General features: G+C 46.9%; 2 protein-coding genes and 1 pseudogene across 3 annotated transcripts in view; 1 reads left to right on the top strand and 2 right to left on the bottom strand.

Moving 5' to 3' along the window:
- Positions 1-22,231: 22,231 nt before the first annotated feature.
- On the top strand, positions 22,232-107,768 carry SLC7A1 (solute carrier family 7 member 1). Its single transcript, XM_004384153.2, has 14 exons — positions 22,232-23,020; positions 33,225-33,563; positions 60,922-61,021; positions 78,042-78,425; positions 82,552-82,710; positions 87,321-87,495; positions 93,054-93,175; positions 93,839-94,061; positions 94,905-95,044; positions 99,165-99,267; positions 101,646-101,863; positions 102,065-102,231; positions 103,171-103,279; positions 105,152-107,768. The coding sequence occupies exons 4-14, from the start codon at positions 78,056-78,058 to the stop codon at positions 105,253-105,255; spliced, it is 1,890 nt and encodes a 629-aa protein (XP_004384210.1). The 5' UTR covers positions 22,232-23,020; positions 33,225-33,563; positions 60,922-61,021; positions 78,042-78,055; the 3' UTR covers positions 105,256-107,768.
- LOC111821966 (60S ribosomal protein L31 pseudogene) lies at positions 43,597-47,409 on the bottom strand (annotated as a pseudogene).
- Positions 107,769-118,196: 10,428 nt separating the features above from the next.
- MTUS2 (microtubule associated scaffold protein 2) overlaps positions 118,197-143,451 on the bottom strand; it is a 503,981-nt gene continuing 478,726 nt past the window's right edge. Inside the window, exons 4-9 of one of the 2 annotated variants that reach the window (XM_023738508.1) lie at positions 135,233-135,338; positions 131,313-131,386; positions 127,336-127,434; positions 125,485-125,604; positions 121,420-121,517; positions 118,197-118,413 (exon numbers count right to left, since the gene is read on the bottom strand). In XM_023738508.1, coding sequence (XP_023594276.1) covers positions 118,200-118,413; positions 121,420-121,517; positions 125,485-125,604; positions 127,336-127,434; positions 131,313-131,386; positions 135,233-135,338 — 711 coding nt within the window. In that variant the 3' untranslated portion in view covers positions 118,197-118,199. The remainder of the gene's footprint in view (positions 118,414-121,419; positions 121,518-125,484; positions 125,605-127,335; positions 127,435-131,312; positions 131,387-135,232; positions 135,339-143,451) is intronic. The other variant, XM_004384151.3, reaches the window with a different exon arrangement.

Raw genomic sequence — 143,451 nt, 5'->3', positions numbered from 1 at the left:
ACTGCTGCCTAGCAGAGAGAAGTGCTTATTCACTGCTGTTTGTAACCGTTGATAACCAGGTGCCGTGACCCACGGAAATGCAGATGTCACAGAAAAAAGCCAGGGACCGTTGCTCACTTCCTCAGGCTCTTACCCAAAGTCTCCTCCTGTTAATGGGGGAGTTGTTAATAAGAACAACAGTGTTTACCTTTGGAAAGTGTCAAAAAGTTGCACGTTTGATAATATGATGATACTTGATAAATATGATGTGCTCACAAGTACTTCCGCTGAAGACTCACGTCTCCCCTCACATACTGGAATCTTGTATTTTGGGCTTGCTGGTGTTCGTTACTGTCGAGTCGATTCTGACTCATGGCAACCCCATGTGTGCAGAGTAGAAGTGCTCCACAGGGTTTTCATGGCTGTGACCTTTCGGAAACAGATCGCCAGGCCTGTCTTTGGGCTTGGAGACCTTGCTTTCCAGCAGGCAGTGATGATCTTATAGCCATCTGTTTCTCAGGAAAATAGGAAGCAGTGAAATGAGGAGCTGTCTTTTTGGCGTAATAACATTTTCAGGTGGCATTCAGTTAGGAAGGAGTTGAGAGAAGATGATGGGGGCTTTATCGTGCCCATCCTTGCTTCCTGTAGAAACTATGATCTCATCGGGGATCGCTCAGGTCATCCATGACTCATTCACCCAACACGTGTTTGCACGCTCAGCCTGGCCAGGCATTATGCTTGGGATAGAATGGTGAACAGGTAGGACAGGGTACTCGCCTTTATGGAATTCACGTCCAGTTAGGGGAAGACAGACAATTAGATGACCAATTATGATGTGGTACTAAAAGGGGAAGTATGATATATTTAATCAGCACTTTTGGTAACAAGTGAGAGAAACCAAATTCAAGCTCACTGAAGCAAAAAGAGGCTATTTACAGATCGGACAGTTGCTCTGGGTACAAATGTTTCAGGTGGTTCCAGGGCTTCAACAAGGAGCCCTGGTGGCACAAACATTAAGCGGTCAGCTGGTAACCGAAAGGCTGGTGGTTTGAACCCACTCAGTGGTTCTTCGGGAAAAAGACCTGGTGATCTGCTCCTGTAAAATAGCAGCCTAGAAAATCCTATGGGGGAGTTCTATGCTGTCATATGGTGTCGCTATGAGTTGAGAATTGACTCAACAGCACCCAGCAACAAAAACAGGGCTCCAACAATGTAATCTGGTCTCTCTCTCCCTCATCCTCACCCGCTACCTCCATTTCTCTTGGCAGATACTTTCTTCTGCATCAGCTTCATCCTCAGGCAGTGTTTCTGGCTGGCAGAGATAGCCCCTGGCAACTCCAGAAATACATCATCCTTAGTACATGAGAAGGGGGAGGGGAGCATTGGTGGTTCAGTTGTAGAGTTCTTGCCTTCCATTTGGGAGACTAGGGTTCGATTCTCAACCAAGCATCTCATACACAGCCACCACCCAGGTGTTAGTGAAGGCTTGCGTGTTGCTATGATGCTGAACAGGTTTCAGCAGAGCTTCCAGACTAAGACAGACTAGGAAGAAAGACCTGGAAATCTACTTCTGAAAATCAGCCAGGGAAAACCCTACGGATCACAATGATTCCATTCCCATCCGATCATGGGAATGGCACAGGACCAAGCAGCATTTCTTTCTGTTGTTCATGGGGCCCCCATGAGTCTGGGACTGATTTGACAGCACCTAACAAGAGTTACAGAACATGAGATCCCATAAAAAGGGAGATCTTCTTTCTCCCAGTCTCCATAGCAATCCTCCAAATCATTCAGATTGGCTGGCTCTCTGTGGATCCATGCGCACCACTGGATCAATAGTCATGCCCAGTGATTTGGGGTTTTGTTTGTGGCTCTTGTTTATGGGTGCATCCCACAGCTGCTCCAAGAATCAGGGAGATGAATTCATGAAGACTTCCTGGGCTGCCCCTAAAGATCCTATGCCTACCTCACACCACACGCTACAGGGCACAGAGCAGGGCAAATGACCTGGGTTAGGGCATCAGAAGAGGTTTGTTGGAGGAAGCTGGCAGGTGAAGAGTGAGTAACAATACTTATAACAAGTGTTGTTGCCGGGTGCTGTCAAGTCGATTCTGACTCATAGAACCCCATGTGACACAGGGTTTCTAGGCTGTAATCTTTACGAGAGCAAATAGCCAGGTGTTTCTCCTGCAAAGCCGCTGGGTGGGTTCGAACCACTAACCTTTTGGTTAGAAACCAAGTGCTTAACTGTTTGTGCCACCAGGGTTCTTTGCTTATAACAATAGCTAATATTTATTAAATGCTTGCTGTGTGCCTCACACTGTGCTAAGCACTTCATATATATTACAGGTGGTCCCTGACATACCACGGGACTCCATTCCAATGACTCCGTCGTTAAGTTGGTTCTGATGTAAGTCGAATACCTCATTTTTTTAGTTTTCATTATTATTGTCTTTTATTATCAGTATCTTTATATATAAATCCACTATTTATTTGTCTTTGGGGGTTGGAAACATTAGATATAAACTTACAGATGTGATGACATCATCAAATTACATGCTGCAACATTGTATGTAGCACACATTACTAATGATAAGATGTACAAAAGGAGAAGGATGGTCGTAAGTTTGTTTACTGTGTTATAAGTCAGGAACTACCTGTATCTTATTGAATCTTTTTTTTTTGAAATAATATTTTACTGTGTTTTTGGTGAAGGTTTACACTCTCATTGAATCTTCACCACAACCTCTGAAGAAGGAATCATTATTTTATCCATTTCATAGACTATCAAATTGAGGCACAAGAGGTTAAATAACTTCTCTGAAGCCCCACAGGGAGTTAGAGAGGTGAAGGGGGAGGGGAGAACATTTCAGGCAGAGAATGTTCCAGGTGGAGAGGAGCGCATGGAAAGACCCCGGGGGTACCTGTGAGGAGCTGGCTGTGGCGAGGCCAAGGCCCCTGACAGGAAGAGGAGATCTGGGTGGATAGGTGTGGTGGTCGTCCAATCCAGTCCCATTGCTGTCGAGTCAATTCCAACTCATAGCGACGCTACACGTCAGAGCAGAACTATCCAATAGGGTTTTCTAGGCTATAATCTTTACGAAAGCAGATAGCTAGATCTTTTCTCCTGCAACGTGGCTGGTGAGTTCAAACCATTGATCATTCAGTTAGCAGCTGAGCGCTTGACCACTGGGCCATCAGGTTTGGTGGTAGGCAGGAGGAAACTGGGGACTTCAGTATCCTTGTTTCCCACCTTTATTTAATATACTTTCAGAGCGTTGTTTTCAGAGATGGATATACCCATTCAGTTTGACCAAGGACTCTGGACGATAAATTACAGTGAATTTCAATCTCAATTCCAGAAACTTAGCTCAGTGCTCTAAACAAAAAACATGCTTTGATCGACACTAGCCTTCCTGAGAAGGTCCACACAGTGGGTGAGCCATTATTCCGATGGTTCTCGTGACATTGCAACAAGAGTGTTGCTGCTGATGGCAGTTGTGTGACTCTCTATTTGGCAAACAGGCTCATCTTGGAAGGAACCTGTTCTATGTGCTGTTGTTTGTTTGTTAGCTGCCTTGGAGTCAATCCTGACTCATAGCAACCCCGTGTGACAGAGCAGAGCAGAACTGCCCCACAGGCTTTTCTAGGCTATAATGTTTACAGCAGCAGATCGCCAGGTCTTTCTCCCGTGGAGCCGCTGGGTGGGCTCGAACCGCCAACCTTTTATTTAGCAGCTGAGCAAATAACCATTGTGCCACCCGGACTCCTGTTATATCCATGAGTCAAAAATGGCCTCTGTGCATAGGCCTCTAGTTGCTTACTTCATCAGAGCAAGCTGAAGCCCTTGACCCCAAAGGCCCGCCAGCGCCAAACTCAAATTTGCACACATCCAATTATTTTAAAAATAGCCCATATAAGCAAATTTTTAGCCACTTAAAGCCTGCCTGCTTTACATATCCCAGGAAACTGCACCCAGTGTCTGGTAGCCAGAGATAAGATAAAACCCTGTAGTTACCAGGACCCTAAGGTGCTGCTGTCCTTTGGAGCTTTTTGACCCAGAGACTCACCACCTCGCTACAGGAGGACATCACATAGGGTGCATGTAAGCTGCCCCGTCTCTTCTCCTCTTCCCTGGGGGTTTTCATGCCTTCTTCCTTCTCTAGTGGCTCCCTGTGCCCCCGAGCCCCTGTGTGTGGCTGTCAATGCGTTGCCCCCAATAAACAGCTTGATGAGCAACATTGCTATCTCACTGTCATGTCTTTTTCGTTGATCAGCTCCAAATTCCCTTGAACTCACTACATAACCCACCACCCTAATTTATCTGTCATCTCTCCCTTGGCCCTGAGGTCATTGGTACTCCAGTTAGCTGGTGTTCTTCCTGTTGGAGGGCTCTTCTAGCCTCAGATCAAATACCCATGGCAACACTTCTGATGCTTTTTGTCTTAACAACAAGTCACCAACCCCACTGTAGGCACACTGAGAACTATTCCGTCTGAACTCCAAAACCATCCTGTAGAGAAACACAGCATGTGTGCGCCACCCCAGAGCCTAAGGACACGCCATCTGAAGTGGCATATTTCTCTTTACAGAAACATTCTGAGGGGGACCATCTCTCAGCACCTGCTCTGAAAAGTCAAGATCTAGGAAAGTAGCTGTTGTCATCAACAGGTTTCTTGTTGGTGTTGCGTGCTGTCGAGTCAATTTGGACTCATAGTGACCACACGCGACAGAATAGAACTGTCCCACAGGGTTTTCTTGTCAGTAATCTTTATGGGAGCACATTGCCTGAGCAGCTGGATGATTTTCGGTTAGCAGCCAAGAGCTTAACAGTTACGCCACCAGGGCTGTTTATCAGTAGGTTTAAGTAGTCTGAAATACTACTTTGTACTTCAATTAGTAAAGATGAACGAGAAGATAAAATGGGGGCGGGGGACTATATTAAGGCATTGTTGGAAGACTTTTGGTAGAATAACAATCATCTAACTATTTTTGTGTCTGTCAGTTTGTTGTACTGTGGGGCTTGCATGTTGCTGTGATGCTGGAAGCTATGCCACTGGTATTCAAATACCAGCAGGGTCACCCATGGTGAACAGGTTTCAGCAGAGCTTCCAGACTAAGACAGACTAGGAAGAAGGACCTGGTGGTCTACTTCTGAAAAAAATTAGCCAGTGAAAACCTTTTGAATAGCCAGGGAACATTGTCTGATACAGTGCCAGAAGATGAGCCCCTCGGGTTGGAAGGCACTCAAAAGATGACGAGGCAGAGCTGCCTCCTCAAAGCAGAGTTGACCTTAAGGATGTGGATGGACTCAAGCTTTTAGGACCTTCATCTGCTGATGTGGCATGACTCAAAATGAAAAGAGACAGCTACAAACATCCATTAATAATCAGACTTGGAATGTACAAAGTATGAATCTAGGTAAATTGGCAATCATCAGGAAAGTTGTGCGTCAGGGGTGCGTCCTTTCACCATACCTGTTCAATCTGTATGCTGAGCAAATAATCCAAGAAGCTGCACTATATGAAGAAAAACAGGGCATCAGAATTGGAGGAAGAGTCATTAACAACCTGCAATATGCTGATGACACAACCTTGCTTGCTTAAAGTGAAGTGGACTTGAAGCACTTACTGATGAGGATCATAGATCACAGCCTTCGTATGCATTATACCGCAACATAAAGAAAACAAAAATCCTCACCACCAGACCAATAAGCAACATCACGATAAAGGGAGAAAAGATTGAAGTTGTCAAGGATTCAATTTTACTTGGATCTGCAATCAACACCCACAGAAGCAGCAGTCAAGAAGTCAAACGACGCATTGCATTGGGCAAATCTGCTGCTAAAGACCTCTTCAAAGTGTTGAAAAGCAAAGACGTCACCTTGAAGACTAAGGTGCGCCTGACCCAAGGCATGGTGTTTTCAATTGCCTCAGATGCATGTGAAAGCTGGGCAATGAATAAGGAAGACGAAGAACTGATGCCTTTGAAGTATGGTGTTGGCGAAGAATATTGAATATACCACGGACGGCTGAAAGAACAAAGCAAATCTGTCTTGGAAGAAGTTCAGCCAGAACGCTCCTTAGAAGCAGGGATGGCAAGACTTCGTCTTACGTACTTTGGACAGGTTATCAGGAGGGGTCAGTCCCTGGAGAAAGACATCATGCTTGGTAAGGTGGAGGCTGAGTGAAAAAGAGGGAGCGCCTCAATGAGATGGATTGATGCAACAATGGGTTCAAACATGGCAACAATTGTGAGGATGGCGCAGGACCAGACAGTGTTTTGTTCAGTTGTACATAGGGTCGCAATGACTCGGAACCAACTCGACGGCACCTAACAACACCAACAACAATTTAAGTCTCCAACTACTATTATTGAGTTGTCTTTATTTGTTCCTTCAATTCTGTCAGTTTTTGCTTCATGTATTTTGGAGCTCTGTTGCTTCGATAGATCCTTGATCAAGATGATCAGTAACGGTAGCTAGGCATGACCTAGTTTTTCTGGTCTAGTGGCAAAGGAGGCAATTAGCCATACATTCCACATTCCTTATCCTCCTCCTATTCCTGACTCTCCTTCTTCCTCTGTTGCTCCAGGCAAACAGAGACCAATTGTTGTGCCCTGGATGGCTGCTTGCAAGCTTTTAAGACCCAAGGCACTACACAACGAAATAGGAGGTAGAACAGAAGCGCTAAACACGTTATTAGGCCAGTTAACTGGGATGTCTCAAGAAAGCATGACTCCAAACCTCCAAACCAAAGAACCAAATTCCATGAAGTGTTTGGTTGTACATAAGCAGCCGCAGCTACTCTTTTTTTTTTCCCATTGTTGTAAATATGTCTATCACACAACTTTTGCCGATTCAACTTTTTACGGGTGTCCAACTTATTGACAGCACTTACAATAACTGGCTGTTTGCAGATGGTCTTGATGGTAGATTCCTATCATCTTGTCAAGTTGGGGTGTGCACCAGTTCACAATGAAAAACCATTCATAAATACCACTGCCCCCATGGCTTTTCCCCTCGAAATCTCTTTGTAGTCAAAGAATAAGATAACTGGCATTGATGAAGGTGTTTTGCTAGCATTTCCTTGTAGCAACAGAGCATGTGTTAGGTGAAAATATTAATGACCATAATAAAGATAGGTAGCATTTATGGAGTGGCTATTATTACGTGTCGGGCACTGCATAGGAGCCTTTCAGGTTCTTCCTCAATTTTACAGCAACTCATAAGGTTTCCCATTTTTCAGACGGGGAACCAGAAGCCTGGAGAGGTCAATTCCCTGCTGAAAGTCACACATTTGGCTCTGTCTCCACCATCTAGTTCTTAACCACTGCATTGTCCTTGCTGCGTTGGTAGCCCAGTCTTGTTGGAGGAGTATCCAGTACAAGAGCCTAATTCCTACTGAGGAACTCCAAGGCTATGAAGTTAGAGTAGCTCAAGGCAAGGAAGTAAGTTTAGGGACATGGGCAAACTATTTACAGTAGAGGTCTCATACAATATTTGTCCTTTTGTGATTGACTTATTTCACTCAGCATAATGTCCTCCCGTTTCATTCATGTTATGAGATGCTTCACAGATTCATCATCGTTCTTTATTGTTGCATAATACTCCATTGTGTGTATGTGCCATAGTTTTTTTTTATCCATTCATCTGTTGATGGGCATCTAGGTTGTTTCCATCTTTTTGCTATTGTGAACTATGCTGCAATAAACATGGGTGTGCGTATGTTTATTCGTGTGACGGCTCTTATTTCTCTAGGGTATATTCCTAGGAGTGGGCTTGCTGCATCTTATGGTATTTCGATTTCTATGGGCAAACTATTTAGAAGCCCAAAGTGGCTTTGCACAAAGCTTATATTTTTGCTTAAACAAGTAGAAACTTCTGAAGTGTTTGGGTGAGCTGAAATGTGTACCTTTTCTGTCTTAATGCAGCAAGAAAGCCTTATCCCTAATGAGTATTTCTAGGCTAAAAGAACCACTGTGGCTGGGCTTGGCTGAAGTTGACCCATCACCCAAGTGGCACACCTTTTTAGAAATCCAAAGAAAGGGATGGCTTCTGTCAAATCAAATCCTTGCAGAAATTAGTTAAACCTCACTGTGGGATAAATACTCTAACTTTACCCAAAGAATTTGGTATTTGTTTGTGGTTCCTGAGAACTAAAATCAAACCAAACCCACTGCCATCAAATCCAATTTCGACTTATAGCAACCCTATAGAACAGAGTAGAATTACCCCATAGGGTTTCCAACGCTATAAATCTTTACGAAAGCAGACTGTCACATCTTTCTCCCACAGAGTGGCTGGTAGATTTGAACCACTGACCTTTTGCTTAGCAGCTGAGCACTTTAACCACTGTTTCACCAGGGCTCCTTGGTTCCTGAGAGATAGCCTCTAAAACTTTGGGGTTTCCTCAGTGATTGAAGTGTGTTTGAGGAGGCCATCAGACCACACCTGATGGTTTATGCCAATAAGGTGCCTCTTCGGCAGGGGCTGCAGGCCAAAAAGACCTACCATGTGATCAACCTCTGGGGGAGGGGGCTGCCTTAATGAATCATGCCTACATGCCAATAAAGGCTCTGGACGCTGAGGCTCAGGAGGCTCCATGAGCTTCCTGGTTGATGATAGGCATCGATGCACGTGGGAGAGCAGCACATCCCTTACTGGGACACGGAAGCTCCACATTGGGAACCCTTCTGGGCTTCACCCTATGTACTTCTTCCTTTATAACTTTTTTGCTACAATAAAACTATAATCATAAGTTTTTTTCCTTCCGTGAGTTCTGTGAGTTGTTGTAGTGAATTATTGAGCAATGGGATCCTGCAGGTCAGAAGTGAGGGGGCTTTCGGGACTCCTGAGCTTATGGGTGGCATCCTGAAGGTGTAATGGGAAAACCCCGCATTTGTAGCCAGCAGGTCACAAGTGAGGGTGTCATGGGAACTCCCAAGATTGTGGCTGGCATCTGAGGTCTTGGGCAGACTTGGCAGTCTGGAGGACTGTGACCTTTAACTTGTGAGGTCTGACCTAGCTCCAGGTGGTCAGAGTCAGAGGAAGAATTGTTCTATGCACAGCTGGTATCAGAACGGAAGTGGAACTTGGGGCAAGGGAAGGTGGCACAGAACTGATAATAGGTTGCACTGATTTGATCCTTACAGTTTGGTGTTGGAAGTGGGATTTGATTTTGTAGGCACCCACAAAAGATGATGACTGGCGAGTGGCCTCCAGGTTCCACACAGAAACCTAAGATCCACGGGTAGTCTTTCCATTGTTGAGTGAGAAGAGTGTGTTTTAGTGGAAATGGCAGTGGAGGAGAGTCAGAGAGCTGGGTGCCAGGCCCTGCTACCCTTTCTTCTGACGAGAAGAGGAGGAAAGGAATAGTAGATAGGAGAATAGAGGGAAGCCAGAATGCTCCTTAGAAGAGAGGACGGCGAGACTTTGTCTCACATACTTTGGACATGTTGTCAGGAGGGACCAGTCCTTGGAGAAGGACATCATGCTTGGTAAAGTAGAGGGTTAGTGAAAAAGAGGAAGACCCTCAAGGAGATGGATTGACACAGTGGCTGCAACCATGGGCTCAAGCATAGCAATGATCATGAGCATGGCACAGGACTAGGCAGCATTTTATTCTATTGTACATCGGGTTGCTATGAGTTGAAACTGATTCAATGGCACCTAACAACAACAACAGAGGAAATAAGAGAGGCTAGGAGGAACTACCACTTGTTGACCCCTCCTTGCATACATGATTTCACTGAACCCTCACAACAGTCAGTCAGGGGTAGGTATTGTTGCCTTTGTTTACTTTTTTTTTAAATAATTTATTTTATTTTTTTGTTGAAAATATACATGGCAAAACATACACCAATTCAACAATTCCTACATGTACAGTTCACTGATTATCTCCTTTAGGTTGGGCAAACGTTCTCACCCTCTGTTTCTGAATTGTTCTTCCCCCATTGACATAAGATCACTGCCCCCTAAGTTTCCTACCTAATCTGTTGTCAGTTTGATCCCATATAGATAGTTCTAGGTGCCCTGGTGGCACAGTGGTTAAGCACTTGGCTGCTAACCTTTTGGTCAGTGGTTTGAACCCACCAGCTGCTCCACGGGAGAAAGATGTGGCAGTCTGCTTCCAAAAATACTACAGCTTAGGAAGCCCTATGGGGCAGTTCTGTGTTGTCCTTTAGTGTTGCTATGAGTTGGAATCAACTGGACAGCGACAGGTTTGGTTTGGTTTTGGTTTTATAGCTAGTTCTTTAAAAGAGTACAATGCTCGAGGCAGATATTCTTTACTAATTAAGTTAAACTATCATTTGGTTTAAAGAAGATTTCTGGGGATATTTTTGGTTTACAGGTTAAAGATGACCTCAGAACAGTAGTTTTGGGGGTTCACTTACATTTTTTTATTGGGGTAAAACTTACACAAGATAAAATTTGCCATTATAACCTATCCTCATTTACATTTAAGGAGACTCATAGAGGTTAAGAGTGTAACCAATGTGACCCAGTTGATTAATGTAGTCCAGATTTAAGTCCTCATCTATCTGATGCCAAAATTCTTGTTTTTCCACCCCACCACTCTGCTCACAGTGGGAAGTCACAGCCTCTGAAGTCAGTGGTGTCACTAGGGTTGGTGTCACCCAGTGCAGTAACTCACGATGTCACCACCACCCCCATGGACCTCCTCCCATACCAGACCATACAGAATCCGGTCAGATTCAAAAAGTAAATTAGCATAGAGCTTTAACCTTGTAGATATATTAATACATGAAAGCTGGGCTTACAAAAAATGTTTTTGTTATTATAACTAACCACAGGGATATTTTTATAGACAATCATTTTGGTGTCACCCACTCTGACAGTATCACTGGGTATGGTCCACACCCCCCACACCCTCCCCAAGTGGCGCTACTGTCTGTAGCTGATAGCACTGTGTTCATCTCAGTTTTAGAGCAAGTGGACTGTTTGTGCTGGCAGCACATCGACCCAACCACAAAGGCTGTAGACAAGGATGACGTGGAAAATCTTCCAGGCTTTCCCATCTTTCAAGCTGGCCACGTGAGCCAGGTATGGGGAGAGCAGTTGCCGGAAAGGCTTACCTTAAAAACAAACAGTTGATAAATAAGCAAATGGGCACATCCATCCGAGGTTGTGAACAGAGTCCCGCACTGCGAGTCAGGGTGTCGGCTCTGCCTCTAACTGACCCTGAGGCTTGACCACGGGGAACGCATGGGGCCTCTCTGCTTCTGTAAACCAGAGCTTTGCGCCAGTGTTTGGCTCATGTCTCCTTCAGCTCTGACATTCAATCCTCTTCTTTGTCTTTTTTATTTTGGTGAAAACGTACACAGTCATACGCCATTTCAACAATTTCTACATGTACAGCTCTGTGACACTAATTACATTCTTCAAGTTGTGCAAACATCCTCGCCGTCCTCCAAATTGTTCCACCACCACTGACTTCGACTCACTACCCCCTAAGCTTTTCATCTAACCTTTCGAGTTGCTGTTGTTAATTTGATCTCACATAGAAAATTCTTTAAAAGAGCACAGTGCTCAAGGCAGACATTCCTTTTAAGATAAACTATTTTTTGGTTCAAAGAAGATTAGAGTTTCCACCATATATTATAGAATGTTTTCATGTATTTCTCAAATTTAAATGTCAGTGGATTCAGCATTCATAGTGTTAAAGAATACAGCAAAGATACGGGAATTGGTTAAAAACTTTTCTCAGGGAGCATAAAAACTTCCCAAACTATATGGAAACCCAGCAAGAAACAAGTACTGTTGGTCTTCAAATTTGGAGCTGTTAAAAATAACCAAAACTCACCAAAATTTGAACATAAGGTTTATTCTGAGCAGTTATTCTATATGCATATCAAAAAAAACAAAAACAAAAAAACCATTGCCATTGAATCAATCCTGACTCATAGCGACACTATAGGACTGAGTAGAACTGCCCCATACAGTTTCCAAGGAGTAGGTGGTGGGTTCAAACTGCCACCTTTTGGTTAGTACCCATAGCACTTAACCGCTGTGCCACCAGGGTCCCATATGCATATTAAAAAACAAACAAACCCAAACTGGTTTGCTGTTGAGTCAATTCTGGCTCATAGCGACCCTATAGGCATATAGGGAGGTCATTTTGATTCCAGAAAAAGGCAAATGGCTCCAAGAAGGTAGGTACAATGGGGCTTATAAACAGAAGAGGAGGGAGAAATACAGAAGATCACCCATTGGCTCATGTTAACATGATTGATCAAACCCTGCCTTCTGGAATTGACTTCGACGGCAACAGGTTTGGTTTCTTTGGGTTTTCCCCCTTTGGAGCCCTGGTGGCTCAGTGGTTAAGAGCTCGGCTGTTAATCAAAAGGTCGGCAGTTTGAATCCACCAGCCAGTCCTTGGGAACCCTATGGGGCAGTTCTGCTCTGTCCTACAGGGTCACTATGAGTCTGAATCGACTCAGCAGCAATGGGTTTGGGTTTTTGGGTTTTCCCCGTCTACTGAGATCAACTGATACCAGTTTACTTCTGGCCAGGCTGCTAATAATTTGGCCCTCCAGCCACCTGCAGCCATGAGGTTTTTTGAGATTTAAATTAGGAGGTAATGGTTTGATGACTACACTTTTCTAGCTGGATGAGACAAATTTACATTGCTTTAGAGTAGCTTCTGACAGGCTTTTGCAGTTTGGGTCAGACTTTTTTAGGGTTCATACAGGTAGTCCTCGAATTATGACATATTCGAGTTATGACGAACCACACTTAGCGACCATCTTTTTTCAAAAATTTTTTTGTACGTCTTATTGTTAGTAATATGAACTACATACAATATTGCAGTGTGTAATTTGCTGATGTAGCGCAGCGGATAAAGCGATAGGCTGCTAACCAAAAGGTGGGCGGTTCAAAGCCACCAACAACTCTGAGGGAGAAAAATGTGGCAGTCTGCTTCCGTAAAGATTTACAACCTTGGAAACCTTGCATAGTCACTATAAGTCAGAATCAACACGACGGCAGCGGGGTTTTTTTTGTTTTTTATCATTCTCAGATGTTCACTCACAGATGTTCAATTTTATGATTTACTGTTCAAAACACTGCTGTACAGCAGAGGAAAGAAATGCTCAAGAACAAATAATGAGGAAGAAGAAGAAGGGAAGCTGTCAAAAAATTTTACAGTGAAAGGATTAGCTGATGTTTTTTCTAAACTAAATCAAGGACTTCAGTTTCTTGAAAAATGGACCTGAACGCTGATAGCTTTGTTAAAGTCGATAGGCAGATTCAGGAAGCAGTGAGATGTTACCATCGAAATATATGGAGAAAAAATAAAGGAGCCTACAGACAACCCTCACTGGTTTTCTGACTAGAAGTGCCACCTCCAATCTCAGGAATAGTCCAGATGATCCAGAACCTTCCACAAGTGGAGTTATTACTGCAACAGACAAAATGCCAGCATGGTCCAACTCTTCATCATTGGAGTAGATTTTTATGATTTGTGTATTTGTTTATGTATGTATTAAAATATACCTATAAGTTTATATGTAATGTTTCCAATCTCCAAAGACAGAGATTGGATTTATAAAGATGCTGATAATAAAGGGCAATAATAATGAAAAAACCAAACCCATTTCTGTAGAGTAGACCCTATAGGACAGAGTAGAACTGCCCCATTAGGGTCTCCAAGGAGCGCCTGGTGGATTCAAACTGCAGACCTCTGGTGAGCAGCTGAACTCTTAACCACTACGCCACCAGGGTTTCCATAATAATGAAAACTAAAACCAAAATGAGGTATTCGACTTACATCAGAACCAACTTATGATGGAGTCATCCGAATGGAACCCCATAGTAAATCGGGGAGTATCTGTATTTCATCGTATTAAAAGAAAAAACCTTGCTGGCTTGTATAGCCAGCTGGGGTGGCCTCAGTGAGCACTGGGATGGGGATTCGAACATCATTTACACTTGCTTCCAGGGCAGTGGTGGTTCAGGGGTAGAATCCTTGCCTTCCATGCCCAAGATCTAGGTTCGGTTCCTGGCTGATGCACCTCATGCGCAGCCACTACCAGACTGTAAGTGGAGGTGTGTGTTTTGTTATGATGGCGAGTAGGTTTCAGTGGAGCTTCCACACTAAGATGGATTAGGAAGAAAGGCTGGTGTTCTGTTTCTGAAAATCAGCCAGTGAAAACCCTATGGATCACAACAGTCCAATCTCCAACCGATCATGGGGATGGCATAGGACCTGGCAGCATTTCACTCTGTTGTACATGGCGTTGCCACTAGTCAGGGGCCAACTGGACAGCTGCTAACAACAACACTTGCTTCATCTCACCTTTGATTTTCCTCTTTGTTCTCTTAGACTGGCTTATTTCCCACGGCAGGCCCTTGGCCACAGGTGTAACTAAGGTATGGCAGGTAAGGCCCCTGCCCTGGGCGCTGCTTGAGGAGGGGTGCTAACAAGCAGTTTCTATCAGCCATCGCAGGTTCCATCGCCAGCTGTGAGAGATCATTCAGCAATTTAACACTAATGCCATAGCTCCCGTTTCCCATACATAGGCCCCCGCCCATGGCTGCTGGTAACACCTGGCTCACATCTTCCTCTTTCTGCCAACAGAGAGGAAAGAGACTGCTCTTTGTTCCTATTCACAAAGTACTTGGGAAGGCTTGGGACATGATTTCAGTTAAGGTCATCTGCCCACATACCATGGGCCATCACTGTAGACAGGGGACTTAATTGACCAGCTTGGGCCAGGGGCTTCCCACCCCCAACAGTCTCTATGCTGAGGAAGATGGGGTTGTGTGAGATGCCAGCTCCTATCAGGATTTCCTAGAAAGGTTGGGAGGGACAAAGAGTAGATATCCCAGCAAAGTGGTAGTAGTGCTGGTGATAGGAGCGGGCTGGGCAGGCAAAGCAGTGATGGTCCCTGAGGAACACAGGGACACTGTCTCAGTTATCTGGTGCTGCTGTAACAGAAATACTACAAGTGGGTGTCTTTAACAAACAGACATTTATCTTCTCACAGTTTAGGAGGCTAGAAGTCCAAATTCAGGGCACCAGCTCCTAGGGAAGGTTTTCTCTCTCTGTTGGCTCTGGAGGAAGGTCCTTGTGTCTTTTGAGCTTCTGTTCCTTGGCAATCTTCATGTGGCTTGGCATCTATCTTCCCCTATCTCAGCTTGCTTAATCTGCTCCTTTTATATCTCAGGAGATTGACTCACGACTTACCCTACGCTAATCCTGCCTCATTAGCATACCAAAGAGAACTCATTCCCAAATGGGATGATAACCACAGGTATAGGCTATGACGATTTACATTACATTATTTTGGGGGGACACAATTCAATCTGTAACAGACACTGTGCTCTTTACTCCCCACCTGGGCCACCAGGACAGTGACATTTTACTACTCAGTCCTTGCAGGGCCAACTACTGCCAGCCCTTCCCAGCAAGGTGTCCAGTTGTTGATTATGAGGGACAAAGAAGGATGTCCCTTTACTGTGGAAAAAGAAAGTCTCCCTACCTTTAGCATTGTGTGTGACCCCACAAATCAGTCTAGTGTTCTACACAAAAACAATGTTCACTGGACATCTACTATGTACCAGGCCCAGTTCTAATTGGTTTACATGCATATCATTTATTCATCACAGGAATATCCCTATCTTAAACTGAGGAAACTGAGATCTTGGAAAGGTGAAGTAATTTGCCTATCTATGTAGTATCCAAGGAGCCCTGGTGGTATAGTGGTTAAGTGCTCAATTGCTAACCAAGAGATCAGTGTTTCAAACCCACTAGCTGCTCCTCAAGAGAAAGAGCTGGCGATCTCCTTCTGTAAAGATTACAGCTTTGGCAACCCTATGGAGCAGTTCCACCCTGTCTTATAAAGTCTCTATGAGTCAGAATCGACTTGATGGCAACGGGTTTGGTTTTTGGTTTATGTGGTTTCCAAGTTGCAGAGCCAGGATTTGAACCTATGTTCTCTGCTTATACAACCCTTACACATAACTTACCTAATACTTATTTTGAAACACTCCAGAAAATGGGGGAGCTCTGTTTCCTTAATCTGCTTAATAACACCACCAAACCAGTTGGCATGGAGTTGATTCTGACCCATGGTGACACCATGTAAGTCAGAATAGAACTATGTTCCACAGGGTTTGCAATGGCTGATTTTTCTTAACTAGATCACCAGGCCTTTCTTCTGAGGCACCTCTGGGTGGTCTCAAACCTACAACCTCTTTGTCAGCAGCCAGGTTCGTTAACAATTTGCACCAACCAGGGACTCCTATGTTGTCAGGTACACCCCCATGCTGCCTGAGGGTGTTGCCTGGAACTTGGTCCTTCAAACTTAGCCTTAGACCATACTCTCTAGGGCTTAAATTCTAGAATTTCCTTTCTTTAATGGTTTCTGGAATTTGGCTAAGTTGCTTTTTGATTCTAATCAAGGCTGTCAGTCACTCATTGTCCCTCTGGTCCTGTAACTTGAATCCTGACCTGCCTAAACATCAGCTTTATTTAAAGAATACAGTCCACTTTTTTTTTTTAGCACCCTCTAGCTTTTTTGCTTCAATCTTTGTTGCTGTGTTGTTAGGTGCCATTGAGTCAGCTTCGACTCATAGCGACCCTACATACAACAGAATGAAATACTGCCTGGTCCTGCGCCATCCCCACAATAGTAGGTATGTTTGAGCCCATCGTTCCAGTCGCTGTGTCAATCCATCTCATTGAGGGTCTTCCTCTTTTTTTGATGTCCTCTACTTTATCAAGGATGAGGTCCTTCTCCAGGTACTGGTCCCTTCAGACCTTAAACATCACTATTTTTCCCCAGTTCACATGGAATCCTTTTCGCTGGGAATCACCTGCTCACAGGCCTGAATATTCGCTCGACATTGAGGGTCTCCTATTGCCTTCCTGAAGGTGAAAGTTTCTGGATGGGATTGCTAAACTGAATACAGTCCTAAAAATCTTCTCAGCTAAGTTCACCCATATACCCTTCAGGGCCTTGAGCACTTGCTCTCAGAATTTAAAAATGCTAACTCTCTATATTGGCTCTCTGTCGCTCAGGCACAACATCTCTACAATCTACTAAATTCTAAAGTCAGTTAAAAAACATCCCATAACCGTATTTCCAACACTAAGGGGGTAGGGTTCTGATAAGAATATAAGGATGATAAGCTCCAAGCAGAGATGAAATAGCTTGCGGAAGATCATACAGCAAATGAAGTGATAGAGCTCAGATTTGAACCCAGGTCTGATGCTGTCTTAGTTATCTAGTGCAGCTATAACAGAAATACCACAAGTGGGTGGCTTTAACAAATGCAAGTTTATGCTGTCACAGGCTTTGTGGCTAGAAGTCCAAATTCAGGGCACCAGCTCCAGGGGAAGTCTTTCTCTCTCTGTCAGCTCTCGGGGAAGGTCCTCGTCATCAATCTTTCCCTGGTCTAGGAGCTTCTCAGCACAGGGACCCTGAGTCCAAAGAACATGCTCCACTTCTGGCTCTTCTTGCTTGGTGGCCATGAGATCCTTATCTTTCTGTTTGCTTCTCTCTCCCTTTATCTCTTGTAAGATAAAAGGTGATGCAGGCCACACCCCAGGGAAACTCTCCTTACATGGTAGTGGGGCTGTGATCTGAGTAAGGGTGTTGCATGCCACCCTAATCTTCTTAACATAGCCTAATCTTGCCTCATTAACCACAGGCAGAGATTAGGATTTACAACACATAGGAAAATTACATCAGAATTCAAAATGGAAGACAACCACATAATATTGGGAATCATTGCCTGGCGAAGTTGACACATATTTTGAGGAGACACTATTCAATCCATGACAGATGCCAAAAGAGAAGCTGATGCTCTTCGAATCACAAATGCTTCCCTCTGTGAGAAGGGAGACGTACTTCAACAGTAGTGTCAGCAAGTATAAGAGGTGTTTCCCATCTGCTACGCAAAGACCTTGGCAGTTGTCACTCTTGTCCTCACAACAGAAAATAAAATCTGGAAAACTAAAAATCAACAACTCTTCTTAGATCATCATGGAATTGAGGTCACAGGGCAAACACTGTCCTGAAAACTGGAGATACAGGCAGATACAGAGAATCACACTTACTGGGAGCAGAAGCCACCAATGGACTAGGCTAACACTAATCTAAAGAGAGCTATACTAATTTCAGACAATGTAGATTTCAGAGCAAGGAAAATTATCAGAGATGAAGAAGGGCATTATATGATGATAAAGGGGTCAATTGTCCAAGAAGTCATAACAATCCTGAATGTGTATTCACCTAACAGTAAAGTGTCAAAGTACATGAGGCAAAACTAGTAGAACTGGAAGAAGAAATGGACAAATCCATTACTATAGTTGGAGACTTCAACATCTCCTATCAGCAACTGATAGACCCAGCAGGCAGTAAATCAGTTAGGACAGTTGAACAGAACAGCAGCATCAATCCACTGGATCTAACTGACATTTATAAAATACTCCATCCGTCAACAACAGAATACACATTCTTCTCAAACTCACGTGCAACATTTGCCAAGACAGACCACATCCTGGACCATAAAACATGCCTAAACAAATTTAAAAGAATAAAAATTCTAAAAAGTATGCTCTTAGACTACACTGGAATTAAACTAGAAATCAATAACAGAAAGATAGCTAGAAAAAATCCAAAATATTTGGAGATTAATAAACAACACACCTTTAAATAGCACCGGGGTCAAAGAAGTCTCAAGAGACATTAAAAAAAAAAAAATTGAAATAAATAAAAAGGTAAATACAATTTACCAAAAGATAGTGCTTAGAGGGAAATCTATAGCATATTAGAAAAGAAAACAGATCTAAAATTAATTGCCTAAGCTTCCACCTTAGGAAACTTGAAAAGGAAGAGCAAATGAAATACAAAGTGGGTAGAAGAAAAGAAATAATAAAAATTAGAGCAGAAATTAATGGAACTGAAATCAGGAAATTCATAGAGGAAGTTAATGAACCCAAAAGCTGGTTCTCTGAAGAGATCAGTAAAGTTTATAAACCTCTAGCCAGGCTAACCAGGAAAAAAACGAGAAGACACAAATTACGAATATCTAAAATCAAACAGGAGCCATCACAACTGATTCTATGGACATTAAAAGGATAATAAAGGAACATTACTGAAAACTATACCCTCACAAATTTGATAACTTAGATGAAATGGATCAATTTTTTGAAAGACATAATCTACCAAAACTCACCCAAGGAGAATTAGATAATCTGAATACATCTTTACCTGTTAAAGAAATTGAAGCAACAATTAGTAATCTTCCAACACAGAAAGGACCAGGCCCATGTGGTTTCACTGGTGAATTCTACCAAACACTTAAAGGAGAAATGATACCAATTCTTTACAAGCTAGTCTAGAAAATAGAAACAGAGGGAACACTTTCTAACTTATTCTATGAGGCCAGCATTACTCTTATAGCAAAACCAGGCAGACATTACTAGGAAGCAAAATTACAGACCAATATCTCTCATGCACATAGATGCAAAAATCCTCAACAAAATATTTAAAAATTGAATGTGACAATATATAAAAGGATTATACACCATGACCATGAGTGATTTAGTCCAGGCATCCAGGGCTGGTTTTACATTCACAAATCAGTGAATGCAATTCATCCCATCGACAGGCTAAAGAAGAAAAACCATATGATTATATCAATAGATGCATAAAAATATTCGACAAAATCCAACACCATAAATGATAAATACTCTCAGTGAACTAGGAATAGAGGAGAACTTCCTCAACTCGATAAAAAGAACATCTACAAAAAAACCTACAGCTAACATCATACTAGGAGGCCTGGTTGCATAATGGTTAAGTGCTCAGCTGCTAACCAAAAGGTTGGCAGTTCAAACCCACCCAGCAGCTCCATCTGAGTAAGATCTGATGATCTGCTCCCATAAAGACTACAGCCTAGAAAACCCTGTGGGGAAGTACTACTCTGTCACATGGTGTCACTATGAATCAGAATCGACTTGATGGCACCTAATAACAATGACATCATCATGTTGAGAAATATAATCATAACGTTGAGAAACTAGATGCTCTCTCTTTAAGATCAGGAGCAAACAAGGATATTTCCTCTTACCACCCCTACTCAACATTGTACTGGAAGTCCTAGCTAATGAAATAAGACAAAAAAAGGAAATAGAAACAGTTTGGGAAGGAAGAAATAAAACTGTTTTTGTATATGATATGATGGTCTATGCAGAAAACCTCAATGAAATTAACAACAACAATAAAAAAAAACTCCTGGAACGAATAAGCAATTATAACAAGGTTGGAGGATACAAGGTTACTATATAAAAGTCAATTGCTTTCCTATATACCAGCAATGAATACTGAAATTTGAAATTAAAAACACAAAAGCATTTACGTTAGCACCAAAATAATGACATACTTAGATATAAGATATAAATGTAACAAAATATGTACAAACTCTATATGAGGAAAACTAAAAAGCTCTAATAAAAGAAAACAAAGAATATCTAAATAAATGGAGAGATATTCCTTGTTCATGGATAGGAAGACTTTCTACATTAAGATGTCAATTCTTTCCAACTTGATCTATAGATTCATTGCAATCCCAATCAAAATCCCACAGCAAGTTATTTTGTAGATATTGACAAACTGGTTCTAAAGTTTATATGGGAAGGCAAACAGTGCGGAAGAACGACGAAGTTGGAGGACTAATCCTAGCCGACTTCAAGACTTACTATAAAGCTATAGTGATGAACACAGTGCAGTATCGGTGAAAGAACAAATAGATCAATGGGACAGAATACGGAGTCCAGAAACAGACCTACACAAATACAGCCAACTATATTTGACAAATTGACAAACTCTATTTGACAAATCTTTGACAAATTGGCAAAGGCAATTCAATGGAGAAAGGATAGTTTTTTAAATAAATGATGATGGAACTACCGAACATCCACAGCAAGTCAAGGTGCTATGCTGGGATTTGGGGGGAAGGGGACCCAGCCCAGGTGTCAGGAGACTTCCTCATGGAACTTGAGGGCATTATTTTACCACCCTGCATTTGAAAATGAAATTCATTGTTTTAAAACAAGGTATATCTTGTCACTTATTATGCCAAGCACATTCAAAGTGCTTTACAAATATTAACACCTTTTCTGAAGCTAGTACCATGTGATTATATGCTTTTTACGTTCAGTCTAATTCTAACCAACCAGTTGCCACGGAGTTGATTCCGACTCATGGTGACCCCATGTGCGTCAGAGTAGAACTGTGCTCCAGAGGGTTTTCAAAGGCTAATCTTTTTGCCAGGTCTTTTGTGGGACAAAGAACCAAGTTTGCCTTTTTGTCTTGGGTTTTTGAAAACAGCCTGAGCAACTAAGGCGCTCTTTGTCTTTCTGAAATAACCAGGCAAGTAGGGACTACTCAGGCTCCTCACCTGACCACCTAACTTCAGGAACAGAGGGTGCATGATGCAGTCAATCATACTTATTGAGGTCCCAGTGACTAGGAGACACCGGGCCTTGAAGCTTTCTCTTTTGGGGCTTCCTGGATTGGTGAGAACATCCATGCAGGGCAGTGGGTGAGGCATGTCCTTGGGGACAACGGAAGCCTCATGCCAGGAACTTTCCCAGACCTTGCCAGATGCGTCTCTGCTTGTGTCTTTCCTGGTTATAAATGGGTGACTGTAAGTATGTATAGGTAGTAGTCTCTGTGAATTTACTGAGTCATTCCAGAGAATTAATGAACCCACAGGGACAATGAGCCAGCAGGGGCTGGCGGTAGAGAGGCAATTTGTGTAGACCCAGCTCTGGGTGGCTGGGTGGTAGAGAAGGCTGCACGGGCAGTGATGAATGATAAAGAGTCCTTCTAGCTTCTGACCTAGTCCCAGGAGAAGAGAGAGAGAGGGAAGAAGGGAGAGAGAGAGAGAGACAAAGAGAGACAGAGAGGGAGTGAGAGAGAGCAGCTCATCGGAAGTGCAGGAAGTTGTGCAGACTCCTGAGCCTATGGCTGCTCCCTGATGACATGGCCTCAGGTGGCCAGAGATGTTTTGACTCGGCTCAGGATAGCCAGGGATGGGGCCTGATCTAACTCTGAGTGATTCGGATCTGAAAGAGTTTTTGCCATGGAAGTGGCTGGTGACAAGTAATGGAGATGTGGAAAGGTGAAGCCTGGATTCACTGCCAGCTGGGTATTGGATTTATGCTGATCCTTGCCACTCAGGAGAAAGGTGGGGTTTGCCCATTTCACTCCCTTCATAGTTGTCACACCTTTCTTCCAAGCAGGTGCCTCTGGGCGGACTCGAACCTCAAAACTTTCAAGCGCCGTTTGCACCACACAGGGACTCCTCAGCTAGTAAACTATCTGCAAAATCCAGGAGAATAACTCTGGAAGCCAGCTGCTGTGACTGGCTTACCTGCCCAGCGTGCTTGTCCTCCGCCAAGGTGCAAGATTCAACCTCTGGGGCCTTTCCTGACAGTAGGCAAGGATAAGTTATTAACAGCAAAGGAACAGCTATAAAATAATACAACGAAACAAATGTTTATAACCATTTCTAAAAGCGCTTCACGTACGTTCCAACTCTTTTAATTTTGGAGTTAAGGTAGCCAGTGGACAGTTCCGGCAGTTCGCTAGATACCCGCCGGTCCAGGTTGGCATGCACGGGCCTATAGCACGTCCCGGTCTCGGAGGGTTGGGGTAGGGAATCCCAGGTTCGGACACGCGGGTGTGTGACGCGAGCGCGGGGCGGGTATGTGACGCGACCGCGGGGCGGGGCTCCCAGGTCAGGCGGCGGGCCTGTGACTTGAGGCTGATGAAACCGGCTCGAGCGGCCTCCCGCGCTTCATTCTCCGCGCGGGCAGGTGCGAGCTGCCGACCGACTGCCGGGCGGGCACGGGCGCAGGGCGCGCGGGCAGCTGGCATCCGCTAACAGCACCTTCCACTCCTGCTCATAGCGCAGCGCGCTCCGCCACCCGCATCTCTATCCGAGTGTCCGTCCGTCCGTCCATCTGTCCGCCCGCGGTCCTCCACGCATCCCAACGGCTCGGTGAGTGCCCGGTCCCCGCCGGCGCCCGCGCAGCGTCCCCGGGCAGCGTTCCCGGATAGGGTCACCTTGGAAGGAGCTGGCGCCGCGTGGGGTCACGGCGAGGGTCCCGCGCCGGGGACGTCGCCGCCTCCAGGGGGGCCCCGCGGGAGGGTCGCGGGCAGGGGCGGGCCCGGGGTGTGCGCGCGGGGCCGGTGCCCACGCGGCTGTAGTCTTACTCGGAGTCCATTTTGGTTCCCTGAGGGCGCAGCGTGGTGCATGATGCAACACGGAGTGAGTAAGCGTGGGCGGCCGGCGTCTCGGGGATGCCAACGCCGCGCGGTTTCCAGAGTCCTGGGCGCACGGGGTGGCCAGGATGGGCAGGGGGCGGCACCAGGGGCAGCCCGCAGGATCCGGAGCCCGGCGGGCGGCGAAGGAGAGCTTCCCTTACATGGCGCGGGGCAGAGCAGAGCACCCCGCCCCGCCACGAGGCCCGGGGATGTGTCATCAGTAGCGGGTCCGGATCCCGCCCAGCGGCCCGGAGGGTGGTCCCGAGGCAGGTGGCGGGCCCAGGGACAGCGTCGCGCACTCCCGCCCGGTGGCCTTGGCTCCCACCTCCCTTCGTCCTCAGACCCCAAGACCCGCTCCGGTCCTCGTACACCTCTTTTCTAGGTCTCCCCCATTGATGGGCTTCCTTAAGACCCGATTTGCCCTGAAAAGGCGGTGTTGTTCAAGCCTTCCAGATGGTTTGGAGTGGGAGGAAGTTCTTCCGGCTTTATAAAGAAGACCTAGTCTCAGTATTTTTCATTCTGCGTAGTAGAAAACTTCCTGAGCGCAGGCCCGCCAGGCAGTCACTCTAAAACCTGTGTGTGCACAGAGCAGCATTGGATTTACAGTACGGTACTACTACAGCGTACGTACTATGTTGGCTCCTTCGCCTTTTTAGTAACTGTGGGAACCAGGTAGGAGTTGTGTTTGACGTGTATGATTAGGATAGCCAGACATGTGCCCTCTAGAAAAAACAACAACAGCAAAAAACCTAACTTCCCAGTACATTCGGTCATGCTCTCGTGTAGCCTGGAGTTGGTTTTATTTCAGACTTAGACATAGGAGGAGACTCAGCTTGCAATTTCAGCCCTAAGTGTTATTTCCCTACAAATGTGCTCCTCAGCGAAAAGTTGACTAGTAGAACTAATACCTCTGGCTGAATTTCCTAATGGTGTTTGACTTGAATTATAATTTATTTGCCATTTATCTTAACATTTCTTGCCTTTTATAATAGGAAACCATGATATGTTTATTCTCCTGATATTTTTAGTTGGTCTCAGTGGAAATTATTATATTTATATGAACACACCCTTTTGTCATTAAAACAAAAGGCTTATTTTAAGTCACCTGATCAGAATGGAAACTTAGTAGGGGAAAAGGTTGACAATAGTTTTAAAGATTTGTCATATTGGAGTCATGTTTAATCATTAAAGATGAAATTCAAAAGGTATCAAAGGAGTTGAGTATCCAGACAGGACATGGCTTAGTAAATAGAGATCAGAAATGTGCTCAGTTGCCTGAGCCTGGATCTTAGTGCTACGTGCGTGCTATTATACATAGAATTATTTGCTTTAGACGAAGAACAGGGCTTGAGAAACAAGATCGCTGACCTCAGTGTGATTGAATTCTAAGCCGCGTTGATTATATTTGGTAGCAGCTTCCGATTCTTGCTGGTATTAAATGCACGTATATTGATTATTTCAGCCTGTAGTTTCTTTTTAGAGAGGCCGATTTAAAAAAAAAAAAAGGTAATTAAGTTGGAGGGACAGTGTTATGTCCCGTTAAATGAATTCCTCCTCATTATTAGCCATCCATTTGGAGGTGTTGCTCTTATTAATCCTAGGGAGGGAGTTGAAACAGGAATTCCTGAGTGCTGCGTTGTGATGGAGCAATGCAGTGTCCTCTGAGCCTCAGGGTATCTGGTCCTCTGCGTCATCTGAGATGTTGATGGTCTTATCTGGCCCTTCTATCACTCCAAGCAGGACCTTCAGATGTGACCTGGGGGCTCTCTCTTCCACTGTCCTTTTACATTGTACCTGTAAGCCATCAGGACTCGGCTTTGACTCAGAGTGTGATGGGGAACCACTGGAAAGAAGTTCCGACATGTTCTTCATTGATCGCTTTTGCTGCCATGTGGAGAGTAGATAGGCAGGGAGGGGCTAGTGGAGAAGCCTGGAGGCCAGTTAGGAAGCCGCTGGCAGTAATTTTGGTGGACATGGTGGAAACAAGAGATAGCTGGATTTTGGCTATACTTTAAAAGTAGACCCAACAGGATTGGCCAGTGGATTCGATGTGAGGTGGGAGAGAACGAAGTCAAATAGGATTCCCAGTGGAATAGGAGTTGTCATGTTAACGAAATGGGGAAGGCTGAGGGAAGAGCATGTTTGGTGTAAGAAGGACATTTAAAAAAAAAAAAAAAGTCAATAACTGACCTTTTTAGACCCTCACGTCTTAAAGGGACAGGGCTGGACGAGGTCTTGTCTTGGGCCCCTTCCCAGGTGGGTGACTATTGAGCCACCTGCCCCAGGTTGGGGGGCCTCCTTCCCATTCACCTAGCTGTCTTGGCTCCTCACACTACACCTGGGCGTGTCTTCAGTCTCTTTTGGTGCCCACGGCCCCTCTGTGCTGCCCTGTCACTCTCCACTAGGTGGCTGGCAGGGGGCTTCTTGCAGGGGTCGCAAGGGCCTTAGGCCATCCAGCCTGCACCCAGCGACGTGGGATCCCAGGCCAAAGCTCTGTCCGCCCCCAAAATTTTAGATCTCTCTTCTGGTCAGAGAATTTTTCCTGGCCAGAGACTCTGGCTGATGCAACGGTTTAATGCCCTGGGCTGCTAACTGAAAGATTGGTGGTTCCAGTCCACCCAAAGGTGCCTTGGAAGAAAGACCTGGTGATCTACTTCTGAAAAACCAACGATTGAAAACCCTATGGAGCGCAGTTCTACTCTGACACACACGAGGTCATCATGAGCCAGGGTCAACTACATGGCAACTGATTTTTTATTTTTCCTGGCACATTATCAGCCTCTGGCAAAATTTGGCGCTTTTCTTTCTCTTTCTCCATAACTATTCTTCTCGCACCCCCCCCCCCAACTCCAAATTAGCCTTGAAAATAACTACCTTTCTAGTTGCTCAAAACGAGCCATAATTTGTTAAGGGACATCGAGTGGATTTAGCTGCCTGTGAATCTGTGAAAAGGACAGGCAGCAAATTGGTAAAATGATTTGGTGGGCTACGAAATATTCTCATTTTACACCTAAGGCATTTGTTCAGGTATGTAACATCGGCAGAGCTGTGGGGGAAGCTTTTTCCCTGACCCTCTGTGGTCAGGATTCCTTCATCCTGGTAACACTGGCTGTGGGAAAGACGTTTCTGGACTTTGGAATAAATTCTGGGATCATTTTGGCTTCTCCCCCTCTGGTCAGTCATTGTCATTAACGGTGGGGACCACCCGATGGTACAGTTGGTGAACAGACTGTATAAACTTGGAGTTACAGCCATGTGACTAGGGGACGGGGCCTCCAGAGTTTAAGTGTGTACTGAGATTGTCGTTGTTAGCTGCTGTAGAGTCAGCCCCTGACTCTTGGAGACCCCGTGCACAACGGAACGAAACACTGCCAGTCGTGCACAATCCCCATGATCAGTTGTGGATCTCACCATTGTGATCCATAGGGTTTTCATTGGCTGAGTTTTGGCAGTTGATCACCAGGCCTTTCTTCCTAGTCTGTCTTAGTCTGGAAGTCAATCACCATGCCTTTCTTCCTAGTCTGTCTTAGTCTGGAAGTTCTGCTGAAACCTGGTCAGCGTCATAGCAACAGGCAAGCCTCCACTGACAGATGGGCGGTGGCTGCACATGAGATGCATTGGCCAGGAATGAAATCTGAGTCTCCTGTATGGAAGGCGAGTTTTCCTGAAACGAGTGACTGCTGCTCTTAGGAGATAAGGGAAAGGTAGTACCTATACTGGGAAGGGTGCCACTTGCGGCTTCTGGAGTTCTGCCTTGCTTCTTTCTCTGCAGGCCACCTCCAGAAAGCCATTTAGGCTCTGAACTATGTACACTTGCTCCATGTGTAGACTGCGAAGTGGATCTCTCTGCCTCACCGTAAATGAAGCTAATAAACACAAAGTCCATGATATTCTTTGAAACAATGAAAGTACCAAATCCTTACATTTGAATTTCTCTCATGAAATAAGCCTGGTGATTCTGTCTGACTTCTGGATATCAGAAATCAAGCTCAGAGAAACCTTTAAAGGCTACGGCTTAGTGAATTTACATGGGGCTGGCAGAAAGAATGTCCCTTCCTCTAGTAAATCCAGTTGCTGTTGAGTTGACTCGACTGCTGACTGAAAGGTTGGCAGTTCAGGTCCACTCAGAGGTGTCTTGGGAGAAAGGCCTGGTGATCTACTTCTGAAAAATCCACCATTGAAAACGGTATGGAGCACAATTCTACTCTGTCACACATGAGGTCGCCACAAGTCGGAATCAGCTGGATGGAAACTGGTTACTGACTACTAGTTAGCCTACCTTATAGGATTGAGAGGATTTAAATGAGATAATCCATGTTACTCACTAGCTTTTAATGCATGTAACTACTATACTGGAAAGAGATTTCAATTCTTTGATTCAGGCATGGGAGAAAAATAATTTTTATACCAACTTTATTTTGATATCGCATTCTGCCAGGGTGGTAAAACACATATCCAGCCCCCTTTCTTTGGATTGTGTTGCAATACCAGGGGGCAAATACAGTGCCAAGGTGTGTGGGGCTGTGTCTCGGCCTCTGAGGCACCCGCTGGAAAGTTCGTCATCCCATCTGGCCCTTGGTCCAGGAGCTGTGGCTGTGCCCTTGTTTCTGTACTACTTTCCCCTTCAGGTCTGGAGGGATCTCTTCACACTGTCTGATCATCTAGATCATTCTGTGGCCACTATGCCAATATGGGGGCATGGAACAGTAGCCTCTGGGGCTGTTTTAGCTCTCTCTGCTGGGGTGTACCTGGCAGCCGTTCGCTCTCTGGGATCTAGGTGTCCCCTGGGAAGTAGGGGGCAGGTTCCTGGGGTCTCAGATCCACACACTTATCTTGGGTTTGACCACTAAGGAGTCCTGGTGGTGCACTGGTTAAGCACTCAACTGCTAACCAAAAGGTGGGAGGTTTGAACCTACCCAGGTGCTTCGCAGGAGAAAGACTGGGCTACGTGCTTCCCTAAAGATTACAGCCTAGAAAACCCTATGGGGCAGTTCTTCTGTGTAACACATGGGGTCACTATGAGTTGAAATCAACAACAGTAAGTCTGGAGGAGTCCCTGGGTGGCGCAAATGGTTTAAGTGCTCGACTACAAGCTGAAAGGTTGGCAGTTCGATCCCACCCAGAGGCACCTCAGAGGACAGGTGTGGTGATCTGCTTCCAACAGTCACAGCTGTGGAAAGCCTATGGAACAGTTTTACTCTGCACACATGGGGTTGCCGTGAGTTGGAATCAACTCTACGGCAACTAACAATGAGTCAGTCTGGAAGCAGAACTCACATCCCCTGTTTCAGTGTTTGCCTGTGGGTGCGTGCGTGAGTGAGTGAGTGTGTGAGTGCAGGGGTGTGTGTGTGTGTGTGTGTGGGAGGGTTGTCTGACCTGGTGATAGTCATTCCGACCCCCAAACATTTTATCCTGATTACCCTGAGGACCTTGAGTTTTGGAAAAATCAAAGCCCAAAACTTAGGGCTATTTCTTTTCTTTTTTTTAAATTTTATTTATTTTGTTGTTGTTGAGAATATACACAGCAAAACATTCAGCAGTTCAGCAGCTTCTACATGTACCGTTCAGTGACATTGATTACATTCTTCGAGCTGTGCAACCATTCTTACCCTCCTTTTCTGGGTTATTCCTCCCCCATTAACATAAACTCACTGCCCCCTAAACTTCCGAATCTAATCCTTGAAGTTGCTGTTGTCAGCTGGATCCCATATAGATAGTTCTTAAAATAACATACTGTTCATGGCAGACTTTTTTTTTTTTTTTTCAACTAGTTAAGCTAAACTACTGCATGGTTTTAAGAAGACTTCAGGGGATATTTTTTGTTTAAGGTGTAAAGATTATCTCAGGGCAGTAGTTTCAGGGGTTCTTCCAACCTTCATGGCTCCAGGAAGTCCAGATTCCATGAGAATTTGAAATTCTGTTCTGCATTTCCCCCCTTTTGATCAGGATTCATCTATAAAATCTTTGATCAAAATGTTCAGTTATGGTAGCCGGGCACCATCCAGTTCTTCTGGTCTCATGGCAAAGGAGGGAGTTGTTCATGGAGGCAGTTAGCCTCACATTCCATTTTTTCATCTTATTCCCGACTCTCCTTCTTCAAGGCTATTTCTGTTTTCCACCTTATTTCATCCCTTCTTTGAGGGTGTAAATATAGACTCACCTAGCTTCTTGGGGTGGGGCAATGGACACGTCACCTCGTGCTAGCAGTGAGGAGAGAAAGTAACAAATACTCGAAGGGAAAGGAAAACTAACATTGCCTTACATTCTGTTTGTTCATCCCACTGCTTTAACTTATCATTGTACCTATAAACATGCTTGAGGTTAGCTGTTAAGGTTGGCTTGGAAATGTCCTATTCCTCTGTATCTTCTTATCTGCCTACCAAATATCATTAATCAAAATCTGTTACACCAAATAGGAAAGAAGGGAGAGACCCTGGGGCTGGGTAATATCAGTAATGTTGTTAACTGTGGTCAGGTTGGCCCCCGACTTATGGCGACCCCATGCACCACAGAATGAAACGCTGCCCAGGCCTGCACCATCCCCCTGATGGGTTGAGGATTGGCCGCTGTAATCCATAGGGTTTTCAATGACTAATTTTCAGACGTAGATCGCCAGGCCTTTCTTCCTAGTCCCTCTTAGTCTTGAAGCTCTGCTGAAGCCTGTTCAGCATCATAGTAACACACAAGTTTCCACTGACAGACAAGTGGTAGCTCTGCATGAGGTACATTGGCTGGGAATTGAACCTACGTCTCCTGCATGGAAGGTGAGGATTCTACCACTGAACCACCTCTGCCCTCTAATATCAATAATAGTAAGCACTTATTTAGTACTCACCACGTACTGGACACTTCCTATGTATTTTCCTTTGATCCTCACCAGCCTAGTGAGGTTGATAGTATTAAGTGAGGAGGAATCACAGCGAAGCTCAGCACGTTGCCCGTGGGCACACAGGAAGTTCGTAAGTGGCAGAGTAGGTGTGCTGGGACTGTGAACACTCAGCCTATGCCAGCACGTGTTTTGGCATGCCATGTGCCCCAGGCAGCGCCAACACACAGACAGAAGATTCTTGGTCACCACATCCCTCTGTGTTTCTGAGTACTGGGGTGCTGCAACTGGCCACTCCCCCACCTTCCGGCACCCATTTTCTTCCTCTGCTCGCCGTGGTTTCTCCCTGAGCGCCAGCAGCAGGACCCCTGCTCAGCACAGCTGGCTCCCCGAGTGTCTCAGGGTCTGCTGCGCTGGGAAGTGGCCAGGCCTTGGGAGCTGGCGTGTGACAGGCTGGGCTGCATTCCTTCTGGGTCAGTCATTCGGCGTCCACATCCCTGAGCCAAGCTGGATGTGGGATTTCCTGCCGGGACCATGGGGTGGGGGGGCTGCTTTATTTACTCGACAAGTCCAGTCATCCTGCGCTCCACTCTCTGAATGGTGTGGGGAGAACCCGGTGCAGGGGGTCTGGTGGGAACCAGAGACTTGTGTTTATAGGGAAAAGTCGGCTTCCTGCTCTGTACTCCACCCTTGCTTCTTAAGCCCAGCGGCAGTAGTAATGCTGCCTCCCAGTCTTTAATCTGCTTCTTTCTCTAACGTGATGGGTTGGAGAAATGTCTCCTTCCTTAGATTACACTTCTTTACCAGCTGCCATTGAGGCGACTCTGACTCATGGTGACCCCATGTGTGTCAGAGTAGAACTGTGCTCCATAGGGGTTTCAGTGGCTGATTTTTCAGAAGTAGATTATACCAGGCCTTTCTTCCGAGTTGCCTCTGGGTGAACTCGAACCTCCAACCTTTCAGCTAGCAACCGAGCACATTAACCATTTGCACCACCCTTTGGCACCCTCAAAAAAGCCTGTCAGGAGCTGTCCAAGCCTGAGGTGCACAGCACGGGGCCCCGTCTACCCTGAATTGATTTGAGAGTGCTTTCCCTAGATCTTCAGTACATAGCTGCTTAAGCCAACTGTGTTTGCACAGCTACGCAGGGGACCCTTTCCCTCCTGCAGAGACAGGCCTTGTCCACGCACTGCAGGCCGGAGGTGTCCTTGGAAGCTCTGAAGGGATGGTCTCACAGTTAGGGCAAACTTTCTCCCCCACCCCTTCCTCCCTGCCTTTCTTTCTTTTCCTTTTTTCTTTCAGCTTTATTTGGATAACATTTTAAACTTGAAAGTGGCAGGAGTAAGTATCCTCTTCTCAAATCCACCAGTTGTTTACAATTTGCCCTTTTTTAAATCATTCTCTCTCTATATATATGCATACACATACCTACACACACACATATACACACACACATATCCATACACATATATACACAAGCGTACATATACAGACATATACGTAAACTTATACACATACATATATATGCACGTATATACATGTGCGTGCACATATACACACATATGCGTATATACACATACACACACACATATACACACACGTGAATTTTTTGTGAACTATTTGAGCATCAAAGACATCATGCCCCTTTCTTTACTTTGGCATACTTGAGTGTTTATTTTCTAAGCACAAGGACGTTTCTGATATAACCAGAGTACAATATTAAAATCAGGAAATTTAACATTGATACAACATTGTTCTCTAGTCCACAGTCCATATCCAACTCTTAGTTGTTCCAGTAAGGTCCTTTACAGCCATTTTCATTTATTTGTTTATTTTAGGGAAATCTTTCCAAAGAGCTGTACTCTTAAGGAAAAAGTGTTTCGAAAAGTTAGAATGCTCCTTGTTAAAAATTTGGTTTTAAAAATAAAAATCATTCATAATTCCACCCCAGAGGCTTAGTGCTCAGCCAGGTGGAAGGTGATTGGAAGCCTTTCCTTTAGCGTGGGAGTCCTGGCCACCCAGAGCTGTCTCCCCCCAGCCCCAAACACACACACAGCCAAGAGTTCCGCAGCTGAGTCCTCGGGCTACAGGGAGGAGCTGGCTCCCTCTCCTGAGTTGCCTTTCTTTCATCACCTCTGCCCACCACTTGGGTAGGTGCCCACCCAGGTAGGAAAACCTAACCTTTTGTCATGTCATATCCTTGGGGTAGGGAAGGGCTTAGATCATTACAAATATTCAGAACCTGTTCAAGACTTGAAAGACAATCTTACAAGCCCTCTCTTGTCTGCTCTATACCATTGCTTCCTAGACTTGGTGGCGTATGGTTGAGGGGAGTTGCATTGGCCTCTTGGTGGAACATTTGTTGCTGTGGTTCATTAGTTACCACTGAGTTGATTCCAACTCATGACGACCCCATGTGTGCAGAGTAGAAGTGTTCCATAGGGTTTTCAAGTCTGTGACCTTTATGGAAGCAAATTGCCAGACCTGTCTTCCGAGGCGTCTCTGGGTGGACTTGAACCTCCAACGTTTTAGGTAGCAGATGAGTCCATTAACTATTTGCAGCACCAGGGACTCCCACCTTATTAAATAACCACTAACCCCTGGGTGGTGCAAACAGTTAAGCTATCGACTACTAGCCAAAAGGTCGGAAGTTCAAGTCCAGCCAGAGGCGCCTCAGAAGAAAGACCTGGCAGTCTACTTCTGAAAAATCAGCCATTGAAAACCCTATTCTCAACAACAACAAAAAACAAACCCTACTGAGCACAGTTCTACTCTGACAGAGGGGGTCACCCTGCGTCAGTTGATTTAATGGTTTAGTTTTTTTAAAATTTAATTTAATAAGGTTATTACACTTATCTGGGCTGTCCCCTTTGTCATTCCCAGGAATAACTGAGAATGGCTCTGCTTTTACCTGGCCCGGGACGGGTCTGCAGTCCATGAATCTGGTTTCCGGTGTGATTTTTGTCTTAGAAGCTACTATTGCGTTGTCTGTGGCTTCCCATTGTTGGTGCCTCGGTTTCCCTACGTGGTGTGTGAAAAAGGGCCTCTGAAGGCCGCGATCAAAAGCCTCCAGTATGTTTTCATGTGTTTGTTTTTCCTTCTCCTGCCCCAGACCCTCTCCTTGAAGGAGCTGGCCTTGAGAGTGACTTCAGCGGGCAGCCGCCCAGCCAGCGCTCGCCTACCCGCTGGGCCCACACAACTCCTAACCTGCAGAGCCAGCACTGGAGGTCCGCTCTTCAAAGCAGCTGTTTGAAGTGCAAACATTTCCTTTCCTGAAAATAAGGGAAATTGAAATTAAAACTTATTGTTCTGTGCAGACAATGTTCCCTTGGATCAAAGACGGGAGAGGGGCTTATAAAGGGAGATTCGCAATGTAGACCTGGAGGAGGCGAACGGTGTAGGTGTGACTGTGCTTATACACAGCACCATTGGCTGCGGTGCTCTGAGTTTGGTAAGGCTATGTGTTTCTTTTCTGTTATTAAAGATCCTAAATCTAGATCTTACAGGTTATGCTTAACTTTGTCTCTCTCCTTTTTTTTTTTTTTTTTTTAATCTTGGTAAGCATTTGGAAAGGAGCCCTGGTGGCACAAAGGTTAAGCACTCAGCTGCTAACCAAAAGGTTGGTGGTTTGAACCCACCCAGCAGCTCCGTGGGAGAAAGACCTGGCGATCTGCTCCCGTAAAGATGACAGCCTAGGAAAGAAACGCTATGGGGCAGTTCTGTTCTGTCAGATGGGGTTGCTCTGAGTTGAAAATGACTCAATGGCACCCATCGACAACAACAAAGCGTTTGGAAATGACTTTGGGTAAATGACACCGTCTCTATGACAGAATGTTATGTAGCCAATAAAACTGGTGTTTTCATAGAACATTTGACCTTATGGGAAAACTTGAATGTTAAAAGTGAAAAAAAAAAATCTGGGTGAATTGCCCATATTCAGTGTGATCTTAATGGGATGTATGTATTTGCACAGGAAAAGACTTACGGTTGGACTTTGTTTTGCTCACTGCTACGTGGGGAGCACCTAAAATGGTGCTCAATAGATATTTGTTGAATGTTTTTATCATTACAAAAACAGCATTATTTTTTAACAGAGGACTGGCTTTGGACTAAATAGAACATTTTGGCAGGTGGCAGGAACAATGAATTATCTTAAATTTCTATTGTAATCCTGTCCTGACATCTCAGTTGGGGTTTATTTTACACTTTGGTCCGCAAAACATACTGTGAATCAGGCGCTTGGTCTTTACTTTGTGGACTAAGCCAGCCCTGTTAAAATTAGAGTATCAGGATGTTAAGTTTTTCCTAGGTTGGTTGGTTATTAGGCCTCTTGATAGATGGAGCCAAATTACAGCTTGCTCTCACTTACTCGACTGTAGCCAGCGTGCCGTCGGGCCGGCTTGTCCTGTCCTGTTGTTGAGAATTTCTGCCCGATAACCAGGATTTGTCATCTTTGAGTGCCAGGACCTTGTTTCTTCCTCTACCAAGGTATACTGGCTGCATGTCATTCTGATTCCTAATGTACGAAATTCTTTAAAATGCAACAGCTCGTCTTTACCTGCACTGTGCGTTAGCGTTGGAAGCATCCCGGAGCTCAGGGGTTTAGTGTAGGAAGGATGAATACCACTTTAGAGCTGACGACACCGCTCACTGGGAACATCAGCTCAGTCTCTCCTTCAGTCAGACGTGTCCCCCTAGGCTTCCAGGGCCATATTTTCTGCCTTCCCACAGTGCTGTTGGCACTGTGTTCTGGAAGCTTCTCCTTGGGCTGCGTTTGGGATGGGGCTCGTGGTGCTAACAGACTGGGAGATCACCAGGTCTTTCTCTCACAGAGCCACTAGGTGGGTTCGAACCACCCACCTTTCAGTTAGCAGACAAGCACTTAACCGTTTCGCCACCAAGCCTCCTTGCGCGCACATAGACATACACATGTTTATATATAAATTAAAAGGAAAGTTTTCATGAAACCGTACTTATTCTTACTGCTTGTGGAGTACTCTGATAATTTTTGTTCTTTTTTCTTTCATTAAAAAAAAAAATCCTGGGGGTGACTTGCAGCTTGAGAAATGCTGCTCAGCGTGGGCAAGCTGGTTGCCCCCTGCGTGCCATTCCATTGGTATGGCTGAGTTTCAGGCCTGCTGGCAGCAGGGGTGGGAGCAGTTCTCGGTCAGGACCAGTTTGAGCAAAGAAAATCAGGGAGTAGAGGTTTTTGTTTGTTTGTTTCTGGGTGACTTGAGGGTTTTTGACTGACGTGGGCATTATTCTTTGTGCTCATCCCCAAGAGGCTCACTGGGCAAGACCCGTTTGGATGACTCAGCGTGCTCTGCTGACGACCGGGTCTGTCTGTCTTCAGTTTGGCTGACACGTTGGCGATTTAAAGGTGGCCTGGTCAGACTGTGTGCAAGTCTAATCTATTAATTTCAGTGGTTTGATTTATACTGAGTTTATTTTATTCATTGCCCTTTGAGGAAGAAGCCAGTCGAGAGCTAAGAAAGAGGAGGGAGAAAAAAATGCTCTTACAGAAATGTGAAATTTTGAATTCAAGTCTGATGGGCTAAAACCAAACAGAATGTTGAACACATAACCTTAGCAGTAATGGTCATACTATTAGGGAGCTCTTCTTGGGAAGGTTGATGGGATTTTATATGAATTTAAATCTTGTTTGCCCGCAGAGTGTTTGAAAGTGTTTCCCCCCTTGAGAAAATAACTATTCTTAAATAACAAATCTGTGTATATAATTCATAAAACAATCGTAAGTCATGAGAATTGATTCTACCATACAAGGGCATAGTGATGTAACAGAGAACTAGAACAAGATGAATTGTCCAGCTTTATTGAAACAATGTACAAATACTTGCCCTTGTTCCTCTGGAACGTCTTATTTACTATGCTTCTCAGTAAAAATAAATTTATTGTAAAAATTCCACCAAAAGCCCATTGCCGTCAAGTCGATTCTGACTCATAGCGACCCTGTAGGATAGAGTAGAACTGCCCCTTGAGGCTTCCAAGGCTGTAATCGTTATGGTAGCAGACTGCCACATCTTTCTTCCCTGGAGCGGCTGGTGGATTCAAACCACTGACCTTTTGGTTAGTAGCTGAGTGCTTAACCGCTGCATCATTCAGAGTACTCAAATTACAGTCTTTTAAAAAAAAATCTGTAAGTTAGAAATATTAATGCCACCATTGTTTGTATTTGAGAAGAATCATCAAGAACTTGATTTTATGCTGGTTTACATATACATACATACATATACATACATATGTGTGTGTATATTCTAGATATATATATTATTTGGAATAAAGGATAGTCTGTAGCTATAATTGCATAATTCCCCCATAAATTCATATTCTCAAATTTTTAGCAACCAGGTTTTTTTTTTAACTTTTGTCGGAAGGCTTTTGTTGCAGTCTTGGGAGGTATTAGGCAAGAGCATTTATTCACTCTTTCAGTAATGATACTGAACTGCGGAAGCTGTCTTGCTAGTCTCAGAGTCTGATACAATCAGAATTTTAGAAAAGTTGACAGATCTAATTTGCGTTAGGAATTCAGACCTAATTACTGAAGGAATCTCTCGGGTCTGGGAGCTGGTGAGTCCAGGCCAAGGCAGCACCATCTTAGATTTCTTGGGCAATTTTGGATGCAGGCAGCAGGGAGGGAAGGATACAACACCCTGCACAAATTCCTCTCGCTTTCCTGTTGCGCCTGGCTGCCGCTAACTGTCCTGTGCTCTGTGTCTTTAAGGGAGGTCTTGCTGAGTCACCCTGGGTGGCCTTTGGGTTGGAGGACGGGTTACAGTTAACATGCTTAGCTGCTAACCAAAAGACTGGAGGTTCAAGTCCACCCAGAGGCACCTTGGAAAAAAGGCCTGGTGATCTGCGGAAAAATCTGCCATTGAAAACCCTATGGAGCACAGTTCTACTCTGACACACATGGGATCTCTTTCTGGTGAGGTGTGCAGGTGTGCGAAGGAAGAGAGTTTCATTTTGCCTTGAGGGCACTGGGAGCAAGGATTGGGGGAGAGGAGCAGTTCCTCAATACTGATGCTTTGTGGGGGCAAGTAGTACTGCCCCCAGTCAAGTGAGTAGTAACTCAGAAATGTTAGTTCTCGTCCCTTCTAGAATTGCCCTTCTTGCTAGACTGCATTGAGTTAGGAGCACTTTATGGCCCGCTTTATTACGCGGGTGTTTCTGACATGTGGGCACGGGCGTAAAACCCAGCTCGTTGCTGTCGAGTTGATTCCGACTCATAGCGACCCCATAGGACAGAGTAGAGCTGCCCCGTAGGGTTTCCAAGGCGACTGCCACATCTTTCTCCTGTGGAGCCGCTGGTGGGTTCGAACCACCAACCTTTTGGTTAGCAGCTTAGCTCTTAACCACTGCGCCACCAGGGCTCTTTTAAGATTTTTCTATGGCCTGAGGACCATAACCCTCATACGCTCCTAGGTCTGTTGCTGGCTGTCCTTGAGCCGATTTTGACCCATAGGGATCCCACGTGACAGAGTAGAACTGCCCCGTAGGGTTTTCTTGGCTGTAATTTTTACGGGAGCAGATCGCCAGATCTTTCTCCTGCTCCATCCCTGGGTGAGTTTGAACCACCAACTTTTTGGTTAGCAGCCCAGCGCTTAACTGTTGCACCACGAGAGCTCCTTTGGTATGAAATAGAAGCTCAAACTGAAATGAAGAAATTGCAGTCATCGACCTCATTTACTCTTAGTGCCTTTTGGAGGGATGGGGAAGGGAAAGCGGCCCCGTTCATCCTCCCTGTGCTCATTACTGACAAGCCTGGTGATGTGTTTCCGAAGCAGACATTCGGCAGATAAGAAGCAGTAAATGAGACCGCAGAGGTGGGGCTCCTGACAGTGTGAGAAGGGGCAGTCCAGGCCTGGCAGCAAGGGAGGAGGCAGGAAAATGTAAAAACACACAAGATCTAAATAACCAGGTCTCTGCGTGCGGGACCCTCTGCACCTCTTCGCCTCAGTTTCCTAATGTGGAAAATGAGGGCAATAATACTCCATACTCTGTAGGCCTGTGCTGAGAGCTAAGCAATTAACATACAGGCAGTCCCTCTTTTGAGTTACAGTGAACTGCGCTTATGACCTTTCTTTTTTGTAATATGTAGTACATATTACTGACTGATAAGATGTGCAATTGTTTATCTCAAGCTGAAAAACCCCCTTCCCCAGCTTGTATAAATGTCTTGCTACTTGGCTGTATAGGGGTAGGTGTAAATTAATATGCAGAGTGATTCCTTCTGAGGGGAGGGCAGTGTTGAGGTGGGCTAAGGAGAGGTTGCTACTTGTTCTCTGTGCATCAGGAAATTCTTAATAGAAGAGGTGGATTTCAGGAGCTTTCTAATAAAGGGGGAGAGAGGGAAGAAGAGGCGTGGGGATGCAGCCAGGAGCAGGCATTGAGGAGCCAGAGCTGGGACCCCTAGGCGGGCAGGAGGAGAGAGGCCCTCGGGGCCCTTGCCAGGAAGCCCTCTAAGCCAGGGTGGTGTTTGTCTAGCAGGGGGCAGTGGTCGTTCAGTGGTAGAATCCTCGCCTTCCATGCAGGAGACCCAAGTTTGATTCCCGGCCAGTCCACCTCACGTGCAGCCATTACCCATCTGTCAGTGGAGGCTTGCGTGTTGCTACGATGCTGAACAAGTTTCAGCAGAGCTTCCAGACTAGGATGGACTAGGAATAAAGGCCTGGCAATCTGCTTCCAAAATTCAGCCATTGAAAACTCTGTGGATCACAATGGTCAGATCTGTAAACTGCCGAGGTGATGGCGCAGGACTGGGCAGTGTTCTTTGCATTGTGCGTAGGGTCGCCTTGAGTCAGGGCTGACTGGACAGCAGTGAACAGACACAATGTATCTACAAGGATGGCACGTTTGGGTGTGCGCTCAGGTGTTTAAGCCTTCTTGCCTTTTACTTATGTTTGATGCTTAAAGAGTTTTATGAAGGAGCCCTGGTGGCTCGGTGGTTAAGCACTGGGCTACCAACCAAAGATTGGTGGTTCAAACCTACCCAGCCCAGTGGCTCTGTGGGAGGAAGACCCAGTGATCTGCTTTTGTGAAGATTACAGCCTAGGAAATCCTGTGGGGCAGTTCTACTCTGTCACACAGGGAAGCTGTGTGTCAGAATTTACTCGACGGCACCCAACAACAACAGCCTTATCCCATTTCAGAATTGTCACTAAAAATAATAGAAACGTTATAAAAAGTTTTATAAAGGGGTGTGTAAAGGTGAAGAGGGGTGCCCTGTGATGGTCGAGATCCACCCCAGCCTCTTGAATGTGCTGGGCATGGGGCTGAGGCAGAGAACCTGGGCTTTGAATATTCAGGAAACAACTTGGCTGTGTTTGACCATCATTCACTTAAAAGCTTTATACTTAGTAATACAGGGACATTTAAAGTAAGATAAAGAGGAAGGCAAAACAGATCAGTTTCTCAAAAAATTTCAAATTGGTCCAAGTGTTTGACTGCGAGTGTCTGTGAGAATGTCCAAAAGCGCTTCGGAATGTTACCTTCTCAGGAAAAGAAATTAGAGAAGCAATGCATGGGGTGTTATTAAATTCAGTTGTGTGTAACTTACATTTTTGCTATATGTCTGGTTCACTAATTCATATACTCACTAGAAAACTTTGTTAAATAATATTTTTCCCCCAGTTGTCTTTAAGTTGACTCCGACTTACGGCGACGCCGTGTGTGTCAGAGTAGAGCTGTGCTCCAAAGGGTTTTCGGTGGCTGATTTTTTTGGAAGTAGGTCACCAGGCCTTTCTTCTGAGGTGCCTCTGGGTGGACTTGAACCTCTGACCTTTCGGTTAGCAGCTGAGCGCATTCAATGTGTGCACCACCTAGAGACGCCATATAATATATAGAAATGTCATTTATATTTTTCTCTGAAATTTGAAATTTATGATGGCTTCTGTAAAAAACTGGGCTGAAAGTGGACTTTCTAGGGAGGGGCTCTAGATGGTGGCGGGGATGGTGGGATCAGGACATGGAGGGGGACTACAGTTTACCCCATGTCCTCCAGCAGCTTTTGGATGTTGTATGATACATGCATCACTTTATAAAATGCCGTCATGGCACTGTTTCTTTGGCACAATCAGATTGAATTTATGGCACCTCCGGCAGGAATGTAGAGGGTAGCAGCGTGTAATCACCTTTTCTGCACTTTGCAGTTTCTGGAAGCTTGCACATTATTAGTTATTTGCTTCACCAGGCGTTAAGATTAACCGCACATTACACGGGGTGGAACTTTTGCAGTTGAGCCCGTGAATAATGACTGCTTTATAGCACTCACTACCTTATGCTAGACGAGAAAAGTCAGTTAGCGAGAGAGACAGGTCTTGACGGCTCCATGAAGCATCCAGGTGAGGAATTTCCAGGTGTGAGAATTGCCCGTAGAGGAGAAGGTTCTGCACCCAGCGCTTAGCACGTTCTCCACACATATTTGCAGATCGTCTGAGTACAAAGGAGGGCTAAGACCTAGAATATGTTTCAAAAAGGAGGGGAGCATGGTGTAGGGGTCCTGGGCTTGGAACGTGGCTTTAAAGGTTTGTTGGTATTGGGTGCTGTTGAGTTGATTCCAACTCATAGCGACCCATGTGACAGAGTGGAACTGCCCCATAGGGTTTTTTTAGGCTGTAATCTTTGCGGGAGCAGATCACCAGGTCTTTCTCTCATGGGGCTGCTGGGTCAGTTTGAACCGCTAACTTTATGGTTAGCAGCCGAGTGCTTAACCCGTTGTACCACCAGGCCTCCTTAAAGGTCTTTAACCCATCAGCCCATTGCTGTTAGTTGATTCTGACTACGAAGTGACCCTATAAGTCAGAACAGAACTGCCCCATAGGGTTGCCAAGGCTGTAATCCTTACAAAAGCAGATTGCACATCTATCTCCCTAGGAGGGGCTGGTGGGTTCGAATGCTGACTTTTCAGTTAGCAGCTGAGTGCTTAACCATTGCGCCACCAGGGCTCCTTGTAAAGGTCTTTAGAGCCCATGAATCCTGAAACTTCACCTCCTTTGTCTCCTCCTGCCCAACCACTATAACATGCTCGGCTGCTCACCCAGAGACACCTTGGAAGAAAGACCTGGCAATCTACTTCTGAAAAAGCAGCCATTGAAAATCCTTTGGAGCAGAGTTTTATCTGACACACATGAGTTGGAGTCAACTGGACTACAGCTGATTTACTGGTGTCCTTTTCAGCAAGAAATAACAGTGTAGGACAGATGGTTTCTGTTCCTTCCCGCTTTCTGCCCCAAGATGCTCTCCCTCTAGTCCTCAGCCAGCCGTGGATGCTGGGAGAACTTGCACCATGAGAAGACGTCCAACACCTCTTCATTTGTCCTGAAACATTTGAGACCCTCCTTCAGGACGTTTTGCCCAAGGTCTTTAGATCTGCCTTAGCAGACACGATCTTGCCGACAACAGAGCATTCGTTTATGACTGCAGACGTGTGTATAGAAAAATAACACGCCCTTGTACTGAGCAGTGCACACTCAGCTGTGCCATCAAGTTCATCTCAGGTTCGCAGGAGAACAAAAGATGGCAAATCTTCAAGTTTGCAGAAAAAAAGACTTCCCTTGTGCAGCTCAAGTTCAAATGTCTTCAATATCTGCTCTCTGCGCAGAAATCTGATGAGGGTTGTATTACAGAGGAGGGGACATTACTAGCTCGCAGGTCCCAAAAGAAGCCGTAGCTTTTCATTTTGGGGTGGAGGAGAGTTGCTAAGAGGGTTGACAAGAAGATTTGGGACTGCCCAGGCTGGAAGGACCAAGAGGAAGAAAGCCATGGCAAGGCGAACTGCAGAGTTGCCAGCCAGCTCTGGAAGTCAGTTCTAGAGCTAGGAAGTCCTGGTCCAAACCCATTGCCGTCAAGTCGATTCTGACTCATAGCGAGCGACCCTATAGGACAGAGTAGAAGTGCCCCATAGGGTTTCCAAGGTTGTAATCTTTACGGAAGCAGACTGCCACATGTTTCTCCTGCAGAGTAGCTGGTGGGTTTGAAGCGCCAACCTTTCGTTTAGCAGCCGAGCACTTAACCACTGCACCGCCAGGGCTCAAGAAGCGCTGGTAGGGACTTTAAAATGGTTTAGAACGAACAAAAAGCAAATTCTATTTCCACAGCTGGTAACAGACTCCTAGAACCGGAGGGAGTATTGGCTGACTTTGGAAACGGGCTGGAGAAGAATTCATTCTAGATAGTCACATGGCCCGTGGGAGCCAGGGCACTTGGGGGTTATCACTTACCTTTTGGAAATGCTGTCATGGGACGAGCCTCCTCATAAAGCTTGCTTTGTCAGCTCTACCAAAGGTAGGACACGTGGCTGGGGTAGACCAAATTTGACCAGGGATATTATTTCCTGTGTTCTTGGAGCGCTCTGAATATGGATGGCTTGGCATTTCACAAGGGGGCAGGATGAAGCTCGTCAGGTTCATCTTGTTTGCATTCTGTTGGTCATGGTGAAGCCAGGTGGAGCCCCAGGATCGACACAGCCCTCTTGTCTGACTTCTTGTTGTTGGGTGCTGTGGAGTCGATTTCAACTTGTAGCGACCCTGTGTGACAGAGTAGAACTGCCTCATAGGGCTTCCTAGGCTGTAATCTTTGTAGGAGCTGATCACCAGCTCTTTTTTTCCGTGGAGTCACTGGTGGGTTTGAACTACTGACCTTTTGATTAGCAGTCGAGTGCTTAACTGTTGTGCCACCAGGGCTCTTTTGTTTGACTTAAGTAAAAACCCACTGCCGTTGAATCAATTCCAACTCATAGTGACCCTTTTGGACAGAGTAGAACTGCCCCATGGGGTTCCCTAGGCTGTGATCTTTACGGAAGCCAACTGCCGCATCTTTCTCCCAAAGAGCATTTGGTGGGTTCAAACTGCCAACCTTTCAGTTAGCAGCCGAGCGTTTAACCACTGCGCCACCAGGACTCTTTTGTTTGGCTTGGGCACCCCCAGTTGGAGCCGTATCCTCGGTGATTTCCCCACACCGTCCAATACATGCCCCTTTTACTCCGTGCCCCCTTAGTTGCCACCAGGCAGAGCCTCGCTCACGGGGCCACGCTGCTCTGCAGTTCCTGCCTGCCCCCTGCCCTTGTTTCCTGTGCTGGGACCCAGCTTCCTTCATGGCCTCTCCCACTCCCTGCCGGCAGAGATGGGTGTTGCCGGCTTGTGCAATGGTCTCCGTCAGTCGGAGCCTGTTGAATCTGTAGCCGCCTTCAGCTGACCCTGACCCAGTTGGGTGGGAGGACAGAGTCAGAGCTGGCGTCCAGCCAGGCCACTGTCGGGCCTGTGGAGAAAAGCCAGAGACACTGTCAGGAGTGACGCCAGCCCGAGAGAGGTGGCTGCAGGGAGGAGGCAGGGAAAGCGAGCCATCCGCCCCTCTGCGACTGCCACAATAGTCACTTGTACTTTTAGCCTTCCGACCACAATGAAGAAGAGTCATTACCTTATGTATGGAATTTTATTTGAATTCTAGAACTGCCCTGCATTTCATTCTTTTTTTTTTTTTTTTGCAGGTTTATAACTTTATTTAATAACCAGCTGTTAGTTTACACACATAATGACTGTCTGTAGGTATTGGAAAGTGGTGACAGGTCCGTAGGTAACCCGCGTATAGAGTGTGTTGGGTGAATCTCCAACCTCGTTACGTTTTCTGGACAACCATACAGGCTACAGTATGGGACATTCCTTGTTCCTTTGCCCCAGACAGCTCTGTTGAGCCTGATGTCCGGGTGCACATCTGGCGTTCCCATCTCCCTCATGGCAAATTTCTGCATCTCCTTGAGTGTCCGAGGAGCGCGCTTCTTGAAGCCCACTCCGTGGATGCGCTGGTGAGTGTCGACGGTGTCCTCTCTGGTGTCCACTTCGTCGATGGCAGAACAGCCCTTCTCCTCGCCGCCCTCGTTTGCGGGAGCCATTGTGCTGGGACCTGCCTGGTGTTTCACTCCTGGTAACGTATTTTGCAGTGTTCCACATTATCTTTTACATTTAGGTAATTTTTAAAAAATCAGCAAGGGAGGTAACAAGCTGAGCTAGAGCTGCCCGGATCGGGGTGGAAGGCGCAGGTGTCGGTGCCAGGCAGACTTGGATTCAGGGTTTGGCCCTGGTGCTGACTGGGGCACATGAACCCGGCCCACACCTTCCTCTGCCCATCCTTCAGACACCAGCTAAAAACAACGTAAGTGCAGCAGGCAGCCGGGGACATCCCAGCTCCCTCCCACATGCCCGTAACTCTCCGTCTGCAGTTCTACAAAGTGTAGGTTTGGTTTGAAATTGGCACTGTTGGTGTCAGCCTTTAGAAAATAGGAAGAATTGCGGCCAAAGAAGAATGAATGTAATGCAGGTGACTGGTTCCCAATTTTAAGACAATGTCAGTTACACTAATGAGTTCCCTGCTGTTAGATGAGACTCTGACCAGTTTTCTACGTTATATAGTTGTGTGGAGCCTTCTACCTGCAGAAAGCGTTGCATTTCTTGATGACTCTACTAGCCCCGTGAGTTCATACTCTTACTCGTGAATTACACGGGAGCACTAGGCAGCATTAAGGAGCCCTGGTGGCACAATGGTTAAGCGCTCAGATGGCGGTTCGAACCCACCCAGCAGCTTTACAGGAAAAAAGACCCGGCAAATCTGCTTCCGTAAACATTACAACCTAGGAAACCCTGGGGGGTAGTTCTACTCTGTCACATGGGGTCATTGTGAGTCACAACTGATTTGGTGTCACCTAACAATAACAACAAGTAGGCAACATTAAGCATTAATGATGTTTGGTGAAAATTAATAAATTAAAATGTTTCTTCAGCTCTGAATCACGGAGAGCTGTAAGGCTCATAGGTTCTTCCTTGCAAGTGGCAAGACAGTGGCTGGTGGCCAGAGCTGACACCAGTGTCCCCCAGTGGACAGGAATATATTCCTTTGGGCCAAGTTTGAAAAAATTAATACTGGGAATATAGACTACACTTGGAATTTAAACTTTTCAGGTATTGGTTTGAAAAACCTTCTGTTTAATTGGTACACAAACTAACTTTTTTCCGAAGTTAAAAATACCTAAAAGCTTAGGGGAGGGAGTGTAGTGTTTTTTTTAATGCAAAAATAATGGCATGTCCAAAAGTTAAACACAGCTTTTACTTTATCTCTCTATTTGTTTGTAAATGCTAAATTTGGGGCCTTTTAGCAGAGTAGAAAGTTCACAGCTGCAAGGCAAATAAAGGTTTCTTTTTAAAAATTCACAATATACCGGGGATTTATCATAAGTTAGAGGCAGTATATACGGTACTCTCTTTTAAAAATGTATATATATATATTTTTGAAGTTTATTGTTTTATAGGCATCCGTGAAATTTCTTCCAGCACAGATCAAGGGAAATTGGCACAGGGTCGAATAACACTTTTCTGTATAAATAAGAAAATCACGGTGTTCTTAGATGTTTGTTTGCTTAAAGGCTCCTGTAACTGAAAAACAGTTATAATAGTTACACAAAGGGGCACAGAAAAAAGGGCTTTTGAACTGGATTTGCTTTAGTTTGGGAGGCAGTAAAGGAGCCCTCCTGGTGCAGTGGTTAAGCACGTGGCGGCTAACAGAAAGGTCGGCGGTTCAAACCCACCAGCTGCTCTGAGGGAGAAAGATGTGGCAGTCTGCTTCGGAACAATTACAGACTTGGAAACCCTATGGGGCAGTTGTACTGTGTCCTGTAGTGTCGGATGGGTTTTGGTTTGCATTTAGGAGGCGTAGCGTTTCTTCTCCACGTTCTTCATGTGAATCTTGCCATGTGCTTCATCATGTGGAAGAGCACGTGTTTTTGTTCATTTGCTTGGTTTCAGCCCAGTGCAGATACTTGTGATTTGTGCTACAAATGTTCCTCAGACCACAAGCTGGTTAAAGAGTAAAGAATATTAGCTACCTTGGTGAGCACTGCAAAATATTACACTTTACCCTAGACTTAATTATTGTCAGTTAATACATAAGATCTCACATTTCAAAACAAGCTTTTTGAGGGGTATAGCGTTCATTCATTGAACAAATGTTGGTTGCATGCCTGCAGGTGCTCTTACTGGGCTATCAGAGTGCTCGCCCAGCTTACGGAGCTTACTTCCCTGACGTTCTGTGCAGATACTGTGATAATATAAGCAGTTGGCCAACAATCTCATTTCTTTACGATTATGCTAACTAGAGAGAAAGCCAAACACTTACCATCTGTTCTTTTCCAGGGTCAAGGAAGGTGGGGAGTGGGTATGAGGTGTTGATGCCTGGGCCTGTTGCCTTGCCAGATTTAGTGAATAAAAATTTGAATTTCTGATAAACAATGACTACATTTATAGTGAGACCTGTGAGAGGTGAAACTCGACGGAACTGCCTTTTTGTCTGGGTCTTGTGAGTTTTCAGCCTTTGACAAGATGCAGTCTTACCACTTTGCTATCGCTCGTTTTAGTGGAAAATATTTGAGTTTTCCTTCTCTGACAGGTTTCTGCCTTCCACAGTTTTCGGCGTTTCACATGGGGTCGCTGTGAGTCAGAATTGACTCAATGGTATCACACAACAACAGCAAACAACAAGGGCAGGGGGTACAGCCATAGCTTTCTCTCTGGCCCACAGTTCCTAACAGAGTGTGTGCGTAAAAGCGTGCATGTGTGCAGCAGAAAGTGCAGACAGAGAGTCTGGGATGTGGGAGCCGGCTCTGCCCCCGCCTGGGCTGGTCGGCGAGGTCTGGCCCTGGGCGTGCCCACTGGCTACACAGAATCAGATCAGGAGGTCTGGCCGCGTCCTGTGCTGGGGACGCAGCTGTGGGAAGGGTCTCTGGGAAATGGGTACCACCCTGGCTGCCGTGAGCTGGGGGAAGGGTCTCTGAGAACTGGGTGCCACCCCGGCCGCCGGCCACCTAGTATCCTTCCCGGTGACATTTCCCCCTGACCTTTCTTTGAAGAAGGGTTTTGGAGCAGCATTTTATAAATTTTATACATAAAACAACAAAGAAGAGTAGGTGATGATCAGCTGACAGAAATGTAGGTTAAAAGGCAGGAAGTGTGGCTGCTGACTAATAATACCCAGGTTGGAGAGGATGAGCAAAGAAAAAAATGCACTGGAAATTATTCTCTAATTACCTGTATCAGAGACATAAATTGTATACCCTGTATACAGAGATTGGCAAAACCCGGGACGGGGCTCTGTGAGTTCCCAGGCCTCTTGGAAGGGGGACACAGGCCTCAAGACTACATTCCTTTTCTGTCCGCGTTGAGGCAGCACAGCCAGTGCCACAAAAGCATTTCACTTTCCGACTCAAAGTGAAAACTACCGAATTTGACCCAAGAGCCAAACAGAGATTAAAAAAAAAAAAAAGCCACCAGACGGGGTGCCCCATGATGTGTGATGGGCTTTTATTTTTACAGGAGGCTGTCCTTTGTGTGGCAGTTCTGTTATTTATGGCCTTCCTAGCATCTAAGTGGCATGTTGAGATTAAGAATGGATATAGTCACTGCCACCCTCCCCCCAGCACACACTCATTGCAAAGGACTTTGGCTATTGGCTCTGCAGACCCAGGGATGTATAAGTAAAAATCAGTGGTTCGAGACCCGGTCACTATTAGTTATGCTTTTGCAATTTTCCCATTTTGTTTATATGTTGAATAGTTTTAATATATTCTAGACAACATGCCTCAGGTCTTCCACCAGTTGAATGAGTGCGGATGGAAAGACATCAAAGAATAAGCTTTTATTTTTTAAGCCATATAATACCTTTATATAATTTAAAAAAGCTATTTTGGGTTACTGTCATGGATTGAATTGTGTCCTCCCCCCAAAAATGTGTGTCAGCTTGGCTGGGCCATGATTCTCAGTGGTTTGCCAGTTATGTAATGGTGTAACTTGTGAGTTAGCAGGCAGCCAAGTGCTTAACGATTGCGCCACCAGGGCTCCTCCGTCAAGATTAGAGTCTAGGAAACCCTATGGGGCAGTTCCGTTCTGTCCAATGGGGTCGCTATGAGTTCGAATGGACTAGGCGGCACCCCAAAACAACAAATACATGCTACATAGAGACAGCACAGCTGATGAAGGGGTAATACAGACTGTGGCCTGGGGGTGATTACGTAGATCATGTCTGCTTCTGTCTCAGTGCTGGTATTTTTTGATCTTTCGTAGTTTATATGTAGCCTGTTGGGAGTGTTTAAAATAGATGAAAATGTTCTCAACCCCTGGGGAAGAAATCTTGGCTAAGTTTTAGAGGAGCAAAGAAGACCCGGTGGAGCAGTGGTTAAGCATGTGGCTGCTAACCAGAAGGTCAGCGGTTCAAACCCACCAGCCGCTCCGCTGGAGAAAACATAACAGTCTGCTCTCCGTAAAGATTACAGCCTCGGAAGCCCCATGGGGCAGTTCTGCTCTGTCACATTGGTCGCTATGAGTCGGAATCGACTTCAAGGCAATGGGTTTTGGAGGAGCAGACAGGGAGGAAGAGACCTTGTACGTTGAGTGCTGCCCGACACCTGGCCCTTTGGATGTGAGTTCATTGGATTTGTGAACGGCTCCCTGCAGCGAGGACTACTTTATACACTTAATGGCATGAACATTAAACTCCGCTGTGTTCCTGTGCAGAGTTGTAGCTACATATCTAGCAGTTCAGCCTCAGGAGAACAAATTAAGTCTATAAAAGAACAGAGATCCAGAGGCAGAGGCTTGGCAACTGCTTGCTTAATTCCTCCGGGTAGTTGCGGGCGGAGTGCCTGCAGTCTGGGCTCTCCTGAACCTGGGCCGGTTTCCTTGGCTCCGGGCTACATCCGCAGCCCATTTGTCTTTATAGGCTCCTGGGAGCTGCCGCACCAGACGGGACACCGTGGGAAGGAGGGGGGGGCGGCGGGCGAATCCCACCGCACGGAGCTGTGCCCAGCAGCTACAAACTCGGGAAGTGTCACAGGAACTCACCTGTCAGGTGTGCCTTGGCAGACAAAAGGCTGCTGCCAACAAACCTCTGAGCATTTCGAACATTCAGGACGGGAGGGATCCTGAAATTTGTCTCTCATGCATTTTTTTCTCTCCAGCTTGCCAATTTGGCATGTCTTTTCCCCAGCCTCACTGGTAATTTATTTGCCCTGGTAGTGGGCCTCGATGGCCTTAGAAATACAGTGCTTTTGCCGTGGAGTCGCCTCCAACTTATGGCGTCCCGTGTGTGTCAGAGTAAAACTGTGTTCCATAGTGTTTTCAGTGACTGATTTTTCGGAAGTAGATCACCAAGCCTTTCTTCCGAGGCTTCTCCGCATGGATTCGAAACTCCCACCTTTCAGTCAGCAGTCAAGCGCATTAACTGTTTGCTCCACCTAGGGACTCCGGCTAGTTTTAAGAGACCTCACTAAATTTCGTACTGCCTGGTGATCTTTTAATTTCTTCTGCTTACCTACTGTATGTGTCGTTGCCATTGAGTTGATCCCAACTCATGGTGACCCCATGGTAGTACAGAGTAGAACTCCCCATAAGATTTTCTTGGCTGTAATCTTTACAGAAGCAAGTGTCCAGGCCTTTCTTAGGCCGTGACCTGGGTGGGTTCTAACTAGCAACCTTTCAGTTAGTTGTCAGTTGTGGTCGAGTCAATTCTGACTCATGGCTACCTCACATGACAAAGTAGAACTGCCCCGTAGGGTTTTCTTGACTGTAATCGTAATGGAAGCAGATCACCAGGCCTTTTCTTCCACGGTACTGTTGGGTAGGTTTGAACTGCCAACTTTTAGGTTAGCCTGCACCATGCAGAAACCTTGATTACCTATTAAAGCTATGCCATTTTCTCTGAGATCCTAGACCATCTGCACGCAGAGTACTCTATTGGAGCTAAAAGGTTAAACTAAATATATCATATTATTTAAACCAACAAATGCTGTATTCTTCCTCAATTTTATTATCCTGCGCCCTGTCTCCATGAAATGTTTAAGCTACATATTAAAGCTTATGTTTGCAGTTTCACAGAACAACAAAAGATGTGGCTGTGCCTGCAGGGAGGCTTTATTAAGTAGGAGCTAATTTCATATTCATGAAGCTCTGAAAGCATAATGACTGTTAACATGTAATAAACAGTTGTGCAAATTTAGTGGAAATCCTCTTACCAATTGCAACCAGAGCCATAATTATTGATTTTCTTTCTTTCTTTTTTTTTGGTGGCAGAGTTTTGAGTTGAAGCAGAATCAAAGTATGTTTGAGAAAATGCTGCTTTAGCAACTGAACTTGTATGGCCCTTGTTGGATCTGCCTGGGCATGGTTAATGTTAAAACTATCCTACCATTCCTTGTGGATCTGGTCGGCCTCTATTTTTTTTAACAGCTTTATTGAATATAATTCACATACCATATAAAGTTTACCAGTTTAAAGTGTACAGTTCACTGGTTTTAGTATATTCATAGAGTTGTGCAACCATCACCACATTTGATTTTAGAACACTTTCATCACCCTAAAAAGGAAACCCATACCCATTGGAATCTCTCCCCATTTCTCTCCCCCAACCCCAGCTCTAGGCAACCACTAATCTACTTTCTATTCTGGGCATTTCATATAAGTGGGGTCATAAACAATATGTAGTCTTCTGTGACTTGTGTCTTTAATTTAACATAATGCTTTCAAGGTTCGTCCATGTGCTGGCATATAGCTTCAGTACATCAGTCCTTCTTTATTGCGGAATAATAAATATTCCATTGTGTGGTTGTACCACATTTTGTGTACCCATTCATTAGCTGATAGATCCCTTGGGTTGTTTCCACTTTTTGGCTATTGTGAATAGTGCTGCTGTGAACATTCGTGTGCAAGTTTTTGTGTGGCTACATGTTTTCATTTAGGAGAAGAATTGCTGGGTCATATGTCAACTCTATGTTTAACATTTTGGGGATTCCTCTTAGCTTTTTTTGATTAAAAAATTTTTTTTTTATTGTTGAAGATACACACAACAAAACATACACCAGTTCCACAATGTCTACATGTGCAATTCAGTGACATTGATTACAGTCTTCGAGTGGTACAATCATTCTCATCTTCATTTTCCAAATTGTTCCTCCTCCATTAACGTAATAAACCCATTGCCCCCTCAGCTTCCTACCTAGTCTTTCCAATTGCTGTTGTCAATTTATCCTCTTAGGTTTTGATGAAATGACTGACGTCGTGTCTCGGTTAAGAGTAAAATAAAAAACCAAACCCACTGCCCGTCGAGTCGATTCCAACTCATAGTGACCTTATAGGACAGAGTGGAACTGCCCCATAGCGTTTCCAAGGCTGTAATCTGTACAGAAGCAGACTGCCACATCTTTCTCCCATGGAGTGGCTGGTGAGGTTGAACTGCTGACCTTTCAGTTAACAGCCAAGAGCTTAACCATGCACCTTCAAAAACCCGTTGCCATCAAGTGGATTCCGATTCATAGCAACCCTGTAGGACAGAGTAGAACTGCCCCGTAGGATTTCCAAGGAGCAGCTGGTGGATTCAGACTGCTGACCTTTCGGTGAGCAGTGAGCTCTTAACCGCTGCGCCTCCAGGGCTCATTATTTTTTGGTCAGTCCTCCATAAATAACTGGCAGACAGAAGCATCACATGTCCCAATTCAGGATGGGCACCACAGTCTACTCCAGCAGCTTGTTAATGAGATAATTCCTTAAAAATATTGACAAACCATGTAATTAAGAGCTGGCTATTCACATATGAAATAATTCTTTGAAACGAGAGAATTTCTTTAAATAGTGGCTCCCCGTGACTGCATTTATTTATATTTGTATAGCTCATTAGCTGTTTGGCAGAGGAATTTCAAAATGTCATCTAGGAGTTAGTGCAATTGAAGAACAGTATGAAAGGAAGAAGTGTTACTGAAATTGTTATTTATTCAGCAAAATTCTCCAAGAATGAATTTATTTCAAAAAGTGCTTCACATATTTATAGGCATGTTCTCAATTTTATTTTTTCACCCGTTTCTGTGAGCCTAGCGGTGATTGTCTCATTGGAGAAATGAGGAAATGGAGAGTCGGAATAGTTTGTCCAGGTTCATCCAGCTAGTAAGTAGCTGAGCAGGGATTGAAACCAAAGTCTTCTTCAAGACCTTGATATCTTTCCATTACATCCTACTGCCTGTATTTACTAAGTGGGAGGATGGTCCTTGTGTCTAATTAAACTGTTACTGTAACTGCATTATGACCTGTTGCCCTAGAGGACCTGTTAGAGGTCTCACCTAGAGCTTCAGCAGTATTGGAAACAGTGGAGCATCACAGAGGCTTTAGAATTGACACGCTGAGGTTAGAGCCAAGGCTCCACTTCTTACCTACTTTATGGAGCTCATTTTTCCATGGGTGAAATGGGTGTCATAACAGTATAAGCTTCGAAGGCTTGGTTTGAGTATTAAAGGAAGTCACACACCTGCAGTGCCTTAGGAGAGGGCCGTGCTGGTGCTTGTTGTTAAGTGCCGTTTGAGTCAGTTCTGACTCATAGCGACCCACGTACAACAGAATGAAACACTGCCCCATCCTGCGCCATCCTCACAATTGTTGCTGCGTTTGAGCCCATTGTTTCAGCCACCTTGTGGATCCATCTCGTTGAGGGTCTTCCTCTTTTTTTGCTGACCCTCTACTTTACCAAGCACGATGGTGGTAGGCACTTAATGTAAGTGTTAAGGAGCCCTCGTGGTGTGATGGTTGTAAGTGCTTGGCTGCTGACCAGAAGGTTGGTGGTTTGAATCCACCCAGTGGCTACACAGGAGAAAGACCTGGTGATCTTCTTCTGTAAAGTTTATAGCCTGGAAAATCTTATGGGGCAGTTCTTCTCTGTCACATGGGGTCGCTATGAGTCGAAATTGACTCGACGGCATCTAACAACAATAACAATATAAGTGTTAAAACAAAACCAGTTGTCTTTGAGTTGATTCTGACTCATGGTGGCTGCGTGTTACAGAGTAGAACTACTCCATGGGGTTTTCTTGGTTGTAATCTTTTCAGAAGCAGATCACCAGGCCCTTCTTTTGAGGTGACACTGAGTAAGCTCGAACCGTTGTCTGTTCCAATTAGTAGCTGAGGGCAAAGAGCTTATGACACCCAGGGACCTTAATATAAATGTTAGCCGTTATTATTATTATTGTCAGTGGGGATGTAACTGACTTCAGGTGTGCGTTCGTGATTGGTGGACCAGGGGTACAATTCCAAGGCTATTTGGTGAGAACGTTTAGAGTGCAGGGAGGGAAATGACTGTATGGAAAAGTCAGTGTATCTTTCCACTCCCCTCCTTCCTGCAGCTTTAGTCCTGCCCTCCTCTCTCCCCTCACTATTCTCCTGCCCTAATCACTTTTCCCTTTTGCAGTCTACTGGGATTTCTGCATTTGGTGGCTGGTTGGCTCCTTCCAACTCCCAGAATTTATGATTTCGTTTTTCAAATACTCAGGTGTTGCAAAATAAAGAGGTTTCAGGCTCTTTTGCAGGTGGAGCGCTGCTGGCAGAGAAAGCTGAACATGGCTCCCAATCTTTTTGCTTCTCCATAACCACAAATTAAAGATATACTTTCCACTTAAACATTGAAACATTGTGTTTTTCATAATAACAAGAAGACTTCTCCATAAAATAGTGATGAGACCTCAGTTTGAGAGTCAAGTTACTTTCTTTGAGCTTCAGTATCTCATGTGTAACAGGGGGATAAAATGGCCTCTCTCTTGAGGCTGGTTTGAGCCTTAAATCCGATACACATGTTGTTGTTTGTTAGGTTCTGCCCAGTCCATTTCCACTCACAGCAACCAGATGTGACAGAACAGAACTGCGCCATAGGGTTTTCTTGGCTGTAATCTCCAAGATCAAAAAATCTGAAGAGACGGGATTGCTGGAGCCGCTGGGTGGGTTTGAACCGCTAACCTTTCAGTTAGCAGTTTACCATTGCGCCACCAGGGCCCCTGAGGGACACTTAGTGGCCCCTCAGTGCCCGTTATTTCTTTTCTCACAGAGAACCCCACCCACTCAGCCCCTCCCCTTTTCTTAATTCCTAAATCCAGACCCCTAAATCCCCAGCAATCCCCTCTCTTCCAACTTCTTTCTTTCCTTCCTTCCCTTCTTCCTTCCTTCCTTCTTTCAATTTATTTTTGTTGTTGTTGTTGTTGAGGATATACACAGCAGAACATACACCAATTCAACAATTTCTACATGTTCAATTCAGTGACATCAATCACGTTCTTCAAGTTGTGCGACCATTCTCACCCTCCTTTTCCAAGTTGTTGCTTCCCCCTTAACATAAACTCACTGCCCCCTAAGGTTCCTATCAAACCTTTCGAGATAACTGTTGTCGATTTGATCCTAGATAGATAAATTCTTCAAACTCTTGATCTTCTCTATGTTAGATAGAAGCAGCAGTTTATTTTGTTGTTGTTGAAAATATACACAGCAAAACACACACCAATTCAACAATTTCTTTTTTATTTTTGATTAAAAAAACATTTATTGAGTGCTTCTTATATACCAGGCATGTGCTAGACACAGGAGTTGAAATAGTGCGGTTTTCCTCCCATTGGGTTTAAAAAAAAATTTTTTTTTATTGTATTTTAGATGAAGGTTTACAGAGCAAACTAGTTTCTCATTAAACAATTAATACACATGGTTTTGTGACATTGGTTGCCAACATCACGACATGTCGACACTCTCCCCTTCTCAACCTTGGGTTCCCCATTACCAGCTTTCCTGTTGCCTTCTGCCTTCTTGTCCTTGTCCCTGGGCTGATGTACCCATTTAATCTCGTTTTGTTTTATGGACCTGTCTAGTCTTTAGATGAAGGGTAAACTTCTGGAGTGACTTCATTACTGAGCTCAAAGGGTGTCTGTCAGGCCAGTAAGTTTGGTCTTTTTTTGTGAGTTAGAATTTTGTTCTACATTTTTCTCCAGCTCTGCCCAGGACCCTCTGTTGTGATCCCTGTCAGAGCACTCATTGGTGGTAGCCAGGCACCATCTAATTGTGCTGGACTCAGTCTGGTGGAGGCTGTGGTAGTTGTGGTCCATTAGTCCTTTGGACTAATCTTTCCCTTGTGTCTTTGGTTTTCTTCCTTTTCCCTTGCTCCAGATGAGGTGAGACCAGTGGAGTATCTTAGATGGCCACTCACAAGCTTTTAAGACCCCAGACACTACTAACCAAAGTAGAATGTGGAACATTTTCTTTATAAACTATGTTATACCAGTTGATCTAGATGTTCCCCAAGACCATGGTCCCCCCAGCCTTCAGCCCAGTAATTAGGAGTGCTGTTCTTGACATAGTGGTTGAAGTGGAAGTCAGTCGACTTAACAGAAATCCCCAAAGTGCCTTAAACTTTGTTCCTCTTAGTCTTATCAGCTTTGGGTCCCACTCGCCAATAACAGTACTTTTGGACTTTCTCGCAGGAGGGGCACTTGCTTGTGTAATTGAGGTTCATCTGATTTCTCACTAATCTCATGGATTACTTTAGGAGATCAGAAGTCTGCTACCTTCTGTTATTATTACAAGTGGTTCCCCGACTTAGGACGTATCTGAGTTATGATGAACCATACTTATGACCGTCCCTTTTTTTTTTTGGTACATTTATCGTTAGTGGTATGTACTACATACAACATTACAGCACATAATTTGCTGATATGATCATTCTCAGATGTAATGTTGCCAACTCCCAAGACAAATGTCGGATTTATAAAGGTACAGATAATGAAAGAAAATAATCATGAAAACTTGAATACTTCATTTTTTTTTTTTTTGACTTATGTCAGAACTGACAACAGAGTCATTGGAACGGATCCCCGTTGGAAGTTGAGGACTATCTGTACTTCCATACTTATCATACAGAGCCATTTCTAATGATAGAATATCAACTCCGCAGGAACAGGGTTTTGATGTGGTTAGTTCACTGCCTGCCACACCCCACCATGTCTAGAACTGTATCTGACATTCACTAAATATTTGTTGGGTGAAGAATAAGGCCAAAACTCATTCATAGACAAAGAAGCTATGTAAGTTGCCAAACAGTTGGACATTATGTTTAATAAAATAAATTAAAAAACATTAAGGAGTCCCTAGGTGGTGCAAATGGTTAACACACTTGGCTGCTAACCAGAAGGTTGAAGGTTCAAGTCCACTGAGAGAAGCCTCAAAAGAAAGGCCTGGTGATCTATCTACTTCCAAAAAATCAGTCACTGAAAACCCTATGGAGCACAGTTCTGCTCCAGCACCCTTGGGGTTGCCATGAGTTGGAGTCAACTCAATGTGCAACTGGTTATGATTACCAGTATATTTAATAGAAATATCTGACTCCTTTTGATTTATAAATTGCTCAGGGGAATATGTTTGCTGGTGTTGCCAGCTTCTTTTATGTACACGTTTTCTCTCCGTTTGAAACCGTGTCCCCTACAAGAGCAGGCTTACACACTGTTGCAGTTATGCTTTCGCAGCTCCTGGAAGCCTGGGAAAGGGGGTTTTGGAATGCTGTTTGTTATATGTATGAAATAAATGAAATTGGATTCTTTAGCTAGGGGGTGGAGCATTTTCACGACTCCGCCTTTAACAAATGAATTTTCAAATCTGAGAAATCAGAGTAAGTCAGTTGGAACACGCTTGGATTAAAGAAAAGCAGTACTAATTAATTTATTTGCCATGCATTCCAATCCCATTAATGCTGATGAGTTCATCCTGGATTAATGTATGGCATACTTTTCTTTAGGACCTTCAAGCTTAGCATTCACTGCTTTTGTACCATGACAGACAAGTATGACGGGAGCAAGAATTACTCTGACAGGCTGCTTATTAATTCATGCCTTAAGGAAGCAGGGTAGTGGTTTTCCGGATGTTGAGCATATTATTAAGCTTGGTTTTGTTCATTTGATTAGGCAGCCCTTAAGCAGTGGTTCTCAAACTGTTTGGTCTCAGAACCCCTTTACTCTCTTAAAAATTATGACGACTCCAAAGGACTTTTGCTTATGTGGGTTATGTATCATATTAGAAATTAAAATTGAGAACAACTTAAAATGTTTATGGATTAATTCTTTTTAAAATAACAACAATAAACCCATATTATGTTAACTTCCTGCCACCTGTCTGTTAGTTTGTCATGCTCCGGTGGCTTGCGTGTTGTTGTGATGCTGGAAGCTGTGCCACATGTATTGCAAATACCGTCACGGTCACCCATGGTGAACATATTTCAGTGGAGCTTCCAGGCTAAGATAGACTAGGAGGAAAGACCTGACGGTCTACTTTGGATAATGATTCCAGTGAAAACCTCACGGATCACAACAGAATAGTGTCCAGTATAGTGCTGGAAGATGAGCCTTCTAGGTTGGAAGGCACTGCAATAGCTGCAACATTGAACTCAAACATGAAGATGGCGCGCGACTGGGCCACGCTTTGGCCTGTTGTACATGTGGTTGCCATGAGTCAGAGCTGATTCAGTGGCAGCTAACAATAACAACATGTCAGTCAAAGTAACATTTTTATGAAAAATATCTTTAACTAAACAAAAAAATTTAATGAGAAGGAGTGTCATTGTTTTACATATGTACAAATCTCTTTAATGTTCAGCTTACAGAAAGGCAACTAGATTCTCATATCTGCTTCTGTATTACCTCTGTTTGGTTGAAGTATATAAAAAAAAAATGTCCTCACAGGTATGTAGTTTGGAAAAAAGGAATATTTTCGCACCCTTTTCAGGTAATTGTGGACATTCTTTTTTGATCCTACACCAAAACTCGACAGGTGATGGTTGGTTCAACTGTGGAATCTGAAAGATATCAGTGAACTCTTTGAACTCCAGAATTTATTAGTCTGTCTTGCACTTTAAAGAGCTCTGGTGGCACAGTGGTTAAGCATTCAGCTGCTAACTGAAAGGTTGGCACCTTGAACCCACCCAGCGGCTCCACAGGAGAAGGACCTGGCGATCTGCTCTCATAAAGATTACAGCTTGGGAAACCCTATAGGGCAGTTCTACTCTGTCACATGGGATTGCTGTGAATCGGAGTTGACTACAGCACCACCATACCATCTTGCACTTTGAATTAATCTTTCATCCATGAGTGATTCTGTTTTACTGAATTATTGTTTTGCTGAATTGCATAGATTGTCCAAATGTTGACACATTGCATGATACCATATTGAAAAAATCGTATTTGTTAATATCACCAGCAATACGATCAGAAAGCTCTTTAAGTATTGGGAAGCGGTCAAGATCTCGGCGACAGAGAAAAGTTTCCCCAAATGACTAATTTTTGCTTGAAAGCTCAAATTTTATCTTTGGCAACAGGTAATTCCTTCTGGATTCTGGCCCTTTTATTCCAGAGTTGTTGTGTGCTGTCAAGTCGATTCCGACTCATAGCGACCCCATGTGACAGAGTAGAACTGCCACATAGGGTTTCCTAGGCTGTAATCTTTGCAAGACCAAATTGCCACATCTTTCTTCCGTGGAGCCACTGGTGAGTTCGAACTGCTGACCTTTCGGTTAGCAGCTGTGCACTTATCCATTACGCCACCGGGGCTCCTTAATCCAGACTTACCTTCCTAAAATATAAATCTGATTGTGACCCTTGGCTAATTACCTCTTCTGTTACCACCCCTGCCCACAGTGGCCCCCAGGGATAAAGTGACATTTTCTTGATGACAAGGGCTCTGATGATGTCAACCCTCGGCCTGCAGCACGTTGCGAGTTTCCATCGCAGCCTTGTTTCAAGCTTCCACATTTGTACATCCTGTTCCGATCCTCTGGAGCACTTCCTTCCCTCTCCGCATATATATTTAGTAAACTGGTCCTCTCAACGTCGCCTTGGTCCAAAGCCTTATCTGAAGTCTCCACACAGCGCCAACTGCCTTCTCTTCCACCGAGACAGAGCCTTGCATATGAACCATTGCTTTTGTGTTTATCTCACTGTTGTTGTTGAGTCGGCTCCGACTCATGGTGGCGTCATGTACACCAGAATGAAACCTTGCCTAGTCTTGTGCCATCCCCATGTTTGCGTCTGTTTGTTGTTTTAGCCACTGTCTCAGTCCATCTCACTGTGTTGTTAGGAGCCGTCAAGTCGCTTCTGACTCATAGTGACCCCATGTGATGGAGTAGAACTGCCTCTTAGGGTTTTCTAGGCTGTAATCGTTACTGGGGATCACCAGGTCTTTCTCTCATGGAGCCGCTGGTTGGGTTCGCATCACCAAACTTTCGGTTAGCAGCTGAATGCTTAACCACTGCTACCAGGGCTCCTTCTGTCTCACTGTAGGGCCTCTAAGTGCCTGTCTCATCTTTGTCTTGGTTTTTCTCAAAGCCCTTATGACATTTGGCACATGATCAGGAAATCATCAAGAAAGAGCAATATGTTGACAATTGGGGAAATTTGATTCTGGTCTGTGTTTTAGATGACACTGAGTTAATGTTAGGTTTCTTTGCTGTGATAATGATCCTCCAGTTATGTAGGGAAGTGCCATTCTTAGGAGATACTTGCTCAGGTATTTAGGGTCAAGTGTCATGGTGTCAGATGTTCATGAGCAAAGTATATACTTTGAAGAAAGATAAAGAAAATGTTAATCATTGGTAAACATAGAGGAAGAGTATGGAAATATTTTTTTCAGCTTTTCTGTAGGCTTGGGTATTTTCAAAATAGGAAGTGGAAAATAATGAAATATCAGTACATGAATTGAATGGACCAAAGGTTTTGGTTGGGGTGGAGTAGGGTTCCAATTGTTAGAAACATAGCTAGCTGCTGTTTAAGTTATAAAGCTCTTCACTGTTGATTAGCATCTTTATACGCGTGTTTGGCATAACGATAACCCTCTCTGGGTTCACATTAGGTGGGCGTCATGTTCAGCAAGCTTAATTAAACCTTTCCAACTCCTGGGCAAGTGCATGAACATATGCAGAGTATAAACGGGAAGATTTAGAGGATAAAGAACTTCATATGTGCGTAATCTAAGAGGTTCTTCCTAGCGTACCCTCACAGGAAAGTGATGCTGTCAGCTGCACCCAGACAGTGACAACTGCTGTCACTGGCGAGGATTGATTTCATTCCTTCTGGGACTGTGGGCCACTCCACCAGGCACGGTGGTGCAAGAACACAGGACCTGTTTCTAGAACAATCTGTGGTTCATCTTGAAGCGGTCAGACTGTGCTGGTGCCCACTCAGCACTTGTCTGTCAGCTAGTCCAGGAGACCTGTATTGCAAAATGGCAGACTGTACCCATGAGAGTCAGCTGCTTCCTAACAGGGTTTTATGCCCAGGCTTCCCTCAACTCTCAATACCTGTGTCAGGATTCACTCTCCTGTGTGTCCCCTAACAGGGGCCTCAGAGCATCTGCATGTCCACCTTTGTACCCCACATGTGTGGAAGTAGCCTCCAAACCAAACACAAAACCCATTGCTGTAGAGTCGATTCCTACTCATAGCGACCCTATAGGACAGAGTAGAACTACCCCATAGGGTTTCCAAGGCTGTAATCTTTACAGAAGCAGACTGCCACATCTTTCTCCCACAGGGTGACTGGTAGGTTCAAACCGCTGACCTTTTGATTAGCGCTTAACCACTGTACCATCAGGGCTCCTTTGAAGTAGCCTAGTGACTCTCACATCATCCTGATTTGAAATTTGACAGTCCATTTGTAGAGATGGGAGTCGCAGAACCTCTGGTTTGGAGGTCAGCCAGCTAGTCCAGTCCCCCACCTCCTACCTGAGTCAGCCTCTGGTCTCATCGGTCCCAGGGTAGGACCTTTTTACCTCTGGGTGAGGCTTGTTGCGTCTTTAGTTGGTGTCACAGTTTGGATGTTCTTTCTGATGCTGAAGTGACTGGAAGTCATTCCTTCTTGTAACAGCCACAGTCTTTGCGGTTCTGGAGCCAAAAGAGGCCATGTCTAACATCTCTTCCTTGCCTTCCAGGAGCCTGAAGCCACCGGCTTACCTCTCCTGACACGTCTTTGCCTTAAGACCCAGGTGATCCTCAGGTGACGAAGCTTTGAGTCCTCACCTCACAGCCCAGGTACAGTCCGCCCAGCAACACCACACCCTAAAGAGCATGTTATTTATTTAGACCTTCAGGCATCGGCGGTTAATGGGGTTGACTTTTTAAGTCCACTTTTTAAGTTCATTGACAGCTAAAAACCTTAGTCTTCTCCTTAAGAAAAACATTGTAATTGCTGTGTTTTCTGCGTCTCATCCGTGAGCTCCTTTCTACCTCATTGACTCACCTGAAGGCAGATTTGCCTTTTTTTCAATTTTGTTGTTGTCGAGCATATACACGGCAAAACATACACCAATTCAGCAATTTCTACATGTACAATTCACTAACATTGATTACATTCTTCAAGTCGTGCAACCATTCTCACCCTCCTTTTCTGAGTTGTTCTTCCCCCATTAACATAAACTCACTGCCCCCTGAGGTTCATATCGAATTTTTTGAGTTGCTGTTGTCAGTGTGATCCTGCATAGATAGAGCATAATGCTCAAGACAGATGTTTTTTTACTACTTAAGCTAAACTATTGTTTAGTTTTAAGAAGACTTCAGGGGATAGTTTGGTTTAAGATTTAAAAGATTGTCTCGGGGCAAGAGTTTTAGAGATTTATCCAGCGTCCATTGCTCCAGAAAGTCTGGAATCCATGAAAATTTGAAATTCTGTTCTGTGTTTTCCCCCTTTTGATCAGGATTCTTCTATAGAATCATTGATCAAAACATTCAGTAATGGCAGCTGGGTACCATCCAGTTCTTCTGGTCTCGTGGCAAAGGAGGCAGTTGTTCATAGAGGCGGTTAGCTACACATTCCATTTCCTCCTCCAATTCCTGACTCTCTTCCTCTGTTGCTCCAGGCAGAGAGAGGCAGGTTTGACTTTTCACGTGACTGTTTCTTACATGACTGCATTTCCTTCTGAACAGGTCTCTGCAGGTTGTGAGGCCTTGTGTGCAGAGGCCTGGTTGTGGTGGCGTGCTATGGAGAAAGGGTCTGCCTCAGCCCCTCCAGCCCCCGTTCCCAGGCATACACCTGGGTGGTGTGCAGCCTGCAGCAGGTAAAAGCACCTGTGCATGTGCAGTGGCCACTCGCTTGCCTCCTAGTAGCCTCAGATGCAGCAGCAATGATGGCCTCTGGCTGCATTTCTGATTTTACTCCTGGAGCCTTTGCTTTTTTTAATAATATTTTATTGTGTTTTTGGTGAAAGCTTACACAGTAAATTAGGTTCCTGTTGGACAATTTCTGCACAAATTGTGCAGTGATATTACATTTTTTACAATGTGTCAACATTCTCTCAGATTGCATTCTGGTTGTTCTGTTTCCAGTACTCTAGTTTCCCTGCCACCCTAACCTTCTCATCTTTGCTTTAGAGTAAATGTTGACCTTTGGTGTCATATAGATTTTTTTTTTTAGTAGACGATTTTTTAAATGAAGCACTGTACCGATGGGTAATATCCTTTATTTGGTGTGCCACTCTATTATTTTGCTAAAGGTAATCTCAAGGGATAGTTTCATTTCAGGGTTTAAAGAGTATCTCCGGGTAATAGCCTCAAGGAGTCCTCTAGTCTCAGTGGATCCAGTAAGTCTGGACTTTTTAAGAATTTGAAATCTGTTCCACGTTTTTCTCCCATTCTGTCAGGATCCGCCTATTGTGGCCCTGATCAGAATGGTCGGTAGTGGGCGCCGGACACCATCTAGTTCTTCGAGTCTCTGGGTAGATAAGGGGAGCCTCTGCATTTCTTAGATGCGGGGGGCTGGTTCCACTTTCCTTCCGGCCGGAGAACTTTTCATCTTGCTCCTGTTCCTCTCACCCTTTTTTAAAAAAAGAATTCCATGCTAACTTGTTCTTGGGTGTAGGTGTTAGACTAGTCTGCAGTAGGTCAGTGTATTTCACGCTGTTCCCTGGGAGTCCTGGAGTTCTGAGGAAGGGACAGAGGGGGACGGAGGAGCCAGGCAGGGAGGGAGAGGTAGAGGCCAGCCAGTGAGGCTCTCTGGCCCTATCCCTCTTTAAATAAGGGTTACCACTACCATTTCTCATGGAGTTGATTCCAACTCATGGTGCCCCCATGTGTATCAAAATAGAACTGTTCTCCATAGGATTTTCAACGGCTGATTTTTTTGGAAGCAGATCGCCAGGCCTTTCTTCCGAGGCACCTCTCGGTGGACTCGAACCTCCAACCTTTCAGGTAGCAACTGAGTGTGTTCATTGTCTGCACCACCCAGACAGTTCAGTTTTAGCTGGTTCTTCTAGTGGATTCCATGTAAAATGGAGTTTGGAAAAAGCGTTTTACTATTAAAATATTTGAAAACTATTGCTCTGATTATTTTTGAAATCAGATTATAAAGGCTTACTGAATGGATACTCTGTGGTTATCATCACCATTTTTTTCCTCACAAAAGTCAAGGTAAAGTGTGCTCAGTTGTGTGTGTGTATAAAGAACTCCACCTGACTCCCCCTACTCACGTTCTTATGTCATCTTGGGGCCGTTGGTACTCATAATTCTGAGTTGATGGCCGCATCAAGAATGCATGCCTACTCAGGATGAGCAGCCTATGCCAAGTCCTTAATCAGAAGACGTGGTGGGGGATGGAGCCTGTGGCCTTGGCCATGTGAGTGCAGCTCTGAGCAGGCTGCCGTGGAGTAAGAATGAAGGCGGAAGGAGGAAGTGTTCCCTCAAGCCTCTAGTTCCCAGCAAGGACAGTGGTGATCAGTCAGCGCCGTGTTTATGAGGCTGCTGCAACCTTGTAAGTGTCAGAAGCAAAGGTGCAGCGTTAGCAGGTGCACTTCCCTGAAGACCGTCGGTAAAACTGGATCCTCGCCAGCCGCCAGCCGGGGCGGGAGGACACTGCATCGCGCCTGAGCCATTGTGTGTGGACACGGTGAGCCTTGGATATCTTCTTTCCTCTTCCCCTTAGAGGTGCTTCTTTGGTAATCTGCTTCCACGAGAGGGAGTTCATAGTGGACTCTGCTCTTGCCGCCTCGGTCAGATGTGTTTCTGCTGTCTTAATAGACTATTTTAGAACCTCTTCCTTTATTACCTAGCCCTGGGCCCGTGGTGGTGAGTGATGACATCTGAGCAGAAAGCCTCAATCAGACTGTACCGGTCCTCGGGGTCGGGCAGCGCACAAGGAAGCTCCTGCGTGGCTCTGAGACCCTCGGGCAAGGAGCTGTGCCTTGCTGGAGTCAGGAGAATTCACAGCCTGCTAAGCACCACCACGGCGTCACCTCTGCTCATGTGAAGAGACACAGCTCAGACATAAAAACAGATGGTGCATCTACTGGAGGCCTGTGGTCTCTGCCACGCTCATTTACGTTCTCTGGTTTATCACATTCTCTCCTCCCCCCATGAGGGGAGGGAGCTTTGTCTGTTCTCTCCCTGCTGTTTCCTTAGCACCTGACCAAACCCAACCAAAGCCGTTGCCGTTGAGTCGGTTCCGACTCATAGCTACCCTATAGGACAGAGTAGAACTGCCCCATCGGGTTCCCAAGGCTGTAATCTTTATGGAAGCAGACTGCCACGCCTTTCCCTTGCAGGGTGGCTGGTAGGTTTGAACCGCCGACCTTTTGGTTCGCAGCTGAGCGCTTTAACCACTGCACTACCAGAGCTCCTTAGAGCACCTGGCGGGAGGAGCATAACAACCAGAACCAGTTGCCGTTCAGCCCACCCTGACTCATGGTGACCCTGGGCACATCAGAGTAGAACTGTGCTCCTTTGGGTTTTCAGTGGCTGATTTTTCGGGAGTAGATCGCCAGGCCTTTCTTCTGAGGTACCCCTGGGTGGACTTGAACCTCTAAGCTTTTGATTAGCGGCCAAGCACTTGGGATGGGGGGCACAGTAGATGTAAAATAAATACTTGTTGAGTGGGTGTTTGCCTGTAATGTGGTTACTTTATTCTTTCTTTCTGACTGTGAGCACTTTGGGGCAGGAATCATGTGTTGCTCATTTATGTAGCTCCTTTAACTCCTAGATCAGCAGCACAGAGTAAATAAATACATTTAAAAAAAATGAAATAGCAGCCACTTAATAGTACACCCTTTTTCCAGAAGGAGGACAGTTTTTTTCAAATCCTTCAGCTTCGATCAAGAAAAAATAGTTTCAGGTGAAGCAAGGGCTAATGCCACCATTGGGGCCAAGAGAGTTAAAGAAATGCTGGGATTCTGATTTTTAGCTACTTGAGGATTTAAAGAATGAGTGCAAACTCACTTAGTTTCTCAGATGTCCACTTGGACCATGTATTGGTTATCTCAGGAGCTCTGGAGGCACATTGGTTAAGTGCTCAGCTGCTAATGGAAAGGTTGGCATTTTGAACCCACGCAGTGGCACCATGGGAGAAAGACCTGGCAGTCTGCTCCCATAAAGATTATAGCCTAGAAAACCCTACAGGGCACTTCTACTATGTCACATGGGGTCACGATGAGTTGAGATCAACTCGACGACAACAACGTCATTAGTTACCTACTGCCGTGTAACAAAAGCTTAGCGGCTTAAAACAGCACACGTTTTTTATCTCACAGTTTCTGTGGGCAAGACTGGAACGACTGGGCTGGATCCTCTTCTCAGGGTCTCAGGTGAACTTCTACAAGGCAAGATATCCTCAAAGCAGTTTCTGCTGTGGTATTGGGGAGTGCAAAGAGTATTATTTGGGGTATAAGGTGCAGTCAGGGTGTCGGCTGGGTGGGATTCTCGTCTGGAGGCTCAGCTGGGGAAGAGCCCGCTTCCAGGCTCCCTCAGGTTGTGGGCAGGATTCGTGTCCATGTGGTTGTAGAACCGAGGGTCTTGCCCTTTTGCTGACTGTTGGCTGTAGACTGCTCTCAGCTCCCAAAGGCTGCCTGAAGTTCTCAGAGGCCGCCTGCAGTTCCTCTCCACAGGGGCTTTCCCAACATGGCCGCTTACTTCAGCCACCCAGCAAGGAGGGTCGGCTCACCAGACAGTCTTACATAATGCACTATAGTCACAGAGTGACATCCTGTTCCCTTTGCCGTGTTCTGTTGGCCAGAAGCAGGTCAGAAGTCCTGCCCACGCTCAAAGGGAGCACCCGGAGGCTGGATTATAGGGGCCCCCTTAGAAGCTCTCCACCACATACCACCTTTGCTTGCTCTTTGAGAGAAAGATGGAAAAGTGCTTCCCATCTGCTGTCCATTTTTGTGAGAAATTGGTTCTTTTTTCAATAATGAAATCTGTGCTTTTAAATCTGTTAAAGGGTCACAGCTGTATAGGGTTTATTCTTCCAACCAGCATGTACTTGCCCATGCCATCATTGACCCCGCTGGGTGGCGGGTGGTTCTGAAGTGCTGTTTTACCTCAGAATGTTGTGGGTTAAACTGTTTTTTGTTTTTTGTTTTTTTTTGTGAGCTTGCTTAGAACTCAACTGTGATTTGTCATATTGTTTTGTCACATTGTTTGTGTAGGAAAATGTAGCCCTGAGTTTCAAATGACTGACTCGACAGGGAACTTCTAGAAGGCAAGACGTCCTCATAGCAGGTTCTGCTGTGGCTTTGGGGAATGCAAAGAGTGCTATTTGGAGTATAAGTTGCAATGTCTGTTTTCAGCCTTTAGAAATTCCTTCAACAACAGCAGAAGTAATCTATGCTGTCTCCTCATTCCCTGAAAATGTTAAGTCTGTCAAAGGCAGAGACCAGAGAAAAGAGTTTTGAACATCCTCGGCGTGGAGAATTGAGAGTTGGCCTATCAAGAGGCTCTGGGTCAAGTTCTGGTCGCATTCTGGCGTGACAGGAAAAAAACCAAACCCTTTGCCGTCGCGTTGATTCCAGCTGATGGTGACCCCACGTGTGTCAGAGTAGAACTGTGCTTCATAGGGTTTTCAATGGTGGATGTTTTTGGAAGTAGATCTCCAGGCCTTCTGAGGCGTCTCTGGATGGACTCAAAGTGCCAGCCTTTTGGGTAGCAGCCGAGCACATTAACCATCTGTAACACCCAGGGACTCCTCTGGAGTGACAGCCTGTTCTTATGAGATGGCACTGAAGCCTCCCGTGAAAGCAAAGCAGATGCCACTGGTTCTCACACTGCCTGAGAAGGAGGACCAAAGCACGACCCCTGTGATGTTCTGGAAGAGCTCTCTCGCGCTTAATCCCATCCAACTCTGTCCTGTTTGTTGTTGTTGGGTGCCGTCAAGTCGATTCCAACTCATAGCCACCCCATGTGACAGAGTAGAACCACCTTGTAGGGTTTTCTAGGCTATAATCTTTACCGGAACAGATCACCAGGTCTTTCTCCTGTGGAGCCACTGGGTGAGTTCGAACCACCAACCTTTCAGTTAGTGGCTGAGCTCTTAACCACGGCACCACCAGGGCTCTAGTGGGAACTGTTTGGATTTGCCCAACATTCTGGGCTGCTTTGTCTGTCTCTGACTCCAGCCATGTCCTCTCGTGTGGACCCTCTCCCAGCCTTTGATCATTCAGTCAAGTTCCCTGGTATTCTCGGGCTCTGGTGTAATTGGCCATTTGCTTCAGGCCCCTCAAAGGGATCTCCAGCAAATCAAATTACAGTGTTCTTTTAGTAGACAATCCATTCTGTTACCTCCTGCTGCGCTGTCTCCTCTAGATATGTTGTCGTGCCCTTGACTTGATTCCGACTCATAGCGACCTTATAGGACAGAGTAGAACTGCCCCGTAGTGTTCCCAAGGCTGTAATCTTTATGGAAGCAGACTGCCACATCTTTCTCTCCCAGAGTGTCTGCTGGGTCCAAACTGTTGACCTTACAGTTAGCAGCCGAGGGCGTAACCACTGTGCCACCGCGGCTCCTTTCTTCTAGGTATATTACATAGAAAGAAAATGTCATGATTAGGAAATCATGACAGGTCGTTTTGGAGGATCAAAGACAAGGAAAATTGTGAACCATGCTAGGCGGCTCTGGTATTTCTTTCAAATTATAAATGTTTTCCTGTACGGGTAGGGGCCTGAAGTTTTGGCCACCAGTGAAGTATGACTGTGACAGGAGAGGCAGACCTACATAAAATGTGGTATTTCCTGCTGAGGGATTATTTACTGGGCTGGCAACTGCATGACACGGACCACATAGATAATTTCCATGGCAACTACGGACGTGTGCGTTACATCTGTGTCAGGGATCTTGGAAAGAAAACATGGTTAGGGAATAAATGGCAGGCAGATAGGAAAAGTTATAGCATTTGTGTAAGCAACGGTGTTTTATTAGTGGGATTAAATGTCATGCTTAAAGGCGAACATACTGATTTGCTGCTGAAGAGAAAGAGGACGGAGCTGTGAGCAGCGTGAAGTCCTTGCACTCGGTCTTTTCAAACCCTCCCATCTGACCTTCACAACGAGACCACATTAGTCTTTCCAAGATACTATTTTCTTGACCCACTGCCTTAATTAAACATTTTACATCTTATGGTGACCTTATGTGTAAGAGAATGAAAGGTAATCCAGTCCTGCGCCATCTTCATGATTGTTGGTTTGTTTGAGTCGATTGTTACAGCCATTGTGTCAGTCCATCTCATTAAGGATTTCCCTCACCTTTGCCGGCCCTCCACTTTACCAAACATGATGTCCTTCTCCAGCGATCCGTCCCTCCTGATGACGTGGCCAAATAAGCGAGTTGAACAGTGTTCTTTTGTGATCCATATGGTTTTCACTGGCTAATTTTCAGAAGTAGATCACCCAGCCTTTCTTCCTCGTCTGTCTTAGTCTAGAAGCTCCCCTGAAACCTGTCCACCATGGGTCACCCTGTTGGTATTTGAAATACCAGGGGCGCAGCTTCCAGCATCACAGCAACACACAAACCTGTATAGTACAGCAGTACTGACAGACGGGTAGTAGTATATGACTTGCTGTCGTTGAGTGCTGTTGAGTTGATTTCAACTCAAAGTGACCTCATGTGACAGAGTAGAACTGCCCCATAGGGTTTTCTAGGCTGTAATCTTTACGGAAGCAGATTGCTAGGCCTTTCTCCCACAAAACCACTGGGTAGGTTCAAACCACCAACCTTTTGGTTAGCAGTAGAGCACTTGACCGTTGCGCCACCAAATCAAAACTAAACTAAACCTGTTGCCATCAAGTCGATGATTCCGACTCGTATAAAGAACGGTCTGAAAGGAGAATCGAGGTCCATTTCTGCATTTTGCTAGTTTTCTTGTATAATGAGTGTGTACTGCCTCTCCTCTCTTTTATGCTTTCCAAAACTTTCCGCTGTAGCCCCTGAGGGGCCCTGCAGCCCAAATTACCCACTTTTCCTTGGTCTCAAATAAAGCTCCCTTTCCCCCAAAGCCAGTAGATCTGGCTTGATTCATTGCACTGTGTGAATGACTAGTGGACTTAATTTCTGTGGGGGTATTAGCATTCAGATAGAGCTTTTCCTTATGAATCTTTTATTAGTAGCATTTCAGTCGGGTGACAAATACAGAATTGTCAGACAGCGGGGAGAATAAGCTTAGTCAAAGGTAGATCAGCGTGGCAACTGGTATAGAATAGAGTTTCTAGAATCAGATGACCTAGGTTCAAATCCCGATTCCACTTATAAAATGTAATCTGCCAGCTAAATGCCATTCTCTTAGCCTCCCGAGAGGACTACGCATTGCTCCTTCATTCATTTCTGTTGAGGATTCTGTGAAACGGTGTATGTACATGGCATGGGGCTGCTGCTGTTTTATGACATTGTTTGCTTCTAGCAGACCCCAGTTCACCAGGAGTCTGTTCACAGGCTTAATTCCTGTAGCTGTCCCTGATTTTCCCGGTTTCTTTTCCTTGTCTACTTTTTTTTTTTTTTTAATTAAAAAAATATGTATTATGGTGAAATACATGGAACAAAATATTTCAACCATTTTTCCATGTACACGTCAGTGATATTAACTACGTTCACTATGTCCTTGTCGCCTTTGAACCACTGAATTCTCTAGAAATTCCATGTTTTTTCACAAAATTGTTTGCAATGGTGGGAAGACTGGGGAAGGGGTGAAAATTTACAGGAGTTCGAGGACCAAGGTGCCCCAGACTTGCTGTAAAGCCGTGAACTGCCTGAGTGTTTTTGTTAAAAGGTTTGTTGAGTGAGTGAGTGAGTGAGTGACTGGAAAATTCCCAGTCTGTGAATGTTGAATGAAAATTAAATCAGTTTTGCATGGAGTCCCCTGCCCTGCCCTAGTTCCCATTGTTAGTTCTCCTTGTGCTTTTTGAAAGAGTACATTTCTAGTCGGAGCCAAATTTACCCTTCAGCGTACTTTAGATGCCTAGAGAAAGAAAGGGCCAGTGTTCTTGTAGTAATTCTGAACTCTCATCTTGTTATTGTCGCTCGGTGTCGTCCAGCCCATTCCAACTCGTAGCGACCCCATGTGGCAGAGTAGAGCTGCCGCATAGGATTTCCTAGGCCATAATCTTTATGGGAGCAGGTCACCAGGTCTTTCTCCCTCAGAGCCACTGGATGGGTTCCAACCGCCAACCTTTCAGTTAGCAGCTGAGCTAACCAGGGAATCTTAGGGGAACTTTATACAGTGACACCTGTGAGAGCCGGAACTCTGGCAAGTTTTTCCGGCTCTGGCAAGTTTTTCACCTTTGGCAGAGTGCAGTCTTGCCACTTTTCCGTCGCTCTCTATTAGTGGAAAATATTTGAATTTTCCTTCTCTGACATGTTTCCGCCTTACACAGGTTCCAGCTTTTGCAGGTTTTACTGTAAGAACACATTTTTTTCCTCAACTGAGATTTGAGAGCTGATTCTATAAGTCTTCAAGGCCCAAGTGAAATGCTCGCAGTTCCTATAAAGCCCACTTTATGAAAGCACCTAGCTCCGTAGGGGGGACGATTTCTCCGTTTATATGTTCTAGTTAATCCAAATTGTACTTGAGAAACAGCAGGGACTCTCTCTTTGGTCCTGCCCCCTGCTGTTTGTAGATCACTTATTTTCACCTTGTTGTGAACCGAATACTGAGTTAGAAAAGAACGTTTTCCTTCTATACTGCAAAAGTAGCCTGATCGGAAGGCAAGTGTCAAAGGAACACTGAGCTCCTGATAGAATACATGTTTTTGTCCTAAGGTGTCTCTATGCAAAGGCGGGAGCAGTGGTGGTTCTGTGGTAGGGTTCTTGCCTTTCATGAGGGAAACTCAGGTGCAATTCCTGGCCAATGCACCTCATGCGCAGCCGCCACCTGTCTGTCTGTGGAGGCTTGCATGTTGCTATGATGCCGAACAGTTTTCAGCAGAGTTTCCAGACGAAGATCGACTAGGAAGAAAGGCCTGACGATCTGCTTCTGAAAATCAGCCAGTGAAAGCCCTATGGATCACAATGGTCCGATCCGCAGCAGACCGTGGGGATGGCGCAGGACCAGGCGGCGTTTCATTCCATTGTGCTGGGGGTCGCCATAGGTCGGGGCCGCCTCACCAGCAGCTAACAGTAGCAGCGCATGAGGCTGTAGCGTCTGGCCCCTTCACAGCCGGAAGTGCTCTTTCATCACATCCTGCTGGCTTCGGGAGGAACCACTTCTGAGGTTTTGTCTGGTTCTGTGAAGATGTACTTAATGGTTCTTCCACTGTCTCCTCACTTTTTATGTCATCCCTTGATGTGTGTTAACAATGTTGAGAAGACCAAGTCTGGTTTGGGAGATGGTGTCAGCAGAAGCTGTGGCAGAGCCTCAGTGAGAGAAGGCCCCAGTGACTGGAACCCTGAGCTGATCCGGGTAGTCTGCTCTGCTTCTGTGGGGCAGAGGCAGCTGACAAATTGCTAATAGAGATTTAAAAGAAAGAAATGAGCATGAGGAATTGACGCCTACTAATGTGGCGTAGTGGTTAAGAGCTACGGCTGCTAACCAGGAGATTGGCAGTTCGAATCCACCAGGTGCTCCCTGGAAACCATATGGGGCAGTTCTGTTCTGTCCTATAGGGTTGCTGTGAGTCGGAATCAACTTGACGGCAACGGATTATCAAAGGGTAATGTGGCGATAAGAAGCCTTGGTGGTGCTGTGGTTAAAGCGCTCAACTGCTAACTGAAAGGTGGGCGGTTTGAGTCCACCAAGCCGCTCCTCAGGAGAAAGATCTGGCAGTCTGCTTCTGTAAAGATGAGTCTAGAAAACCACATGAGGCAGTTCTGCTGTCTGCAGGGTCGCTATGAGTCGGAATCCACTCAGTGGCAATGGGTTGATAGGCTTATGCCCACTGACCATTGTCATTTTCCTTTTCTGTCCTTTGTCTCTTTCCGCCTGTTATGTGCCCTTGACTGATCTGCACCCCTTCATGAGACCTCACCTAGCTCTGTCATTTCCTCACCTCCCGTCAGCATGCCGCGCCTCCCTCTGAGGGTCCCGTCTTCAGTGTATGCCAGTCCCATCAACACTGATTGTTTTTGCATTTACGTCCTTGCACCTGGGCCTCCTAACATCTGGGGGAAGCGGAGCCTGCGTTGATGTCACTTCCTGCAGCGCAGGTTTGCTCCTTGTCACCAAGTCTTCTTCTCTTCTCCTACGATGTTAACATCTTATCATGCTCTTTTGTGGATCTCCCAGCCAGCTCTGGGCCCAGAGCACTCAGTCATAAATGTTCTGCTCCCTTCCCTGTTAGCTGCATGTTATTGGGTTATTGGGTGCTGTCGAGTTGATTCTGACTCATAGCGACCCCATGTGACAGAGTAGAACTGCCCCATAGGGTTTTCTAGGCTGTAATCTTCACAGGAACACTTTGATCACCAGGTCTGTCTCCCGCAGAGCCGCTAGGTGAGTTTGAACTGCTGACCTTTCAGTTAGCAGCCAAGCGCTTAACTGTTGTGCCACCAGGGCTGGCACCTGCCAAGTACCTCTGGTTGGCCACCTACAGGCTGGTGGGTCAGCTGCTGGTGCTTGAGGGAAGCAGACTGACTTAATTGACTATGTGTGCCACCCATTAGTTGTATCCCATCATGCTACCACCCCCAAAAAAATAAAAGCCAAACCCATTGCCATTCAGTTGATTCCCTATGTATTATGGAGAACTCCCTCAAAGGATTTTCTTGGCTGTAATCTTTACAGAAGTAGATTGCCAGGCCTTTTTTTTTTCATGGAAACAATGGGTGGGTTTGAACTGCCAACCTTTCAGTTAGTAGCTGAGCGCACCCCGTTGGTGCCACCCAGGGACGTCTACCACCCTACAAAACAGTACTTTTTCTGGCCTAGTACAGATGTGACCACAGTCTGACTCCTGTGGGAAAGACGGATTTTATCACAGATGGCTCCCGCCATATGCCTGCTGAGAACAGGCCATGTGGGGCCTGGGACATTCCGAAGGTCACTTGAAGGAAAAGCTAAACGCGTTGACTTAGGGGAAAGATTTCAGTGTTAGGATTTTCTTCAAAGGATGGCGTTTCTGAACTTGCTTCTGACCCCTTCCCCTCCCGTCCCTCCCTTAAGCCATTAAGGTGGACTTTTCAATGCTGGAATTAGCGATTAAATTTGCGGATGAAAAATTGATACCTTGCACACCTTCCCACCTTTATCAGAAAGCGTTAAAACGGAGCTTTGTGAACGTCTTTACCTCTGAAATCACAATGGACCATTCAACACCTGTTGTGACTTAGTGATCTCTAGAATAAAAAAAAGGATGCCCCCCAAGGTGAGTGTTCTTTACTGGTAAGTGAGTAGGGAGTAAGACGAGTAGGGAGCAAGACTAGGGAGCAGCCAGTCCTGCTGTTGCAAGATTTCTGTCAAAGCCTCAAATAAAAGTAGGTGTTTATCATTGCAGAAATTCCTCCCCACAGGAAAAGATAACCTCATTTCCAGATAATGCTGTCAAAGTATTCCGGCAGCTTTCTGCGTAAAACCCAACAGCAGGAAGCCTGTATAAACCTGGCATTGCTGTGGTTGGCGTGGTGAGATTCGTTTTGCTCAGAGAAGTCTCTCTTACTGTCAGTGATAGTTGAATGAACGGCTTTGGAATCCTCGCATGAATGTAAGTGAACCGGGAGAGGTGGTCAGTGTGTAGAAAATATTGATGGACAGTGCTGCTTGGAGAAGGTTTTGGCATTACTTCTAAGAAGATAGAAATGTTTTTTCTAAAAAATAAACCCAGAGAATAGATTGTTAGTGATTGTCTCATTTTCTCCTACCCTGGGAAGTAGGAGTGAACACCTAACTTGACATTCATGTTCTCCAAATCATCAGCTCTGGGCCCCTCAGCAGCAGTCGGCTGCATTTTTGTTCCAGTATCTTCCACGGGAGCCCTGGTGGCACAGTGGTTAAGTGCTCGGCTGCTAACTGAAAGGTCGGTGGTTCTGATTCACCCAGCGGCTCCATGGGAGGAAGACCTGGTGATCTGCTCCCGTAAAGATGACAGCCTAGGAAACCTTATGCAGCAGCACCCAACAACAGTTTTCCAAAGGAATTGAGCTTTCCCTCTCCTTAGCAAGCAATACTTAAGAAGAAACAAAGGTAAAACGAATGGGAAGTTAATTTCCAGCCAGAGTCCCTCTGCGCCCCATGATACACGGTGTGCTTTCCTTCAGGGCTTGTGTTCTGGAGCAGGAAAGATTCCTGAAGAAAATGGGCCACCATGTACCTGTTTAAAAATCATGAAGTTCATCTGTGCAGCCGCGGTTGTCTAACCAAAGAATTCTCTTTTCATATTATGCTTAAACCCATTGCAGTATCTAAATTTATGGTATTTAATAACCTACCCCCTTTGCCTTGAATCCAAGGAGCCCTGGTGGCACAGTGGTTAAACACTCGCCTGCTAACTGAAAGGTTGGCGGTTTGAAACCACCAGTTGCTCCTCGGAAGAAAGGTGTAGCAATCTGCTTCTGTAAAGATGACGGCCTTGGAAATCCTCTGGGGCAGTTCTACTCTGTCCTTTAGGGTTGCTATGAGTTGGAATCAATTCGACAGCAACAGGTTTGTTTTTTTTGTTTTTTTGACTTGAAGATGGTGCTGAAGTCTTTCCAGCGTGGCTTTCTCTGGCACACATGCGTGCACGCGCGCGCGCGCGCGCACACACACACTTTCCGGCTGTGCAGGTACAGGTGGGTGGTCTCCTCAGACGGCTCAGCGATCTGCTCCCAGTGTGTGTCTGGGGCACAGTCCCCTCCCAGGAATCCCCGCGTGGGCACGCTTGCAGCTTTTGGTCCTGATAAAATCAACAGCACCCTCTGGAGAAAGGGCCTCGGTCTCTTTACTCTGAAACTTGCGGGGGAATGCTGTTTAACAGTATGCCTTTGTCTTGCGCCTGGCTTTCATTGTTTTGGTGAGAGAATCAGCTTATTATTCCCTGCCAACTCCCCCCACCCCAAATAAAAAGAGGATGAGAGCAGGTAAGCATGTTCTCTTTCTAAATCTATCCATCAGTCCCCTTTCTCAAGCAAATTAAAAAACAGTGCAAGCACTAAGGAGTTTTCACACCCCACTTGAGCTCAGCTGCTAACAGAAAGGTTGGACGTTCGAGTCTTCCCAGCGAAGCCTGGCCATCTACTTCTGAAAAACCAGCCATTGAAAACCCTGTGGAGCATGGTCCTACTCTGACACAACGTGAATCTGAGTCGACTCAGTGGCAACTGATCTGTTTTTTTTTAAAACACCCACCTTTCCCTGCAAATTAAGTTGAGAAGCATTTTTTTGCAAACCCCTCCCCCCGCCAAAAGCACAGCCTTTTCTGCCAAGGCTTGTGTTGAAATGTTGCATCTTCCCTTTGAACTTTTTATTATCCACACGATTTGTTCGCTAATGCTGTGGTGTGATGATTCGCAGTTTGACTTGAGTAAATCAAGTTAAAGAAGCAAAAACCCTACAAAAGGCAGTCCTGGGAGAAATGACACCTTGGGCCCCAGGTCACTGGTGGAGAGTGCTGGACCTCACCCTAGCCCAGGTGTCCCAGGTCCTTGTCTACCTTTCTTCCTCTTCCTCCAAAATCCCACACAGAACTCCTGCCGGGACCCTGGGTATTGCTGCCTTCCTTGGAGGAGGCGCCTCAGAATCTGCTCCTGGCCCGTTCCCGTTTGGAAACCTGCCATTATGTTGCTGAAAACAAATCAGGAAGCCATTGATCTTCGTGTCTGTGCAGCTCGTTTGCATCACATATTCCTTTATTCTCTTATTGAACTCTCTTGTCAGTGATTTTTCCACTCAGCTCCTGTTCCACAAATAATGCTTTTCCTCATTTCCGGCTCGTTTCCTCCCCGCTTCCTCCCCACCTTGCTATGCGGTGATATCATTTCCGACCCACCTGTAATGCCAGAGGGGAGATCAGGAGTCAGTATGCCCCACTCAGGCCCAGCCTGCGCCTAAGTGGCTCCGTGAACTTTTTGGACGCTTTGTTCTTTGAGCTATTTTCTCCTCATCTGTATAATGAGGGGATTGGGTCTGATGGTTTTTACTCCCCATTCTAGCTAAAATTGTATGGCTCTTGAGATTTTTCCCTTCTCTTGGCCTGTCAGATAAGATACATAAAGGACTGCCCGAGGTTCCTCCAGACTCCAATGTAGGCAAAATCTGAGTGATTGGAGGCTGAAACATTATGGGTGGGCAGTGAAGTGTTTTAGGCAGTTAGTATGGACTTTTCAGAACCTGTAATCTCCATCTGGCAGCTCTGGTGGAACAACGGTTAAGTGCTTGGCTGCTAACCAAAAGGGCAGTGGTTTGAACCCCCCAGAAGCTAGGTGGGAGAAAGAGCTGATGATCTGCTCCTGTAAAGATACAGCCTTGCAAACCTTATGGGGCAGCGCTACTCTGTCCCATGGGGTCACTATGAGTCAGAATTGACTCGGTGGCACCCAGCAAGAACATTCTCCATTCAGACTATTTTGTTTTACTAGTGACTTAATTGCAGCTAAGTTAGGTCAGTAAATGTCAATTGATGAAGATGAAAAAAGAAAAACTGGTATTTTTACGCCTCAGTAGCTGAAAGGACAGCTGTTCAGAACAGTTTCAGATTTACAGAACAATTGCAGAGACAGCGTAGAGAGTTTTCATATACCCCACACCAGTTCACCGTTCACATTTCACACTAGTGGGGCACCAAACAGAAAAACAAGCCCGTTGCCATTGAGTTGATTGCGACTTATGGCAACCCTGTAGGAGAGAGCAGAACTGCCCCATAGGGTTTCCAAGGCTGTAAATCTTTACAGAAGCAGACTGCCACATCTGTCTTCCGTGGAGTGGCTGGGAGTTCGAACCTCCGACCTTTCAGTTATCAGGGGAGTGCTTCACCAGTGCGCCACCAGGTCTCCTCCATTCACATTATGGAGGGTAATTTCCTTAAAGTCAACTGATTGTAAATGTTAACCACATCAACAAAATACCTTCACAGCAACATCTAGACTAGTGTTGGACCAAACCACTGGACCGCACAGCCTAGTGACACATGAAGTTAACCATCTCACCGTCTGAGTCTCTATGAAGCTAAACGTGATCTCATGCTGATGTCCCTGACTCTAATCTATCGCCACATGGGCCATTCCAGCCTCCTCCCCTCGCTTGTCTGTAACCTCCCACTCCAACAGAAACCTGGCTCCCACCATCTGTCATCTATTTGTTTAATTTTTCAATTCTGGGAGCCCTGGTGGCACAACGGTTAAGTGCTGGGCTGCTAACTGAAAGGTTGGCTGTTTTAACCCACCCAGCAACTCTGCAGGAGAAAGACCTGGTAATCTGCTCCCGTAAAGATTCCAAAAACTAAACCAAACCCATTGCCGTCGATTTGATCCCGACTCATAGCGACCCTATAGGACCGAGTAGAACTGCCCCATAGGGTTTTTAAGGCTGTAATCTGGAAGCAGACTGCCTCATCTTTCTTCTGAGGATCAGCTGTTGGGTTGGAACCACTGTACTTCTGAGAACTCAGCCACTGAAAACCCTGTGGAGCACAGATCTACTCTGCGGGGTCCGCATGAATCGGAGTTGACTCACCAACAACTGGTTCGGTTTTTGGTTTGGGTGTTTCTGCAGGACTGGAGAAGTCACTGTATGTGGGAGTCTTTCTGACACCCGATCATGGACATCGGAGATGCGCAGCATCGCAGCCATGAGTGTCTCTGAAGCGCTTCACTCCTGCCTGTGGGGCAACAATGTGATAAGACAAGGCGAGTGGGTGAGACAGATGACAGTAATGACCTGCTTTTCTTCTTTCTTGCCGACAGATTTGAGCCGCAACATGGGGTCCAAAAGGTTATGCAGCCTTGGCCAGCAGATGCTGCGCCGGAAGGTGGTGGACTGTAGCCGGGAGGAGAGCCGGCTGTCCCGCTGCCTCAACACCTTTGACCTGGTGGCTCTCGGTGTGGGGAGCACGCTGGGCGCCGGCGTCTACGTCCTGGCCGGGGCTGTGGCCCGCGAGGACGCCGGCCCCGCCATTGTCATCTCCTTCCTCATCGCTGCGCTGGCCTCCGTGCTGGCCGGCCTGTGCTACGGCGAGTTTGGCGCTCGGGTGCCCAAGACGGGCTCGGCCTACCTCTACAGCTACGTCACCGTGGGCGAGCTCTGGGCCTTCATCACGGGCTGGAACTTAATCCTGTCCTACATCATCGGTGAGTCCCAGCAGGCCTGGAGCGGGCGCCTTGCCACCGGCCTTCTCTCTGCTCCACGTCACACTGTGGGCAGGGGTCCCACTGCTTCCTCAGCTAGACCTCAGGTCGGTCTCTCCAGGACCTCCCGTCTAGCCTGACCGCTGTAAATTGTTTTCTCTTCCTTTTTATGGGCGTTGCTGCGGTGATTAAGCTCCCTCCGGTCTGTGCATGTTTCTGGGTGGCAGAAACAGTGAAGCACTTGGCTGCTAACCCAAAGGCTGGCAGTTTGAATCCACCCAGAGGCACTTCAGAAGAAAGGCCTAGCAGTCTACTTCCAAACAATTGGCTATTGAAAACACTGTGGAGCACGATTTTACTCTCGTGGGGTCGCCATGAGTCAGGGTTGACTTGATGGCCGCCCGTTCGGCTTGGTTTTTTTTCTTTTTGTCTGTGCCCTTGTTTTTAATGGTAAAGTGGGAGCTAAGCCAGGCCAACAAGGCTGTCACTCTTGCTAACGTGGGAGACATTGAACTGGGAGAGTGTTTCCAATTGGTTAAAAAATGCATAAATTTCTTTTAGTATTGTTTTCAGATTATTAGAGTAAGTACACCACTGATCCTGAAAAATTTGGGAAATCTAGAAAAGCACAAAGAGAAAGTAGAAATTGCCCAGTCTGACAAGGAATAATTTTCTCATTCATTCATTTCTTTCAACAAATATTTGTTGAGCTAGGCTTTATACTAGGTATGAGGGATGCAACAAGGAACGAGACCATCTCTGTCTTCATAATAGCCGTTGTTAATACCTGTGAATGTTAATGCCTACTTGTTTTTTACAGTATATCTCTATTTACAAAGCAATATGTAATAAAGTTATCTTATATCATTTTTTTCATAGTCATATTCCACCTGGTGGCATACTATTATATCAGTTTATGTACATACTGTGACTTATTGGATGTCTTAGTTATCTAGTGCTGTTATAACAAATACCACAAGTGGGTGGCTTTAACAAACAGAAGTTTATTTTTTGACAGTTTAGGAGCTAGAAGTCCCTCTTCAGGGCACCGGCTCTAGGGGAAGGCTTTCACTCTCTGCCATCTCTAGGGGAAGGTCCTTGTTTCTTCAGCTTCTGTTCCCTGGCTCCTTGGAGGTCTTCATGTGGCTTGGCATTTGTCTTCCACATCTCTGCTTCCTTAATCTGCTCCTTTTATGTCTTGTAAAGGATTGACTCAAGACACACAGCCTACATGAATCCTGCCTCATTAACACATAACAGAAACAACCCATTCCCAAATGGGATTATAACTACAAGCATGGAGGTTTACAACACATATCTGGGGGAGGCACAGTTCAATCCATAACATTAGTAAGTGTCCTTGTGGGGTATTTAGATGGTCTCCAGTTGTGTTGTTGTTGTTATAAAGGGTTATTATAGGTAAGCCTTTGGGCATAGCTATGATTTTTTCTTTAAAACTGAGTCTAAGAGGCAGAATATCTAGATCGAAGGGTATTCGTCTTAGAAAGCATCTGTTAACTGTGATGCATATACTGCTGGGGCCGTATATGAGAGCAGTCAACTCCGAGCATCCTTACCAACGCTGGGCCTTAGCAGGAAAAACAACAAACAAAACACACACACTGTATATATATATATATACAAATATACATCATATACATATATGTGTGTGTATATATATATAAAATATATAAAGCAAACCTGTTGCCATAAAGTCGATTCCAACTCATAGCGACCCTATAGGACAGAGTAGAACTGCCCCATAAGGTCTCCAAGGCTGTAATCTTTACGGGAGCAGACTGCGACATCTTCCTCCTGTGGAGTGGCTGGTGGGTTCGAACCTCTGACCTTACGTTTAGCAGGCGAATACTTAACCACAGCGCCACCAGGGTTCCTTAACTAAAGGATATGAATGGCCAGTTCATAAGAGTAGAAATACAAATGGCTTCTGAACATTTAAATTATTTTTTAGCAAGCTTTTTGTACTGTTATCAAGAAACAGTAAGATTTAGTAAGTTGAGGTACGGAGGGGACAGATCACTTCAGAGCCCACTGGCCCTGGGGATCTTACTTGGGTGGTGTGCGCTGCGGGCTCAGACCCTCACAGCCTCGGAACCCCACCTCCCATGGGCTTTGTGCTGGCCTCAGCTCTATGGTGGGTGGGCCTCAGCTCTGTGGTGGGTGGGCCCCAACTGGCCGAGGACTCCAGCTCAGGCTCTCTGAGGACACCTTTTTCTTTTCTCCTTCTGCTGAGAGCCCACATAGCTCACTCGTCTAAAATAAAATTCATCATTGTTTTGTTTTTTCGGTGAGACATCAGAACTTGTAGCCACAAATGACTCTCCCACACTGAAGTCTGTCAGTGGGGATGTAGCTGTTTTAAATGGACCGTTACGTTTTCAGAGGCTTTACGTGGGCCTCAGAGAAAACATGGAGCAGGAAGTGCCCCCTGCCTTCAGACCCGCAAACACACGATTCCGTGCCAGAGTGCTGTTTGCTCTTCTTAGTCGAGTACACACGTTACTGGAATTTATTCCCAGCCTTAGCTACTGGGAAGAGCAGGGTGGCCATCAGACGTGTTTGTTTTCACAGCCGTTATTCAGAAATGGGCTGTGGTTTGGGGCTGGAGGACAGAGAGACAGGGCCTGTTCACAGTCCCTGAGACATAGTATTCTTTGCATCACTGCCCTAATGGACAGAACTCCTAATCGGCTGGCTGCTCAGGGTTAAGAAACATGGTTAAAGTTTTGAGTTCCTGGGAAAATATTTATCACAAGTCCAAATCCCTTAATTGAATCTCTGTGCAGTCCACTCTGGTTAAATTCTGTGGCTAAGTCAGTTCACAGTCAGTGGCAAGGCCAACTTTGAAAATAAAGGACAGTACTATATGCTAATATTAAGGAGATCTGGTGGCTCAAGCAGTTAAGCATGTGGCTGCTAACCCAGTGACTTCAAGGGAGAAAGACCAGGTGATCTGCTTCCATAAAGATCACAGCCTAGAAAACCCAGTGGGGCAGTTCTACTCTGTCACATGGGGTTGCTTTGAGTTGGAATCAGTTCAAAGGAAATGGGTATTTTTTTTTATGCTAATATTGGGAATTTAGCAATGTTTCTTGGAAAAAATAGAAAAAAACTAGAAAAACATTGCCTTTTTTCAGATTTTTTTTTAAAAGAGCAGACCACTTTTGTTGGCATTTTTGGTGCTACCTCCCTTTGTATTTCTTCCGGGTCAGGGGTGGGTGGAGGGCTGGAGGGCTGGCTGAGGTTTGGAGTAATGGGGTGAGCTGGGCCGGGTTTGCTGCTGGGTGCTCTGGTGTGTATCAGGTTGTGTGGACCCCCATTCTGATGCTGCGTGGCAGAGGCAGTGATGCAGGCGTCTGTCCCCGAGTGTGAAGGCACCTCTGCGGGGTCTCCCGGTCTTCTTCTTCCTGGAGAGCAGTGTTCACAGCGAGGCAGGCCCCATCAACTGTGTTACCAGGGGATTCTTGGGAAAGGGGATTCTTGGGAAAGGCCGTTTACTGAACAATGGTTCTCAAAGTCCTAGTTGCGACCCTTGAGTGGATTGTGAAATCAGTTTAGTGGGTTGCCACCAGTATTCCTTTTTCTAATAAAATGAAATAGTAGAATTGACTAGATACTATCAGAATGCTTCTCGGATGGGGTGATAAGGGTAACTATTGTTTTGTAAACCTTTATTCAGTTATCTATATTTGAAGTCCACGGTATGCAGGTATATATTGAGTTGTGATGTTCGTTTCTTTCATGCCCTAGAGGCCTTTGCGTACTTTCCACCTCCCTCGAAATGCTAATTGACCCCTGCTTCTGTGTTAGCAACAGGCGCTCTGGTGGTGCAGTGGTTAAGTGCTTGGCTGCTAACCAAAAGGTCGGTAGTTCGAACCCACCAGCCACTCCGCAGGAGAAAGATGTGACAGTCTGCTTCCATAAAGATTACGGCCTTGGAGACCCTATGGGGCAGTTCTACTTTGTCCTGTGGGGTTGCTATCTTAGCGTATGGTGATCAGGCTATTGTGGGTGATCTCTGCCTGGATGCTGTCAACATCGAGCATGATGACAAAAACAAATTCATAATTTTCCTTTTATGTCCTGTGATGCTTCTGTTTTGTGACAGGTACGTCGAGTGTGGCCAGGGCCTGGAGTGCGACATTTGATGAGCTGATAGGGAGACCCATCGGGGAGTTCTCGCGGACACATATGGCCCTGAATGCCCCTGGGGTGCTGGCCGAAAACCCCGACATATTTGCTGTGATTATCATTCTCATTTTAACAGGTAAAGCAGCACACTCAAAAAGATCGGGTTGGAATGATGGGTCAGGGTTATGGAACAGGCTCTGGTGAGGTTTATTCTCCTTTTTCTCCTCCCTCGCCTATTTCTTTCTTTTTTTGTGTGTTTGTAATGAGTGCTCACACCTTCTTTTCGTTGTCCTTGTCTTAATGGCTTTTGAATAGGTTCACATGGGATTGACCTATTTCATAGCTGTTGAGTTATGCATCATTTAATTAAAAGAGAATCTCGGTCCCTGGGTGGTGCAAACGGTTGCCGCGCTCAGCTGCTAACCAAAAGGTTGGAGGTTCGAGTCCACCCAGAGGCACCTCGGAAGAAAGCCCTGCCAGTCTACTTGCGAGAAATCAGCCATTGACAACCCTGTGCAGCACAGTTCTAGTCTGACACACATGGGGTGGTCATGACTCAGAGTCGACTTGATGGCAACTAGTTTTGCGGAATTAAGATTTTGGTAGCAATGCAAGCAGGCTTTTGGTACCGGTGACCCAGGAGTATAAACTCTTGTGATTCAGTAGGTGACCATGTGGGAAGTGAAGTTGTCATGTCTGATGACCTGACAGAGGAATAATGTTCGTCTGGAGCATTGATGTGTGCCTGGGTGTTTAGAGACATGGTTGGTTTCACAACCGTCAGTACGTCCTTTAAGTAAGTAAGTTTCATGTTAAAGTTGTGGTTGCAAAATTTTAAAATTCCAAATGTTGCTTAAACACAGCTGATGGCAACTTTTTTTTTTTAAACAATATTTTATTGTGTTTTCAGTGAGGGTTTACACAGCCGTTTAGCTTCCCATTCAACAGTTACTACACAAGTTGTTCCGTGACGTTGTTTACGTTCTTCACAATGAGGGAACATTCTCGATATTTTCGTTCTGGTTGTTCCATTTCCTTCGATCTAGTTTCCCTGCCCTCCTTACATTCGCATCTTTATTTTAAAGTAATTTTCAATTGTTTGGTCTCATACATATTTTTAAAAGGCGCACAGTACTTACATGTAATGGTGTTTATTTTGTGAGCCAATCTGTTATTTAGCTAAAAGGTGACCTCGGGCTAGTTTCAGTTCAAGGTTTAAAGAGTCTTGGGGGTCCTCTAGTCTCAACTGGTGCAATAAGTCTGGGGGTTTTTTTGTTTGTTTGTTTTCGAATTTGAGGTTCTGTCCCAAATTTTTCTCCCGTTCTGTCAGGCTCCATATATTGTGTCCCTGATCAGAATAGTCGGTAGTGATAGCTGGGCACCATCTAGTTCTTCTGGTCTCATGGTAGATGAGGGTAACTTCTTATTAGTGACACTTACACGTGTCTGCCCACTAAGATGGCAGGTCTTGTTCCACGTGGCATTTGCTATGTGAGCATTGAGCTGAATGCGTATACATTGTCACTTAAGGTTAGAAAATCTTGGATAAGTTTTTAAAACAACATGCCTCATTTTACACACCACATAATTGATATAATTTCACTGAGGCCAGTCTCTGCTGTATTTCTGGTCTGTGGTGGCAGAAACATGGATCATTAAAAAATTTTGCACTTGTGAGATTTTCATTTTAATAAACATGAGAGAGGAAGAACACTGAGGAAAAAATGCATTGAAGAGTATGAGAAGTTCACCCTGTGATTCACCGACCAATTCTCTTCTAACATATGCATTTTATGATTTTTAAATAAATAATTGATTTTATTTGTTTGTTCTTATTGCAGATGCACACAGCAGAACATACACCATAAAGATGTTGCAGATACACACAGCAGAACATACACTATAAATATGTTGCAGATACACACAGCAGAACATACAGCAGTTCAACAATTTCCACATGTACCGTTCAGTGACACTGATTACATTCTTCAAGTTGTGCAACCACTCTCACCCTCCTTTCAGGAATTAACATAAACTCACTGCCCCCTAAGCTTCCTGTCTAACCTTTCGAGTTGCTGTCGTCAGTTTGATCCCGTATAGATAGTTCTTTAAGAGAGCACAGTTCTGAAGGCAGACATTCTATACTGGTTAAGCTAAACTACTGTTTGGTTTTAAGAAGATTTCAGTGGATATTTTTGGTTTAAGGTTTGAAGATTATCTCAGGACAGTAGTGTTGGGCGTTCATCCAGCCTCAATGGCTCAAGAAAGTCTGGAGTCCATAAGAATTTGAACTTCTGTACTGCATTTCCTTCCTTTTGTTCAGGATTATTCTATGGAATCATTGATGAAAACTTTTAGTAATGGTAGCTGGGCACCCAGTTCTGGTTTCATGGCAAAGGAGGCAGTTGTTCATGGAGGCAATTAGCTACACATTTCATTTTCTCCTCTGATTCTTGACTCTTGGGTTTTAGAATTTAATCTCTATGTGCAGCATTTTTTATTTTAAGTTGCAAGAAAGGCTTATATGTTAGAATAAGTAGCCTTACTTGATAAATAGTGGTCAAGTGTTGCCCAGGTACCTTCCTGTGCCCCCTCTACTGCCCAGCAGAGTTTACCTCTGGAAGTCATGGAATGGTGTTTTTACCATAAATTGCCCACACGTGACCGTCCGCAAGTGTCTCTTGTGGCATAAAATTCAAAGGTCGCCCTGTCATTAGGTTTCTGTACGTTTTTATCACTCTTTTTTTTTTTTTAATGTGAGTTTACAAAGAACCAGTTTAGTTTAGACTGTTTTTTACATGCGCTGAGTACAACAAGGATTCCACTGTTATTAAAAAAGCATATGAGTCAGTGGTTCTAAAACCACAGATAGTTGTCATTACTAATATTATGAACATCTCAGCATAAGTCTGAATAATTTCCTTTTCTCCAGCTTGGAGAAAATAAAATCCTATCCAGACTATAGTTTCCCAGTAATGTACTTTTTTTTAATAATTGTGATAAAATACATATAATAAAACATTTGCCATTTGTACCACTTTTATGTGTTCACTTCAGTGACATTAGTTACGTTCATTATGTTGTGCAACCATCATCGCTAGCCGTTTCCAAATTATTTTCATCACACTTAACAGAAACTTAGTGCCCCTTAAGCAATAACTCCCCATTCCCTCCTCCCACTCGCCCCTGGTGACCACTAATAAAACTTTGGTCTCTGTGTATTCGCTTAATCTAGATATTTCGTATAAGTGGTATCATACATTATTTTTCTTTTTGTGACTGACTTCACTCAGCCTAATGCTTTTAGGGTTTATCTATGTTGTGGCATACATCAGAACCACATTTCTCTTTGGACGAATAAGATTCCATTGTATGTATGTACTCCATTTTGTATCCATTCATCTATTGATGGATATTTGGGTTGTTTCCACCTTTTGACTATTGTGAATAGTGCTGCAGTAACACTGATGTGCAAATATCTGAGTCTCTGCTTTTAGGTCTCTTGGGTATATATCTAGGAGTGGAATTTCTGAGACATATGCTAGTTCTATGTTCAACTTTTTGAAGACCAGTCAAACTATTTTCCATGGTGGAAGCACCATTTTACATTCCCTCCAGCAGTGGACCAGGGTCCCAATTTCTCCATAACCTCACGAGCACTTGTTTATTTCTCTTTTCCTGATCATAGCCATCCCAGTGCACGTGAGGTGGTTTTGATCTGTGTTTCCCCCTGGTGGTGCAGTGGTTAAGAGCTTGGCTGCTAACTGAAAGGCTGGCAGTTAGAATCCACCAGCCTCTCTGTGGAAACTCTACAGGAGAGTTCTACTCTGTCCTGTAAGGTCACTATGAGTTGCAGTCAACTCGACGGCAATAGGTTATGGCTAATGACCTTGAGCAACTTTTCACATACTTATTGTCCATTTGTGTATCGAGTCCCTTACCCATTTTTTGATTCGGTTGTTTTTTGTTTTTACTGTTGTTGAGCTTTAGGAGTTCTTTGTATACTCGATATATTAAACCCTTATTAGCTATGTGGTTCCCCAATATTTTCTCCTATTCTATAGGTTGTCTCTTCACTTTTTTTTATAAGGTCCTTTGATACACGAAGTTCTTCATTTTAATGGCGCCCATTTTATCTAGTTTTCCTTCTGTTCGTGTTTTCGGTGTCATTATTCTAATAATCCATTTGTCAAAAACTAGGTCCCAAAGCATTGCCTCTATGTTCTGTTCTAAGAGTTTTATGGCTTTAGTTCTTACATTTAGGTCATTGATCCATTTTGAGTTCATTTTCATATGTGGTGTGAGGTAGGGGTCTAGCTTCATTCTTTTGCATGTACTTTTAATGAGAGAGGGAGAGCGTGTGTGCACGCACGCTGATAGAGGCTTTCTTTTCACCTTCTTGAGGAACTTAATTTCTATGGAGAGTTGACTGTGACGGTCCTCATCTCTGTAGTCTGTGGTGCCCCTTGGGTGGCATCCTCAATTCCAGAGGGATTCTGGAAGGCCAGATTAGATAGTTTTGTCTGACACCCCACAGACCTGGGTTAGTTTGCTCCTGCGTTTAGGAAAATAGTTACCTCAACTGCATTCCCAGAACTTCACAGAGGTCTTCAATGGTTTGATGCCAGTTGAATTCTTTTAGGTAACCCTCTCATCCTCATCCCCACCCTCTCCCCTAGTCCTAAGAAGATGTTACCTGGTGCACAGTTAACACTGTCAAAGTTTTCTCCTTGTGCATTTTTCCAGGACTTTTAACATTTGGTGTGAAAGAGTCAGCCATGGTCAACAAAATATTCACATGTGTCAATGTACTGGTCCTGGGCTTCATAATGGTGTCGGGATTCGTGAAGGGATCAATCAAAAACTGGCAGCTGTCGGAGGAGGATTTCCAGAATGCATCTGGTCATCTCTGTTTGAACAAGTAAGTTGTTTTTTCTGTCTCTTGGCATGTGACCATCCATTCATGTTTGGGATTTAAAGCACACATGCATTTGGGGATGTAATGGGCTGGACCATCATATGCCTTTTTAGAAATATAATTTTAATTTGTTTTATTATGATTATTTTTGCAGTGAAGAAGCTCAGACTGTGCCCAGTTGTGGGGGGAAGGGGTGGCGGGTTATGTTTAGAATTTGTGTTAATGTATATTTCCTTGAACTGGACAGAATATTGGATGACAGTGACAAAGAAGTTAAGTAAAACAAAATCCTCATCCAGTTCCAGTATGGTATGTAGTTCAGGATCTTTGTCAGACACTGAGTAATCCCTTGTTCCTTACAGACTGTTGCGTTAGAAACCTCTGGAGTTTTGTCTTCAGCAAAAGATTTCTCTGCCATACCATGGTGATACCACATTATTTTTTTTCCTAATTTTTTAAATGCATTTTTTAATTATAAAATAAATTCATATATTATCCTATCAGATAAACTAAAGTCCCCTTTACAAATCACTCACATCCCCATTATTATCTGCATGGTCAGTTATGGTTGTTAAATACCTCGGAGTGGAATGGCTGGATTATACAGTAGGTGTATGTTTAATGAACTGCCCTGGTGTCGCAGTGGTTAAGTAAGCACTTGGCTGCTAACCGAAAGGTCGGCGATTTGAACCTGCCAGCCGCCCCTCGGGAGAAAGATGTGCAGTATGCTTCTGTAAAGATTACAGCCTTGGAAACCCTGTGGGGGCAGTTCTGCTGTGTTCTAGAGGGTCGCTAGGAGTTGGAATTGACTCAATGGCAACGGGTACTTCGAAGGAGCCCTGGAGTCTGTGTTTAACTTTTTTTTTTTTCAGTTTTATTTATTTTGTTGTTGTTGTTGAGAATATACACAGCAGACATACAGCAGTTCAACAATCTCTGCGTATACAGTTCAATAGCATTGATTATAATCTTCGAGTTGTACAACCATTCTCACCCTCCTTTTCTGAGTTGTTCCTACCCCATTAACATAAATTCATTGCTCCCTAAGGCTCCTATGTAATCATTTGAGTTGCTGTTGTCAGTTTGGTCCCATATAGATAGTTCTTAAAAAAGCATAGTGCTCAAGGCAGACATTCTTTACTAGGTAAGCCAAGCTATTGTTTGGTTTTAAGAAGACCTTGAGGATATTTTTGGTTTGAGGTTTAAAGATTACTTCAGGGCAATAATTTCAGGGGTTTATCCTACCTTCAAGTCTGGAGTTTATGAAAGTGTTAAATTCTGTTCTGCATTTTCCCCCTCTTGATCAGGAGTCTTTTATAGAATCTTTGATCAAAATGTTCAGTAATGGTAGCCGGGCACCATCCAATTCTTCTGGTTTCATTAAAAGGAGGTGGTTGTTCATGGAGGCTGTTAGTTACACATTCCATATCCTCCTCCTGTTCCTGACTCTGTTGTTCCTCTGTTTCTTCCTCTGTTGTTCCAAGCAAATAGAGACTAATTGTTGTGCCTCAGAAGGCCACTTGCAAGTTTTTAAGACCTCAGGCACTATGCAATGAACTAGGAGGTAGAAGAGAGGCACTAAACATGTTATTAGACCAGTTAACTGGGATGTCTCATGAAAACATGACTCGAAGCCTCCATACTAGGAAACCAAATCCCATGAGGGTTTTGGTTGTACACAAGCAGCTTTAGCAGCTACTCTAATTTTTTGTCGTTGTTGTTGTAAATGTACCTATCACACAGCTTTTGCAAATTCTACTTTTTATAGGTGTATAATTTATTGACAGCAATTATAATAATTGGCTGTGCCACCCTACCCTTAATCAGCGTAATATTTCCATCACCGTTAATCCTCTTCCCCCACCCTCCCATCCTTGGTAACCACTAATAAACTTTGGTCTCTATACATTTGCCTTTCTTGTTTTTTTATATAGTAAGGTCATACAATATTTGTCCTTTTGTGATTGGCTTATTTCACTCAGCATACTGTCTTCCAGCTCCATCCATACTGTAGCATGCATCAAGACTTCATTTCTCCTACTTGCCGAGTAGTGTTCCATTGTATGTATGTACCATATTTTGTTTGTCCATTCATCTGTTGATGGGCATTTGGGTTGTTTCCACCTTTTGACTGTTGTAAACAGTGCTGCATTGAACACTGGTGTATGTTTCACTTTTTATGGTACATGTAACTTTTTATTTATAATACTGCCAACCTCTTCTCTAGCGCGGCACTGCCAATTTGCATTCCTACCGGCAATGTATGGGAGCTCTAGTTCCTCCGTATCCTTGATAACATTTGGTACCACATTATCTTTAAATGCCTTCCTATTACATTAATAATGTGAAAGGGAAGAAAGACATGAGCCTTTTGTCAGAGTCTTTTCCCCGAGGTTTTCAGAATTACTGAAGTATCAAAATGTGATTATAATAATCTCTTTCTCCCAAACACGCAGACGGCCTCCTCACCCTTGCGTCTGCCTGAAGCAGGAAGCCCAGAGTTGGTGGTGGGAGTGTGTGGCGTGTGGCCCTGTGCTTTCTCAGACCCAGGGGTGCTTCTCAGCCCACACTCACTCACAAGCTCTGAGCATCTAGCGACGATAACACGTCTTTTTATATGCTTTTAGTCAGATTTCCAGGTGAGTCTTAGGATCCCTGGATGGAGAATAGGTAGTTTTATTTTTCTATGATTCTGTTTTAATTAAGGCTACTTGATTACTCATTAGGTGGCACAGTGGTTAAGAGCTTGGCTGCTAACCAAAAGGTCAGCAGTTCGAATCCAGCAGCCACTCCTTGGAAACCCTATGGAGCCGGTCTACTCTGTCCTATAGGGTTGCTATGAGTTGGAATGGATTCGACAGCAACGAGTTTTTTTTTTTGGGGGGTGGTCCCATGACTGATAACCCACTCAGTGTCTCTGCGGGAGAAAAATCTGGCAATCTGCTCCTGTAATGATTACAGCCACGAAAACTTATGGGGCAGTTCCACTCTGTCACATGGGGTCACTTGAGTCAAAATCGAGTTGATGGCACCTACTAACAATGACTGATGACTACTTAAGGCCAGTAGACGGACCCTCCTAAAATGCAGGGCTTTACAGTGGCGTCTCAGAGCCTGTAGGAAGCGGTGCGGGCCGGCCAGCTCTGCTGCACACATCCTGCTACTGTTTTACCCTGAGGACCTTGTCCTCATCTTCACCTTCCCCTTTACCAGCTATGTCAGTGTCAACCCTGCGTGTGTCAGAGCAGAACTGAGCTCCAGAGGGTTTCTAGTGGCTGAGTTTCAGAAGCAGATCACCAGGACTTTCTTCCAAGGCGCTTCTGGGTGGACTCGAACTTCCAGCGTTCGGCTAGTAGCCGAGTGTGTTAACCATTTGCACCACCCAGGGACTCGTTGTCCTCATCTGCTTGGGCACAAGCATGATCCAGCTCTCCCAGAAAGGAAAGATTAGTGGGGAGCGTATGACCAGTGTGGTCAGCTCAGATCCAGCAGACACAGCCCTGCTGCTCAAAGTTGATGGGTGAGAGAGTCCAGTCAGACGGCTGCGTCCAGCTGCAGGGGAGGCTGAGGAGTGCTGTCCCACCCTGAGGCTCCTAGCGGGCCATATACACCAAGTTAGTTACTGGCAGAAGTCCCTGGCTGGTGCTGAGGGTCAACAAATAAAAATAGTCTTCCTTTTGGGGTCCAAACTTTCTCACAGAGAAATGAAGACCCAGGCATTCCTAAGTAATATTTATACCAACTTTATTTGTGCCTGTTCATTCGGGGTGGAGTGAAGCCAGTTCAGAATGTGCTTTGAAGTAACATGGCAGACTCGGAGAACTTTCAGAGCGTGTCTTACTAGTTGGCATTTCCAGGTGAGGAATTAAATATAAAGGGCACCTCTTGTTTCCTGGTTGCCAATCGATACTTCATTTTGTTATTTGTATGAAGAGGTGGTTTGTGCCAGCCGATGGTATTTCATTTCACTGGTCATCCTCACGCTTGATGTCCTCCTGATGATGGGCCATGCTGACCGCTGAAACAAGGCAGCCTCTGTCTCCCCAGCCCCTTGTCCAGTCACACCTGACGGCCAGTGCCGCCAGGGCCCCGGCCCCCACGGGCCAACATTGTCTGGTGGCTGCAGGGTCAGTCCCTCTGAGAGGTAGCTTTCCGTGGTGCTGTTTCATAGCTTGCTCTTCTGTTTTATCAGAACCTGGAAGCTTCTATTATTTTTTCCCCCAGCTCTAGATTTGGGTTTCTTGCAGCAGCCATGCAGACTTAAATGGAATCACATGTCCCTCTGACATTGTAAGGCATTTCCCAGTCAGACCAACTGGGTTCGTTATGTTCTGAATAGTTAAGGAGCCATGTTTCTTTGGGACTCCTGGGGCTTTAAAAAACTGTGTTTGTTTTACTTTGCATTTGTTTATTCAGAAAACATTTGTTGAGCCCTGTCTGTGTGCCCGAAGCCTGGCTGGGTGCCAGGCCCCCCACCCAGCCAGGAGGAGGTTGGGCAAACTTCTGGCCCCCAGGACTGTTTACCTTTTGCATATGGGTGCTTACGAAATGCTTTTGTTGACTAAAACCTTTTTCTGTTCTTTAACCTGAGTTTCTCTGGAAATATTTGTTTTCAAATGGGAGTTGCTGATAAATACTGGAGGATGGTTTTGCATGTTGTCCCTGGGCAGGGGGACAGTGCACCTGGGTGACAGCAAAGTGTGCTTCCAAAGCCCATGGTCTTTCGCTGGGGGTCCTGGGAGAGAAGCAGGAGGGGCGGCCGCATTCGTGGGCTATTTCCTACTGGACCTCCCGGCTCTTGGTCCCTGCTTCTCCCCTACAAGAGTTTATATATATGTGTGTGTGTGTGTGTGTGTGTGTAAAGTCTAGCTATATTAAAAATGTGTATGCATATTTATATATTTTAATAATATTGTGTTTTGGGGGAAGGTTTACTCAGCAGTTTAGGTTCCCATTCAACAATTTCTACACAAGTTATTCAGTGACATTGGTTACATTCTTCACAATGCGTGAACATTCTCATTATTTCCATTCTGGTTGTTTCATTTCCAAAGTCAATATTTATACAGTTCTTCTGGAAAGGGAGGGAGGAGCCCTGGGGCGCAGCGGTTAAGCGCTTGCCTGCTAACTGAAAGGTGAGCAATTCAGACCCGCTAGCTGCTCCTTGGGAGAAAGATGTGGCAGTCTGCTTCCGCAAAGATTACAGCCTCGGAAACCCTGTTGGGCAGTTCTACTGTCTCTTACAGGGTCGCTCTGAGTTGGAATTGACTCAGTGGTAATGGGTTTGGTTTGGTTTTGATTTTCTGGAAGGGGCTTAGTGCGTCCCATCGCGGCGCTGGGCCCCATAAAAGAGAGCGCCTTGTGGCCCAGTGAGCCTGAATACAGTGGCTGGTGAGCAGTGACTCGGGTCACTTCCTCAGGGTCCTGAGCCCGGGGACCTGGCAGTGATGGTCAGCTGGGTGGGTAACTGTTTGCTGTTGCCGCTCTGCAGGAGTTTTGTTCCCGAAAACCAAGCTGAGCTGTGTGTGCTGTGTCTTTGATTGTGGCTGTTTTTTTTCTAGTGGCACAAAAGAAGGGAAGCCTGGCGCTGGGGGGTTCATGCCCTTCGGATTCTCGGGCGTGCTCTCAGGGGCAGCGACGTGCTTCTATGCCTTTGTGGGCTTTGACTGCATCGCCACCACAGGTACGCCTGCCCGCCCGCACCCCTGCCCAGTTTGCACTGTGGTGCCCCTCCCCCGCCCCCTGTGTCCCGGATGGTCCTGCTCTCCTCTCAGACGGGCCAGGCCTCAGTTTACCCAGGGTCACTGTTTTTCTTTCTGTTGGCATTTATCAGTTGCCCCCTTTCACCCACGAATAATAAGCAGATTCATAGCTGCCTGCTCATCTTTTTCCCCTTCATCACCTGCCCAGGTGGCAGGGCCTGAGAGGAGAATCGGCTCATTAGCGGACTAATCATTCTGCCGACTAATGGGGTCGTTGTAGCCATTCCGTGGCCTGGTCTCGTGGCTCTGCATCACCTGTGAGGGAGGAGGACACTGGTGATACCGTCCCTGTGGCTGAGTGGGCAGGCTGGGCTCATGGAGCCCCCACTGCTTTCCTTGGCTGAGCAGCCATGTCAAGGCAGAGAGCACCATGGGGGGCTTAGTTACCTGGTCTTTGTTCCTGAGAGTCACCCCCGAGCTCCTGAAAGCCCAGGAGGCCCTGACTCCTGCATATGACAGGCTCTGTGGGACATTCCTCAGGGTGGGCTTGGGTTCCTTTGGCATGAGTGGCGTAGGGGCCACGTGGGTTCTGTGGAGGCCTGTTGTGTGGCCCCTCCTCGGGACCTATGTCTTGTTGCCTTCAGGTGAAGAAGTGAAGAACCCCCAGAAGGCCATCCCAGTGGGCATTGTGGCCTCACTTCTTATCTGCTTCATTGCCTACTTCGGGGTATCCGCCGCCCTCACGCTCATGATGCCCTACTTCTGCCTGGACAAGGACAGCCCCCTGCCGGACGCCTTCAAACATGTGGGCTGGGAAGGGGCCAAGTACGCCGTGGCCGTCGGGTCCCTCTGTGCTCTGTCGACCAGGTGAGAGACCGTTTCTTGTGCCGGCTCCTCACCGTGTTCAAAACCACCAGGAACAGTACAGCTGTAACCAAACCCAATGCAACCCGTTACCATCGAGTCAGTTCCGACTCCTAGTGGCCCTGTAATGGGTCGCTAAAGCTGGACACGCAAGTTAGCTGCGAATACCTTTCTTTTCCCTTGAACTAGAATCCAGTGTCCCGGCCCTGATTATGAAGTGGTTTCTTCCCTGTTGTTGCTATCAATCATCAGTAGAGTTGCTAATGTTACTGATATTTCAGTCATGAAGAACCTGAGACCCGCTTTCCAACATTGCCCATTTAGCAAGGGAATGGCTGTTGGGCCAAGCTGCCCCTTTGAAGGCCACAATTTGACCCTTAATTTGGCTGCACAGCAGGGGCTACTTTGAAAAAAGGAGTAAGTACCTGTTAAAACGAGAAACATTTTGCCCCCGATATTTCCTATCAGCCTGTATAAACAGGAATTTTTGACTAAATATTGAATTACCACAGAGAAATTCCCATGAATGCACTGATGCCCTTATTTTCTGTTGGGATTCAGCTAGAAATACTTGCAAGAATAATACACAGTTTCCCTTCCATGGAAATCTAATGGCAGTTTATGTTAGATTTTTTCCCACTCTTGAGCGTGAGCATCTGCTTTCTCCACGCTTGATTTATTGAATTCCAGGTCTTTCAGCTGTGAGTTTCACACATTTTAGAGGGACGGCAGTTCCTTGTGAGAATTTCAGGGGTCCGTCCTCAGAGATAAACTGCACAGTTGCGTTATTTCTGATAAGTTAGTTTTACTGATGCATTCTGCCTTCCCCCTGTCCTCCCCATCCAGTCTTTTAGGCTCCATGTTTCCCATGCCTCGCGTCATTTATGCCATGGCTGAAGATGGACTACTGTTTAAATTTTTGGCCAAAATCAATGAGCGAACCAAAACACCAATAATCGCCACGTTAACCTCAGGTGCCATTGCTGGTAAGAACTGGAACGAATTTCACATGCCAGTGTTTTAAGAGTCGAGTCTGGCCTGTAAGAAATATTAACTGTTTTCTTTTTTAATGTTTGGTCTTTACACTTGGAACCCGGTCCGTTGAAAGGTAGCTGCAATTTTGACAAAAGGCCAAGGCCGGTTTCACAGAGGATGCTATGGAACTCTCCCGGTGTTTGAACTCTTCATCTCCCTCTCATTGACAGAGCTCAGAACACACACCCATCCCCTTCAAGGCCATCTATCTTTGCCCTTTTCTGAACGAGTCCCCGAGTCGATTTTGGCAGGGTGACATCTTGCATAAACTAAGTGGGACTTTTTGTTAGTACCTGGACAGTCAGTGTCCATGTATCTCAGCTTGTGAAGTCTGGAAAATGAGTGTCCCTTACAATCAGTGTCTGATAAAATGTGCCGTCTATTCCGTGGGGGATGGTCTTAGTCATCTAGTGCTGCTATAACAGAAATACTACAAGTGGATGGATTTAAAAAAGAGAAATTTATTCTCTCACAGTCTAGTTGGCAACAAGTCCAAATTCAGGGCGTCAGCTCCAGGGGAAGGCTTTCTGTGTCAGCTCTGGAGGAGGGTCCATGTTATCAGTCTTTCCTTGGTCTGGGAGCTTCTCTGTACAGGAACCAAAGGTCCAAAGGACGCGCTCTGCTCCTGGCACTACTTTCTTGGTGGTATGAGGTTCCCACGCTCTATGTTTGCTTCTGTCTTTTATATCTCGAAAGAGATTGGCTCAAGACACTATCTAATCTTGTAGATCTCATCAATATAACCGCCGCTAATCCATCTTATTATATCACAGTGATAGGATTTACAACACATAGGGAAGTCACATCAGACTATAAAATGGTAGACAATCATACAGTACTGGGAATCATGACCTAGCCAAGTTGACAGATATTTTGAGGGGACACAATTCAGTCCATGACAGGGATATTGAGGGTGTTGCTGTTGAAACCATTTTTGCCCCTAAGATTATAAGTACTGCAGCCCAGAGGAGTTTTATCTTATTATGAAATACCACATTAGTAAATAAAAATAAATTTGATAGATGAAAAAGCGGACTACTAAAAACCACCTGAGCTGTTCGTTGTCCCCATGGGGCCCCCGGTGATGAGAAGAGAAAGCCTGAAAGGAAACTTACTTGCACACGCACGATATGCCCTCATCACATTCTGTAGCTCCAGGAGGCAGCTGTTATCCCCACTGTACAGACGCGGAGTAGAGGCTGGGAGAAGTGAAGTTAGGACATGCCCCTCGTAAGTGGTAGAGCCGGCCATTGGTTCCTGGTCTGTTTATAATGCCGAGGCGGCCGTGCTCTTCCCAGGGTCTTCCGGAGCAGTGGTTCTTTTGGTAGGTTAGGAAATGCAGCATTAGTCACACTTCGCACCTGCAATGACTGGTGGAGTGTCCATTGGTAAGACATTTGACGGTCTTAAATGAGTGAGTTGTTTACTGAATTTTACTGGTACTTATGCCCTTGACAAAGTGTGCTTAGTTTCATAAATTAGCAGTATGTAATGAAAGAAAACTAGCTTTTCATACATTCAACAAATTTAGAATAAGGAACCTTGGTGGCGCAAATGGTGAAGCACTCGGCTGCTAACTGAAAGATTGGTAGTTCAAACCCACCCAGCGGCTCTCCAGGAGAAAGACCTGGCGATCTGCTTCTCTAAAGATTACAGCCTAGAAGACCCTATGGGGCAGTTCTACTCTGTCACATGGGGTCGCTATGAGTCGAAATTGACTTGACAGCACCCAACAACAACATTGTGTAGAATACTCTTGATAGTGATAACAGCGGTCAGATTGAGGGATGCTGTATCTGTTAGAAGATGTCCGATGTATTTAAAGGATTAAAGAATTGGAGAGCATCATTTTTGGCAGTGAATGTGTGTTTTGATCATATTAAAGATGGCCTCTATTTCCTTCCTGTGCTGATAAAGGCAACTCAAACTATAACCTCTAAAGGGATAATAATGTTCATGCCATTCACCAAGCCAAGGATTTGCTCTTTCTTTTCACTCAGCAAGAGTGGTAAATACTTTTGTAGGGGAAAAACATCATAAAGTTTAGTGAAGCAAAAAGGAAGTTTTATTCGGCATATATTCAAAAGGGCAGAAATGGGAATCGGACAAGCGTGCTGCTAGAGCCATGTCTGCCCGAGTCCAAAGAATATTACAAAATAGGCAAGAATGGGAAAACGGACAAGCATGCTGCCACAGCCATGTCTGCCCGAGTCCAAAGAACAGTTACAGAGCCAGCAGTATATATTAACATTACAAATGGGCAAAACCATTGAAAGCTTCATCTTTTCACGGATTGGCTAGAAATTGTGATCCTCCATTTTGAATCGTCTTTCTTAACAACCATTGGCGCAGGTTTCAGTAATGACAGTCAGGAGGGTCTTCGTTGGTCCAAGAAATTTCTGTTTACTAATTGCTAATAGAAAAAAACAAGAGCGAAAAGTCTTTTGTGTTCTGTTTGATTGGCTTTATATGAAAGTTTCTGTGAAAGGTGTTTTCCAAGATTATTTTAGCTATTGTCTTTACACCTCAGGGCCCAGTTGATGTGTCCTTGTGAGTCCTTGTGAGCCCAGCTCTAGCTGGGTCACATTCTCTATGCTCCAGGAGAGGGAATAATAACTCCAATATTATTTCCTAAATCAGTACATATTTGGTTTTGTAAGATCACCTCACGTGGAAGAAATAACGTTGCCAGTTTGTCCATGAGTAGGAATATAGGCATTTGTGGCAGCATAGTTGAACACTGTTCTGATTATCCAGAAGGCCCTCACTAATTTTCAATCCTATTATTTATCCTCGATTTAAACTTGTTTTTGTTGTCATGGTCTAGAGGGCCTTGAGAGGTATTTGTGGAAAAGTAATAGTTTTGTGTTTATGTTTTTAATTTGTGTTGATTGAAAAAAATCCCAGAGTAGCTCTACCCAAGTTGTTTTTTAAAATGGGAAATTGACACACACGTACGCATAAATAAATACATACGCTCACACAAATGACAAAAGATTGTTGAATAAGCATGCGTGTTTTATTCTTTTTTAAGTAGAGTGTGGGGCATGGCTAAGGGGCTGACACTCTTCTGCAACAGCTCTGCTTTCCATGCTTATCTGTGTGTGTTAGGAGTCCCTGTGAGTCCTCCTGGGGTACATCCTCTACCTCATTGTCTCTGTCACCTACTGATTCACGTGTCTCAGGGAGGCCAGGGACTATGTCTGCCCTACACCTAACACCTAATGACTGGTGATCTTAGTCAGTGCCCAGGACTGGATAGATGTGGATGGATGGATGGATGGATGGATGGATGGAGGGAGGGATGGATGGATGGATGGATGGATGGATGGAAGGAAGATGATAGATGGATATAGATGAGTGGATGGATGATGATGGATGGATGGATGGGACATGATGGATGAATGTTGATGGATAGGTAAAAGATGATGGATGGATGGATGGGTGGATGGATGGAAGATGATAGGTAGATGTAGATGGAGGGAAGGTGATGGCTGGATATAGATTGATGGATAGGTGGATGGATGGAAGTTGACGGTGGATATAGATGGATGGATGGATGGGGAAAAGATGAATGGGTGGGTGGATGAATGGAAGACAATGGGTGGATGTAGATGGATGGAAGGTGATGGGTGGATGCATGGATGGATGGACAGATGGACAGACGGACGGATGGATGGATGGAAGATGATGGGTGGGTGTGGACGGGTGGATGGATGGATGCACATGACTGTCTATAAGTTAGTGTGGTGTAGAGGAAGACACATTGGACCTGGAGTCACAAGAATGGAGTTCAGATCCTGCCTCTTCCACTAAACTAGCTGTGACCTTGAATATTCAAGTCTCCTAACCTGTCTGAACTAGTTTCTCCATCTGTAGTGCAGGGATGACTCAAAAGTTATCGTGAAGATCAAAAAAGGTTATGTTGATGAAAGTGTTTAATCTGTTGAGGACTGTGCATGTGATGTAACCAGCCCTCCTCAAATGCCCTGGATCACTGGTGGGGGGTGTTTCTGGTTGTCAGCTGTGCAGAAGGCCGTCCACAGATCCTGATGTCTGTCTCTTCTCCAGCTGGGATGGCCTTCCTATTTGACCTGAAGGACTTGGTGGACCTCATGTCCATTGGAACTCTCCTGGCTTACTCTTTGGTGGCTGCCTGTGTGCTGGTCTTACGGTATGTATGGATTTTCAGGGTTCCATGACAGAACTGCAGACAGCCCTGGCCCTCTCCTACATGGAAGCTAGTGCTTTAACTGTTCAGATTAATAATTTATAAGGTGTGACTTTGAGGTCAGTGATAGAGCCATTGGGAACTGCTTGAGGAGAGGGTGGAGTCTGGCGGTTGACAGCCCCACCTCCCTTCACCAAGTGCCCTCATTTTTCTGGCTGGATGTTGGGAGAACGTTGGGAAACAGGCTCTCAGCCCATCTTTTGGGCCTGGATTTTGGAGTCAGGGTTTTCTGCAACGGTTAAGTGCTCGACTGCTAACCAGAAGGTCAGTGGCTTGACCCTACCCAGAGGCTCCGTGGAAGAAAGACCTGGCAATCTGTTCCCATGAAGATTACAGCCTAGGAAACCCTATGGGGCAGTTCTTCTCTGTCACACGGGGTCGCTATGAATCAGAATTAACTTGATGGCACCCAACAACAATGACAAGAGTAGTGATTGCAACTTGATCCAGGTTCCTGGGAGACAGGAGGTGGGGACTGGCCCTGGGGGAATTTGGGGAGAATCCAAGGCCTGTGCTGCTTCTTTGGCTTCAGCTCACTGTGGCTGGAGGAGTGAGGCCCATTGTGTGGCGGGGAGGGCTGAGGCAGACACTCACGCTTTCCATCCCATTCTTAGTAACGTCGAGCTCTTGCCTCATGAGATAACCAGTTCAGGCAAGAGGCTGTTAAGATGAAGAGTATCGAAAAGAGTATCATATCATATTGCACCTATGTAGTGCAAATGGTTGACATGCTAAGCTGCTGACCGAAAGTTTAGAGGTTCAAGTCCACCCAGAGATGCCTTGGACAGCCATAGTAAAGTGGCTCTGGGGCTAGGCTTGGGGCCCTGGTTTTCTCATCTGCCCCCGTGCCCTTTCCCAAAGCACATGCCTGGGTCCCAGTGTCCCCTCATCCCTGGAGGCCAGGGCTGTGACTGCACAGTGGTTAAAACTCTTAGCTGCTCACTGAAAGGTCGGCAGTTTGAACCTACCAGCCGCTCCGTGGGCGACATGTGGCAGTCAGCTTCTGTAAAGATTACAGCCTAGGGGCAGTTCTACTTTCTCCTGTAGGGTCGCTGTGAGTCGGAATCAACACGACAGCAGTAAGTTTGATCCACCCCCACTTTGGTTTTTACTCCTTTTCAGGGGCTCAAAGCTAAAATCTGTGAGTTTCTTTCACCTTCTGTATTGAATGAGTGGTGGTGTGTTGCACAGGGGGATCAGTGCAAGAATCGTTAAGTATCTCGATGCTCACTCTTAGAAGCGATTACCTGCAAAAGAATTCATAACGTGCTGTTTCTCAAAGCTGGCGGGATAGATTTGAGCTCTGCTCGTTTTGGGCAGGGAGATAAGGAGCCTTATTTCAAATGAATGCTTTCCTTGCAGGTGGCTTGTGTCTCGGAAATCACGGCCGCAGGCTAGGACCTGCACTCAGCTCGGTAGCATTATTTACTCCAAGGCACTTGGAGTTTTAAAATAAATTGATCCAATTAAGTCATGCAAATAGAATTCTCAAATCCATCAGCCTGCAGACAGATTTCTCTGGCTCTCTGCACCAAATAGAATCCTGTGTTATTGCTTTCTATTTCTGTCCTTAGTTTTAGCTCCCCACAGCCGTAGTTCTGTTGGAGGTGGCCTACTGTTGTAAGCAGTTGAGGGCTAGTGCTACTTCACAAAGCAATAGAAAAAGTCTTAGGACATTTTGGGGGCCAGTTAAGAGTGGAGGTCATGTTCCCCTAAAGCGGAGATTCCAGGGAGTGCTTTAGCAGAGGCAGAAGGCGAGAACCCACGTCTTTCCTCCGTCTCTGTCTCTCAGCTTTGCCAGGAATCCGCCATTTCTGATCAGCTCCCTTCCATTTTATGCCTCGTGTCCGGGGCAACTTTGAAGGCTTCCTAAAATCTCGAGTTGATGTGTTTCCTTGTGCTTAATTAAAGCAGAAGGGGCCCTGGTGGTGCAATGGTTAAGCACTTGACTGCTAACTACAAAGTTGACAGTTGAAATCCACCCAGTGGCTCTGCAGAATTGCTTCCATAAAGATGAAAAACCAAACCCATTGAGTTGATTCTGACTTGTGGTAGGACAGAGTAGAACTGCCCCCATGTGGTTTCCAAGACTGTAATCTTTATAGAAGCAGACTGGTGGGTTCAAACCTCCAACCTTTTGGTTAGCAGCCAAGTGCCATAACCACTGCACCACCAGGGCTCCTGTAAAGATTACAGCTTAGGAAACCCTATGGAGCAGTTCTGCTCTGTTACATAGGGTCGCTATGAGTCAGAATTGACTCGACGGAAGCTAACAAGAATTAAGGCAGATTACGGTGGTCATGTAATACATTTCTTTACAGGTATCAGCCAGAGCAACCGAACTTAGTCTACCAGATGGCCAGAACCACAGACGAATTAGATCAAGTGGATCAGAATGGACTGGTGAGCACCAGTGATTCCCAGATGGGCTTTTTACCAGAAGCGGAGACATTTTCTTTGAAAACCGTACTGTCACCAAGAAACATGGAGCCTTCCAAAGTCTCTGGGCTGATTGTGAACATTTCAGCCAGCCTCATAGGTAAGAGTCTGCCCTTTCCAGTAAGGTGCTTGGGGTCTTGCTTCGGGCATTGCTTGGGCTGTAACAACAGTCTTCCGTCCTCATTGTGTTCGATGCCTACAGAAGTGGAGCCTCCCTCTCCACGCACTTGGGGGGGAAGTGCGCGCATCTCTGGGGATCATGAGACATGGTCGAGTCACGCCTTCTCTCTCTCTGTCTCAGCGATTCTCATCATCGCCTTTTGCCTCGTGGCTGTGCTGGCGAAAGAGGCTCTGGCAGCCAGCGAACTGTGGGCCATCTTCCTGCTGGCGGTGTCTATCCTCCTCTGCTTGGTGGTCACTGTCGTCATCTGGAGGCAGCCTGAGAGCAAGACTAAGCTCTCGTTTAAGGTGAGTGTCTGCTAAGGGCCCGTAGGGAGGGTCTTTGTAAAGCAGCAGGGTCTGGCGTTCCTGCTGGGAGCTGGCCCTGCTGGGGTGTGGCCCGACCTGGATGCCAGAGGGGGAGCACGGGGCAGGGGCGCCAAGGGCACAGACAGCGCCTGTGGAGAAGGAGACCTGGCACTCGAAGAAGGTGACCAGACTCTTATCGGGAAAGCGCACGCCGCTTCCCTTGGCCTCAGGTACTGCAGCGTACCTCCTCCCCAGGAGCTTCTCCTGAAGGCCTGCCCAGGCATCCCGGTGGCTTTGCGTTCTTAAATTAGGTAGTAATACGTCATTACGCTCTCAGTGTGTTGGGGTGTGGGGGTGTGTGTTGAGGTGGCATAGGGTGTGTGTTGGGGAGAGGGGTGTGTGTGTTGGGGAAAGGGGTGTGTGTGTTGGGGAGAGGGGTGTGTGTTGGGGAGCTGGGTGTGTGTGTTGTGAAGTGGGGTGTGTGTTGGGAAGCAGGGTGTATGTGTTGCGGTGCGTGGTGTGTTGGGGAGTAGTGTGTGTGTTGGGGATCAGGGTATGTGTTGGGGAGAGGGGTGTGTGTGTTGGGGAGCGGGGGGTGTGTGTTAGGGTGTGGGGTATGTGTTGGGGAGCGGGGTGTGTGTTGGGGAGTGGGGCGTGTGTTGGGGAGCAAGCTGAGTGCTGGGGAGCAGGGTGTGTGTGTTGGGGAGCAGGGTGTGTGTTGGGGAGTAGGGTGTGTGTTGGCGTGCGTGTTGGGGCACATGGTGTGTATTGGGGATGGGTGTGTGTGTCGGGGTTCTCTGGAGTGGGGATTGCTACTAACCTCCCCTCCCCGCACTCCCCTGGCGGGCCTTGTAAATCTCGTGGTCGTTTTGCTAAAAAGCCCAGCACCATCTCGTGCTCTCCGCTGCTCTGTGACGTGATTGCCGCGTCTCTTTGCAGGTGCCCTTCCTGCCGGTGCTCCCCATCCTGAGCATCTTCGTCAACGTGTATCTCATGATGCAGCTGGACCAAGGCACGTGGGTGCGCTTCGCAGTGTGGATGTTGATAGGTGAGTTGGGTCGGGTGCCTGTGCACCTCTGTGCTCCGGGCCGCCTGCATCTGCTCCCAGCATCCCCTCCTCTCTCCGGTGGCAGGGTCTGCTTGGAGGCCCCTTCCCAAGCCCGTGCTGGTCTGCAGGTTCGAGGTTCGTGCTCCTTGGCCGGATGGCTAATGCCACGGAGCCTGCCCTGATTTCAGACTGCACAGCACAGTACAGACAAGTCAACAGCTTCCTCTAAACAGTAATGACCTCCCAGGAGGTTGTCCTCCTCCCTTGCCATTGAGTGGACTCCGACTCATGGTGACCCCGTGTGTGTCGGAGTAGAACTGTGCTCCATAAGGTTTTCTATAGCTGATTTTTTGGAAGCACTTCACCAGGCCTTTCTTCCGAGGCACCCCTGGGTGGACTTGAACCTCCAACCTTTCTGTTAGCAGCCTAGCGCGATAACCATTTGCACCACCCAGAGGCTGCTGGTGAAGCTGAAGGCGTGATTTGGTGGTGGCTGAGCTCCTCCCTTTCAGTCCCAGCCTGCTGGCCTTCCATCAGCCACTGCCCCCAGACAGGGCCATCCAGGCTGCAGAGACACTGTCCTGTGCGGCCTGCCAGACCCAGAGCCCAGCAGAACTGGCCCTCTTGGGGGCTGACCATGTCAGTCCCTCTCCAGGCTGCTAACATGATGGGCTAGTGAGACGGATGCTAAGGTTTCTTCTGTCCAGTCTCTGAGTCCAGAGCCTGATGCCTCAGGGTTGGCCTTGACCTTTGCCCCTCTGTGTCATTGCCAAGAGCAAGTCACTGAAGGACCGTCTCCCTGCTGCGCCCCTCGGTCCCCAGGGGCAGTGCTGGGAGGGCAGGCGCTGGCCGCAGCCGCAGCACCCCAGGCCTAGACTGCAAGGGCCTTCTCCCCAGGTAGCTCTTGGCCGCCCCCTTGTCTCCAGGCCCAGCAGGGCACACTGCTCTCCAGCCTCTTCCACTGAGCCTGCAGGCGAGGGAGGGGTTCGGCTGGGCAGTGGCCTGGGCCTGGCCTTCTCTGCCACGTTCTCGAATCGGGGGGCCCTCCCGGGTCAGGGTGGAGGATGCCCGAGGCCCCCGGCTCCAGGGCATCGGTCCTTGGCCTCTTGGTTACGCAGTGCTTTCTTGTAAGGCCTGCCTCCCTGTGCAGCCTGTGCTGTCGACGCCGCAGGCGTTACAGGTTTGGGTCTGTGAATTTTCACCTTAGGCAATGTAAGTGCTTTCTGCGTTCTGATGGTCATATGTGCAAAGTTAGGCGGGAGTGGCAGGAGCTGTACGGAGGAACCCGGGAGCCTGTGGTGGAGCTGTAGTCCCGCTGGACTCCACCTGGGCAGGGAATCGGCGCTGTCCTGATCCCTGCCTCTCCCCTTTAGTGCCCTGCTGCCCAGATAAGTGCTGAGTCGGGTAAGCTGAGGGAGGGACCAGGGAGGTCACTAGGCCTCCAGCCTAGCTGATGTCTCTGCTTAGAGATGCCGCACTGACGCGCCTTCTGACAGTGAGCTGTGCAGCTTTGCTGGCCCCATTTGAAGAGGGTCCCTGGGTGGCGCAAACGGTGAAGTGCTCAGCTGCTAACCAAAAGGAGGAGCCTCAGAAGAAAGGCCAGGCATTCTGCTTCTGAAAGGTCACAGTCGTGAAAACCCTACGGAGCACAGTTCTACTCTGACACACAGAGTGCACTCGCTGGCAGCTGGGTTTTGGGTCTGGTGGTTTTTCCGAATACGGAAGGTGAGCCTGTGAGGGCTGTGTGCTGCAGCTCAGGCCAGGCCAGCAGTGGGGAGGTGCCTTCCCTGGGCCCCCAGCCCCGGGCCATCCTCGAATTGGACCCAGCTTCACCTGCTCACGCCTGCTCTCTCTCCTCCTCCTCCCCCCCAGGCTTTGCCATCTACTTCGGCTACGGCCTCCGTCACAGCGAGGAGGCGTCCCTGGCTGCAGGCCAGGCGAGGACTCCCGACGGCAACCTGGAACACTGCAAGTGACGGCACAGCACTCCGGCCCAGGAGGCAGCAGCCATCGGGACCCTGCGGAGGCCTGGGATGTGCCCTTCCTCTCTCTGCCAATGCGACAGGAAACACCCCCTACAGAGAGCCAACCCCCAGCACAGCCCACAGTGCAGTTACTAGAACTACAGCCTCAGCTCACTGCACGTGCTCCCTGCGCAGGCCTGCAAGGCCCCAGTCACTGCCAGGCAGCTCCAGGCCACTCGGCTGTGGCTGCCTTGCCGCGTCTCCTCACCTCCCTCTGCAAAGAGAAGGCCGCTCTGCTCCTCTCCTCTTCTCTCCTCGCCAGCTCACTGCAGAAGGGGGCCACCTCCTCCCAGTGACCTCTCCCCAGGGTCTGATATTGAAAACAAACATGCATACTCCAAACTTCCAATACCCATCTCCCTGCTCAGCCCCAGTCAGCTGGCCTGAGATGCAAGATGGGTTCCCCTCACGGCCGGACTGCCGTGGTTTACTTCACGAAGGCAGATAAGGCCGTCCTTCCTGCTGCTGCTCCTGCTGCATAGTGACTGCCCGACGGGGCTGTTTGAAGGCCTGGTTCTGGGACGGTGACCCCAGCTGTTAGTTCCCCCTTCCCGGAAGGGGCTTTGTTTTGACACTGTGACAGGCCCTGCACGACACCTGGGGCACTGCAGCTGTGTCGGGCGTGGTGGTCAGTCTGGACAGGGGTGGGGCAGCTCTCAGTGGGAGCTCAGTGCTCACTCCACTCGTGTGTGACCCGCAACGCACCTGTGTGTGCACAAGGTGACCTTGTGCTCCATTCTCTAAAGGCCTAGCTGTTCCAGCCGCTCCGGGTTCTCACCGCAGCCGTGTCCTGAGTAACTGGGACAAGAGACTGGATTTGTAAGACTGGCCTCACACTGACAGAGCTTAGAACTTCGTTCTCTGTGGCTCTTTGCCATTCACTAATCTCATCCTCCAGTGCTCGTGGTCAGTCTTTTGAGTCTTGTAAGGTTCTTGAGGCAGGCATTGGCCCGCGCCAAAGTGAGGGCGGCCAGTCCTCCAGGCCCCTGTGGCCCGTGACGCCATCTGCCTGGTGTCATCACGTGGCATTCTCCTATGAGTTGCTGTGAATCACTCCGCCAAATTAAGTCAGGGCTTAACGTAACGTGGACGGTGGCCATATAATTCCCCTGTAACATGGGCGTGCTGTTCAGGGCGTGTGGTCCCGCACGGCGGGTGCCTGGCCTTGTGTTGACAGTCTGGTGGCTTTGTGGTCCACATGCTGCATGCTTATATATGCTGATGAAATGTTGGCTCTGGCGTAACCTTCGCGCTTCACAAGGCCGAGCAGCCACCTGACCAGCTGGGCCTCGGAAGTCGCTCCCTGGGCACTGCACACACACTGCCCTCTGCCCGGCCCTCCTCTCCAAGCACGGGCGGGGCGCACGGTCGAGGACAGACACCATCGCACACACTCCTCATAGATGACCGCTGGCTGAGCCTCAATTCCACATAGAGTTCGATTAAGGAGACAGGGCAGGCCCTTCATGTCGGTCAGCAGTTTGGAAAACGTGGAAAACGTCAATGCTACTTTCCAGGCCGTTTTCCATTTTTCCCCAGCTGACCTTCAACATGAATCTGGTAGAAAAAAGCCTGATAAATTGATGGCACTTTCCTTCCCCCCTCTCTGTGCCCCAGAAGGCTCTTGGAGAGAAATGGCCAACAGACTGAGTGAGCCTTCTGGAAGCCCAGTGGAGGGAGGCGGCAGGACTCCTCTCAGAAGGGGCTGGGGGCAGCCTCCTTCCAGGCACTAAATCCCACTAGTTGAATGTTCCAGAGAGTATCATAAGAGCCCAAAGCTTGGATTTCCAAAGAAAGTATTTAAATTTCTGTAGATTGGTGCTGTAAAATATTTTGATAAATATTAACTTATTTTGTTGGGGTTTCGGTTGTCTGCTGTCTTCCTGGGACCCGTGAGCTCTTTGTTTGCTGTATTTTTCTGTTATCTCTCTACGTGGGCAAAGAGAACCTGAGGGAGGGAGGGTATCCAACAAAGGTGGGAGGGGAGAGAAGATTTTTCTTTTTACTTTAATTCTCTTTGTGCAAGACATCACCCAACAGAATATACGTTTGACAGTTGACATTTGACAAAGGATGTGCTTTCACCTAAAATGTCTCACCCCAGAGTACTGGGACAAGTGTGGGTCTCTTCTCCTTTCTTCACCCCGAAGCCTTAAAGTTGTAGATGGAAGTACCCCCAGGCTCAGTAGGAGTGGAGAGCCCTGCCCCTCCCGCGGAGGCAGGGGCCTCTGCTTTAGAATGGGACACCCAGGGTGAATGGCAGAAGTGGTTCCTGCAGTCGCTGGACTGCTTAGTAAGGGGGTTTTGTACAGTTGCCAGGTGTTTCTCTTCTTGTATATAAAGATAGTGATGTAAGGTATGGTGTTTGGGTTAGGCCTCAAAATTCTAATAGACTTTTCCTTATACGTCCCTCACTCCCCTGAAATATACACATTCACACATTCACACATTCACACACACACACACACACACACACACACACACACACACACGCAGAGGCAGAAAAACCGAAAGTGGCCGAGGGTCCCACCTCTCTCCTCCACCCTCCCCAGCAGGAATGTAACTCAGTTTCGTGGCTTAGCTGCTCCTGTCTTACACAGTCAGAACTTCCTCGCTTGTGGAGACATCCCCTTAGGGAATGCCATGTCTACTTGCGTCTGAGCACCAGCCCCAAAGACCCATGCAGGAAAAACCCATTTGGGTGGGGTGGGCCTCTTTCCTGTCTTGCCATAACTCTTGGCCCTACGTGTTTTCATGACCCGGCAGGGCCCACGCTCATTAAAAACAGACCCCGCACAACACAGGCCCAGGGCATCACTGAAGAGAGATGGGTGGAGGGCATCTCCAGGGACGCAGCCTCAGGGAGGGTGACCTGGGTCTCTGTCTCCCACCCTCCCTTCAGCTGATGCTTTGGGGACATAGGATTTGTTTGGCCACACGAGGGGTGGGGTGCAAGCTCCTCTTTCCTGGGCTGTTTCTGAGAGACAGCTGAATTCACACCATGGCCAGAATTGCTCAGCCTGCCCCCACGTTTCTGCCACGAATCTCCCTTTCCACTGAGCCCTTCATCTCTGCTAGGCCACCAGCTTTCCAGCTGCTGCCAGGCAGGCAGCCCCCTGGCCTCCGTGCTGGCACTGAGCTTTGGCCCCCCTGCCTGTGGCATAGCTGGCTGGGGGCGCCATGCCTCCAGAGTAACCGGTAGGATGTAGTGGGCACCTGGCCACACGGTGGGGCGGGCTTCCTGCCGGCCCCTTTTGTGATCAAGGCCCTGCTGGCAAAACTCCCGTCTGCCTCAGCGGCTCAGCCAGTGTCCACACCAGGGCAAAGGTGACCAGCACTTCATTCAGGGGTGGGGAGATGGTGGTCATATGGGCTCTGCCAGGTTTTCTGCACCGCGATGGGCTTCCCCCTCCACTGCCGCCACCAAGCAGGCCTTCTGAACGGGCTGGTGTGGACAGGCTCCCAGAATGTGGTCCAAGCCCAGCACTGGGTGAAACCCGAGACAAAGCTATGAGCAAAGGACAGGAGGTGGGTCCCTGCAGTAAATGAGGAGAGGTTCCCGCAATGCGGGCATCACTCTGCACCAGGGCTGTCCTTTCTGATTCGAATGTCCTGCTTTGACACAGACACTTGGTTTCTCTTTTTAATAATAGCCAGCCGTTCTGTTGGCACCCAAGAATCATCCATGTCAAGACAGGGTCCCACCACCCAGACGTGTTCTGGGATGAGCCAAGAGACGTGTCTGGGCATGTGTCAGTTCTGAGGGTCTCCCCAAGTCCCCAGAGGGGTGACCACTGAGCACAGGCCATGTGACGTCTGTGTGTAGAACTGTCAGTTAAACTTCAGCTGGACTACACATGTTCTATGTAATTGTCCTGTATAATTTAAAAGGCACCTGTCTGCCATCGTAACGAGAGTGCTGTACGCGAGGCACCATGGGGGCGCCAGATGTACGTTTTTGTCAGATACGTATGCACTTGTTTGGTAATGAAATGCTTTGTTGATCCAGTGGTGCAGGAAACTACACTACAGATTTTGTCATCGTAATTTGGTTGCCTAATGGGTTTTTAAAAAGGTCAGCTGACCTTCTCCTATCTGTCACTATGACCCAAAGTCTTTCTGTGCCCATTGCTTCACTGAGTGCCAGGGCCCTCTTTCAGGAGGGAAAAGGATCAGCTGGGAGCTTCAGAGTGCAGTCGTTACGGAGTCCTCCCGGACCACCCTACACCTGTGTGTGGAACTGTCGGCTACAAAGCTCACGGGAGACCGTGGCCGAGGTTCAAGGGACGCCCAAACCAATTTTCTCAGGGGATTAGCTTGTCCAGCAGGATCAGGAAGCAGGGCGGGGAAGAGGCAGCCAGACTTTGTTAATTTATTAACAGGGTATATGACTTCGTGCTTCTTTGATGACAAACATTTAAGTTTGGGACTTATTTTCCCATCTGAGAAGTTTTATATATATATATATGTATGTATATATATGTATGTATATGTATATATATGTATGTATATGTATATATGTGTGTGTATAGATCTGTAAATCTATACACACACATATACACATATATTTAAAATGAGTTTTCTGCTTACGTTGTGCCTTTCAGTTTCGATGGTTTTGAGGAACACAAAGGGTAAAGGTAACTAATGAGGGTTGGTTTATTATCAAACCTGTAATAGCTGTGGGTTCTCCCATCAATTTTTCTTCTACTGAACATGGAGCCATTATTAAAACAGAGTTGTGTGTTTGTTAGTTTTTTTAATTATGTAAATTGTATAATATTTTTTGCTCATTTGATGTTTTATTTTTCTAATAGTTTCTTATAATTGTGATACTAGATTTAGATTCTGATGCTGAGTGCAAATCAGGTTGGTCTCTGCAGGTCCCTCTTGTTTCCATTTTGTGGTTTAAGGACAAGTTAAGGTATCGTCTGCCGCCTTCAAACCAATGTGAAATGCTCCTCTTGTACCCCTTCACGCTGACAACACTGTACATCGACAACTTCCGGTCGGCCTCGATGTTGTAAAGTCAGACTCTTTTGTGGTACATTATCTCATGCTTCTCCAGATTCTAATAAATTATGTCCGTTGTTTCACCCTGCTTCTCCCGCGTGCACAGTGTAATCTCACGGATTCTAACAGTGCTCAGCTGGGGCCCCGCTTTCTTCTTGGGTGCCGTTGATTCTAACTCATAGTGACCCCATGTGACAGAGTACAACTGCCCTATAGGGTTTCCTAGACTGTAATCTTTTTTTTTTTAATGATATTTTACTGTTTTCGATGAAAGTTTACCCAGTAAATTAGGTTCCCCTTTGAGAATTTCTATGCAAGTTGTTCAGTGACATTGGTTACATTTCTCACAGTGTCAGCACGCTCATTAATTGCATTCTGGTTGGTCCGTTTCCCATGCTCTAGTTTCCCTGCCCCCCTTGTCGTCTTTGCTTTAGCGTAATTGTTGATCTTTTGGATAGACTGTAAGCTTTACAGGAGCAGATCACCGGGGTTTTCTCCCGTGGAGCCGCTGGGTGGGTTCAAACTGCCAACACTGCAGTTAGCGGCTGAGCGCTTAACTGTTGCGCCACCAGGGCAAGAGTTTCAAGTCCTGCACTACTCTTCCTGCTTTTCCACAGCTGGCTTTCCCAGCTTCTCCCCAGCCGGGACCCACAGCGGATTTCTCTGCCTGCCCTGGGTTGAGATGATTGGGTTTAGTGTAGCGCGCAGTTTTTTTCAGCCATTTGGTGCAAATCCTCATTCCAGTGATTTGAGCTTCAACCGGGGAATCCCTGAAGCCCACACCTGGGACCCTCTGATGCTGTCTCGCCACTTCCCGTTCTCACCAGACTTGGTGGAGTTTCTGGCCCCCACGGGTCTTGTTCCCATCAAGGTGCCGGGGAAGGCCTCCTGCCGGGCGTGTGCTGAAGGTCTAGGGAAACCCCCTCAGACCCTTACCGCCTTGGCCTTGCAGTCAGGATAACAGGATGGGTGCAGGGAAGGGGGAGGGGGAGGATTAGCGATCCTAATCATTCTTGATATTGTCCTCCCCCTCCCATGCCCTCTTGAAAAAGGACGCATTCTTCACACAAGAGGCAAATGCAGTCAAGTGGGCCTTAATTCTCAGACGCGAAGCCGCTGCGATTTTCAGTGATGCTGCTGGAAGATCTGCCACCTAGAAGATAAGGTTTCACCGTTGAATTTCCGCAGCTGATGATGGCGCCGGAGGTGGACACCCAGGGAGCTGTAAAGAAGGGCAGGGCGGGGGGCAGCGTGCTCATTATCAGGAATTTATCACAAGAATCTGTACATTCGAGCTCAAAAGATTCCACGTGAACCAACCACAGAGTAAACCGGACCATATAACGTGAGCGACCGGAAGGAATCCCCACCCTGTACCCGGGGCTCGGTGTGTCCAGCGCCACCCGTGGCGTGACTGTCTGTTACAGGGGCTAACACAACTCCCAGGTGCCAGGGGGCTGGGTGGGGGGCAGGGGTGGGGGGCAGGGCCCGGAGTCCACACCTGACCTCCACGCAAAACAGGCATGCTGCCCCAGCGTCCCGGAGCAGGCTCGGTGGGTCCTGGAATTCAGGGATAAAAACGGGGCATTTCTTGTCCCTGGATTCCTGCGTGTGTCTGGTAAGAACCCGACCTCTGGTTCTAATGTGTCCTTGGGCAAGAGGGTTGCACCAGTTTCTTCCTGTGGAAGACCGAGGGCTGGGAGTGAAGGCAGAAACCTGGATTGCTACAGGGCGGCACCGCCACCTAGTGGCTGTGAGTGGTGCTGCGGCCAGGCCAGATGCTGTGCGTTGACACCGACTCGTGTGTGTCAGAGTAGAACTGTGCTCCACAGGGTTTTCAGTGGCTGATTTTTTGGAAGTAGATCGTCAGGCCTTCCTTCCAAGGCACCTCTAGGCGGACTCGAACCGCCAACTTTTTGGTTAGCAGCCAAGCACAGTAATTGTTTACACCATCCAGGAACTGTAGGTAGCCTCCAGATACCCAGAAGGGGTTCCAGCCTGGAGGCCTGAGGGCACGCCACCTTCAGCAAGTTTTCATTCACGTAGTTTGCTTATGAAACACTTCTAGTGAATCAGAAGCTGCCCCCAAGTGGCTTGCCATTCTCAGTAACAAGATTAATGCTATGGAACCACTCACCTGGGCTAGGGCCTTGGGCACTGCCAAAAAACCCCCAAACAAACCAAACCCATTGCAAGTGAGTCAATTCTGACTTATGGCAACCCCACGTGACAGAGTAGTGCTGCTCCATAGGGTGTTCTTGGTGGTAATCTTTACAGAAGCAGATCGACAGGCCTTTCTTCCATAATGCCGCTGGGTGGGTTTGAGTCACCAACCTTTAGATTAGCTGCCAGGGCCCTTCAAACCCATCCTTACAACCCAGCCGTGCTCAACCAGCTGGGGGAGCTGGGAGAGGTGCTAGGCTGCAGCAGGGTGTCTTGGAACCCCAACTATAGCAAATTCTGTATGTCCCTGTTAAAAAGGGAATAGTTTAGTTTTACCAAATTAAGTTTGTTCACCACCCCCTGGTGGCACAACAGTTAAGCGCTCAGCTGCTAACTGAAAGATTGGCAGTTAAAACACACCCAGTGGCTGGGTGGGGGAAAGACCTGGCAATCTGCTTCCACAAAGATTACAGCCTAATAAAAAGACCAAACTTAATGATCTGACTGAGACTGGAGGGCCCCCAGAAGACATGGCCCCCAGACTCTCTGTTAGCCCAAAACTAAAACCATTCCTGTAGCCAACTCTTTAGACAAAGATTCGACAGGACTATAAGACATAAAATGATACTTGTGAAGAGTGTGCTTCTTAGCTCAAGTAGATACATGAGACCAAATGGGCAGCTCCTGTCTGGAGGCGAGATGAGAAAGCAGAAAAGGACAGGAGCTGGTTGAATGGACACGGGAAATCCGGGGTCGAAAGGAGTGTGCTGTCACAGTATAGGGAGAGCAACTAGGGTCACATAACAATGTGTGTATAAATTTTTGTATGAGAAACTAACTTGAAAGGTAAACTTTCACTTAAAGCACAATTAAAAAAAAAAAAGATCCCAGCCTAGAAAACCTTATGGGGCCATTCTACTCTGTCACATGGGGTCGGTATGAGTCGGAGTCGACTCCACGGCAACTGGTTAACTTTTTTTTGTCTTACCAGAACGGTTTACCATCTTTGATGGTGCATTTATTAAGCATTTGACACAAAGTCTCAAGTGGGCAGTCCCTCCCCTCCTGGTCTTCATGGATGAGGGTGTCTGGGAGCAAGCCCAGAGCCCTCTGGGAAGACCACACCAAGAGTGGAGCAACAGCTGGAGAATGTCCTTCAAATGTAACCGGATGTGGGAAGCTAGTCAGTTTCTCATTGTCTACCTGAGCTTAACTCCTCCATCACTCCCTGCCCCTAGACCATGGGAGCCTCCCACTTAGGGGGAGCTGGTCTCTCCAAGGGTCTTTTGCACAAAGGCGGGGCTGAGGGAGTTGATTTCAAAACTCTGTTCTACCCACTGTGAGCAAGCGGTGGGAGTGGACATAGAGTTCTCTGTAGACGGGAGAAAAGCTGGCTCTAAGCTCGTTTCCTACATGTGGAGGCCCCTTGGGATCCAAGTTTACTTCTCTGCTGAGTTTCCTCATCGTAGGGTATGGTTAGGACTATGGACAGTGGAGGGAACCCAAAGGGGAGTCATGGCTTAGGGGGCACTGAGTTTCTGTTAATAGTGGTGGAAAAATTTGGAAAAGGATAGTGTGATGATTGCATAGCAAAATGAAGGCGATCAATGTCACTGAACTGGACATGTAAAAATTGTTGAATTGGTAGATGTTTTGTTATATATGTTTTTACCACAGTAAAAACAAAACAAAAAAAGTGGAGGGAACTCAAGATACCCCAAAAGAAACTAATAGGTTTGGACCTGGTAATGAGTAAATCATTCATCCAATAGGGTGTTAGGTGCTGTCCAGTCGATTTCGACTCATAACAACCCCATGTGACAGAGCAGAACTGCCCGATAGGGTTTCCTAGGCTGTAATCTTTACGGAAGCAGATCACCAGGTCTTTCTCCTGAGTTGCCACTGGGTGGGTTTGAACTACCAACCTTTCAGTGAGCAGCCAAGCACTTAACTATTGCACCACCAGGGCTCCTTAATCCAATAGGTAGTTGCAGTCAATCATCTGGAAAGTATGGATGATCCAGAGGGGATCTGGTGGTGTTCCTAGTGAAGTCCAGAAGTGGCTTGAGGTCTCTTATAATCTATAGAGTCTCTGGTTCAGCACTTGTTCATGAGGGCATCTCTGCTTAAGCTTCCCTAAAGTCACTGCCACCCTCTTCAGAAAAATGAACTATGGCCGTCAGATTGATTCCGATGCATAGCGACTCATTAGGACAGAGTAGAACTGCCCCTTAGGGTTTCCAGGGCTGTAATCTTTATGGAAGTAGACTGCTACATCTTTCTCCCATGCAGCGGTTGGTGGATTCGAACTGTTGACCTTTTGGTTAGCAGCTGAGAGCACTTAACCACTGCACCACCAGGACTCCTTGCCACCCCCTTACACCCTGCAAAACCACCACAGGGAACTGGCACGTGTAGGTGTCTCCCTTGGGACCCCAAGCAATGCTAAGCACCTATGCAATACTCCAGGTCAGGCTAGTCAAACCAGATGCCACCCCATCTGGAGGCTGGGGGGATGGAGGGGAATGTGCTCAGGTTGAAATACGTGCCCCCTTCTGCTCTCAGGCTTGTCACAGGGAGAGCTACGGGTCACCAGGGTCCTGTGGCCCCGTGCTGGCTTGAGAAAGCTCATGGTAAGGAACAGATGTGACCATGAAGACCCCAATGGGGCATCCCCTCTCCCCCTGCAGCCTGTGATCATGGTCCTCTGGAATGGTCCAGGTACAGATGGACTGAATTTCGGGCAACTCCAGCTCTCTTTGAAGTAGAATTGTACACTCATCTAGGTCTGAATTTGAAATAAATGGTGATGGGACTGAGCTCAATCTTTTGCATACTATTCCCAACTGACTCCACTCCACCCCAACCTACTAGATGGCCTTGTACAGCAGAGTCACCGAGCTCCCCAAAGGCTGGGGCAGGGAGTGTTGGAGATCCTAGGCTGGAGATATGGGCCAGAAGACCTTGGACCTGCTAAGTCGGGGAAAGGGGTCTGCAAGGGGCAGGTCTCTAGTTACAATAAGTGGATACCACAAACATTCCCTCAAGTCAATTTTAATATGCTTTAGAATTAAACACAAATATGCAACACAGAAAGTGTAGGAGCAGGAAGAGGAGTGTCGTGACTTCATTCAGATAATAACAGAGTGTGTCCGCCCTCCAGTACCCCCGCCCCACCCGACATCCATCCAGAGCTGAGTCCCAGCATGTAGTGGGCAGAGGACAGGGGTGGGACACTTCTCCCAAGTGACAAGAAGAGACGGCGGTGTCTGGTGGGCACGGCTGAGGCAGGTGGGGGCTGCAGCATCTGCCGGTGGAAACAGCTCTTGCCTGGGAGGCAGAGGAGAAAACTTCCGTGTTGAGAGAGGTTCCAATCCTAATGACGTGGGGGTGGAAGTGGCCAGATGGGGGCACAGCAGCTGCCGTCCCATGTGTCCCAGGAAAGGTGATGGTTCAGGTCGGGAGGCATCAATGATCAACGTCCATGACGGAAAAACGAAGCCAGGGCAATGTGGCAATTGACTCAAGTACCAAGGTCAGGGCTGGTTAGGGCAAAGCTGAAGTCCACCTAGGGAGGGATTCCTTAGTCCTAACATTGCTACAACGTTTACTGCAATCGCCTAGCACGCGTCCTACCCTAACACTGGAGTCACTATTGCTGGGTCACCGCACTGCGCAGGGGCGGTTTTGGAAGCAGTACTGAGAGCTGAGCTGTGGCTGGGCGTGTGTCTGCGGGCGGTGCCTGCTCTGGGAATCAATAAATACGTGTCACCAGGGCTAGCTGGCGGGGCATGCTCTACTCTAACGGAATGCCCACCTGAAGATCACAGCGTCATGCAGAGAGAGCCACTAAAGGAAAAAACAAAATGTCTTCAATGTGCATCTACTGCGTAGGTCCTAGGATAGGCAAAAGACCCTTGGAGGTTTGCTGGAAATCGGGTGTACCTGAGGCCCACCAGCCCAACTTTGAAGCATGCCGGGTATTCCGGTATGGCACGCGTGCACCGTGCAGGCGGGCCCTGGATGCACCAACCCCCCTCAGTGGGCTGTTCCTTCCCTGCTTCCCGGCTTTGGCCACGTAGGATTCCTACGTGGGACTTGTTGCCTCGGGCATGCTCAAAGACAGGTGTGTGCTTAGAACATTTTTTCGGGGTCTGAAGGAGAAAAGTGCAGGGTCTTTTTCACGCACAGGAAACAAAGGCATCATTATCATCCCGTATCAACTGTTAAAACTACGTCTTTCTTTTGTATATCATGCTCCTAATCTTCCACAGCACTATGTGAACACCTTTCACATTCTAACTCTACCATTTTGGAGACGAGCGCCGGACCAGGGGCCGGTGATGCTGGTTGGTTGCTTCCCTGGGCTCCTCTATCTGGGAGACCCTCCTGGGCCCAAGACGGGGACCTCTGTCAGGAGGGGCTTTGCTCAATCATCTGGGCCTCTGGGACGTCGAGTGATGATCTAGCAGAGTTTAGAACTCAGTCACCCAGGATGGAAGGAAGAGTGGGCCTTCTGGAAGCCCCTGCTGAAACCCTGGAGCTATCTCCATGTGCACTGATGGGCTGAGTTACAGAACCAAAGTGATGGGGCTGGGGGGGCTGCCTAATGAAATGGAGGCCTGACCAAGGGTCCTATTTCAGAGTCCTGACCACTTACAACATTGCATCGGAGCACACCACATGGAATGCTGGAGAACGCTTTCTTACTCTATGCCACATCCAGACAGGACCCCGTCAATGCAGTTCTCCTTCGCAAGGATAGGGCGTGAATGGTCTTGGTCATTGCCAAGGCCATTCCCACCCTCATCCTAGAAGGTCATGATCTTCCATGTGTTTGCCGAGGAGGCAACAGCTTAATGACTGATTCCCAGATGCTTTTTAGGAGAAAAGCAAAACTTGTGTTTAAGAAACTAGAGATGAGTCCCTGTCATGAGTAACATCTGCAAAACTGGTAACCCTCTCTGGGGTTCCCACTCATGACAGGAGCATTCTTAATTAAAACTTTTGCAGATGAAATAATAGTGACCTTACTTCATGTTGACTAAGAAGCTGACTGTTCCAAAGGCAGTTCCCGTTTCACAAATCGCTGGTGTTCATATTAAATAGATCCCATGTGGCGGTAGGTTGCAAGGCGCTTCTTCTCTGTATCTTTTTTTTTTTTCTTTCTGTTTTTGGGTAGAAATATTCTTGGGAAGCTAGATAGAAATGCATTTTGATTTCCCAATGATTCAGAGGCACAAATTAGAAAACAGCTGACTGTCACTAAAATATGTCAGCATTTCTTGTTATAAAAAATGCAATTCGGAACGGCTGCATGTGTACACAGGTATATGTAAATATACACACATGGTGGCGCAGTGCGCAAGGATTCGCCCAGGTAGGTTCAGAATGGAGCTATTTGTAACTAACCTGAAATTCTGCAGTGGAAGTTCGTCACTCAAGAACAAGTCACTGCCAGAGTTGTCTTTCTTTTGGCTGTAACTACGGTCACACATTTCACATCGGACTATACCACCCGTACCTGCCTACGTGTGTGCCAATACCAAGACAGTCGTACCCGGGAATCAGAAGAGGGCTCTGCTGGGACACAGTTATGCCGCTACTGAGCATGCGTGCAGGACCAGCTCTGGGCCATCAGCGACTCTGGCTAATTCTCCCTTAGGATGGAAGCGCTCAGTGGGCGGATAAGCCAGCCGGGCACTGCAGGCTGCACGGCAGCGTCATCTCGGCGTCGTGCTGACTCTGGCCGGAGATGGAGGGCCGGAGGAGGAGCAGCGGTAAATTGGGGACGTGGGGGACAGTTTGACCGGGCTGGTCGGGTCTCCGGTTTGGAGTTTCCAAAGCAGCTCTTCATTGGTTCGGCTTAGCCTCTTCTTTTCCTGGGCTTCTTTCTCCACGTATTCTTGAAGATTCGCATTTTCCTCTGACAGCTGTCTGCGAGGGGAAGGAGATAAACCATCAGATGGCAATCATGAACTTGAGACTGGCCAGGCCGATGGGTGTTGGGCAAAGGGAGGCGGCGCAGGGGACAGGGACAAGCCAGACCCACGGCACCCAAGAACCTCAGAAGAAACATGATTTCCGCATGTCCCATTGCCACATCCATTCCAGAGCCTCTCCACCAGAACCTAGTCAGCTCACAGTCCCTCTGCCTAGGGCAGGGGAGGTGCTAGTTGTTCTCCAGGGGACAAAGCAAAGCCAGAGGCTGAAGAGGAGAAGGGGCAGTAGACAGCTGGTGTGAGGGGTGGCTAGCAGTGCGGCGTGGAGGGACAGGAGGGCGTGGTCAGCCACCAGAAAAATGACAGCACGTGGGAGGCCACTGCATAGGGCCTCTCTGACCCGCCAAGGTGCCTTGAGGATGCCTGTCCCTGCCTCCCTGCCCCTGGCTCCTGCCCCCACTGTGGCAACACACCGACTCTCCTGCAAAGACTGGTGGGGCATCTGTCTGCTTACAGGGCAGGGACCGAGTCTTTCATCTGTAAACTCCAAGTGTCCAGCCCGGCGCCTAGGAGATTCTCAGCGTTTGTTGAGAAAGGATGCTGAATGGAAAACACACCTCTGTCATGTAGCCCTTAGGAGCCCTGGTGGCACAGTGGTTAAGCACTTGGCTGCTAACCGAAGGTCAGTGGTTTGAACATACCAGCCACTCTACAGGCAAAAGATGTGGCAGTCTGCTTCTGTAAAGATTACAGCCTTGGAAACGCTATGGGACAGTTCTACTCTGTCCTACAGGGTCACTATGAGTCTGAATCGACTCGACGGCAATGGGGTTGATTTGTCACGAAGCCTAAGTTGCTTGCGTTGTGGTAATTTGGAACTCACAGCTCCTCTGAGGAATTGATAGGGATAAGTTGGCACGCACTTACAGTAGGATGGGCTGATGCCCAGAAGGTCACCCTGCTGGGACAATGCCTCAGCCTCTCTTTTGACAAGGATGTCGGCTCAAGTTTTTGGGGGTAGGGCTGAGCTGCTCGGGTTGGGCAGGGGCTTGCTCCCCCATACCCTCAGGATGGGCCTGCTTCTTGGGGACTTAAGGGGGAGCAGGGGCAGAGCCTGCCAGTCCCCAGCACAGTCTCTCCTGCGTGTCTTTGGGGTAGCAACTAAATGCAGGCACAAGGAGCTGAGCCCAGGGGGCACTGGCCGTGTGTGTGTGTGTGTGTGTGTGTGTGTGTGTGTGCCCACAGGGACACAAGACGAGTGCACTGAGTGGCACAGATGTGTTGCACGGCTAAGGGCTGAGGCACAGATCTCAGGGAGACGGCCCAGCCCTCATGGGCCAAATAACCTCAAGCCAAATAGCCTGCTGTACCTCAGCTCTGAGCTGTAGAAGGGAGGTGCCTCCATCTCCTTCCTTGGAAGTCAGGGCGGGGACCTGGGAAGGCAGGACCAGAGATGGATGCTGGATGGTGTGGGACAAAGAACCCAGTTTGGTTTTCTGTCTCTGTATTTTTTTTTTTTTTAAGTAGCCTAAGCAATTAAAGTGCTTTTTGTCTCTCTAAGGAGCCATGATGGCCCAGTGGTTAAGAGCTCCGCTGCTAAACAAAAGGTCAGCAGTTCGAATCTACCAGCTGCTCCTTGGAAACCCTATGGGGCAGTTCTACTCTGTCCTCCAGGGTCGCTATGAGTCGAAACTGACTCCAATAGGCAACAGGTTTTGTCTTTCTAAAACAGCCAAATTTAAACAAGTGCAGGTAAGTAGGGGGCTACACAGACCCCTCCCTGGCAACAGGCCTCAGGAAGGGAGGGGGCATGATGTAGTCAGTCATGTATATTCATTGATTGGATTGATCCTAACTATGCATTAAGGCCCCAACCATGCATATTCATCGAGGTCCCAGTGACTAAGGGACCCTGGACAGTGGTGGAGCTTTCTCTGTTGGGGCTTCCTGGATTGGTGAGAACTTGCATGCACAGGAGAGGGTACGGCTCGTCCCTGGGAACTCTCCCACACCTTGCCTGATGCAGCTCTTTGCTCGTATCCTTTCTGGTTATAATAAATGGGTAACTGTAAGCAGAGGTGGTTTCTGTGAGCTCTTGTGAATTCTCGACCCCATCGGGGACAGACAGGACCACCAGAAAGGCTGGTGTTTGCTTATTTGGCAGGGGCTGGAAGGGCAGAGTCCTAACTGTGGAGACCCCCAGCTCTGGGTGGTTAGGGTCAGAGAGAGAAAGTGCCATGTGGGTGGCTGGTGTCAGGATGATGAAGTGGGAGAGTGAGGACATGAGTTATCCTCACAGTTTGGAAATCAGCCTTATGTTGGCTATTATTCATGCAGACGGCATCACTGAGGATCCACTGTGTTCAGCTATGGAGCTTCGTTCCAGCATGTTCCAACCCTTCATCCCGTGGCCAGGCCTAGTCTGCACTGCCTCCTCCAGGCTGCCCCAGAAGACAGGGCAGTGGCCGAGGGCCCAGCCCATCTGCACTGAGGAGCTAAGGAAGGTCTGGCATGATCGCTGATGGCTTGGTTTTTCCTGGAAACACTCTGGGGGCATTCCTCTCCAAAACTTCCAGGGGTCGGGTCTCCTCCAGAAATGAATCCCACAGCCTTGCCGCATGTGGGAGGTCCCTGCTGCACATGTTTGCTTCTCACTCATTTCTCCTGCAGTAGGATCCCTTGGAAACCCTAGGGACAGTTCTAGTCTGTCCTATAGGGTTGCTATATGAGTGGGAATCAACTCAGCGGCAAAGGGTTTGGTGTTTTGGTTTAGGACCCATTGATAAGAGCCAAGCCATTAGGCTAGGTGGCATGGTGGACTGTTTTTGTCCTTCCATTCCTGTGGGACATTCCAAGAGGCAGTGTGTGGAAGCCTCACAGCTCAGAGGAGAGAGGTAATCTGGACTTTGGGGCAAACACAGAGCCCAGGAAGACACTTAAGAGCCATGGCCCTTTGTAGGTGACACATTCTTCATGAGCTCGGACACGCAGGCCCACCTACCTTGTGACGACAGTGTTTTGGTCGATCCTGGCTTTGAGGTCTTCATTCTGCTGCTGGAGAACTTGGATTTTTTCTTCCAGGATAATGTTCTTTTCCACCTGCAAAGGATGCAGTGTTGAAGAGGTCTCAGCGTGGCCAAAGGATAGGAAGTAACCCATGCCCTTGGCTTCAAGGCTTTAGAGGATTACCAAGGACAGCATTCTGCACACTGAAGTTTGCAATCCACTCGTGGGTTGTAAAATCGCTTTAGGGGGACAAGACCGGCATTTCTTTGTTAAATAAAAAATAAAATAGAACAGAAAATACCAGAGTGCACTGTATGTAGTAAAAGAGTTGTTACATGAAACTTTCAAACCGATATATATCTGACATATATATGTATTTTATAGATATTATGTGTATATGTATATATTGGGTTCCTATGTATTAAGGATTGAAATTTGTCCCCCCAAAATATGTGTTGAAGAGCTGTGAATGGGATCTTGATTGGAAATAAAGTTTTTTTGTTATGTTAATGAGGCCATACCGGTGTTGGGTGGGTCCTACACCTAATCACTTCTGACTTATAAGAAGAGCAGAATAGATACAGACACACACACACACACACACACACACATGGGGCAGACAGATGCAAGGAACACCTGGGGCTACAAATAAGGAAGGAATATACCCAGCCAAGACCTTGACTTGAACTTTTAGCCTCCAGAACCATGAGAAAATAAATTTTGCTCTTTAAAGCCACCCACCTGTGGAAGTTGTGCTTCAGCGGCACTAGGAAGCCAAGACACTGTGTGAAAGATACTTTTTTACAGGGAGTGTCCCCAGGCCGGTGCCACTGTCAGAGAGGAGCCTGGAACACTACCAGGACCAAGTCTGGGGAATGATCCCATGGTTCTTCCCAAAGGGCCCCCTGTGCTCCATGAGCGTCCCTGGCTAAGTGTACATGCACGACATGGTGTTCTCAATTGACGGATGATAAGCAATATAAATAATGTGGACACACACTTTTCTTCTGAGGCTATGGGTATGCAGGACCACAGAGCCCAAGGCCAGCTTGGTACATTGTCAGAAAATGATATCACCCCACGGCTGCTGTGTGCTGTCAAGTCAATACTGACTCATAGTGAGCCCATGTGACAGAGCAGAACCTCCCCATGGGGTTTCCTAGGCTGTAATCTTTAAGGGAACAAATCACCAGTGCTTTCTCCTGCGGAGCTGCTGGGCAGGTTTGAACTGCCAACCTTTTGGTTAGCAGCCGAGTGCATAACCATTGGGCCACCAGGGCTCTGTCCATGGTTGCTAGTCCCCAGCAATTTATGCCATTCTCTGACAGTGCGTCCCCGAGGGCCTGAAACCTAGCTGACCTGCGGTCACATTCTAAGACGAATTTAGAAATCTCGTTTGAAAAGAATGTGACTAACTTACTGTTAGCATAGTTAATCTATAAAGAAAATGATCACTTCTCTGTAAGTAGGGCTTAGGAATCTGAGCCAAAGGGCTGGCCTCTGTCCCTGGTCTTCAGCAAGTCACTTCACCCCCAGTCCTGGTCTTTGCTCTCAGCAAATGGGACACGATTAAATAGACGCCTTTTCCCTGGGAAGCCTCTGGAATGGGAAGTCATGCCTGCCTGCTGGATGCCTGGAATGTGGCTAAAAGCAGCCCAACAAACCCAGAGGCTGGGGGGTCACCAGCACAATGGATGCAGATGGCCTGGTGGAGAGGGGTCATGCTCACAGCGGCTGGTCCCCGCAGGGCCAGGCTGCTCTCACTGGCCTGAGTCCTGGCCACGTGGGAAGCTCTGTGTTGCGGGGAACTGCCAGGTGGCCAGCATTACCCAGGATGCTGGTAACTAGAAGTTGGTGCCTCACCCTGACCCCAACTTAACGGACAAGCACCCCTACCACAAGAGAGCGTCAGCACAAGAGGGCTGTGATGGACATAATAACCTCATGCGACAGGTGGACCTGGATCGGATCCTGGTTTGGATAACAGAGGGCCTGTCCAAGGCGGGGCGGGGGAGTCTGTCTGAGGCACGGGAGGCCCGTCTGAAGCTAAGGGGGCCTTCCCACTGAGCCTGGGTACACCCCGTGTAGGATTTGCCCTCAGAGTAGTTCTGCTTCGAGATATGCTGGTCAACGAATGTCCGAGGTTGCAGGTTGAGAGCTGGACCAGCAGTGAAGCGGGGAGAGCCAAGAGATGTGGCAGCCCAGCGATGTAAGAGTCAACACCTACTCCCCGTCAGGAAACGGTTATGTGTGCGCTGATTGCTATCTGCTTCCCACGCACTAACAGTCTGGGGGCGTCTTGTGTGTTCTGGCGCTGACTGGATGACCGTGGTTTTTTTAGTGGACAGCTGGTGTGTGCACCACAGTAATATCTCAGTACCGTTCAAATCCCCCGTGAGTGCCCTGCAGATGTGGCACATGTAAGTGTGCACTGCAAGGGACACTTCAGGGACAAACGGGAAACTGAAAACTAGCTGAGATGTGACTGAGATGGCAAGGTAAAGATTTGTTAACCGAAAGGAAGCAGGATACGAAACACTTGTACAATAAAATATGTGTTTGTGTGTGTCTGTGTGTAGACACACAGAGAGAAAACACTTTGGAAAGTGTTAACAGTGAGTGGTGGAAATATGATGCTTTTATTCTCTTATTTTTGTTCATCTTCTTCTTGTTTATCTTATAATTTTCTACAATGCACCTAGTTTTTCTTTCATAATACCAAAAGCTTATTTGAAAAACTCCAATTAAAAAAGGGAGGAAAGAAAAGAAAAGAAAAACAACCTTTCTGAGACCGTTGGGCCAACTTCCACATCAAGACTAGGTCTCCTTGGAAGCAGGCTTCTGTGCGTCCAGCTTTGGACACCCGCCTTGGACTCTAGCCCTTGCCCAGGTCTCGTGGCCCTAGAGTGCTGAGTAGCCCGCCGACTCATGGCAACCCCATGCATAATGGGATAGGACCACTGCGGTCCATAGGGTTTTCACTGGCAGATTTTTGGAAGTAGACTGCCAGACCTTTCTTCCTAGTCTGTCTTAGTCTGGAAGTGCTACTGAAATCTGCTCAGCATCAAAGCAAAACACAAGCCTCCAGTGACAGACAGGTGATGGCAGCACATGAAGTGTTCAAATCCCGGTGTCCTGCATGGGAGGGGAGAATTCTACCACTGGACCACCACTGCCTCCTGCCCAAAGGGTACAGGAGTGAAATCCAGGTTGTTCTGCTGCCCCTTTGGGGAGCCCTTTGTCTAGTTGTGCAGGGGTCAGGCTAGAAGGGTGAGGTGGAAGTATTAGTGAGAGCAAGGACTTAGAGTAACCACACTCAGCACTCCCCCTGGGCTCTGCCCTGTATTAGCCAAAGGTGAGTAACTGACCATCTCCCTAGGCCTCCATTTCCTCATCTGTAAAATGGGGCTAAGGAGCCCTAATGGCACAGGGGTTAAAGTGCTTGGCTGCTCACCCAAAGATCAGCAGTTCTAACCCACCAGCCAGTTCATGGGAGAAAGATGTGGCAGTCTGCTTTCATAAAGATTTACAGCCTTGGAAACTCTGTGGGGGCAGTTCTACTCTGTCCCGTACAGTCACTATGAGTTGGAATCAACTCGATGGCAATGGGTTTGGTTTGGGTTTAAAATGGGGCTAATAATAGTACCTCCTCCACAGGATTGTTCTCAGAGCTAAAACAACAAATGGCTGCCAGGTGCTTTGTGCAGTGCTGGCACCCAGCAACACTTGATCAACGTTGGCTCAGCAGACATCCCAGAAGTAGGGAGGAGGAGACAGTGCTTTGCAGGAAAGAAAGAAGATGGCGAGAGGGACAGGAAATGGCATTTTGCGGCTGGAGGCAGGCCATCAGAGGGGCTCCAGAGTTGTGCAAAATGAAGCCACCTCCAAGATCCCTTCTCCAAACCCCCGGCTTCAGAGGAAAGACCTCTGACTCAGCTCAGACATAAGCAATGAGCAGGTGTGGGGCACGCCCACTAAATGGCATCAGTGTGACATCAGTGAGGGCAGCAGGGGTGCCCCTAGAGGTCACCTGGGCTCTCCTGCAGACACACCCACTCACCAGCCTCTCCAACTCTATGATCTTTTTCTCCTGCTGGTGTATTTGCTGGTTCTTCATCTCTAACACCTGCTTCAGGCTGTTCATGTCTTCTTCCAAGTGCTGGTAGGGAGCCAGGGCAACCTGCAGGGGGAGAGCAAGGAACCAGTGCCCCGGGTCCCGCCCAAGTGTCAGCCACCTCCATGCAGCCTCTGCAGCTAGCCTCTGTTATCAAGCTGCCCAACAGGCAACCGGAATGGGACAGAGAGAGTGAGAGAGAGAGAATGGGAGAACGAGGAAGAGAGGGAGAGAGGGGAAGGGAAAGAGGAAAAGAGAGAAAGAGGAAGAGAGAGATGGAAAGAGAATGGGAGAGAAAATAAAAGAGACAAAGAGGGAAGGAGGGAGGGAGGAAGAGAGAAAAGGGGAGAGAAAGAATAAGAGAGAGAGCGAGAGGGAGAGAGAATGAGACAGAGAGGGGGAGAGAGAATGAGAGACACAGAGAGGGTGCTCACGGCCTCTCCTGATGAAGATGCCCCATTAGTTTCCCACTGGGAAAGCTGATAAAGATCCAGCTCTTTGGGGAGAGGGAGAGATAGAGCCACAGAAAGGTCTGGATGCTGGAACTGCCGGCCGCTACCAGCCCGTCCCTAAAAGCGAACTCACGCAGGAAAACAGAAAATGCAATACTGGCTTTTCCCCTTCACCCAGACTAGCTGGCCCAACAGGCAGGTGAGGGTCTTATAGGTCCCAGCTGCACCCAGGGAGAAGCACCCACGCATTGGAGATGAGAGCAGTGGTTTAAAGGGGAGAAAAGTCATTTTAGAAAAAGGCACAGTAGAGTTGCCTGATTTAGCAAATAATAATATAGAACATCCAGTTAAATTTGAATTTCAGATAAACCATATATACGTATAGGTTTATCCCCTCACAGGCCAAGGGAAGAAGTTGCCTTTTGGAACGCTGGTGGCACAGTGGGAAACCCTGTGGGGCAGTTCTACTCTGTCCTGCAGTCACTATGAGTCGGAATCAAGTTGATGGCAATGAGGTGTTTCATTTTTAATCTGTATCTGTCTGTCTGTCTATCTTATCTATCTAACATAAGTATTGCATGGGATATACTTATAGTACTTAAAAGTTCATTTATCTCTAATTCAAATTTAACTGGGTGGCATGCATTTTATCTGGCAATCCCATGTTAGAGGGAAGGAGTTTTGCCAGGTTTTCTGGAAAAAATTCCCCTCAGCCTACAAACTAAATGCTTCAGCTAGTGCCTCGCTGTGCTTTAGCTGTGGGAGAGAACAGGACAGGGGGCGGTGGCAGATACTGGCCAGGGGGGAGAGGTCCCAGCACGTGCTGATCACAGGAGCTCAAGGACAATGGCCGGAGTTGCTGTTTTTGTTGGTGGGTGCCATCGAGTCAATTCCGACTCCTAGCAACTCCATGTGACAGAGTATAACTGCCCCATAGGGTTTCCTAGGCTGTAGTCTTTATGGGAGTAGATCACCAGGTCTTTCTCCTGTGGAGCCGATAGGTGGGTTCGAACCACCAGCCTTTCGGTTAGCAGCCGAGCACTTAACCACTGGGCCACCGGGGCTCCTTTACTGGCTGGGGAGGGATGTGGAATTTGGAAGACCAACATTTAGAAGGAGAAACCTACAGCTCTCACTGGCCTCAGGGGAGACGTGCTGACAGGACTATGTTTAAAAACCCCAGGGAGGTCATGGGCAGCTGTTACTTCTGCAGCAGATCAGCATGGAGACCTTCTCCCTGGGGGCTCTGCGGGGGGTGCCACGTGGCTCCGCTGGGGTGAGGCTAAACAAAAGTGACTCATTAGGGCCAGCTGGCGCCTGGAAGGTCTGGAAAGCGGTCGACTACCTCCAGCTGCTCTTCCGTGTTTTTCCTCAAAGCCTCCTCGAACCGTCGGGCTCTGTCCCGCAGAGACTGGCTCTGGAAGGTCAGCGTGTCCACCTGGTCCTGAAAGTAATGACACAAGCCCACACTGGTCCCTGGGAACGCGGCAGCCTGGGGAACTGGTTGAGGGGACCATCACCGTGTCTTGGTGTGCCCTTTAAAGTGTACCGGGATCAGAGGCTACTTGGATGTCCCCTCTCGGGGGAATGAACAGAGAGGGTTTCGTCCCTAGAATCAAGTGGAAGCTTGAGGGAGCTTCCAGCCATTGCATGATGAAGGCAGAGCCACCCTAACGCCCCCTCATTCTCCCCCTCCTTGGCACCTTGTCCAGAAAACCAGTCGCCATCCAGTCAATTCTGACTCATAGCGACCCCATGTGTGTCAAAGTAGAATTACACTCCATAGGGTTTCCAATGGCTGGTTTTTCAATAGATCACCAGGCCTTGCTTCCGAGGTGCCTCTGGGTGGACTTGAACCTCCAACCTTTTGGTTTGCAGCTGAACATGTTAACCGTTTTTACCACCCGGAAACTCCTGCCTTGTCCAGAGTAGACCACAAACACATCGACAGATGAAGAAGTGGATTTTTATGCCAAACATAGAGCGAATCAACAGCGGGCATGGGAATTCTCAAAGCAGGCATCCGGACTGTGGGTCTTCTGAGATGCAACCTGACCCCTGGAATAAGAAGCTTGTGAATGGGGAACGTTTCACATCTGATCTTTCAGAGTCAGGAAATTAGCAGAGCGAATTCTGCAACTAGTCGGTATGGCATCTAGCCCTGATGTTAGGAAGCACCTCAATTAATCTGTCGCGAACAAATTTTATCCTTTATAAAGCTCAAGCCAGAACCTGTCAAACCGCCCTTGACTTCTTTCTCTGCCTGGGGACCCCCTTCACCACCACAAACACACTAGTTATCAAGTTAGCCATCAAAGCTTGCCAATTCTACCTACTTAGCATCCCTGGGGAACCCTGGTAGTGCAGTGGTTAAAGCGCTCTGCTGCTAACCGAAAGGTCGGTGGTTTGAAGTTACCAGCCGCTCCAAGGGAGAAAGATGTGGCAGTCTGCTTCTGTAAAGATTTCAGACTTTGTACAACTAGATGGTGCCTGGCTACCACCACTGACTGCTCTGACTGGGATCACAATAGAGGGTCCCGGACAGAGCTGGAGAAAAACGTAGAACAAAATTCTAACTCACAAAAAAAGACCAGACTTACTGGCCTAACAGAGACTGGAGAAACCCTGAGAGTATGGCCCCTGGACACCATTTTAGCTCAGTAATGAAGTCACTCCCAAGCTTCACCGTTCAGCCAAAGATTAGACAGCCTCATAATAGGGCACAACAGTCCAGGGACAAGGACTAGAAGGCAGGAGGGGACAGGAAAGCTGGTAATAGGGAACCCAAGGTTGAGAAGGGACAGTGTTGACACGTCACGGGGTGGTTATCCATTGTCATAAAACAATATGTGTACTAATTATTTAATGAGAAACTATTTGTTCTGTAAACCTTCATCTAAAGTACAATAAAAGAAAATATTTCAGCCTTTATGTAATCTTTACTGAAACCCTATGTAGCAGTTCTACCCTGTCCTGTAGGGTCACTAAGAGTTAGAATCAACCCGACAGCGACGGGGCTGAGTAACCCTCGTATCCACTAACTGTCTTCCATTCCCCCTCCCTCTGCCTCAGCTCAGGCCACCCACTGACTCCTTCCTGGACTTGGCATCTGCATTACAACTCCAGAATGCAAACCTGGTCCTGTCACCCCTCATCCAAATCCCCCCTGCCCTCAAACTGAAGTGGGCGGTGAAAAGGTTAACATGCTTGGCTGTTAACCAAAAGGTTGGCATTTCGAGTCCACCTAGAGTTGCCTCAGAAGAAAGGCCTGGCAATCTACTTCAGAAAAACCAGTCATTGAAAACCCTGTGGAGCATGGTTCTACTTTGACACCAGTGGGGTCACCAGGAGATGGAGTCAACTGGATGGCAACTGTTTATTTTACTTTTTGCTGTCCAGGTGAAGTGTGCAGGCCGTGTAGTGTGCAGGCTGTGTGAAGTGCGCACACCATATGCAGGCTGTGTGTAGTATGCACGTCGTGTGTAGTGTGCAGGCTGTGTGTAGTGTGCACGCCATGTGAGGTGTGCACGCCATGTGTAGCGTGCAGGCCGTGTGTAGCGTGCAGGCCATGTGAGGTGTGCACGCCATGTGTGATGTGCAGGCCATGTGTGGTGTGCACGCCGTGTGTAGCGTGGAGGCTGTGTGTAGTGTGCATGTCATGTGTAGTGTGCACACCATGTGTACTGTGCAGGCCATGTGTGGCTTGCAGGCCGTGTGTGGCGTGCAGGCCGTGTCTAGCGTGCACGTCGTATGTAGTATGCAGGCCGTGTGTGGCGTGCAGGCCGTGTGTAGCGTGCACGTCGTATGTAGTGTGCAGGCCGTGTGTGGTGTGCACACTGTGTGTAATGTGCATGGCGTGTGTAGTGTGCAGGCCGTGTGTGGTGTGCACGCCGTGTTTAGTGTGCAGGCCGTGTTTAGTGTGCACGCCGTGTGCAGTGTGCTGGCTTTGCTCTTCTTCATCAGTGCAGAAAGCCTTGTTTGGTAAACCTCCCCGAGCAGGTATGTTTCCCACCCCACTGCCTTTTTTTTGTTTTTCCCCCAGTCATTTCCACTTCATTTTTAAGAAATAAAAGCCCCACAGTGCCATTAAGTGCAAACGCTAATGAATCAATATAGTTCTCAGTGGGACTTTATATGCAAGTGAGCTGGCAAGTGTCGATCATGGTCCAGGATGACCACTGCTGGGTCCCCCCGGCTCACACGCCCATTGCAAGGCAGCAGTCACCTCCTCCCAGGATGGGATGATAAACCGACCCTATGTCTGCACGGCTCCTGCACAGCTCCTACCTCACTGTTGTCAAAGGAAGCACTTCCAGCAAGTTTCTTCCGCTCCATTAAAATACAAAACCAACAACAGACTTCTAGGACGGATCTAAAACACCAAATTGTGGTTTTTCTGCCTTATTCACTATTACTCAGAGCAGACCTACGGGGATAGGATGGTGTTGCCGTATTCAGACAGGAGAGACTGGTTTTCCTCTTGGGTTGGTGCCTTTCTGTCAGGCTAAGAGGCACAAAGGCCCAGCTGGCTCCTAGCTCAGCATGGGCAGCTCAGGAGCCACCAATGGTGTGATGATGATGATGATGATAACTTCAACATTGCTAGTGACTACTATGATAGCAATGTCCTGGCAAGAGGGATGCCTTGCCTCTCCCTAACAGTGCTCTCTGAAGCCGGCAGGAAGGAAGTGACTTTACTTGTTGCTGTCAAGTCGATTTCGACTCATAGCGAACCTACAGGACAGAGTAGAACTGCCCCATCAGGCTTCCAAAGCATCTTTATGGAAGCCAACTGCCACATCTTTCTCCTGAGGACTGGCTGGTGGGTTTGAACTGCAGACCTTTTGGTTTGCAGCTGAGTGCTTAACTGCTGCGCCACCAGGGCTCCTATGAACTCTCGTAGCACTCCCTAACTGTATGATTCATTTGGTAAAAAAATGTGTTACCTTGTGTGGTTGGCTGCTTCTGTCTGTGTCACGGCTGTCCGGGTAGACAGCAAATTCCTCAAGGGCGGGGTGTTTGCCTTATTTACTTCACTATATTCCAGTGTTTAATACAGGATCCTTCACACAGTAACGGGGCCCTGGTGGCACAGTGGTTAGGAGCTCGGTTGCTAACCAAAAGGTCGGCTGTTCGAATCCACCACTGCTCCTTGGAAACCCTACGGGGCAGTTCTACTCTGTCCTATAAGGTCACTATGAGTCACCATTGACTCGACAGTAACGGGTTAATGGTACACAGTAAGCGCTGGATAAATGCTCGTAGATGGGAATAATGCTGCTGCTGCTGCTATTTTGATATCAGAGTTAAGGAAATATTAACCTGTAATGACAGCCGCAGTTTTTCAAAATTTTCTTCCAATTCTTTCTTTTCAAGCTCATGGGTAGACATCAGTTCTGGAAAGAAGACAGCAAAGTGTTATGTTAGTCTTTCTGTTGAAAAGGATAAAACAAGATTCTTTTGCCACACTAAGCCTAGTGACTCCTGGTAAATAAGTGACCCCTGTATACAGTAGCTTTCAGCTTAAAAAGACTCCTCCATTGTTCTGAAATTTTATGTGACGACCAGCTTGTTATTTGGGAGAGAAAGAAAGAAGAAATAGGGTAAAGGGAGAAAAAAAGTAGGAAAGAGGGAAGAAACCAGGTGGAAAGGAAATAGAGCACGTATGTCCACACATACTCACATAGACACACACTCACATGCACACATATACTCTCACATATGCATCCTCTCACACACACTCATACACGCTAACACACAGACAACACACACACACATACACACACTCACACATATACACAACACACACACACTCTTGCTCCCACACACACATACACTCTCGCTCACACACTCGCTCACACACTCTCACACGCTCACTCACACACACACACACACACACACACTCACACATATCCACTCCTTGATCTACCGCCATCCTGACCAAGTCAGAGTCCTCGTTCACAGGATTCACTGATTCAAGCATCTGGTTACTCAACGTTAAATCCCATTTCCTCCCTCTCCCAGGATCCCTCTTCTGTCCCACTGCGGAGCAGCAATCTGGGGCTGAGGAGGGGAGCTTTCCAGGAGAGGGAGCTGCGAGCAGACATCTTGCTGCAGAAAGGCGGGGGAAGGGAGGCCAGAGCTGTGTCTTCAAGGACACCATGGGGTCTCTGGACCACACTCTGAGAACACCGATCTCCATGATTCGCTTGAGCAAAGATTCGGTGTCAGGACACTCAGGCAGAAGGAAGGACTAATTGGACTGGTTCCTCTAGGAGGGCTTATAACAATTCTGCTCCTTGGAAAGTGTCATCCTGGCAATAATTTGCAAGTTAGGCAGAAAGAGATGTCATGTAAAAGTTATTCAGCACAACAGAGTCTATTTCCCTCCAGATGGGAAGAGTCTTATTAGCCGGGTGAAGCCCATCTCATTCTGGCTACACAAGCAATTTGTTTTCATGCTATAACTGGAGGGAGGAAAGATCTCATTAATCATGCTTAGAACAGAAGAGTACTGGAGACCGACAATTACCATTCTTGCTGGCAGGGGCTGCAGTCAGGAAAAACTGTGGTTTACACTGACCCAAATCTTCTAACTAATGGTGGTGAAGGTCTCTAAGAAATTCAGTTGTAATTGCTGAAGTTTACATTTGGACAAGAGTTCAATTCCAATTTTATTGACATAAAACAATGTGGCCTTCTCGTCTACCTGCTTCTGTCTAACTGACTAGTTTTAATAGTCATTGACAGCATCCTCCTAACCTTAATAATACAATTTTTAGGCCAGCATTATATACGCCCACATTGTCTTGACATTTATAAATTCCAAGGCCTGGGATGTGGCGTCTAGACAGAGACTTCATTAGTTAGAAAAATCTACCAGGTCTATTTACTATATGAAAATCCAGAAACAAAGACAGCATCCGGGTGCCTTATGCCGTTTCCATTCAAATTCCCTTTCCTGAAACCATTTCCTACAGTGCATGATCCAATACCCCAAGGGAAGAGAAAACTCAGCATCTGTTCTGAAGATGGCATAAGCCATTGCTAATATCTGTGTCCCCGTCATGGATTTCTTCATTTTGGATTCACGGCCCTCTGTCCCGTGCCTAATGTGGCACTCTAAGATGGTGGGTCGGAATCACTGGGGGACCTTAAAAACGCCTGATGCTACAATTGGAAGAGCGTAGTCGATGTCACTGAAGTGTGCATGGAGAAATGTTTGAAATGGTGTATCTTTGGCTATGTATATTTTCACCAAAAAAAAAAAAAAAAAAAAAAAAGGTCAAGAAGGGAGAGGGTTGACATGTTGTGGGGTTGTTAACCAATGTCATAAAACAATATGTGTACTACTGTCTCATGAGAAACTATTCTGTAAGCCTTCACCTGAAGTACAATAAAAAAAAAAAAAAAAAGAATTAATTAAAAACAAACAGACCAAACGCCTGACGCTAGGGCCGCACCCAGAGCAACGGCGTCAGACCCTCCGGGGTGGGGCCCACACATCAGCAGGTCTGCACATTCCCCAGATGATTCCAGTGTGCGATCACCGATCACCGCTGAGCACGCCCTCTGCATTAAGACATGCTATAGAGACACAGGGAATGCATTTCAGTAGTTCCCAAGAAGCCACCTCCCTTGCCTCCAGCTTGGACGTTTTCACTTACTAATAGTTCTCAGAGGAGGCCTTGTAGCATAACGGTTAAGTGCTCAGCTGCTAACTGGAAGGTTGGTGGATGGAACCCCCCAGCAGCTCCTTGGGAGAAAGACCTGGGGCAATCTGCTCCCATAAAGATTACAGCCTAGGAAACCCTATGGGGCAGTTCTACTCTATCACATGGGGTCGCTATGAGTCAAAAACAACTCGAAGACACCTAATAACAACAATAGTTCTCAGAGGCGGTGGGGCTGGGGCTGGACGGCGGTTACTGCCCAGCGGGCTGCTGTCTGTTGTTATTGTTAGGTGCTGTTGAGTCAGTTCTGACTCATGGCGCCCCTCTCTACAACAGACCATTTCAAAGATAATGAAAGCTCTGATGCCAATTCTCAAATTTTTAAAATTTATTCATCTATGTTAAAAATTCATTGTTTTTAATACACTTTAACAACCAGTGACTGGGAGAAAAAATGAGGGGAGGAAAAACTGAAAAATAAATTGTATGTATTAATGTAAGTGCACATTCAAGTGTCAAAAGCTGCTTCTTTAACAAAGTCAAAATCTTCCTGTGGCTGTGTGCCGTTGAGTCGATTCTGACTTGTAGCGACCCCATGTGACAGAGTAGAACTGCCCCCTAGGGTCTCCTAGGCTCTATCTTTACGGGAGCAGATTGCCAGGTCTTTCTCCCACAGTGCTGCTGGGGTGGGTTCCATCCACCGACCTTTCGGTTAGCAGCCGAGCACTTAACTGTTGCACCACCAGGGCTCCTTAAAATTTTGCTAAACCCTTAAGTATCCAAAGATAATTCAAAGTTACAGAAATAGCGAAAGAAGGTTGCTGCAGCTCAACTTCAGCCCACTGTGAACGCGGTCTGTGAGCACAAGATCTGGAGGCTGAGATGCCATTAGAGGCTGTCATGGCCCTGGTGGCGCAGTGGTTACAAGCTTGGCTGCTAACCGAAAGGTCAGCAGTTCGAATCCACCAGCTGCTCCTTGGAAACCCTATGGGGCAGTTCTACTCTGTCCTATCGGGTTGCTATGAGTTGGAATCAACTAGATGGCAATGGTTTTTTTTCTTTTTTTTTAATGGTTCTGAGAAGGACACACATGTACAAAACGTGTATCCACGTGGGGTTTGCCATTTGATTTTAAAAGGCCAAAAAACAAGACAGCGCAAGACCTCCATTCCACGCCTACTCTAGAATAGCTCTCAAGTTTGGGTACACGTTAGAATCAACTATGAAGCACCCCAGACCGACTAAATCAGAATTCCTGGGGGCGGGTGGGGGTGGGAGGGGGCCAGGTAGGCATAAGTATTTCTTTAAAGCGTCCCAGGGGATTTTAATGATCAGGCAAGGTTGAGAATGACTGCTTTGGAAGAAAGAAGTTACCTTGATCCTTGATTTCTATCTCTTCTTTCCACAGGAACCAACACAAAGGACGCACAGGATAGGAAGAAACGAAGGGAAAGAGACAGAGAGGAAGGGAGGCAGGGACCCGACACACTGCTGTGGCTTTGCTTCTGCAGGAAAGGGCCGGCTCCCATGGCCAGCCCTGCCCGCTGCACACATTGGGCTGGGGGTTACCTTGGACTTTGTGGTCGTGGTCATCCTGCAGGATTGCGATGGCAACCGTGTGGTTATTTTCCATCTCTAGGAGAGCAGCCTCATGGCTGGCGGTGATATCTTCCACCTGAAAGAGAGCCGCAGTTGCTGGTTACGGAGACCTGGGGCGGGGATATTAACAATTTCCTAGCTGCTTGGAGAACAGGAGTGAAGTCCTACGCACGGACAAGGGCAGAGGACCAAAACATCAGGGAGGACTCTTTCTGCTGAGATGGCAGCTGCTGCCAGCCTTGTGCTGAGGCTGGAGGGCCAAGGTTTGGTGGTGACGTGGGAGGGGGAGTCCCTGCTGCGACCTGGCTGTCTGCAACGTGAGCGGCAGCCCCGAGTGGGTGACGGGGCTGAGCCACCACCTGAGAGTCAGGGCCTGGCCTCTGGACCACGCCTTCCCATTCCTGTCCCTTCCCCTTGTACCAATGAGTCTTTATCTGAGCCGATGATGGTTAAGGAAAACAAAAGCATCCTTCCTATGGTCCGTTCACTGTTTCCCGGGGGCAGATGGGAGCTATGTTGCTGTCGTTAGTTGCTGTTGAGTTGGCTCTGACTCATGGCAACACCACGTACAGCAGAACAAAACGTTGCTTGGTCCGGCACCAGCTTCATGATCCTTGATGTGCTCGAGCCTATTGTTGCAGCCACTGTGTATTCTGAGTACCTTGCAGCCCAGGGGGCTCATCTTCCAAGTCTACATCGGACAATGTTCTGTTGTGATCCATAGGGTTTTCATTGGTTAATTTTTCAGACATAGATTGCCAGGCCTTTCTTCCTAGTCTGTCTGGAAGCTTGCTGAAACCTGTCCACCATGGGTGACTCTCCTGGTATTTGAAATACCAGTGGCAGAGACCCCAGCCTCACGGCAACACGTAATCCACCACAGTACAACAAACGGACAACAGGAAGTGGGATGGGAACTATAGTTCACGGTAACTCCGCTGAACCCTCAGAGCAACCTTATGAAGTAGATATTTTAAATCCCCATTTTACAGATGAGGAAACTGAGGCTTAGAGAAGCTTGAAATGCTTTGGCCAAGCGTTGTAAATGGCAGAGCCAGGGATCGATCTCACGTGTGCCTGACCCCGAGGGTAAAGCCCTCTCAAACACCACTGTCGCCTCCCCCAAGCGCGACCCGCAACACCTTGGTCCTCTCGCCAGCCCCAAAGCGAGGCTGGCAGAGCTGTGTGCTCACAGGTGGACCGGCTTCCTACACATAAACTTTCCTTCCAGATTACAACTAGACCTCCCAGCCATGCAATGTTGGAATATTTCCTGTGAAGGGCTACCGCCTAAGTCACGCCCCCACCGTGGTCCTGGGGTGGTGCCTGACCCCTTCTGCAATAGAGCCATTTCCATTGAAGGGTTTACTCATATGCAATCCCTTCCCCATAGCTCCCCCTGGCGGGAAGGTATGCATCCAGAAGTTTAATTACAAGTAGTGCAGACACTCCAGGGTCTCTTATTTTTGCGTTTCCTGATTTCTCCCCTACTTCCACCCCAACTGCCCACCATGCTTACTCTTTTTGTTGTGGTGGTGGAGGTGGTTTTGTTTAACTTCTGAATGTGTGACTAAGCCCTAGAGGAGTAACCAGTAAAATGACCTCTCCCGATGTTAGCAAACCTCTCCTGAAGCCACCAGAAGTGTTCTTCCAACCGATTCCTCAGTGACCTACGGTCAAGAATATCATTTTACATTGTGACAAAGTACACACACACACGCACACATGCAAACACACACACGTGCACGCAGACACACACCCCTGAAACCAAGGTCTCGCCAAACGATACTTACCCTTACTACCTGCAACGATCTGATCTGAAATTTTTAATTCTATTTTCCTTTGTTTCACAAAATGCTAGTGACAAGCCACTAAGTGTATTTCATGATCTATCAATGAGTTAAAACTTGCATTTTGCAAAACACTGAACCAGGAAATGTGCCCAGGACCTGGAGCTCTTTGGTGGATCAGCTAAGAAGCCACTGCTTCCAGCTGGTAATAGTCAGCCCCTTCCTAGAACCCCTCATTTGTCTGGGAACAGGGCTGTGCTTGACTCAAGGCAGACGTGGAAGAACGAAGGGCACCCTACAGGAACCTGAAAGGAAGCACACTAGTGAAATGGATGTGAGGGCATTTTTATTTAAAATGGGGTAGATCCCCATTTGGAGCCCAGGTGGTGAAGTGGTTAAGTGCTCGGCTGCTAACCCACTCAGCGGCTCCGTGGGAGAAAGACCTGGCAATGTGCTCCTGTAAAGATTACAGCCTAGGATACCCTATGGGGCAATTCTGCTCTGTCCTATAGGGTCACTGTGAGTCAGAATGGATTTCACGGTACCAAACAACAACAGATCGCCATTCATGGGAAGTATTTCCTGACTTCTCCTTCCTACACTAAATGAGACCTCTAGCCACTGAAATAGAAATATCACTGGGCAAAAACAACAGAGAAGCTGATGGTGTCAGGTAGGAAAGCTGCTTCTCCACTGTGAAAATGGGCGTGATTTGCTTTTATTTACTGACCAGCTGTGGTGAAACAATATTTTATTTGAGGCTCAGCTCCACTCTGCAATCCACTCTGCAGAAAGGCTGATGACGAGAATATTTAATTGTCCAATTCCTGTTTGTAGGAGGCTTTTATGGAATCTTTGTCCAAAGCCTTTTCAGCCTAGTGGAAAAATAAATCGCCGGCAAAAAAATGGAAATATCCTTTCTTCCTGTTCCACTATGCATGTCAGTTAAGGCCACAGCACACTGTCTTTAGCACAAGCACCCCCACACTACTTGCAGGTATACTGCACACTTCAGCATAATGGAAAATCTTTCATCAGTCCTTGGCAGGATCTTAATTTATTGGGTGCTTACACAAATTACTAGGGGTGGTTCCAGAAAAGAGAGATGCGTGAAAAGACTGAGTTCCAGACCCACACACCCCTTGAGGTGGATATGCCCTGACTGGTAACCTACATTATGTTTATGGCTACAACATATACCCTTCTGGTTTGTTGGAAGGCATGGCTTGATTTAGTGGTGATGGAATGCCCCCGCAACATATTAAGGAGGATGTAAGGGCATGAATCCCCTACCCCAGTGGTACAGTGGTTAAGCGTTTGGCTGCTTACCAAAAGGTCGGCAGTTTGAATCCACCAGCTGCTCCCTGGAAACCCTATGGGGCAGTTCTACTCTGTCCTATAGGGTTTCTATGGGTCTGAATCGACTCGATGGCAATGAGTTTGACAAGGGCATGACAAGGAGTCCTTGGGTGGCACAAACAGTTAGGTGCTTGGCTACTAACTGAAAGATTGGTGGTTCAAGTCTACCCAGAGGTGCCTTGGAAGAAAGGCCTGGCAATCTACTTCCAAAAACTTAGCTGTTGAAAACCCTATGGAGCACAGCTCTACTCTCACACACGGGGGTCGCCAGGAGTCGGTGTCGAATCCACGGCAACTGGTGTGTGTGTGTGTGTGTGTGTGTGTGTGTGTGTGTAAGGGCATGATATATCCGTTACAGCCTCTCAGAGGCTCTTTTATGAATGAAATACTGACCCCCCCAACTCTGAAAGGCCATCTGGAATTAGAGGACTGCCCAGTACACTTGGAAGGAACCCAGCAGAGCCTATGAGCAGCCAGGTAGGTTTCTATATATCCTTGTGGTTTGTAAAGAAGGTCTTCTCAGTGAGGAAGGGGCTGTTGATGTTGGCCATCCTCTTCCTTGTCAGAGTATTTATCCCATGACTTCCCCTCCCATGGCTCCTGGCTTCCTTCTAGAGCAAGGGCTCACACTCAGATAAGCAGCCAGCAAGAACTCCCTGAAGGAGCCCTGGTGGCACAGTGGTTAAACGCTCAAAGGTCGGTGGTTCAAACCTACCAGCAGCTCTGGAGATCTGCTCCAGTAGAGATTATAGCCTGGGAAACCAGGGCTTTGAACTGGTACTGCCCGGTTCAGTCATGGTTGACCCGAATTTCTAAAATGTGGGTGAAGCAGAACAGTAATCGGAATGGGAAAAAAATTACAGGTAGAAGCCCTGCTAGAAACTTAATCTTCCGCTTATAAAACAAGGGCAGCACGTGCGTTGCACAGCAACCAAATCTCTTGACCGGCAGAGTTAGAAACAACAGTGCCCTGCTCAAAGATGGCAGCCGACCGCACCGCTTTAAATGTATGTCACTCTTCACAGTTTTGGCAATAATCCAATCTCCCACATCAGGCTCCTGAAAGGGCTCACTATGCCTCTTCCAAGTCTCCCATTCCCGGGCTTTGACCCATAATTTTTCCCGTTTTGCTTACCATACTTCTTCACTCAAATTTTAAAAATTCAGGTCTGTTCCGATTTTACTTCGCTGGCCATGAACCAGTTTGAAGAACTGTTGGCAACTCCATGGGGCAGTTCTACCCTGTCCTATACAGCCTCTATGAGTTAGAACTGACTCAACAGCAACAGTTTTTTTTTTTTTTTTTTAAGAACTCCCTAGTGGTGCAATGGTCAAGTGCTTGGCTGCTAAATGAAAGCAGTTTGAACCCACTTACTGGCTCTACAGGAGAAAGACCTGGCAGTCTGCTCCTACAAAGATTACAACCTAGAAAACCCTATGCAGCAGTTGTACTCGGTCACATGGGATCGCTGAGTCAGGATCGACTCCATAGCACCCAGCAACAATAAGAATTCTTAGCCTGAAAGGCCTTGGAACACTCCAATGGCATGAGAGGGAATTCAAACAAGTTGACCCAAGATGAACACGAGGTCATCTGATGTATTGCGGATCACCAGAACAGAGCACAAAGGGCCCTAAACCGGCTGATGGCAAATTTATGCAGGGTGACGCATCCTTCTAGTCCTTTTAGAACTCTGGGTGGGGCTCCTCTTGACCCACTGCTGGACTACTCCCCTCCCTCCTCCGTGAAGACAGAGTCCCGATCTGAGCGAGCGAGAGGACTGTCCGTCTGTCATGTAGAGCCATCCCGGTTTTCTGGGACAGCAGCTGTTCCCTCTGAAACGCCCCCATTCCCGCAGCTGCTTGTGGCTCAGCTGGGCTGCGCTACCACAGAGCAGAGGGTTAGACAGCCGTGTTCTCCATGGGTAAGAACAGAGCTGCGGGGTGTCCTTCATTTAGCCATTTGCAAAATGCAATTATCTGGGACTCTGGCAATTCGCTTAGAGAAGACTTACATTTAGAAGGAAGAAGTATGTGCTTTATATTGTCTCGGCTTTACTCATTACACCCAAATCTGATTAAATTCCCATTTACCCCGTCCCAGATGCCTAATCCTATCTGATGAGACAGAGGGAGGCCACCCTTGCTTACTCTCTTCCAGCACTTTGTTCCTGCCTTTCCATCTAGACAAAGAGGAGACCCTGTTTTCCTTCTGTCCCTGCTATAATACCCTCGATATTGACCCAGAGCAGGCAGCTAGTCATGCCAGAGCTTCCAGTCCTACTTCATCCCATTCTGGGGTGCACTCTTTGCCCCCTCTGCAACCCATGTGGGTGGTGCAAATGGTTAACACACGTGGCTGCTAACCAAAAGGCTGGAGGTTTGAGTTCACCCAGAGGCCCCTTGGAAGAAGGCCTACCCATCTACTTCTGAAAGATCAGCCATTGGAAACCCTATGGAGCACAGTTCTACTCTGACACACATGGAGTCACCAGGAGTCAGAGTCGACTCAATGGCAGCTGGTTTTTGATGTCCCTGGGTGGCACAAACAATTAACATGCTTGACCACTAACGGAGAGGCTGGAGGTACAAGTCTACCCATAGGTGCCTCCAAAGAAAGGCCTGCTAATCTACTCTGAAAAATCAGCCATTGAAAACCCTGTGGAGCACAGTTCTACTCTTGACACACATGGGGTCACCAGGAGTCAGAGTCGACTCAATGGCAACTAGTACTGAACTGCAGCCCACCAAGGGGGCAGGTGTTTAAAGAGCCTTTCATCTGTAGAGACTCTGGCTGTGATTGCGGGGAGGGGCTCTGGTGCTGGGAGACTGAGGGTCCTGCAGGGTCTCATTCTATCTGATTAGCAGGAGTGAGCTTTCTGGGGCATTTGGCTTCGAGCCTGCAGGGCAGGATGATGGACAAGGTGGTCTCTGTTAACGCTGATCAGCCTCAGGCACGCTGTTCCTGCCATTCAGTCCAAAAGGGTGATTTCTTTAGGAAAGGGGATCAGGTGTGGCCTGGATACAAGACACAGCAAATGTAAACTCCCAGGGTGGAACACTGCTGCTCCTTGAGGTGGAGGAGTCCCTGCTGAGACGTCACTGGGCAGAACCCACGAAGTATCTCGGAACATGTGGTCCTTTAGGGCGAGTCACAGAGTAAGACAAACTGCCGAAGTGCCTTGTTGTTTTAGGTGTTGTAGAGTTGATTCCAACCACAGCAACCCCACGTGACAGAGCAGAACTGCCCCATAGGGTTTTCTAGATCACCAGGTCTTTCTCCCGTGGAGCCGCTGCGTGGGTTTCAGTTAGCAGCTGAGTGCTTAACCACTGCGCTTCCAGGGCTCCTTAAAGTGTTGGAGGAATGGAATTAAAGGTCACTCAGTCTGGTCATTGAACACCAGGCTCTGTGGTTGAGCATGTTTGGGGAGGAGCCAAAGCTGGCCTAGAAAGGAGAACTGGAAGCTGGGCAGAGAAGGAACTAACTGTGAGAACTGTACTCTGGGCAAGAAGGAAAAAGCATGTGCTTTTACACTGAAAAGCTGTCTTGTGTGCTTTGGGAACAGGGACGCTGTGGCAATTTGGCCTCTGTTCACGTGCAGCTATCAAGTGACAGCTGACTCTGATTAAACACCTTTATAATTAAATGATTTTTAATTTTTTTATAATTTATTTTTGTTGTTGTTGTCGAGAATATACCCAGAACGTACTCCAATTCAACAGTTCCTACATGTACAATTCAGTGACATTGATTATATTCTTCAAGTTATGCAGCCATTCTCACCCTCCTTTTCTGAGTTGTTCCTCTCCCATTAACATAGGCTCACTGCCCCCTAAGGTTCTTCTCTACTCTTTAGAGTTGCTGTTGTCAATTTGATGCCATACGGATAATTCTTAAAAGAGTGCAATGCTCGAGGCAGACATTCTTTACTAGTTAAGCTAAACTGTTGTTTGGTTTAAAGAAGACTTCAGGGATATTTTTGGTTTAAGGTTTAAAGATTATTTCAGGGCAATAGTTTCAGGGGTTCATCCAGCCTCCACGTCTCCAGAAAATCTAGATTCTACAAGAATTTGAAATTCTGTTCTGCATTTTCCCCCTTTTGATTGGGATTCTTCTATAGAATCTTTGATCAAAATACTCAGTAATGATAGCCAGCACCATCCAGTTCTTCTGGCCTCATGGCAAGGGAGGCAGCTGATCATGGAGGCAATTAGCCACACACTCAATTTTCTCATATTCCAAACTTTCTTTCTTCCTCTGTTGCTCCAGGCAAATAGAGACCAATTGCTGCACCTTGGAATAATCATCCTTTTAAAATAAAATTCATACCCTATCTTTAAACTCACTTAAGAAAGTCAAGATGCAATGCCCCAGGGAGGCCATCCTACCTGCTCCTGCCCCCTAATCAGAGCCTGGGGCCTGGGGGCTGAAGAACAAGCTCCTGTGTGGAGTTCTGTACAGCTTCACAGGGAATCCGTCAGGGAGCTTTCTAAAATGACCCAAGGTCAGGCCCCACCCCCAGAGATTCTGAGTCAATCAATGTTGGGTGAGGACCAGGATAGAGTTCCTGGGTGGTATAAAATGTAGGAGATTCTAGTCTATCCAGAGGCTCCCTGGAAGAAAGGTCTGGCTATCTCCTTCTGAAAAATCAGCCATTGAAAACCCTACGCAGCACAGTTCTACTCTGACACGCATGGGGTCACCATGAGTCCACTAGATGGCACCTGGGTCTGGGAGGATCAGAATGGGTGTTTTTCCGAAGTTCTCTAAGGATTCGCATGGGTAACCTGAGTAGAGACCATGCAAAGAGAGGCAGCCTTTGCCCTTGAGTGAGTGGATGAAGGAAAGTCAGCTGGTTTTGTCCTAAGGAGGAAACCTGCAGTGAAGTCGGAAGTCATCCTGCCTTAGCAAGTGTGGCCCACTTTCAGGAGATGCCTAAGACTTGAAGCTTCAGAAAATCCTATGTGTTAGAACTGAGGCCACCGCCCCCACTGCTGGTGGTGTGGGCACTGGGGGCTTGAGGAGAGCCCAGTTGGCTA

This window comes from Trichechus manatus, unplaced genomic scaffold (assembly GCF_000243295.1).
Source record: "Trichechus manatus latirostris isolate Lorelei unplaced genomic scaffold, TriManLat1.0 scaffold00118, whole genome shotgun sequence".
NCBI classification, from domain to species: domain Eukaryota; kingdom Metazoa; phylum Chordata; class Mammalia; order Sirenia; family Trichechidae; genus Trichechus; species Trichechus manatus.
Note: the sequence above shows the minus strand (reverse complement) of the source record. Positions and strands in the feature narration are given on the sequence as shown.

Excerpts from the sequence above, each read along its gene's own strand:
- SLC7A1 (XM_004384153.2), top strand. The coding sequence starts at position 78,056 with ATGGGGTCCAAAAGGTTATGCAGCCTTGGCCAGCAGATGCTGCGCCGG. Across the intron at positions 78,426-82,551 it reads AATCCTGTCCTACATCATCG|GTACGTCGAGTGTGGCCAGG; the intron begins GTGAGTCCCAGC and ends GTTTTGTGACAG. Across the intron at positions 87,496-93,053 it reads GGTCATCTCTGTTTGAACAA|TGGCACAAAAGAAGGGAAGC; the intron begins GTAAGTTGTTTT and ends TTTTTTTTCTAG.